Source organism: Erinaceus europaeus, chromosome 3 (genome assembly GCF_950295315.1).
Source record: "Erinaceus europaeus chromosome 3, mEriEur2.1, whole genome shotgun sequence".
NCBI classification, from domain to species: Eukaryota; Metazoa; Chordata; class Mammalia; order Eulipotyphla; family Erinaceidae; genus Erinaceus; species Erinaceus europaeus.
The window spans coordinates 36708326-36852504 of record NC_080164.1 but is presented as its reverse complement, the minus strand read 5'-3'; the positions used below and the strand labels follow the sequence as shown (position 1 = coordinate 36852504).

Below are 144179 nucleotides of genomic sequence, written 5' to 3'. Positions count from 1 at the left end.
CTTGGTGTGAGTAATTTTGGATTCAATAATTCAGGTGTGCATTCACCTTCATGGATTTCTATATTTTGAACATTGCTCTGGTGTGGGAAATTTTCTGTTAAAATTTCTTTGAATGTGTCCTTTATTTTTCTTTCTCCTCCTCCTCCTTCTTTTTCCTCAGAGATCCTAATAACTTGATGTTTGTCTTTCCTATGGAGTCTGCTATTTTACATAGAGGTGCTTCATTTTTCATAACACATTACCCTCTAAGAGTTTTAAATTTCACACAGTGTGGTGGTTGTGTCTTCTAGTGTTGATATTCTCTTCTCCACCTGATTAAGTCTACTTCCAAGCCCTTTTACTTCAACCTGAACTACATTCAAAGTGTCCTTTCTGGCCTATAGTTCTGTTTGGAGTGTTTTTTGATTGTTTGTTTTGCTTTTTTTTCCTGTACTATTTAATTGTTTTATAAAATTATCACTGAGTTTTTGAATCAGAGTTAGCTTTTTGAAGTGATTTCATAATGAGTTTTCTGAACTCTAGCTCTGTCATTTTTTTTAGATTTGCGTCTGTCTGGTTATTTGGTTTTTCTGTCATTGCTGTCTGTGTATTTCTCGGTAAACTCATTTAGTGATTTAGTTTTGTTCTAGCAGGAGCCACTGTGACTAAGGTGTTCAAATTCCCTGTTTATATATCTTGATGGAGGAGGGGAGATTTCATCCTTAGTCACCACTCTGGGTCTAATGCCAAGATAGGTTCTCCCTCTTGCTGTTCATGCTTCTGTGGGGAAATAGATTGGAAACTCAAGGAGTCACAATTGTAAATTGGTAAAGTTTTCGTTTTTTTTTTTTTTTTGTCTAACCATTTTTTTTCTTGCTTAAACACAGACCTGGAGTTGGTGCAGCTCAGATGCCAATCTTCCAATCTGGTGCCAGTCATCCCTGAACAGCAGATTTTAGTCCTGGGAATCACTTCCTCACCCTCTTTCCAATCCACAAGTCACATGTGTCTGTACACACCTATGGCTTAAGTGGTGTTTTTGTTTTTGTTTGTTTCGTGCTCTCTCTCTCTCTCTCTCTCTCTCTCTCTCTCTCACTTTTTGCAGTTTTTTCTTTGATTCAGACCCAGAAATGGTGTGCCTCAGCTGTCACCCTCCCAGCTGGGTGTCAGGCATCCCTGAGTATGGCATTTTAGTCACAGGAATCTCTCCTTTACCTATTTTCTGTCCAGGAGCCACATGTGTCTATACTCACCCATTGGCTTGGTGAGATTCTGAAGTAATCCTGGCAGTACTTTGTTGAGTTTCCAGGTGATTTTCATTGATTTTCCTAGTTGACAGAATGAAACTCAGCTGCTGCTACTGCATAGCCACACCTCGGAACCCAGTTCTTTAGTGATAGATACTTACTTTAAAAGCTTAAGACTAAGTCACTAAGTCGTTGTTATTGGAGCAACAGCACAAATTCTTTTTTTCCCCTATTATATGATTTTTTCAAGTCACAGCTTCAATTTTCTCATATTTTGTTTATTTTCATATCCAAATGTACTATAAATATTAATGATGAGTAGACTGAGTTCGATAGGAGTGTCTGATAGTGACAGAGTAAAGGAAACCTCTTTAAATGTTCTGTGCACCTTATCTATATCTCATGGAACAGTTGGATTCTTCAAGTATTTTCACTTTAGAGAAAACTAGCAAGCTCAGCTTCAGCTCATATATGGTAGTAGCCAGGGTTAGCTGAGGGTAGCATTCTCTATGACAATTGAAGACACTTAGATTTATTATTTAAGTGTGTGTGTGTGTGTGTGTGTGTGTGTGTGTGTGTGTGTGTGTGTTTATATCCAAAAGTTGGGCCCTGGTGTGTCACGAAATTATAGTCATGTGTCAATGACTATACTCATTTTATTAACTACCCCATAAAAGCGAAAAAGAAAAAAAATGTTGGTCTATACTATAAAAAATGATGCTTTACAACCCAGGTGTCCAACAACAGATGAGTGACTGAGCAAGTTGTGGCCTATATACACAGTGGAATACTACTCAGCTATTAAAAATATTGACTTCACCATTTTCAGCCCATCTTGGATGGAGCTTGAAAATTCATGTTAAGTGAAATAAGTCAGAAACAGAGGGATGAATATGGAATGATCTCACTCTCAGGCAGAAGTTGAAAAGCAAGATCAGAAGAGAAAACACAAGTAGAACCTGATCTGCAGTTGGTGTATTGCACCAAAGTAAAAGACTCTGGGGTTGATGGGTGGAGAGTACAGGTCCAAAAAGGATGACAGAGGACCTAGTGGGGGTTGTTTTGTTATGTGGAAAACTGAGAAATGTTATGCATGTACAAACTATTGTATTTACTGCCAAATATAAAACATTAATTCCCCAATGCAACGATTGCCACCTCAACATGCTTCAGCTCAGACTATGTCCAGAGACTTCAGGTGTGGAATGACAACCCTTCAGTTTCATCACTCGGGTGAGACCTTTCATTTCATAGTATTCTCTAATTCCATCCCAGGTGGATCACTTTCTAACAAAGTCCCAAAACCTTGATATAGACCAGGTTCTGTGAGAGAGAGCATATGTTCACACGTATCCATAAACTACTGCAAAATATATACCTGAAAGCAGAAATACACTAGAGTTTGCAGTGAGTACCCCCCCCCAACACTTCCTCTCCACTATTCCAACCTTTGGGTCCATGATTGCTCAACAATTTGTTTGGCTTTGTATGTTAACTCTCTTTTCAGCCCCCAGATTCCAGATGCCATCAGGATGCCGGCCAGGCTTCCCTGGACTGAAGACCCTACCAATGTGTCCTGGAGCTCTGCTTCCCCAGAGACCCACCCTACTAGGGAAAGAGAGAGGCAGACTGGGAGTATGGATCGACCAGTCAATGCCCATGTTCAGCGGGGAAGCAATTACAGAAGCCAGACCTTCCACCTTCTACAACCCACAATGACCCCAGGTCCATGCTCCCAGAGGGATAGAGAATGGGAAAGCTATCAGGGGAGGGGATGGGATATGGAGATTGGGTGGTGGGTCTTGTGTGGAGTTGTACCCCTCCTACCCTATGATTTTGTTAATTTATCGTTTCTTAAATAAAAAAAAATTAAAAAAACATTAATTCCCCAATAAAGAAATAAAAAAAATGATGCTTTAGTCCATTTTTGTTGCTATAATGAAAATACTATAGACTAGGTTGTTCAAACAACAAACATTAATTTCTCTTTATTTAAGAAATGGGGAAGTCCAGGATTAAGACCCTAGCAATGTTGAGAATATATACCCTGTTTTGCAGAAAGCCATCTCTTCAATGGCAGAAAGAGGGTTAGCAATTTATCTGGAGTCCCTTTTAGAAGGACAACCAATCCTGTTTTATGGCCTAATCACCTCCCAAAGGCCCCACCTTCAACTACTGACACAACAAAGATTAGACTTCAACATATGAAATAAAGACAAGATATAGCTTTCACACTTTAAAAACCTGAGGAAAAGTCAGGACATAAAAGTCCACTAATACAGACACTTGTCAAAACCACTAAATGATGAAGAAATGCTTTTCTGCTAGAATTTACTCATATTGCCTGAGAGAAGCATTTCTCACAAAATGATCACTATACTATCCTTTTAACAATCTCAACCTTAAACAATCATGTTTTGAGCTTTTAATCACTAAGGTAAAAAAAAAAGTGTGTTCAGGGATGAGAAAGACTAAGAATATAAAAGTTGAATAATGGATTACTCTACAAAGTAGTGGATTTGAGTTACACAGTCACAAGTAATTGCTTTCTAACTACTCACATTTCACATTAAAATTCTTTTGCCCAAGGATCATTGCATAAACTCATCATAACCCCATCATACCTCTACTGTGAAGATCAAGTTTATTCAGTTCAGAATAAGAGCTCTCAAGCTCGTTCAGTTAGTAGAGCACTTGAAAATTTATAGTACACCATTGAATGTTCATTCACACTTATTCCTATTATACAGAATTCTTCTACAGCAAATATTCCTATTGTACATGCATACAATATTTCAGCTGTGATAACATGTATAAAACCAGATATAACCAAACATTGGCAACTGCTCTTATGTGCTTTGGTGGATATTTATTGGTTCCTCAAAATGTTGTTATATAACCAGTTCTCAGAAAGTGATTAGAATATAAATATTTAAACAGAAAAAAATTGTCCTGGTAGGTAGCACACCTGAAGCTCTGAGTTCAACCGATGACATTGCTTATTCTAGAGTAATGCTTTAGTACTCCCTCTCTCTCTCTCTCTCTCTCTCTCTCTCTCTCTCTTTCTCATAAATAAGTAAATAAGTAAGTAATCTTTAAAAATATAAATCTTAAAAATATAAAAAAAAATAAAAAATAAAGTAATCTTTAAAAAATAAATCTTTAAAAATTAAATAAGGAAAATGGCATTTTTATATTTTATTTATTTATTTTCCGTTTTATTGCCCTTGTTTTATTGTTGTAGTTATTATTGTTGTTGTTATTAATGTCATCTTTGTTAGATAGGACAGAGAGAAATGGAGAGAGGAGGGGAAGACAGAGAGGGAGAGAGAAAGATAGACACCTGCAGACCTCCTTCACCAACTGCGAAGCGATTCCCCTGCAGGTGGGGAGCCAGGGGCCGGTTCCTGATGCATTTAACCCACTGCGCTACCATCTGACTCCCTGAAAAATGGCATTTTTATCCATAATGTCAAAAGTGTGTGTGTGTGTGTGTGTGTGTGTGTGTGTGTGTGTGTGTGTGTATGCAGGTCTGTGTGTGTGCTGAAGGAAAGGGATAGATTTATGAAATATTACTTTTGACACACATTTAGATGTTGCTAGTAGAATAATGAAAACTTGCAGGCAAGCCAATAGCAATAAAAGCTTGTGTGATTGAAGTTATATGAAATTATAATCAATACAATAAAATTTCACCTTTGAATGAAGCATCCATCCTTTGTATAACCTCTCAAGAAATCACTGAGCTCCACTGATAAAATGCACATACTCACTTACACTGTTACACATAAGGTGTGCTTTGAAGAAAGTAGTCTGGACAGATAAGATATCTTTAGAAGACACAGTAAAGTAATGAAAATATAATATGCAGAAATAAAGCATTGGAGTTGGGAAATTTTAAACAAAAAAGTAATGTTTTAGTAATTAGAGGAAGTGGTCAAGGAAACCATATACTTAATATACTATCAAGAGATTTAAAAAGAAGAAGGAAAGGAAGGAGATTCTACTTCCTAAACTCATGAAATGGGGTCATTAAACTAAAACTGAAAGGGCTGCTTGATCAAGAAGCAGAAGGGATGATTCTGTGTAGATAAAGACAACAGCAAGGAGCAAAAACTGAAATCAAAGTATGACATAGCCTGTTACTAATTTATTGAATTACACTCATCTAAAGACCATAGGCACCCCTTAGGAATACAGCGGCACTGCTACAGTATACAGCAATGTTCAACTGGACCTGCTGGAAGCATTCACAAAGCAGTACAACTTTAGGAATCTTCCTTCTCCTCCTCCTTCTCCTTCTCCCCCCCCTTGTTTGTCTTTTCTCTTATTTTTTCTTTTATCTATTTATTGGAGGGTTAATATCTTACAGTAAAGTTGTTGACACATGGGTACACTTTTTTTTTTTATCTCCTTGTGTTATTTGTTGCAGAATACTTCCACCCCCAACTTAGGTCCTTTTGCACCATCATACAACAGGACCCCCCACTCCCCCAAGCCCCTCCACAATACTGTAAACCCAGTCCAAGTTTTACTTTATGTTTTTCTTTCCTTGTTTCTTATTCTACCTGTGAGTGAAATCATCTCATAGTCATCCTTCTCTTTTTAGCTTCTCATGATTACTTCAAGCTCCATCTAAGATAAGGCAAAGAAGATGACTTCATTATTTTTCAGCAGCTGATATATATCACAACCTTGCTTGTCACTCATCTATCATTAGATACCTGGTTTGCTTCCAAATTTTATGTTACAAATTGTGCTGCTGTGAATATATATATATATATATATATATATATATATATATATATGTATATATGACTGGATGACTGTATTTGTTTCCTTTGGATATATTCCAAGAAAAGTAATCGTCAGATCATAGGATAGGTTTATATCTATCATTCTGAATATTCCCCAGACTTCTCTCCACAAGGATTGTACTAATATGATTTCTTACCAGTGTAGAAGGGCTCCTTTATCACCACAACCTCTCCAACATTTGTTGTTACTGTCTGTTCTAGTGTATGACATTCTAACAGGTATAAAATGCTATCTCAGATAGTATAACTTTTGATTCATTAACACAGAGACTGTATTAAATATACTTATATATTAAAAAACTTTTATAGCTTTTTTGTGGGTATTTATTTGTTTTTGCTAAACAAATAAATAAATTTACATTTATAAGTCAATTTACAATGTTAACAAAATTAAATAGATCCTGAGACTAGTTTATCCTGAGGACTAAATGATGTTTGTTTTGTTTTCCTTTGCTTTTCGCTACTATCATTCTTATTTGTCAAGTCTGATATGAATGACTCTGAATATGTAGCCTGTTCTGGTTTGACCTCTTAGGAAAGAGTTTTCAGTTAAGATTTCCCAATGCTGATATGTGCTTCTGTAAAATTCAGAAAGTATAAAATCCACGTTCATTGAGTATCTCCAGTTGGAAAGTAACACTGAAAATGTGATGAAAGATATAGAACCTGCTTGTGGAGTTATAGAGGACCATTCGACAGAGACTGGATGTGAAATCTTATAAGGGTTACTCTGATAGTGGCATATAGCTGAATCGTGACAGGGAGAGACATAGTGAATGTTTATCGGTTTGATTTGTTGATGAGTAGCACTGCCATTTACTAAATGGAAAGGGCTTGAAAGGAAGAGCAGTAAAAGCCAAATTACTCAGAGAATGAAAGATGGAAAAAATGTGAAAAATACAATTTAGGGAAAGGAAACTCAGAGATGAAATCTGTTTGGGAAGAAGTAAATAAATTTGATTTTGACATTTTGAGTTTAAAGCGATAATGGGTCATTTAGCCAGAAAAGTCAAAAAGGCAGAGAGACGCCTGTAACTTATTGAGCAGATATTCTGCGCCAAGAATTTTGCAAGACTTATTTCTAAGCTTCACAATAATCCTGCAAAGTAGATATTTTTTGTGTTCATTTTATAGAAAAGTGAAGATGGAAAGATAGCTTATCTGGTTCAACTTGAAAGGGGCACAGCAGGAATGTGAGCAAAAAATCGGTCTTCTTCAGTCTGGACAAGACCCAAAGAACAAATTGCTTAGAAGTTGTGAGAGACTAAATCCATTCAGGTCAGATCTCTTCCTGCTGCAACTTACTACTTCAGGTGGGTATAGACAGGGGCTATGATGTTTGTTTAATTTGTACACTACCTAGATGGATCTGGATAGCTGGAGAGGTGCAGAAAGCCTGGGTGGTTTCCTTCCTCTGGAGTATTAGTTCTGGGAAACTTAAACCATTTGACCCACTTCCTCCCAGCTCCTCCTTCTCTGTACCTGATCCCAAATCAATACCTAATTAAGTTCACCTACATTTCCCATCTTTGTAGTAGTGGCATGCATATATGTGTCTGTAAATACATAATGCATATATGTATATACACGTGTCAAGCCAATTGGTAGTAATATTTTTATTCTTATGTTTTCTGTTTTTAAAATCATTTCACTTATTATTTTTTTATAGAGACAGAGAAAAGTTGAGATGGAAAGGGAGGCAGAGGTGAAGTAGAGAGACACCTGCAATATTGCTTCACCATTGGCGAAGTTTTCTCCCTGCAAATGAGAGTCAGAATCTTGAACCCAGGCCTTTGTGCACTGTAATATGTGCACTCAAGCAGGTGTGATACCATCCAGCCCCTATTTTTATTCTGTAGAAATCATTAATCCAGGTTGGGGAGACAACATAATGGTTATGCAAAAGACTCTCATTCCTGAGGCTCTCGGATCCTAGGTTCATTCTCCAGCACTATCAAAGCCAAAGCAGAGTTCTCTGATCTTTTTCTCTAAAATGATTTAATAACAAAAAACACTTGCCTAGGACTCTAGAGATTTCAACAACAGAATTCAGATATAGAGATATATTATGTAAAAAGACTGACTTCAAGGGGGTAAAGCTTTATATTTTAGATGAAATATTATTTCACATGTATGTGTACATTTATGTGTCTAGTTTTGTATATGTGTAGTTTTCCATATACAGTTATGCATTTGAGATAGATTATATATATTTTCATGTGTAGACACAAATCTTTAATTAATATGTAATAAGTACACTACCTTTCCAATTCATTATTATTTATGTATATCACTGTTTTTTAAATTTATTGGAAATAAATGTTGTTTAAAAAAATTCCAAGGTTAAATAATGTTGCAATTTTAATTCATAACCAGTCAATACTTGTTTTTGTCCCCAAATCCTTTACTATTTCAGTGCAAGCCAGTTAAATTCTAAATATCAGAGCCTGTGTTTGACCATGGACTTTCTCTGTCAGTACACATTCTGTCTACCTACAGTTATGTAGGAAGTCTCCAATAATGAAAGTCTCCTGCCCAAAGTTCACTGACTATGTAGATACCCAAAGTCCTTTCCCTTTTATATATGAACATATAATAAGAATGTGGTTGGCATTGTCTCTCAAATTGCCCTGGCAACAGTAAGCTGAGTGAACTACAATTAGAATATGGTTGATAACAAATCCTTTAATACCTCCCCTGCTCTCCCTGCCTCATTTCTAGAGTCACTTACCAAATATACTTTGCACTCAAACTTTTGTTTCAGAGCCAGCTTCTAGAGGAAATTGAAAGAACACAGTGAAGTCTGTGATTCCAAAGTTCAAGCATCCAGTTTCTGCTAAATGTTGTCCAATTTGATAACATCCATCCTGACTGTCATTTTTATAAATAACGTGAGGGAGTGAGGATAAAAGTAAAAAAGAGCTGCAGATAGTATAAATATGCAAAATGTAATGGTAAAGCCAGGATGAACTATTTAAAGGCATCTATACTTAGAAACACTGATGACAGAGAATTTCAGGTAAATAGTCAACACACTCACCAAAGGAAGAAACAGCCTTTTTCAATTGACTGTTGAAATGGATACAAGAATTCCATGCAGGTGAGAAACATGTTCACACAGAGAACTCAAACTGGAGGCCAGATCAAGGTAAGAGATGGAGGCCCTATAGGAACAGAAGTACTTAAAGCTTTAGGTAGAGTCATAGAAAATTCTCTAAGTTAATAAGGATGACTTTCTTGCAGTGTCACAAGGCTTACCTAGCATCCCAAGAAGCAAAGCATCTGCATTTTTCTCTCACTAGGATTATCCAGACTTGATCCTCTGTAAAGCAGTTTGCCCTCAAAGAGAGCAAGAGGACTGGCTTCAGTCATGACTGCTGTGTGGTGGTAAACATATCAGCAATCTCCAAGTCAGGTGCTTGCTTGCTTTCTTTCTTTCTTTCTCTCTCTCTTCCTTTCTCTCTCTCTTTTTCTTTCCTTCCTCCCTTCCTTCCTTCCTTTTTTCTTTTTTTTTTAACTAGGAGAATTTTATTGTAAAAAAAAAAAATTGGGCAAAAGATCCAAAACCACTTACAAAAGAATTTAAAAAAGAAGATACCAAATTTATTATAAGTCAATAAACCATTCTTACTCAGGGAACTAAAATCTTGAAGCAAAAAGTGACACTACTATATACTCTAAGAATGAATAAAAAGGATTAACAAATATCAAATATTTACAAGAATGTGAAACAAATGACACTCTCATTATTTGTCCATCAGTGTATAATCACACTGAAACACTTTCAAGCAATTTTAATTAAGGTAAGAAATTCTTTTTTTTTTATTTTTTATTTAAGAAAGGATTAATGAACAAAACCATAAGGTAGGAGGGGTACAACTCCACACAAGACCCACCACCCAATCTCCATAACCCACCCCCTCCCATGATAGCTTTCCCATTCTCTAGCCCTCTGGGAGCATGGACCCAGGGTCATTGAGGGTTGCAGAAGGTAGAAGGTCTGGCTTCTGTAATTGCTTCCCCGCTGAACATGGGCATTGACTGGTCGGTCTGTGCTCCCAGTCTGCCTCTCTCTTTCCCTAGTAAGGTGTGTCTCTGGGGAAGCTGAGCTCCAGGACACATTGGTGGGGTCTTAATCCAGGGAAGCCTGGCCAGCATCCTGGTGGCATCTGGAACCTGGTGATTGAAAAGAGAGTTAACATACGAAGCCAAACAAATTGTTGAGCAATCATGGATCCCAAGCTTGGAATAGTGGAGAGGAAGTGTTAGGGAGGTACTCACTGCAAAGGGTAAGAAATTCTATCCCTAGACATTTGCCTAGGAGAAATAACAAGATATATGTGAATAGTGGCATAGCCATACAATAGAATACCTTAAAACAATATAAAAGAACAGAATATTGAAAGAAAGGTAAAGAGAAGGTGTCTGCCAGGTCTGCAGGTATGCCAGTATCTTATAGGTATAGAAGGAATCCTGATGTTCTTCTTTTTATAATTTATAAATGGAAATATGACAAGACCATAGGATAAGAGGGGTACAATTCCACACAATTTCCTCCACCAGCTGTATCTCATCCCCTCCTTTGAAAGCTTTCCTCTTCTTTATCCCTTGGAGTATGAACCCAGGAGTATTATGGGGTGCAGAAGGTGGGAAGTTTGACTTCTGTAATTGCTTCCTAGATGAACATGGGTGTTGGCAGGTCTTTCCCCAGCCTGTCTCTCTCTTTCCCTAGTGGCTAAGGGATCTGGGGAGGGGGGTATCCAGGACACATTTTGTGGGGTTGTCTGCCCAGAGAAATCAGGTTGACATCATGTTAGCATCTGGAACCTGGTGGCTGAAATGTTAGAGAGGGCTGTCTACACAAGTGCTAGAATTCAGTGGAACAAAATCAGTTCACAATCTTAACACAAAATAAGTTCAAAGAACCATAATCCCCTCCACTTGTAGAGCTTCCAGTTCTGATCTGTAATTGCTTCTCTGCTGGACACAGGCATTGGCAGATGAATCCATACCCCCAGCCTGAATTTTAAGACTTCTTACATCAATAATAGTCAAGGTGGTTGTCTGCAGGCAAGACAGGAGCTTCACTTTAACAATATTGCAATCAAGATGCCACACAGACTGTTTGCAATAGAAATTTTTCAGTATCTAGAGATTCTTTTAAGCTAGGTCTCCCATATAGATTTTAGATTGTAGGCTTTAGCAGGTAAGATGTCATGTCTGGAGAACAATATTCAAGTTCATAGAGTTTAAACCTTGATCTAAGTTTGCCTTTTTTTTAAATTCCCAATTTCAATATAAAATGCAAAAATGAATATAACTATATTACCTAATTATTAAAAGTTAAACCAGAAAATATCTAAACATTTTTTCAGGTTAGAAACTGAACACTATTCATTATTTGATAAATAGATAATCTGTCCATCTGAAAGATAATGACAATTTCCTCCTTCTTTCATAATAGGATGTCTTAACTGGTACAATTTAGAAGAAAAACAGAAATTCATACTAAAAGAAGAGTACAAGTGTATCAGCAAAGTGAGCAGGAGAATGTGATTTTCTAAAGACATCTAGGACACACTATTTGACTGGCAATAAGGTAAATAACATAACTAGCTTTGTAAAAAATAATATAGATTTTTTTAGCTTTAGGAAACAATCATCTCAGTTATATATACAGGTAGTAGACACCAAAATGTCCCTTTTATAGATAAATAACTAAGTAGCATGAAAATAGACTGACTTCATTCATCGTCGTTCAACAAATAGTTCTCCAGTGTTTAAATTTCTTTATAATTGACATGTACCAGTTTCATCCATAATCTTCAACCCAAACGTGAAAGTGTCTAAAGGCCTTTTCTCTCTACAAAAGACACTTTGGATCCATGGTGATCCAAGGTAGAATATCACACTGCTCACTAGCTTGTACATACAGAAAAATCAATTACAGGTCTGGGCAGTAGTGCACTTGGTTGAGAACACACATTGCCATGCACAAGAACCCAGGTTCAAATCCTTGTCCCCAGCTGCAGAGGTGAAGCTTCCAGAGTGGCGAAGCAGGGCTGAAGGCATCTATCTCTCCCCTCTCAATTTCTCTTTTACCTATCAAATTAAAAAATAATATATAAATACATTTTTTAAATCAGCTAAAAAAATCAGCTACCATTAATCCTTGCACCTAACTCTAAAATTTATATCAAAATGTTTCATTCTTATTTGCCTCTACCAATGTGAACTCAGGTAAGTCAATACCTTTTCTAGGTTTAAATTCTGACATATCATTCTTATATCCTAGTGTCTCTGAGTTTCCCTGTAATAATGCCTTAACTGGTGATAAAAAAGCTTTCTCGTAGGTAGTTTATTTAAGCATTGATCTCAAGAAGCCAAAAGGAGAGAATACTTGGAGAAAAGTGGGAGAAAACAGAAAAGCATTGGAGTCATCATGGGATCCAGATGCAAGGTAAGTTTCTGGATGCTCGAAGACCAAATAAAATGTGTCTCAGAATTGTCCCTTAAGGTAACAAGCAGAGAAGGACTCAGTCTTTGTCTGCTGATTCCTGGCTCCGCTAGTTGAGCATAGTTTCTGGAAGCAGTACCTTCCTGCACTTCTACATTTCTGGGCTGCACATGGCCTAGAATTCTAAAGACTTTATGTTTTAAGCCAGAGGCAGCTCAGTGAGAGAAGCTTTCAGCCCTTAAAGTGGGGAGCCATTAGTCTTCCAGACACCTGGCTCAAGTTTCATTTCACCACACCATGAAAAGAAATCACAGGAGATGATTGCCATTGCCGAAACTTCAAGGAGGTGCAAACCATCTTCCAGACTAGAGGATTTAGAAGTGGCTGACATATTGTGGAATGGAGTTGATTTGTGTTTGTTTGTTTGTTTGTTTTGACCTGGTAATACCTAAGAAAACAATGTTCTTGCACGAACTGACACCAAATTATTAAAATAAAACTTTAGCAAGCTGGACTTTGTTAAAATTATTTGAGAGGTACCTTGTAGTCACGAATAGTAACAGGTATCTTATGCAATTATATAAATTAAATTTGATTACAGCTAAATACAATTCGGTCAGATATGTAGCTATCTTTGTAATTTTTCATGTGTCCATACCCAGAAGTGAGCAAAGTTTCAATATCAGACTGCACCGATAGAGAACATCTCATCACTGCAGAAGATTGAATTAATATTGGTATAATCATCTGTGATTGAAGGTAGAGAATGGTCATTAATTCCTGCCTATGACTCTATTAGGGAAACTTTCTAATGCAGTTTCGCATGCAGAGATGTTGCCTGTGTCTCTAGCCCTTAAATCTGAGCTACCAAGTGGCTGGCTTCAACTAGTCACAATTTAGCAAGTGGGATACCAGAGGACAGCTGAGGAGCTCTTGTGAATGGATCCAACTGTGTTTTTAAAATATTTTAATTAATTAATGAGATAACGAGGCAGAGGAAGAGGGGAGGGGAACCATCACTTTTTAACATGCAATACCAGAGATTGAACTCAGGACCTCATGTTTTTAAGTCTAAAGTTACAAGCACTACCTGAACTAGACCACTGGAGAGGGTTCTTTTCTTTTGCTTTCTATCACTTCCTGGTAGGTTTGTGTCTTTATGCTTAAGCATTCCAGCTTCTCCTTAATCTTCATGCTTATACCATTCCTTCTACCAGAAAAGTACTCTGCCCCTGCTCTGTCACCCGTTGTGTCTGTATGTCTGAGGACCTCACTTGATTCTTTTTCTGTAGTCTTTTTTGGATTGCTTATTCCTCATGCTATAGTCCCCAGAATGCTTCACAATCACCAAAGGAAATTGAGCAAATGGTGATGTAGCACTGGCTTTCATCTCTTCTATCTTAACTAGACTGGTTTCTTGGTGGAGATACATTGTTTTATCCAATCTTCTATGCCTTGTATTTGCTGCCCCACTGGGCCTGAATACCTCATAAGCCCCACTGTATTCTGGGAAATTGTCCACAAATTTATTGGACACTTCATTTAATGCCTTGAAAATTTCTAAAGAAAGTAAACAACAAAGTAATAAATATCTCCTGCTCCATCCTCTGAAACTTCTAAATGTTGATCTTCATTTCATTCAATCACTAAAATTCTGTGTATTATTTTTACACACCCACTGTTAACAAGGTTTCTACACTGGAACATTCTAATGATTTCCAATTTCAGAGATAGAACTCTTTTGCTAAAATATTCAGTCACCAATTCAAGAACCTCCCAAAATTCTATGGTCTTGCTTCTGTATCTGAGATGCCAATGGTTACCCCACTGCCATCCTTTGGAGTTCTGATGTCAGAGTGCCAGATAGAATGTTGAAGCATAGCGCTGGCTCTAGGGTAGACATATGAGGTTTTATATGTTCTGTCTTTTAACTCTGGAACTTAGAGTCAATATGAGAAGTACTCAGAGAGTTTTAGAAATTTTTATGTAACCAAGTATCTCTACTTATTTGTTTCATTTATTTATTTTACCATGGAAAGATACTGTCTCTCTCAGTATCCTGGCTATTACATTTCTAGATGCGTCCGGTTATTGCTTTCATGTTTCTAGTTGGCTGTACCTACATTCAGAAAGTAAAGAGCAAATATGCCATGGGTTTAACTATCTGTCCAGTCCAGTATCTGCCACTTAGACAGGACTCAACAAGTAGCAGCTGCTATGCAGGACATCTGAATTCAGAAACCACTACATGCCAGGGACTTCCAAAATAAGGATTCCTCCTGTCAGAGATTTCCCATGGCAAGAAAGTATATCACCTAGTTTTTGACTCTTAGATCAGTTCATCGAGTTTAGAAAAATCTAGTGACTAAAACCAACATGAGTTGATGAACCTTTCTTTCTGCTTATAGGTGTGTCCTGGAATTTTTCCTGGATATTCCCACTGATACCATGCTGACTAGCACTCCCAAGATGAACAGGGTAACCCCAAAATAATGATTATCCAATTAAGATCACATGGGGAAGTCTAAGAGCTTATAAAAAGTGCTAATCCACCGATTCCAGACAATATCCTGGAAAAGAAAGCCCAATCAAATAGCTACTTTCTCAAAACAGAGCATTTGTGATATTTTCATTAATAACATTGAAAATGTTAGTAGCAAATCCACTGTAGAGAAATTTTTTGTAGAAAGTAATACATGAAAAAAGTTTTACATATTTGAGTTTATTGAAATTATTAAACGTCATAAACTTATACTACAGTTGCATCAAAAGAAGTCGTCTAATTGCACAGATTTGACATATGTGGAAGAACAGAGTTGAGAAACTCAGTTCTATCTTGACTTCATCAAAATTGAACCATGTGATTTTTTTTACTTCCCTTTCTTGACCTGTTTCTTTTTTTTTTTTAACTTTTTTTTAAAAACTACATTTTATTGGGGCCAAGTGGTTAATGTGCACACCTGGTTAAGTGCATACATTACAGTGCACAAAGACCCAAATTCAAGCCCCTGTTCCTCACATGTAGGAGGAAAGCTTCACAAGTGGTGAAGCAGGGATGTAGGTGCCTCTCTGTCTCTCTCTCTATTTCTCCTCCTTTAGTCAATTTTAATCTATCGCTAAATGATAGTAAATAAATATAATTTGAAAATATTTAATATAGGTTATTTAATCATTTCTTGGATACAGGCAGAGAAACTGATATGCAGAGAAGAGATCTCATGGGAGAGAGAAAGACAGACTCCTTCTTCTTCTAGCGTTTGCCCTTCTTCCATAGCCAGTCAACAGCGTCAGGTTGAAAGCTGTCAAGAGCTGCTTGTTGCTGGCTTCGAAAGTGACTGGGATCCATGTGGATTCAGTCGGCTAGGAAGGATCGTCAGTTTCCCCAATGAATGGGTACTCACAGGATGCACCACGAGAAGGTTAATCCAATGCATCCCATAGAGAGACTCCTGTAACACTGAATCACTGCTCCTGATGGCGACCTAGGGCTTGAATCCTACTATTTGTGCAAGATAAGAAGTGCACTCAGTCTAGTGCACCGTCACCCAGCCCCTGACCTCAATTTCTTCTACTATGTTTTTTATGCTTATTTATTTATTTTCCCTTTTGTTGCCCTTGTTTTTTTCCCGTTGTTGTAGTTAATATTGTTGTTGTCATTGATGTCGTCATTGTTAGATAGGACAGAGAAATGGAGAGAGGAGGGGAAGACAGAGAGGAGGAGAGAAAGACACCTGCAGACCTGCTTCAACGCCTGTGAAGCGACTTCCCTGCAGATGGAGAACCAAGGGCTCAAACTGGGATCCTTACTCCAGTTTTTTTTTTAAATTATTTACTTATAAAAAGGGCATATTGACTAAACCATAGGATAAGAGGGGTACAACTCCACACAGTTCCCACCACCAGAGCTCTGTATCCCATCCCCTTCCCTGATAGCTTTTCTATTCTTTAACCCTCAGGGAGTATGGACCCAAGGTCATTGTGGGATGCAGAGGTGGAAGGTCTGGCTTCTGTAATTGATTGCCCCATGAACATGGGCGTTGACAGGTCAATCCATACTCCCAGCCTGTCTCTCTCTTTCCCTCATGGGGAAGGGCTCTGGGGAAGCAGAGCTCCAGGACACATTGGTGGGGTTGTCTGTCTGGTTGGCATCATGCTAGCATCTGGAACCTGGTGGTTGACAAGAAAGTTAACATACAAAGCCAAACAAATTGTTGACCTATCATGGACCTAAGGGCTGGAATAGCGCAGATGAAGAGTTGGGGAGGTCCTCCATTTTGTAGATAGCTAGTAGGCATATTTTAGTTATATTCCAAAGGGCCTGTGGCTATACTAGTGTTTTGGTTTTTTGTTTTTCCTTTTTTCTTTTTGCCCCTGAGCCTGAAATCTGATATGCAGGTGGATCCAAGTTATTGTCTGGGGAGAGGATGTCATGGCTAGAAAAAGGACCAGAAAGCTGGATCAGGGAAGAGAATAGCTCCCTAATATGGGTAAGGGGTATAAATATTGTTGACTGTAAACCCCATCAATTTGCTGTGATCTGGGGCTCATAATCAGCTTAGAAGCCTATGTGACCTCTGCATCCCTCTAGATATGAGCTGGCATTCTGTGGTCATGAGTAGGAGGAACATTCCAGGCTGCCCCAATATCAACCCATCTTCCTCAGGTGTATCATAGAGCATGTTGTCCATCTTCCTTTAGGAGGATGGAATGGACATTTTCTACCATTGATGATCCAAGTTGAGGGCAAGGTCCTATGGGGTGCCCACAAAGGGGTCTATAGTGTTGTTCCTGATAGAAATGACAATGGAGAGAGGAATATATTTTAGGTCTAGGCCCATCAAGTCTGGGAATCTCAGGACTCCCCAATTTAGGTCCCAGCTGGTGGAATGGCCTGATAGTGACTAAAGAGTCATCGTTGAAGTATGCCAGTCTCTTGCCCTTATTCAGCTTTTGCAGTCCTTGCTTTGATAAGGTTAGCTTTGGAGTTAACACCAGTTTTTGCACTTCATGCCGTGTACACTTAACCCGCTGCGTTACCACCCAACTCCCTTTTTTTTTATATTTTTTAAATTTTTAATATTTACTTATCTATTTTTACTTTTGTTGCCCTTGTTGGTTTTTATTGTTGTTGTAGTTGTTATTGATGTTATTATTAGATAGAACAGAGAGAAATGGAGAGAGAAGGAGAAGACAGAGAACAGGAGAGAAAGACACCATATATATATATATATATTTTTTAATATTTATTTAAATTTTTTCAACTATAAAATGAAGGGCTTGGAGTGAATAACACTTCACACTTTCTGTTCTAATAATTTTCATTCTATAGATTCCTAGTAATGTGCCAGGTAATGGAAATGAAGTAATGAATTTAAAAAGATAGAAGAAATGAAATAAAGAGAATGGAAGTTTGACCTGGTTTGGGGGGACCAGGGTGGGTAATTCATAGTCATCTTGAGGAACTGAGGCTTTTGAGGGGAAGTACCAGTTTAGGTGACATTGGTCACTGGAATGTGTCTGGAAGAAGGGCAGCCTTGCAGGGATGAAATAAAATTGACCCAAAGACTCTCTGGTTACCTCCCAGATATTCTCTGGGCTGGATCTATTCCAGATGGATCTTTCCAGCATCTACAGGAAATGGTATCTATGGGGAACTTTTGAAATTCAAATTGTGTTTTAAAATGATCTGAGAGAAAGGCCATGAAAGAATCATTGACATCTGTGGGGGTAGGGTGTACATGTTTTAGGATTCTTTCCTATCCATTCCATTTTATGGAAGAAAAACTGAAACCCAGAGAGATAACCAGTTTGCTCAATGATATACAACTACAAAAACTAATTACAGGAGCAAAATATCGTTCAAAGATCCAATTCTCTACTGCAAAATGAGCTAGAATATACTTCCCACTTGTGACTTTCAGCTGAAGTCCTACATATGAGAGAACATATAAGGAAAATATAACATACAGAATTGACTTAGCCCTACTTAATTGACTGTTTTGATATGCATACATTTTCAAATTTATAACAGCATTTCATCTTCCAGTGTTGAATGTTATCATCACATCAGATGAATGTCTTCCATTTAGGACAGGATGCCAAGGCCAGTACTTGCTTAATTCCAGATGCAAAATAAGCAAACAGCTCCACATTTTTTACCCTGGCCATATGGAACAATTTTTCCTTTAAAACCAGAAATAACAGTGTTTCAGGTTATGGGCCTGAGAATATTAAGAGAAGAGAGAAAAGAAAAAATGGAGAACAAAAAAAGGAGTGTGGAGTGAGAAGGAAGACAAATGGGTAGGAAAAGAGATGTTTTAAGAATTTGAAGTAGTCAAAACTTTTCTGAATATAATTAGAAAAATAATGTTATTTCCATCAAAAAGTAACAGATACTTCTTCAGGTACAATGCTTCCTATAGCTTGCTTATGTTTTCTGTTTTCATGGCACACAAATCCAGTGCTGCCATATGGGAAGGCTTTATGTATCTTTTGACTGAAAACAGTGAAACTCTCCTACTTCAGGCAAATGCAGTTGTTGTCAACGCTTGGAACCTTTCTCCTGGAGACTAAAAGATCTTCTTTGCGAACATTCTAGCCCTGCTACCTTGACCTCAAAAGATTTCAGGACAGGTTCACTATGTTGTTGCCACTTTGCTTCAGCCTGGGTCTTTGGTCTTCACTGCATTATACCTTCTCTCACAGCTTACAAAAATATAAATAAAAACAAAAGGGCTGGAGAGATAGAAGAGGGGATATATATATAAAATATATATAATATATAATAATATGTAATATATAAATATATATATTAAAACAAACAAACAAAAACCCTCTACCTGAAGCTATGAGTGAGGTCCCAGGTCCAATCCCAAGCATCACCATAAGACAGAGCTGATCAATGCTCTAGTCTGTGTGTGTGTGTGTGTGTGTGTGTGTGTGTGTGTGTGTGTGTGTGTGTATTTTTCTCTATCTTTCTTCCATTAAGTTAAATAAATAAATATTAAAAATAAAATAAGGGAGTCGGGCTGTAGCGCAGCAGGTTAAGCGCAGGTGGCGCAAAGCACAAGGACCAGCATAAGGGTCCCGGTTTGAACCCCGGCTCCCCACCTGCAGGGGAGTCGCTTCACAGGCGGTGAAGCAGGTCTGCAGGTGTCTATCTTTCTCTCCTCCTCTCTGTCTTCCCCTCCTCTCTCCATTTCTCTCTGTCCTATCCAACAATGACAACAACAATAATAACTACAACAATAAAACAACAAGGGCAACAAAAAGGAATAAATAAATTAAATTAAAAAAAATGGGAAACTGTTTAAAAAAATAAAAAATAAAATAAAATAAAACACGCAGGCAAATGCAGTTGTTGTCAATGCTTGGAACCTTTCTCCTGGAGACTCAAAGGCCTTTTTTTCTTTTGAGACCCATGGAAAGAACCTTATGTAGAGCTTTTCTACTCTTTACTATAATTTCTACATGATTCTTTCCTCACAACTGTAATGAAGGAAGTTTGGATTTTGTATATCAGATCATGGAGTCTGTCTTACAATTCTTTCAAGGAGCCCATGGGAGTGAACTGATGGTTTTGGGATTTCCAAGGTTCCAGTCAGCTCCTTCCCTTAACAGTGTCACATCTACTTGTATGTATGTACAACTCACCACACCAACCACAGAAGTTACTTTGCCCCTCTGACAACCACCATTCCCTCTTCTGACAACCACCATAAATTTAATAAGGCTAAGAGGCAATTTGATTACTATATGTTTTTTTTTCCAAGTTTGTTTGCTAGCCAACTAACATTTGTGAAGCTGCTGTATGCCAGATTCCATTTTAAGAAACTTCGATGAATTGAGGTTCTAAACATATTTTCCTAAATTACTGCTAAAACTTAGTGCTAGGATCTACTTAACGTTAACTAGTGAAGCTTAGTAGACAGGCTTAAGCCCCCCCAAAAAAAAATCAGTATTCAAATTTAGGCATTGTTAATTATGTAGTAACTTGGGCCATCTTTATGTAATAGGCATGAAGCTTATTGAGTTACCTCATTTCAAGCTCCAAGGTAAATACTGCACAGATCCCAGCAATAGAAAGTTGTTTTGGGGTCTGTGAGATAGTGTAGTGGCTTGTGAGCCAGAATTTTATGTCTAACGTTCCAGAAGCCCCATATTCAATCCATAGAACCACCATAAGCTAGAGCTGAGCAGCCTTGTAAAAAATAATTATAAAAAATAAATAAATAGGGAGTCAGGCGGTAGAGCAGCATGATTAAGTGCAGGTGGTGCAAAGCGCAAGGACCGGCATAAGGATCCTAGTTCCAGCCCCGCCTCCCCACCTGCAGGGGAGTCGCTTCACAGGCAGTGAAGCAGGTCTGCAAGTGTCTGTCTTTCTCTCCCCCTCTCTGTCTTCCTCTCTCCATTTCTCTCTGTCCTCTCCAACAACGACGACATCAATAATAACAATAATAACTACAACAACAATAAAAAACAAGGGAAACAAAAAGGAATAAATATTTTTAAAATAATTAATTAATTAATTAAAAATTATAGGGAGTCGTGAGGTAGCGCAGCAGGTTAAGCACATGTGGTGCAAAGGCAAGGACCCTCCTAAGAATACTGGTTCCAGCCCCTGGCTTCCCACCTGTAGGGGAGTCGCTTCATATTCAAGCAGTAAGAAGGTCTGCAGGTGTCTATCTTTCTCTCCCCATCTCTGTCTTCCACTCCTCTCTCCATTTCTCTCTGTCCTATCCAATAACAATGATATCAATAACAACAATAACAATATCAATAACAACAACAATAATAACTACAACAATAGAACAACAAGGGCAACAAAATAGAATAAATATTTAAATTAAATAAAATAAAAATAATACATGTATATTTATGTATACATATCAGTAAAATTAATTACTCAGTAAAATAAAATAATTTAAAGGACAATTTTTAAGTAGGGTTTTTTTTGTTTCTTTCTTTTTTTTTTAGGTTTTATCATTTCTATAGACATGGACTTCAGGAATGGAAAATAAACAAATCAGCCCATCTTCCTGGGACTCAGTTTATAATGTGAAAATAACATCTACCTTACAGGTTTGTATGATTAAATTACCTTACAGAACACATAAATTATCAAACATCTGGGGTCTTAACCCATTATTACGCGTGCTGAAATATCAACAAATCCAATACAACACAATCTTCATCAGGATTGAATATAGACAGGGGAAGAAAGCTCATCAAACCCCATCATGTGTTATGTTGATTTAAGTCAAGCACAGCAAATTGGGTGCTATTTTATTTTTAAAGTCTTTCTATTTTGACTAAAAGCAAATTATTCATTGATGGGACATTTTCAGCAAACAAAGAAGTCTTTAAAAAAAAAAAAGAAAGAAAGAAAGACAATAAGCCCAGTGTGTTTAGGTTCCTGTAGCTGGATGTTTCAATGGATACACACCACCGAGTCAGTGTTATTGGCCTCATCCTCAGCCCTGCAGACTGCCCCTCCCCCAGCTGTTCTCTCACTGAGACTCTAGGCTAGGATGCTGGGTCTGTTCCTAGTTAAGGACAGGAAAAGAATGAAGTAAAGCCCTCACTATTTGCTGTAGATGTCAATTGTATGAAAGATCACAGGCAAGTATGTCTACATTTTTGCAATGTGGCTCTATATTCTCAGTTTTCTATCTCTCTCTGTTCCTGCTTCCAACCTCTTAGCTGTAAACTCCATTTATATAATGAGACCTCTGAGCAAATGCTAGTGTCTGTCTCATAACCTACCTTCCCATCCAGACTCTGTTGATTTGTCTGAGCTCTCTTTTCTTAACTCAGAATGATCATGGTTTAGATGTGCTTCTATAGCATAGAAGAGGGTCTGGTGTGCATCAAGGCAATTTTGTTTTAGTGAAATATAAGCTCCTCTGTGTTAAAAACTTCAAACAGCTTCCAAATCCTAAGAAGCAGAAATTAGCCATAAAGTAATATTTTTCAAAGCCATGTTCATGAGGTGGGTGACCCACACCAAAATATAAAACATTTTTAAGTTATGGATAAGAAAGTAGAAGTATAAGAAAGATTTTCTGTCTTTAAAGAATGATTTTTTTTTCTAATGTTACCAAAGCTGCCCCAGATTGGTTACTTTTTTCAGAGAGAGAGAGAAAAAGAGAGAGAGAGAGAGAAGGAAATAGGGAAATACCGAAACTTCCCCAATGTGGTGGAGACCAAGCTGGAACCTGGATCACTGGAATGGCAAAGCAGGCACCATCACAGGTGAGCAAACCACGTTTTGCCTCTTAAACTAACAAGGACTTTCCCGTTTGTTTGAATCTTCAGGGATTCCAATTCTGAAAGATGAGTAAGTGGTCTGGAAGGTGGACTCCCTAGCATGAGGTCCTGAGTTCAATTCCCGGCAGCACATGTACCAGAGTAATGTCTGGTTCTTTCTCTCTCCTATCATTTCTCATGAATAAATAAATAAAATCTAAAAAAAGAAAAAGAAAGATGAGTGAATTATTAAAGAGAAAGAGAGAGATTAAAATATTCCTAAAGAACACTGATAGACAGGTTTTTTTTTTTTTTCCCAAGACCTCTCTGCTTCTTTTTTTCTAGGATGTCCCATAATACTTTCTCTGCCACAGGGGCTCAGGGGATGGAATTCATTGACAGGATTGGTGAAAAGGAAGAGTACAAAACCAGAATCACTTGAATTTTTAACTAAAATTTTCAAAGCATGAAAATTTTTGCTTATTATACTGAAAGAAGAGATTTGGAGATAGTAGTATTTCTGAGTCTTTTCCAGTCCTGCAAATTTTGAGTTGTCTGGGAAGGACACAGTTGTAGATGATGAAGACATCATGTTGACTTAGATAAGTCAGAAAGAGAAAGACTGATATCACCTTTTCTCACTTATAGTTGGAACCTAAAAATAAAGGACAGACAATAAGGGAAAACAGACAATTATGTGGACTCGCTGGGTTACGTGCAATGAAGCATAGGACTTTGGCGATTAAGAGGAAGGGACAGGATGAAGGGACACTGGGGTCCTGGTATGTCTCCTAGACAACAATCAGGAAAGATAAACGACTGTGTTAAAGAATATACTGTAAGCCACTCAACCCCAACCACCCCTCCCCCCAAAAAAAAGATGGAGATGTTGACATGCTCCTGATATCAATGACTTTCAAGTCACTGACAATCCAGGGGAAAAAAAAGAAAATAACATTTATTTACATATTTATGTATTTATTATTTTTATCTTCTAATTGGAAGGTTAATGGTTTATAGTATAGTTATTGGCACGTGGGTACAATTTCTCATCTCCTCAAGATAAGTGTCTACAAAACACTCTCACCCCAGAATTAGGTTGATCATCTTATACCAGGACTTGAGAGCCTCCCCCCACCATCCCTGAACTCCTTTCTCAGAGATAGATGGAAGACAATAAGTCATGTGTGAAAATTGTAGGCATGGAGAATACAGAGGAATTTAATTTTTCTAGGTTGCTGAGTAGAGGGGCAGTGGAAACATCAGACAATAACAGAAAGAGAAAATTAAACTTGGAAGCATAACCTGGACTTTTAAATAAGCAAGAATTACTTATATTTAAAATCTCATCCTAAGGGGAAGGCAGGTACTCTCTAGGAAGAGAATAAAGACAATAGAAAAGAGAATAAGAATTCTGAGAAATGGGAAAAAAGAGAAGTTTACTTGGGTAGGAAACAGACTATGCACAGACAAAAGACTAAGGAAGAAGTGGGAGAGTATCGCACTGTTGTATGTGATTTTAAATTATGTTCTGGATTTACCACTTCTGAGTTTTGGGGGTGAATTACGTCACCCACAAAACATGTAGAAGTCCAACCCCTTGTACCTCAGAATGTGGAATTATATGGAAATAGTCTATTTGCAAATGACCTCATTCACATAGACTCTATTCCCAGTACGAGTGGCTTCCTAACATAAAGGGAAAATTGGGGCACAAACATAGACATGCACAGAGGAAAAGCAAAATGAAGACCCAGGAAGAAGCCATTTATACCCTAAACAATGCCCAAGGGTATTAGAAACTAGGGAGAAAGGCTTGGAAGAGAACAAAGGAGGAACCACCCTACCTAGATCATAATCTCAAAATTCTAATATTTCAAGACTTTACAGCTGTTAGATAGTAAATTTATGTTCTTTAAGGAATTTGGTATATGGTTCTTTGTTATAGAAGCCCTTGAAAATAAAACAACACTATCTTGGTTCCTAAATTTTAAATTAAATTCCTTTTAACTTGGTATCTACCTCTGATGGACCACTATGAGGGTTAATTAAGATACTATGTGTAAAGTAGTTAGTAGACACTCAATAAAAGTTTCCTAGATCAGGTTTGGGTAATAATTATAAATGCTTCTTGTTAAACATCTATAATTATAGCCTTTATTGTTAATTATATTAATTATCCTAATAGGAACAGCTGGAGAAACAATCACAACAGTCATCTAGAAAAAAACGGTTCTGGGTCACACTTCAATTGGCAAGCTCAGAGATGTTACAGCATAGCATGATTACTGTAATTCTTACTACCAAGAAGCATCTGAATCTTGGCCTGAATAAACACAAGGGGAATGGTGGTGGGACAAAGTCAAACTGTTGAGATGGCTTCCTGGGGAAAAGGGCATTAACAGCACTTCAAGGAATAATACTCATGAAATATGATGTACATTTTGTACAATATCTCCAGTAGGTATGTATATTTAAAAAGTGTATCCCAGTTATCAATATTATGTATGCATGTCTTTATCAGAAAGGAGAAGCAGTAGAAGACACTTATTAGAGGTGAACTTTGCAACTTAAAGATCATTTGATAGGGGAAGGGAGCTGTCAGAATACCAGTTTTCATGTTGGAGGTCACAGAGGCTACAAGTATAATCCTAGGCATGATTTTATGCTTGAGTTTATTTGTGATGTTATCTCCCTCCTCTTCTTATCCTAAATAAAAATTTTTAAAAGATCTGTTTATGTGTGTTTAACTATTAAAGTTCTCTTATCCTACTTACACAATGAAAAAAAGAAAATCAAAATTTATATACAGTAGGAATAGCAACTGTACTGTAGTAACAGTTGCATAGTACTGTACTAACAATATATTAGGTGTTAAAACACAAGCATATGTCCATACTGGTTAGTCCTCACAGGAATACTAGCATGAGAAAAAAAAAAATGATGCAGTTATTTAAGTGACAAACCTGTTTCACATTACAGCTCACAAGCACCATTGTTAGTCTCCGCCCTCTAGCTTTACAGATCTGGAAATAACACCCACCAAGAAAGGAAACACAGAGAGAAAGATTTGAACTTGGTATATTTGTGGTACCTGTGAAATCCAAATGAGAAACTCTAGTACAAGATAAGAGCAAGTCTTTAGTCTGTCTTTAAGAAGCAATACAGAGTCCCTTAGTTATTAGCTCAACTGAAAAGCAGTAAAAAGATGAAATGGATATAAATGAAAGCTAGCTTAACCTTTAAGGCGTGATTAAGTATTGTGAATGAAAAATGAACTAAAGTACACACACACAAATTGAGATGCCAGAGAAGTCATTTGCGCACATTAAAAAAAAAATCCATTTAATTTGATTTTAAATTTTGAAAGATATAGTATATACCTTTCAATCTCAAAGACATCTTTTTATGACTGTTGGAGTATAAAAGTCTTTGTTAAACAAGACTTTAAAATTGCCATCTAAAAGGCTGGAGAGATAGCATAATGGTTATGTAAAAAGACTCTCATGCCTGAGGCTCTGAGTTCCCTGGTACATTCCCCAGCTCCAGCAGTACTCTGATTGAAAACAAACAAACAAAAGCACAGCCTCTGGAGAAAACTAAATAAAATGGTAAGCTTAACTATGGTTTTTAAAGTTGAGGTAAACATACATACATTTCAAAGGCAAGTCATAGAAGAACACAAAAGAAGTTAATAACCAGAAACCTTGATGAAATACTACAAACCAGAAAGATAAACAAGCACACTAGCATATTAATAAATGCAGGGAAACTTAAATATCTAGAAGACATGGGCCAACTCTTCACCTTATAAAATATCAAAAAATGTAAAGTAAAACAATAAAATGCCATTTCAAAATTAATAAACTAATAAAACTTGTAATATTTAATAATATTAGTAATGAAAGAAAATGTGTTACAGTCAGAACTCTTTTATATTACTTTTATATTACTTGTAAGGTAAATTGATTAAAAAAAATTCCTTGAAGAAAAATTTCTAGGAAGATGAAAATATGTACAGCTACATAACATAAAATTGGCATCACAGCATTTATATAAGGCAGAAAAAAGTTGTTCCTTCTAGCATAAGAAGATAAATAGAGAGGGGGTCCAGCGGTAGCACAGCAGGTTAAGAGCATGTGGAGCCAAGTGCAAGGACTGGCATAAGGATCCCGGTTGGAGCCCCCGGCTCCCCACCTGCAGGAGAATCACTTCACAGGAGGTGAAGCAGGTCTTCAGGTGTCTATCTTTCTTTCCCCCTCTCTGTCTTCCCCTCCTCTCTCCATTTCTCTCTGTCCTATCCAACAATAAATGCATCATCAACAACAATAATAACCATAACAAGGGTACAACAACAAGAGCAACAAGACGGGGAAAAATGGCCTCCAGGAGCACTGGATTCATGGTGCAGGCATTGAGTCCCAGCAATAACCCTGGAGGACAAAAAAAAAAAAAAAAAAAAGAAGATAAATAGAGAATCTGCGATAACATTATATGAAATAATGGAAAAGATTCATTCCCCAAAGTCTAGTCATGCTCCCAAACCTATGCTAAGGCCAAAGTGTGGCCTTCCTTGTGAAATCTAGTTTTAGCAAGGATGCTCCAAATCAGTCTCACAAAAGCCTCTTTGCAATTGTATCACATCACCTTTAATATCTTTTTGGGTTCCTATACCTCACTACCCACCTGTGTGAAAATCACTATGGTCTGTCTTCTAAGAGAACTTTTTTCTTTCCTCCAGGGTTATTGCTGGGGCTCAGTGCCTATACTATGAATCCACTGCTCCTGGAGGCCATTTTTTCTCATTTTGTTGCCCTTGTTGTTATTGTTATTGTTGCCATTGATGTTGTTGGACAGGACAGAGAAATCAAGGGAAGAGGGGAAACAAAGGAGGAAAAGTGACCCCCCCCCACCCCCAGCCTGCAGGTAGGTAGCCAGGGTCTGGAACTGGGATCCTTAAGCCAGTCCTTGTGCTTCGCGCCATGTGCGCTTAACTCATTGCACTACCACTGCCCAACACCCCTAGGAGAATCTTATTAAATCAATGGTCAGATGCCATCACTGCCACCACCACCATCATCACCACCTCCAACACACACACATAATGTTTCCTCTTAGTAATATTCCATCTGTTTGATTATAAATCTTGTCCCTTGATTATAAATTCCCATTCACTTATGCTGTTTTTGGAGTTGAAGTCAATTTCTCTTTCTACTGTAAATTTCTACTGCATAGGTGTCAGTGCCTGTTGCAATAGCTTTAAATAATTTACCATCTTCAGCAAGTACCACAAATATTTTTCTTCAATAATAATGAGATATTAGAAACAACCTACATATCCATTAAAATGACAGTAGGTAAATAGAAATGATATATTTATGCAATAGTATGCAATGTAGCAGTAAAATAAATTTGATCAACATATATAGTTTGATATTAGATCTCAAAAATTCTCTACTCTAAGGTTAAGATACAATGCTTATGTGTGGTCCATAAAATATAAAGTTAAAGTATAGTTAAATAGCAATTGTTATATATAGAAATTCTTGCGTGAGTTTCAGTTTTCATGCCAAGTATAAGTGAGGGGAAAATTAGGATAATGGTTAATTTGGGGTGTGAAGTGGGGATGAGATTAGGAAGACGAAGACTCTAAGAACCTCAGAAATCTCTTTTATATAACAATTAAATAAGCCATCCAATATACTTTATTTCTATATTTATATGACGAAAATAGCTCATCTTTTTACAAAGCAGCTGACACAACATTTTCAGTTTTGGCATAGTGACATTTTGCTGGGATGTTGTCGATGTCCCAATCTTGCCTATATGAATTTTTGCCATGATTAAGTTATTGTCACCTGGAGTTCCTTTGGATAATTGACAAATTCACATCAATTCAGCTCTTTCCTATTGTTGTATCTTTATGGCTCACAGTTCCATCTCAACCAAACTCCAGTGCTGCCTTTCTACAGATGCTACAGTCACATAAGGAAGTTTTGACCAAGAGCATTCATATTTTAAAGAGAAGCTAACAGAAATGTGGCAGAATTTCGTTTTGGGTGGGGGGGGGGGAAAAAAGAAGGCTATTGTTATACATTGGCTGTAGGACAAAGGAAAATTAAAGAAATATATAGAAAGTATCACAGATCTATATGTAGAGGGAGGTTCAAAAATGTGGTCAAATCAAACCAGACAAAAATTAGGAAAAAGTTGTTCCTTTTAATAAATGGAATGGACTCATCACCTAAAGGAGAAAGGAAATGAATAAAATTAGATAGTGCAACTGCTTAAGTGCATATATTACACACATTATCATGCACAAGGGCCTGGGTTTGAGCCCCACCCCCACCCCTCTCCTCAGGTGTGGCATGAGTGGTGAAACAGTTCTGCAGGTGACTATTTTCTCCTCTCTATCCTTGCACCCTTCCTTCTCGATTTCTTTGTCCAGTTCAAGTAAAGAAAAATAAGGGGGAGGTGGCTGCTGGAGTGGTGGTTTCCTATTGCCAGCACTGATCCCCAGCAATAGCCCTGGTGGCAAGAGAAAGAAGGAATGAAAGAAAGATAGAGGAAGAAAGGAAGATAGAAAGAAAGAAAGAAAGAAAGAAAGAAAGAAAGAAAGAAAGAAAGAAAGAAAGAGAAAGAGAGAAAGAAGAAGGAAGGAAGAGACAAAAAGAAAGGAAGAGGGAAGGATGGAAAAAAGGAAAGGGCAGTGGAGGGAAGGGGAGAAAGGAAGAAACAGGAAGAGATGAGAAGCTAGCAAAATAAAATAAAGATTGATTACCTCTTATACCCAATATTGAGACTTGTGAGCATGTCTCAGATAGTAATTGTTACCTCAGAACTATCATTTTGCTATTGAGTTTTGCCAGAAAGCCGTTACTATAACAGAATAATATATAATGTATCCAAATTCATTATATACTGAGGAAAAACATGTTTATGTAATGACAAGGAAATAGTGAAGAAAAGGGCTCTAAATCTCCAACTTGTAAATACTCCAACAGGATATTTCATGGAAGAGAATCACAAAAGGGAAAGAAAAAATGTGTGGGTAAATCAACATATAAATATTGCAGTGATTTTTCACTAGAATTGGGCACTATCATCCATGCAGAAAGAGAAAGATGCATGTAGAGATACTCTGGAAGTAAACAGTTATTAATAAATACTGAAATGGAAGAACAATGTCAACATTTCATAATAAAGCATTTGTTTAAAAGAAAAAAATGTTGAAAGAGTAGCAGAAACATATTTTAAGTAATTTCTATCATTCAAAAAATAAGAGGAAGGTAATATTGAGGGTGTTGGGTTTAGGAACTTAATGACTGTCACAAAAGTCTTGAAAATTGGCATAGCCACTTCAGGGAATAGGAAAGTAATAAAATCAACTTAAGAATAGTTGGAAATGCTAAAGGACAGTTTAGAAGTTTAAAAAATCAGTAACAGAGCTCACCTGCTCATCTGTGGGGCTTCAGTGCTTAGAGTTCAGCAGTTAGAAGTCATGGCTGGTTTAACTGAAAATAGAGTTTCCCAACAATCTGTAAAGGGGTATGGAGAATAGTTAATCACAGGTAATACACTTTAAAATTGAGAGCCTTGCTTTGTTGAAAATGTCCAGATGTGTTTGGTGTACAGTGAAAATTTTTCAATTTTTTCTCTTCAGACTCCAGGTCCATGGTTAAGTTCAATGAGCTTGAATGATAGTGATGATTGGCTTGGTAGTCCTCTGTAAAGAACCTGATTATTTTCTGGAATGTTTATGCCTCCTTTCTCTTTCTAGTCTGCTGTCCATTTACCATTGTATGACTTTCTAAATTGTTGGATTGGGTCTGCTATGGGAACATTCTGTATAAGTTGGCTAATTCTGTTCTTTTACACTTGCCCATGAGTCACAGAAGATCATTCTTGTAGATTTAGAAATACAAATGGGGTGGGGGGGATAGCTGATTTTCACAGGCTTGGAACCCTGAATGGCAGCAGATTTCAATTTCTGAATAGCTACAGGCTATTTCTATGAAAAAATGTTCAAATCAAAATGAAATTGGATAGAGGGTCATTTAGACAAAAAAAGGGGGGCATAATAGGATAATCTTGCATATATTTGTAATGAAGAAGGCAACCATCAGAGTTTCTTAAAGGACACCACACCTCTTAAAGGACAGAGGTACATCTTCAACATTAAGTTCAAGTTCAAATCTCATCAATTTCGTCTTTTCTAAATGTCTTCTAGCGTTTGTTGAGCTTCTACTATGCAGGGGACATAGCCCTATTTGCATTATTCTGTCATACTACTTAATTGCCTCTAGTTTTTCTGGAATATTTTATTCTGGGAGAAAGTTCACCTTTTCAAAATGTTCCCAGACAATGAATTGTGTTTGGAAATAAGTCCTGCTGAAATAAAAATTTTTAATGTTATATAATATAACTACTGCACTTGTAAAAAGATAACTGATTATGCTAAATAAGTCACTTTACCTTTATGAGTGATGGATCTGTGATTCAATCATTTTGCTGGGAAATAACATAGCTCCCATTCCTGGACTATTTTCAAAAGCTCATAACATTAATAAACTCATTTGTTATTTTATCAAGACCCCCTATGGAGTCAATTTATACAAAGCACTTGAATAGTTTCACATTTCATGAGAAATGTTAGACTAAATTTTTAATAAATATCTTTTATTATCCTAGTAGATATGTATCCTGCATTTGTGTTGGTGTATTTATGCTTGTAAAATGTGAATCTTATTGGTGAGGCTGAAAGAAAACCATTATTCTCTCAAGATTATAATTATTTTCTCATAAGCCCAACTCCATGAAAACATGGATTTGAACATTACTTGACTGATTAATTGGCAGTTCTTTCAAATCTGTGCTGAATTTATTCTCACTTGTATGGGTCCCATTAATTTCGTATTTGCCTTTCTTAAAAAGAGTATTTTTTTTTGGTCTCTTTCTCTTTTGTCTGATTTTATGCCTTCTATATATTTTGTTATATTGATCTATCCACCAGACATTCGCCCAAGATTTGTGTCTAATTTCTCACTCAATAAAGGATAAGCACCATATTTTAAGATGAATATAATATGGTAGACATGGAAAAAAATCTCCATCACTAACCTTCATAGGAGAAACAGTCTTGGGTGTGATGAAAAGGTTCTCAAACCAGAAATACTAACTAGTAATAGTAAATACAGAATCCTAAAATGAATATGCTGGCCTAGTGGCCATTGTGCTGATAAAATCTAGATAAGTCTTGCAAAGCACAAGGAACGGAGTCAGGATCCTGGTTCGAAACCCTGGCTCCCCACTACAAGGGGGGTCACTTCACAAGCGGTGAAGCAGGTCTGCAGGTGTCTTTCTTTTTTTTTTTTTTAATTTTTTATTTAAGAAAGGATTAGTGAACAAAAGCATAAGGTAGGAGGGGTACAACTCCACACAATTCCCAACACCCAATCCCCATAACCCACCCCCTCCCATGGTAGCTTTCCCATTCTCTATCCCTCTGGGAGCATGGACCCAGGGTCGTTGAGGGTTGCAGAAGGTAGAAGGTCTGGCTTCTGTAATTGCTTCCCCGCTGAACAAGGGCGTTGACTGGTCGGTCCATACCCCCAGTCTGCCTCTCTCTTTCCCTAGTAGGGTGTGACTCTGGGGAAGCTGAGCTCCAGGACACATTGGTGGGGTCTTCAATTCAGGGAAGCCTAGCCAGCATCCTGGTGGCATCTGGAACCCGAGTAATGAAGCTGAAGGGTTGTCATTCCACACGTGAAGTCTCTGGATACATTCTGAGGTAAAGCATGTTGAGGTAGCAATCTTTGCTTTGGTTAGGTTGTAATCGGCAGATGCAATGTTATTTGGTTTGGATTGGGAGATGCATACGGGAAAGTGGGCCCTATCCAAGGGTTCCAGGACTGGGGGAAGTAGGGGCTCTATAGTGAAGATGTGAGGTTCCTGCTGTCTTAGGGTTCAAAAAGACAATCAATAGTTAATATTATCATCACATTATTTGTTAATTGGGTTAACTTTGAAAAGTCCCTTTGTTATGGTTTGCTGGACAGTACCCAGTATCTTGTATATAGCTGTGCTATTGGAAGCTTCTAATCTACTTGGTCTAGGCTTTTGAGAGAGTCCGCATATCAAATACATAGCCTATATATTAAAAAGATTCAGTTTGTCTTTTGAGAAACTTTGAGACATACAATTGATTTCCCCCTCTCATATTAATTAGCTACTGATTTATATGTCTACATTTTGCTAGGAGTGTACATAAACACCATTCCCACCACCAAAGGACTGTGACCCATCCCTCCCGCCCACTCCCACCCCCCACTGGCCCAGGAAGCTACATGCCTACCCCTCACCACTGGGTTTTTACTTTGGTGCCCTACTTACAATTTGATCAGGTCCTGCTTTTAGTTTCCCTTTCAGATCTTCTTAGTCAGCTTCTGTTGATGAGTGGGATCATCCCATACTCATCTTTATCTTTCTGACTTAGTTCACTTAACATAATTCCTTCTAGCTCTGTCCAAGATGGGTCAGAGAAGGTGGGTTCATTGTTCTTGATAGCTGCATAGTATTCCATTGTGTATATATACCACAGCTTTCTCAGCCACTCATCTGGTGTTGGGCACCTGGGTTGCTTCCAGGTTTTAGCTATTATGAATTGTGCTGCTATGAACATAGGAGTACACACCTCTTTTTGGTTGGGTGTTATGGAGTCCTTGGGGTATAACCCCAGGAGAGGAATTATTGGGTCATATGGAAGGTCCATGTCTAGCCTTCTGAGAGTTTTCCAGACTGCTCTCCACAGAGGCTGTACCAATTTACATTCCCACCAGCAATGTAAAAGGGTTCCTCTGTCCCCACATCCTCTCCAGCATTTGTTGCTGCTGTCCTTTTTGATGTATGCCATTCTTACAGGAGTGAGGTGGTATCTTAGTGTTGTCTTGATTTGCATTTCTCTGATAATCAGTGACCTAGAGCAGTTTTTCATATGTTTGTTAGCCTTTTGCTTCTCCTCTGTGGTGAATGTTTTGTTCATTTCCTCTGCCCATTTTTGGATGGGGTCATTTGCTTTTTTGCGGCTAAGTTTGCTGAGCTCTTTATATATTTTGGTGATTAGTTTCTTGTCTGATGTCTGGCATGTGAAGATCTTCTCCCATTCTGTGAGGGGTCTCTCTGTTTGTTTAATAGTTTCTTTGGATGTGCAGAAGCTTTTCAATTTGATGTAGTCCCATTGGTTTGTTTCTGCTTTGGTCTTCCTTGCAATTGGGTTTGATTCATCAAAGATGTCCTTGAGGTGTAGGTGGGAAAGTGTTTTACCAATGTTTTCCTCTAAGTATTTGATTGTTTCTGGTCTGACATCTAGGTCTTTGATCCATTTGGAGTTGATTTTTGTTTCTGGTGAGATAAAGTGGTTCAATTTCATTCTTCTGCATGTTTCAACCCAGTTTTCCCAGCACCATTTATTGAAAAGAGCCTCCTTTTTCCATTTAATCCTTTGGGCCCCCTTATCAAAGATTAGATGCCCATAGGTGTTGGGATTTACTTCTGGGCTTTCAATTCTGCAGGTGTCTTTCTCTCCCCCTCTGTGTCTTCCTCTCCTTTCTCAATTACTTTCTGTCCTATCCAACAATGATGACAGCAATAACAATAATAATAATAACAACAGTAAACAACAGGGCAACAAAAGGGAAAAAATAGCCTCCAGGAATAGTGGATTCATAGCACAGGCACCGAGCCCCAGCAATAACACTGTATGAAAAAAAAAGTCTAGAGAAGTCTTAAATACGATTGTTTTGCATAAACAATATTTTCTCTCCTGTATTTGGTGATTATCTTAGATTGAATGTTGTTTCCCCCTCAAGATTCATCTACTAGTGGACAGATAATACAGCTCACCTGTGAGGATGCCTGCTTCACCATGAATACCACCCAAGTTATTCTGGTCCCCACCATATTTGGGGATGCGTTGGCGTTGTGCTATCATTTTCTCTCTGTCCCTGTCTCTCTGTTTTATCTTTTCTATTTGTATAAGTCAGTCTAGAGCAATGAAACCCTAGCAATGATAAACATTATATAGTGAGCATCTATTCAACAACTTGGAAGGTACTCAGTGTATAGAGTACGTGTTATGAATATGTTAGGTCCTGGGTTCAATACCCAGCACCACATAAGACCCAGCAGAGCTCTGGCTTCTCTCTCTACTAAAATATATAAATTTGTTTTTTTTAAGCCTTATGTTAAAAATAATCTAACTCCCAATGTGGCAGTATTTATACATAGGGACTTTGAGAGCTGTCTAGGTGAGAGTGAAGTTATCACAATTGCAATTAGCAACCCTTATAAAGGAGAACCCAGAGAGCTCCTTTGCCCCTCCACCTTGTGAAAACACACAGAAACATATGGCCATCTGACTCAAGAAGCAGGTTCTCACGAAACACCAAACCTACTATGGTTTAATCTTGGACTCTTCACCCTCTAGAACTGTGAAAAGTAATTTTCAGGTGTCTATAAGGGTGTCAGGTTATTGCATTTGGTTGTAGATGCCCAGTACACTAATACAATGATAAACTCAGCTTTTTCACTTGAACCATTCTAAATATTTAAATGTTTCTCTTGTTCATCCTTCATTCTTTCCTTCCCCAGCCTCTCTACTCCCTATCAGAACCTTATTCACCCTTGTTCCACGGTAGCAATTAAGGTCAACTGAGATCCTTGTTGCATCAACCAAGAAAATGGTGGAAGAATAGTTAAAGTAGTAGAGGTCAATTTTTGTGTTAATAAAATTGACTATTTGTTTATGTATCTTTTCCACTGGAATGCACCTTTTAAAAAGAAGTAGATCTATCATTGCTTTCCATTACATATACAATGCCCAATAGTGTATAAATATGAATTCCTAAAAAGAGCATTATTAAGCTCTTGCTAGGTGTCATGCACTTTGATGTATTTTTTACAATGATCTTGTGAAACCAAGAATAAGGTTTTTACTCATTTGAACCTAGGCTTTTAAAATTTTAATGATTTACTCAAGGTTACATGGAAAATCTGATATGTCATAAAAATTTATGTTCCCTTTGTATCCTAAACAAACCCTTAAGGAAATGTGATACAAACAATATTTTTCAAAAGTTCAATCAAGGTTTTACCTTAGCAAAATCTGTCTTTATATTTACTAGCCTGCTTTTTCATATATAATTCAATTCAACATTATTATTTTGCAAATTTCAGAATCATCAAAAAGACAAGTGAATGAATTAATAATAATATTGATCATGAATGCTTCAAACTGATAAAATGCAAAGTCTAGAAAGTGGAAAAAGGGTTAGGAAAAGGCCAACACCTAAAAGTTTCATCATTTTTTTAAGATAAGAATTGGGGAAAAAAAAATGATTGCCAAGCAGTGATGCACCCAGGTTGAGAACACAAGTTACAATGTACAACGACCCAGGTTCAAAACCCCTGTTCCCACCTGCTGTGGGGTGGGGTGGGATCATGGAGGGACAGTTTTGCAGGCAGTGAAGCAGTGCTGCAGGTATCTTTCTTTCTCCCTTTCTAACTTCCCCTTCCTTCTTGATTGCTCTCAGTCTCTATCCAATAAATAAAATACATAAGTAAATAAACAGTCAAAAAAGAATTGAAAAAATTCAAGTAGTGATAGGACTAAAACCACTGAACATGTCTTAAAGTAGCAGGTGCAACCAATAAAAATGAATTTATATGTGGAAATACTGAGAGGTGTTAGAGAGGACCAAGTAGTCTTGGGGAGTTAAGGCCTAAGTAAACCCTTAACTTTCTCTCTCATACCAGAAAAGAAAAGTAGTAGCATATTCTCTGATAACTATATAATTATCATGGAATAAAAACAGTAGCTATTGAGGGAGGGGACTTAACACAGAGACTTGCACTGGCTATCACCAACATGTGGATGTAGATGTTCAGTTGCTCCAACACCATCTGTTAAAATCTATCTTTTATCCTTTTCCTTTGCTCCTTTGTCAAAGATCAGTTGCCTCTATTTGCATGGGCCTCTTTCTAGATGCTCTATTCTGATTTATTGAGCTAATCTGTTTATTCTTTTGTGAATATCACAAGGTTTTATTTATGGTAGCTTTACAGTGAGCATTGAATTGAAGTAGTGTCAGTCCTCTAACCATGTTCATCTCCTTCAATATTAAGCTGCTTATGATGCATGTTTTTGCCTCTATATAATTGCAGAAACAGTTCAAGGACAACTACATAATAGCTTCCTCAAATTTTGATTTGGACTAGGCCATCCCATCCTGGGGTTCTAGTCAGAGAATCCTGTGGCTCTAGTCAGGGAATCCTTGGATTCTCACATACATCTGATGGGCCTAGTCCTCCAACAGATCTCTCTCTCCACCATCACTTGTCACTTCCATTAGTAACATCAGCATAAGCCATTTTTTAGTCTTCTTTAGGACCTTGCTTGCACAGTAGAGCACCATTGATAGGGACTATCCCAAAGAAGCCTGAGTCAGCCTACTTTGCCACTCACGGAAGGCTGGTCCTGAAATGAGTGAAGCCTAGAATGTTTCTAGCTGTGACCATGGATTGTGAGCTCAGACTGACAGGGACTCAGAAGTCACACTGGCTTCTATGCAAAAAAGGAATAGATATGGGTCTTAGGTCAGATTGATGAGGTTCACAGTTAATGGAATGTATATCCTCATGTTTGGGAGTTACTCTCTGCCCTAATCCAGCTTTCTGACATCTTCCCAGACAATATTTTTAGTCCACCTGCATGTTAACTTTAGTAAAAATTAATGTCATGGGCCCCTTGGAATATACCTAAAATAGACTTCCTAATATCTTTCCACCCAAAGACCCCTACTTTTGTCTGCTCTATTCCTATCATTGGGTTCTTGTTTATTAAACAAATTGTCCTGCTTAATATCTTAACACCTTTCAGCCACCAAATTGCAGGTGTTAGCTACAATGATGACATGCTGAGTTCCCTGGGCAGATGGTCTCACCAAAATGTCTCGGAACCTCACCTCCCCAATTCTACCATATCAAGGAAAGACAGAAAAGACTGGGAGTATGGATGGACCTGCCAATATCAATGTCTAGCACAGAATCAATTATAGAAGCTAGATCTTCCACCTTCTATAGATAAATAAATAATTTTGGTTTATACTCGTAGAGGGATAAAGAATAGAGAAGCTTCCAGTGGAGGGGATGGGACAGCTAACTGTTGGGAGGAACTGTATGGAATTGTACCCCTGGTATTGTAAAATCTTGTTAATCAGAATTAAATCACTAATAATTTTTTTAAATTTTGCTCCCTATCAGAAACAAAGAAAAGATGATTGTTTTGTTGGCAAGCTGGATAGTAATGTGTTGCAACATATCCAGCATCTTACATGTATATGACCTAAAAGAATAAAAGTGTGGAGTGGGGATAAGAATGTTCTTACTGTCTTTCAGAATAGGAAATCATTTTGTCTCTGTACTCTAGAAGAGAATGTACAGTTTCAGAGAAATTAAATGATTTGTCCAACATCACCGTAGTTGGGAAGTCTGAATTCACCTGTATTCAACAAAATAATGGTTTGTCTCACTTATTTGTATACAAACAAGATTGTAAACACATATAAGATGACAGAAGATGGTTTTTGAAAGGTGATTTCTTCTATTTCCAACAGACTTTCCTCCATTTTCCTTCCACCTTCTGGGAAAAAAAGTGATTGTCCTAACATCCTTCTTTCCTTGGACACTACTGAACAATCCCTCTAGGCTATCCTGGGGCTAGTCATGGAAGCTGTCAAGTCCAAGTGAAGCCACTGGCATCAATAACAACGCCCAGCAGTTGCCATGGGGAATGAAGGCATGTCAGGTATGCGTATTCCAACAGCTGCAGTGTTGCTGTGTTCAGGCCAGAGGAGAATTCTTTGCTAGTGACCACACCAGCCCCCAGCTCCCACAGCTGTCCCACTTAGTATGCCATCAGGTTTCAGGGTCACTAAGAGGGGGGTGGATGTTGTCACAGAGCTGTCACTGTTGCAGGGGTTCAGTGTAAGTCAGGCCCATTATGGTAACAGAGGAAATGACACTTTCAGAAATGTCATCTTTTATAAGTTAGAACAACTGTGTGTGTATCTCTCTGCGTATGTCTGACTCAGTCTTCACACACCAACTCAAGTGTTTCCAAGCCACTCTGTGGATGTTTTTTTAAAAAATAACACCACTGAACTTGTTGTTCATACTGAAGTCATGTTTGATAGTTCTATCTGGGGAAGAAATCCATGCCCTAAAAAGACAAAGACTGAAGAAGACACAGATGTGAGAATTTCAGACCTATAGTGTATAGGAGTCAACCCCTGGTAAACTTCATAATTGTCTCCTGTTTTTTATGTTGTAATTTATGTTCAGAGAGAGAGAAAGAGATTTAAACCAAATATTTGAAACAGAAGAAGAGAAGTCATGCCGGATGACTTCACTCATAGGTGAAATTTAAGAAAAAAGGAAAGAGAACACACAAGTTGAAATTTAAACTAGCTATGGTTTAGTTAAGTAGACTTTAAAGGAGGTAGGGAGACAAGAGGAGGTTGGGCAATGGTGTACATGGTTGAATGCACATACTGCTACCTACAGGAATCTAGTTCACGTCCCTGGTCCCCACTTACAAGGACAGGGGGAAGCTTCATAAGCAGTGAAGGTGCTGTAGGTGTCTTTCTCTCATTCTCTCAATTTCTCCCTCTCTTCTCAATTTTTTTCTGTCCTATAAAAAATGAAGGAAAAAGAGAGAGAAAAATAGCCACTAGCAACAGTGGATTCATCCTGTAGGTATCAAGCCTGAGTGATAGCCCTGGTGACAATATAAATAAATAAATAAATAAATAAATAAATAAGAATAAACTATTTGTAAATCAGCATCGCCCCCCCATAACATGATTTGGACAAAAAAGAAAAACAAATAAGCCTCTTGTATTTCTTAAACTTTTAAAAAATATATTTATTGGGAGTCGGGCTGTAGCACAGTGGGTTAAGTGCATGTGGCGCAAAGCACAAGGACCAGCGTAAGGATCCCAGTTCAAGCCCCGGCTCCCCACCTGCAGGGGAGTCGTTTCACAAGCGGTGAAGCAGGTCTGTAGGTGTCTATCTTTCTCTCCCCCTCTGTCTTCCTCCTCCTCTTTCCATTTCTCTCTGTCCTATCCAACAACAACGACAACAATAATAACTACAAGAATAAAACAACAAGGGCAATAAAAGGGAATAAGTAAATAAAATAAATATTTAAAAATTAAAATATATATATTTATTTATTTTATGAATTTTTTTAATCATCTTTATTTATTGGATAGAGACAGCCAGAAATTTAGAGGAAAGAAGAAAATTAGAGAGGGAGAGAGACACCTACAGCACTGCTTTACCATTTGCAAAGCTTTCCCCCTGCAGGTGGGGACCGGATGCTAAAACTTGGGTCCTCGAATCTGGGTCCTTGTGTACAGTAACGTGTGCTCAACCAGGTGCGCCACCACCCGGGCCCTAAAAGACTTTTTTTTAGACACTTGTAACTTCTTCCTATCAAGGCAAGTCACTTTGTATTTGTATACTTTTATCTATGAAGGCATCTGTACACTGGTGTTGTATTCCCCTGAACTGGGCAAGACTATTTCCCCACCACCACTACCCCAGCCCAATCAGTAAAACTGTCTCAGATTTCTTAGTTACTTAATGGAGGAAGCAGTTGTAAAACAGTTGGAAAGGCCCAGTTCCTGACCTCTGACTCCACTCCAGGCCCACTTTTCACTAGATAAGAGTTGATCACACAGTTCTAGAAGAAAGAGCCCTATCATAGAAGTGCTCTCTCTTCAGACTAGACTGTGTGTTATTCACTGCTTCCGTTTGAACTCAAACTTCACTTTTATATTTTAACAGCTGCAGCTCTCTAAGCAAATGTATTCATATAGAAGATTCAAGATGATTACTTTTTCCCTCTACATATAGTACAAGTTCCCTGGAAACATAATGATCTTAAGTAACTGAGATTATCTAACTTTGGTAGTCTTTACTAATTTAAAAATTAGCTAGGTAAGAACAGGAAAATAAAAAGCAAGAAAAAAATGGAAGTGGGGAAGAGAGGGGCAGCAAATAAAGGAACATGGAATTGAAGGAGTTAGAAACTGTTCTTGAAAACTGGACATTTAGTGAGACCCCACAACCTCCAGACACATCACAGACCACAACAAAGTATCCACTGCTATGAATGCAAGCTGATATTCTCCTCACCTTCTGTGTTTCCCATCTTATTTGAATGATCTGAAACCAAGTTTAGATCATTTGTATACAGAGCAATCAGAGGAGGCTTCTTGACAAAGCTTGCATTTGATGCACATTATACAAGGTCACCAGGATATGTTAATTCCAACAGAAGAAAATTATCATTTCAGAAAAGAGGATTGTGTGTAAATCTGTACAAGCAGGAATTATGGGAACATTCAAGAAAGTGGCATGGAATCTCAGATGTATAGGTCGGAGTCAGTAATTAGCAATTTAGAATCAGTAATTGTCAAGTAAGATGGTACAGAGTCAATGGCAACAGAAAAAACATAAACCCCAATTCTGCAGATTGAAACAGAGATGAAGGTATGAAGTGTGGCTTCTTCAATTACTCAGATGCATTTGTCTGGGGAGGACAAATTGGAAAGGTGACTGACTTCCTGTAAGAGGATACTTCAACTAGGGCAGATTGGAAGTTTGTTGGAAGATGGCAAAAATCAAGAATATTTCAAAATGTCTACTCAGGATTCAGTGTGAGACATGCTGGTGATCTGACAGGATCCTATGCTTAGATTCTCATACCTGAAGCGGTAAATGGCCTGTGATGCCATTAAGTGAAAAATATTTGGCTTGAAAGAAGAGCACAGTCATGACTTGGCATTGGTTGTGATATGTCGAACTTCTGACTCTGTTAGAAATATTGCCAGCCTGTTCTAGTTCCTAATTCTTTGAAAATTAACTCTTTTTCTCTCTGGCAGTGTTCATCTTACAGAAGTTTATCACACTTACTAGAGAGCAGTAAAAACCTAAGTGTAGGGCAGTTGGGCATTAGTGCAGCTGGTTCAGTGTACATGGCACAAAGCACAAGGACCAGTATAAGGATCCCAGTTCAAGCCCCTGGCTCCCCATCTGCAGGGGAGTCGCTTCCCATTCAAGCGGTGAAGCAGATCTGCAGGTGTCTATCTTTCTCTCCCCCTCTCTTTGTCTTCCCTTCCTCTCTCCATTTCTCTCTGTCCTATCCAACAATGACAACAACAATAATAACTACAACAATAAAACAACAAGGGCAACAAAGGGGAATAAATAAATAAATTAATTAATTAATATTTTTTGAAACCTAAGTGTAATACAATGTAACTTTTTTCTACTAAATAAAATATATCTTCATAAATTCCAAAATTTTTATTTTAAGCCATGTGTAAGGTATCTTTATGTATTCCATTGCACTGCCTACTTCCTTTTTAATCATAACAAAGTTGTGGCATTTTCATAAAAAATTAAAGGTTTTCATTATGTGTATCTTAAAACTGACCATTTTTACAGTCATATTCCCAGAACTGAAATCTGAGTGACTACTGGTTATCATCTGAAATTATTCCAGAACATTATATAGATTAGTTAGTTCTGTAGCAACTTCATGAAGTCAGTCATTTGCTAAGTATTTATTTAATTAATTACCTCTATTTCAGTAAGTAAAGGAAGGTAAACAAACAAATAAGCAAACAAAAACCTTTGTCTTACTGGGATTAGACTGTGGTCCACTGGTTGAGTACATACTTTACCATGCACAAGGACCTGGGTTCAAGCCTCCCACCCCATTCCCTACCTACTAGAAGATTCATGACTGGTTTAATAGTGCTGAAGCTGTCTGCTCTTTCTCCCACTCCCCTTTCCCTCTTGATTTATCTCTGTCTCTATCCAATTAAATAAATAAATAAATAGGGGGTCGGGCGGTGGCGCAGTGGGTTAAGCGCATGTGGCGCAAAGCGCAGGGACCGGCGTAAGGATCCTGGTTCAAGCCCCCGGCTCCCCACCTGCAGGGGAGTCGCTTCACAGGCGGTGAAGCAGGTCTGCAGGTGTCTATCTTTCTCTTCCCTTCTCTGTCTTCCCCTCCTCTCTCCATTTCTCTCTGTCCTATCTAACAACGAATTGCATCAACAAGGGCAATAATAATAACCACAACGAAGCTACAACAAGGGCAACAAAAGGGGGGAAAAATCGCCTCCAGGAGCGGTGGATTCATGGTGTAGGCACCAAGCCCAGCAATAACCCTGGAGGAGGAGATAAATAAATTAATTAATAATAAATTAATAAATAAATATGTTTAGAAGCTAAGTGTTTTTGTTGCCTTCATGAATTCCTTATCTTTCACTGTATGAATATCTTAATACTATTTGGGGGGAAAGCAATGGTTTCAGCATCACTATTGTTAACAAAATTAATTTCTTTTTATTTTATTTTTTTAGTAATTAGTAAAATTTTGATTTACAAGATGGTAAGATAATAAGAATAAACTTTGATATAGTTTCCACCACAGGAGTTCTGTGTTCCATCTCCTCCATAGGAAACTTCCTGATTGTTTATCCCTCTGGGAGTATGGGCCAGAATTACTTTTGGATGCAGAAGGTGGGCACACTGACTTCTTTAATTGCTTCTCCTCTAGGCACAGGAGTTGGCAGTTTGATCTGAAGCCCCAGACTCTTTCTGTCGTTCCCTAGTGAGATGGGGCTCTGGAGAGGTGAGACTTCAGGACACACTGAGGTTGTCTTCCCAGGGAGTCAGAATGACATCACAGTAGCATCTGCAGTTTGGTAGTTGGAATGTAATTAGATGGAAAGCAGGACAGAATGTTTTAATAAACAGGAATAAAATATGTGAAAATAGGGACCTTAGGGTAGAAGGAAGTTAGGAAGTCTATTTTAGGAATGCTCCTAGGAGCATATGTCTTAATAATAACAAAAGATTATTTCTAAATGCCAGAAAGGGAGCCAGGTGGTGGTGCACCTAATTAAGCACACACACTACAGTGCATACGGACCTGGGTTCAAGCCCCTGGTCCCCACCTGAGGAAGAAAGCTTTATGGGTGTTGAAGCAGAGCTGCAGGTATCTTTCTGGCTCTCTCCGTTTCCATCTCCCTTTCCCCTCTCAATTTCCCTTTGCCTCTATCTAATAATAAATACAATTTAAAATAATAAAAAAATAAATGCCAGGAAAGTTAATTCTGAAGTGCTATAGAGCCCCGATGTGGAAGAGTGAGCAAGAGCAAAATAGGATCTTTAAGTTTAAAGTGAGTTTCTCTGGGACTTGATGTAAATGGATCTTGCTTTTGTGTAATCACTGAATTTCTATTTTTTTTTAAGATTATTTACATTTCATGTATTGATACAATTATCGTCTTACCTAGAATCTTGCTATTTATTTCTTGGTTTTTTTTTCACCTCACATTCTTTTTTCTTTATTTATTTCCTTATTTGTTTTTTTGGGATTCTAGTTTAGAATACAGTCATTGGCACAATCTCTCATCTTGCCATGAGAGGTGTCTGTAAAACACTCTCACCCTCAACTTAAGTTCTTTTACATCATCATGTACCAAGACCTTATAACTCCCTCTGTCCCAATCCCCTCATTGTCCTTCTTCAAGAGTCATTTGCTTAGGTGCAATACACTCAACCAGCACAAGTTTTACTTTGTCGTTCCCCCTTCCTGTTCATGATGCTTAAATGAATCATACCCATGAGTGAGAACATCCTATATTCATCCTTCAGACAGCCTCAGATTCAGGATCTCCCCTAATGTAGGCAAGTTACTTAGTGGTTGAATATTCCGGTGTCTTTACCTGGAAAACTGTAACACCTTCACTACAAGACAAAATAAATGACTGTGTATATAAGGTAATTTGTATAATCCAAAGCACAAATTATTAGCCTAAAAGTTATTATTTCAAATGTAATAAGAAGACCTCATTCTATCTATGTGTGTGCTTGTGTGTGTATGCAAAGAGAGAGAGGAAATTCTAAAATTTTGCATGAGTAAATATTCCTTGAAGACAAAACCATTTAAATCCATTCTTTAGATGGCTTGTCATCCTTAACCTGAAAGGAACTATTTTTATCAGATTAGTATCTTGACTATTAGGTGTCATCGATTTTTCTTTTTTCTTTTTTCCAATCTTTATTTATTGGATAGAGACATCCAGAAATCAAGAGGGAAGGGGTTGATAGAGAGGGAGTGAGACAGACACCTGCAGCACTTCACCACTCACAAAGCTTTCCCTCTGCAGGTAGGGTCCGGAGGCTTGAACCCGGGTCCTTGTGCACTGTAATACATGCGCTCAACCAGGTGTGCCACCACCTGGCCCCCTCTTTTTCTTTTTTTAATATAAATTTTCTTTATTTATTTGTCCCCTTATGTTGCCCTTATTGTTTTTTATTGTTGTTGCCAGATAGGACAGAGAAAAATGGAGAGAGGAGGGGAAGACAGAGAGGGAGAGAGAAAGATAAACACCTGGAGACCTCCTTCACCATCTGTGAAGTGCCCCCTCTGCCAGTGTGGGGAGGGTGGGGGGAGCCGGGCTTGAACCCGGATCCTTAGGTGGGTCCTTGCGCTTTGCTCCATGTGCGCTTAACCTACTGCAGGTATCGCCCGACTCCCTCATCCATTTTTTAATGGATGAGAAATTTAATAGTAAAGAGAAAGGTAGTCATAAGTACTCTCTATTGCTTGATAAAAGTTATGGAAGAAGAAGAATTGCTAAAAACAGGAACAGCTATCCTTGTAGCACTAAATGCTGGAGGTAGAATGGAAATGCCGATCAGAAATGGAAAGGAGCCAGCTCACCTGGGGAGGTTCCTGCTTAGGTATATATATGCGGCCTAGGTTCTAACTCAACCACCTGGGAGGAGTTTTGATAGTGTGAAGTTTTTTTTTTTTTCTTTTCTTTTCACTCTCTGCTCCTCTTCCCATTTCTATCTGAAAAATGCAGTCTAGAATAGTGAAGCATAAGCAACAACAACAAAAACAATAACAATAAGGTAAAATAAAGGGCAGGGGGAACTTTACAATTTCACCTAGGACTATTCCTGTTTAAAATCTGTTGACCATACAATAAAATGATTTTTAATATAGTAGTCTAGGCATAAAAGTCCTATTTCAAAGTTAATTATGTGTGGTAAAAGCCAAGCACAGAATTGTCAGGGCAATTACTCAAAGTTCTGGTGAAAATCAGAAGACAGTCTTATTTGCCTAAGAACTAAGACGTCTGCAGTCTTTTCTCATAGTCTTTTTGTCTTTGTATTACAGAGCAACCTCATATTCCCATTGCCTTTGTGAATCTGAGGTGGGATTACTGAAATGCCCCCAACATGAATTCTGCATATGTGGAATCCTGGTAAACATGCTTTTAATTCCATAAGGGTACTTCCTCCAGTGTATGGGAGTTACATATGTTGGAACTAATTAGAAGAAGAAATAGTGGACTAGAAAAGGAAACAAAATAAAATAGAACAAACACCAAAGCAAGTAGAACCAGACAGATGTCTTGCACAGTTCAGACTTTGATGGGGGAGATGTGAAGAAGAAGGAGGAAGAGGAGGAGGAAAAGGAGGAAAGGAGAGGAGAAAGAAAGGCTGCCTTTTAGATAGGAGTTGAGACCAGCATTACAAATCTACAAATCTGGCTACAGGTATCTGGAGAAAAGTCCTCTGTCTCCATGTTCATGTTGTTTATCTATGGTGACAGACAAGTCCCCCACACCACCAACTAAACCAGGATCTTGTGAAAATAACAAGACTGGGAGTCAGGAGGTAGTGAAGCCAGTTAAGTGCACATGGGGCAAAGCTCAAGGACCAGCATAAGGCTCACGGTTTGAGCCCCTGGCTCCCTACCTACACAGGAGTCTCTTCACATTCAAGCGGTGAAGCAGATCTGCAGGTGTCTTTCTCTCCCCCTCTCTGTCTTCCCCTTCTCTTTACATTTCTCTCTGTCCTATCTAACAACGACTACATCAGTAACAACTGCAGTAATAACTACAACAACAATGAAAAAACAACAAGGGCAACAAAAGGGAAAATAAATAAAAAGAGAGAAAGAAAGAAAGAAAGAAAGAAAGAAAGAAAGAAAGAAAGAAAGAAAGAAAGAAAGAAAGAGAGAAGGTCCGGGTGGTGGTGCACCTGGTTAAGCGCACGCTTCACAGTGCACAAGGACCTGAGTTCAAGCCCCTGTCCCCACCTGCAAGGGGAAACCTTTGCAAGTGATGTAGCAGGGCTGCACGTGTCTGTCTGTCTCTCTGCCTCTCTATCACCCCCTTCCTTCTCAATTTCTGGCTGTCTCTATCCAATAAATAAATAAAGATAACAAAAAAAATTAAAAGAGAGAAAGAAAAAATAACAAGGCCCAAAAGAGACCATTCAAATCAATTAAGGTTCTATGTATTTGTATTGTCTACAAGAAAGCAAAAAAAAAAAAAAAATGTACAGGCATGATTAATGCTGTCAACAGTGGAAATCGTGAAAAGATTCTTCTGACAAAATTCATCAGAAATAAACTACAGAGAATGTAATTTATGGGGATGAGTAGTGGCCCACCTGGTTCAGCGCACATGTTACAATGGGCAAGGACACAGGTTAAAGCCCGCAGTCCCTACCTGCAGAGGGAAAGTTTTGCCAGTGATAACGCAGTGATGCAGGGTCTCTCTGTTTCCCTCCCTTTCTATCACCTCTTTCCTTCTCTATTTCTGGCTGGCTCTATCCAATCAATAAATAAACGTTCTTTTTAAAAAATATTTATTCCCTTTTTTTGCCCTTGTGTTATGTCGTCGTTGTTGGATAGGACAGAGAGAAATGGAGAGAGGAGGGGAAAACAGAGAGGGGGAGAGAAAGATAGACATCTGCAGACCTGCTTCACTGCCTGTGAAGTGACTCTCCTGGAGGTGGGCAGCCGGGGCTCGAACTGGGATCCTTACACTGGCCTTTGTGCTTTGTGCCATGTGTACTTAACCCACTGCACTACCACCTGACTCCCAGTAAAGATTATTTTTTAAAGTGAAATAGCTCACCTACGAGAGAGAGAGAGAGAGAGAGAGAGAGAGAGAGAGAGAATGCAGTTTATTATGAGGACCAAAATGCCTTCTTGAGTCTCCTTATCTTCTTTTCTCAAGTTTTCACTTCTTCTGTGACCAAAAGCCCTGCATATACACATTGTCAGAAACCTAACATCTCATCTGAGAAGTTTTTTTTTTTTTCCTGTACTTTAATCAGTTACTTGTAATTACACAAGTAGAAGGGCTGTGACTAAAAAGGTTCATGGAAAGGGAAACAATACCATCCAACATGTGTATATGAGTATTGACATCATTACTTAGCACTCATTTCTTTGCTTGAAGAAAATTGCACAGTGTAGCAGTCTACAAAAGGCAGTCCTTATTGTCAAGAAGTCTAGAGTGACCAAAGAAAGACAAAAAAAGAACAGTATAATATGCTTATTACTGCTTACACTTTCAACTTCAGCTAATCATATCCTCATGTCCCCTGGATGTACACATTAAAGAAAATGTCAGTAATTACTGGAAAATTTAACATAATGAATCCATGTAAAAACAAGGTTTTAATTATAGCATTTACACAGGTTACAAATTCCAACTTGCTTTTGTATAAGAGACAATCAGATCCATACTTTATTTTAAAAAGCAATTTTTGCAAAGAAAATAGGCTAGCCTTTGATGTTTGAGTCATGTTCATGCACGTGGTTACATGATGGCATTCTGGCATCTTTCAAGATCTCTTTCTTTGTTGGGGAGATAGGGTCACTCTTTTAATTCATAATCATTGTCACCATCATAGAGACAGATGCATTTGACTTCATCCTGGATATTTCTTCCCCTGTGATTCCAACAACCTCTTCTCTGACTAATCCAAGACAAGTTAGAATAAAACTAACAGTCTTTCAGCAACTCCTGATGTGGACAGTGCTTAAAAACCTAAAAGAAACATAGGAAACCAGTAATTGGTGGGTGATGAATTTGTCTCTATGAGGAATCCTAATAGAACTGATCCTCCTTTATGAACCAACAATATGTACTTGACCTTCCCACTGGAGCAAGCCAAAATATACAAATTGGAATACAAAAATAGTTCTAGAAATGGGAGAGGGTGGGCAAAACAGTGGCGGAAGTGGTTAAGCACACATAGTACTAGGCTCAAGGACCTGGGTTCAAGGCCCCTTTACTCACCTGCCGGTATCTGTCTTTCTCTCTCTGTCTTTATTTCTTCCTCCTCCTCCTCTCTCAGTTTCTCTCTGTCCTATTGAATTTGAATACAATAAAAAATCAATAAATAAAAAGGAAAAATATGGCTGCCCGGAGTGGTAGATTCATAGTGATAGTGCTAAGCCCTATCAATAACCATGGAAGCAAAAAAGAAAAATATTCCAGAAATGAAAGTATTTGATATTTTATTTCCATTATCGAGAAGGATAGAAAAATGCTTGTGTTTATAATATTGGATATTACCTAAAGCTTCTTGTGGTTTTATTCCGTTGCCACCCTGAGATTTCCACATTGAGAATACCGGTTTCCCTGAGGAAAGTAAGCACTGAAGGAGCCAAGGCATCAACCATTGGTTTCCATTGACTAGCATGGTTATTGCACCTTATTAAGAGTGCAATTTGGGAGTCGGGCTGTAGCGCAGCGGGTTAAGCGCAGGTGGCGCAAAGCACAAGGACCGGCATAAGGATCCTGGTTCGAACCCCGGCTCCCCACCTGCAGGGGAGTCGCTTCACAGGCGGTGAAGCAGGTCTGCAGGTGTCTATCTTTCTCTCCTCCTCTCCATTTCTTCCTCTCCATGTCTTCCCCTCCTCTCTCCATTTCTCTCTGTCCTATCCAACAACGACAACAATAATAACTACAACAATAAAACAAGAAGGGCAACAAGAGGGAATAAATAAATAAAATAAATATTTTTAAAAAATGAATAAAATATTTTTTAAAAAAAGAGTGCAATTCATCTACCAAATTTACTTGAACTTAAGGGGTAACTTGTATAATTAATTAATTAGTTAATTAATTTGCAGATCTAGAGCCTAGTGTATTTGTGATTTCACCACTCCAGGTGATTTTTTTCCATTTGAAAAGAGAAAGAGAGAGAAAAGTCACTGAAGCACTGGAGGAATCTCTGGCACCATAGAACCTCCCATATAATGTCCTGGTCCATATATATGGTAAGGCATTCACCCTACATAGTGAACTGTCTCTCTGACCCAAATATTTTCTACTTTTAACTGAAGCAATTTCACTAAAAGGTGAAGAAGTTTTACAATCTCCTCAGATAAGTATTGGATTAAGCAGAATTTGATGCTGCAAACTAAAGTGAGCAAGAGTATGGCAGAGATTTATTTCTGTAGTCATTTTGCTCTGCAGTTATATATTAGTGTAAAACAAAGACAAGAAGTTAGCCCAAAGTTCTAAACTATCAAAAAAATTCAGATTATAGACTGCATTGTCAACAATAGACTTCACTACATAAGTGTTTATTCAGTCTGCTGCACTTTTTTAAAATAAAGAAATAAAGAAGAAAGAAAGAAGTTGTGGTCCTGGAGGTGGCACAGTGACTAAAGCACTAGAGTCTCAAGCATGATGTTCTGAGTTCAAACAGCGGCAGCACATGTACCAGAGTGATGTCTGGTTCCTTCTTTCTCTCTCGTTCTCTCTCTCTCTCTCTCTTCCCCTCTACCTCTCTCCTATCTTTCTCATTAATAAATAAATAAAATCTTTATTTAAAAAAAAGAAAGAAAGAAGTATCACAGAGCTACTCTCTCAGCCATGATATGGCCAGTGGTACTCCCATGCTGTACTGAGACATGCCTGGTTAAGCACATGTTCCTTTTGTTGAATTATCTCCCATTCCCCAAGTAGTCCCCCAAGTTGAAATTAAAATTGGATAATAATATTCAGAAAACATGTGCAACTTGATCGCTCATATTTAAAATCATGTGACAAGATGAGGATTTCCAAAGGCAGGGCTATAGAACAGCAGCTGTGTTTCTCTCCTCTTCTCTCCCGGGTCAACTAGGCTACCAAAGGAGATCATCTGGGACCACAACAAGGCACAAGTAGGAGCACTACAAAAACAGTATCAAAACAGGTTAACAAAAAAGATGAACTCAGTAGAGGGGAGAGAGAATAGAATAAATGAGGGTGAAGACAGAATTAGCAAGATCAAGGACGAATTAGAGACAACTAAAAAAGAAGTGAAAGATCTCAAAAAGAGACTAAGAGATACTGAAAACAACAACAGAGACCTATGGGATGACTTCAAAAGAAATAATATACGCATTATTGGCTTACCAGAGGAAGAAAGAGAGGGAGGAAAAGAAAGCATTCTTCAGGACATAAAAGCTGAAAATTTCTCTACTATAGACATCATCAAAGACACAAAGGTTGAAGAAGCTTAAAGGGTCCCAAACAGAATTAACCCAGAATTAAAGACACCAAGACACATCATATTTAAAATGGAAAGGAATAAGGATAAAGAAAGTATCCTGAAGGCTGCAAGAGAAAAACAAAGAGTCACCTACAGAGGAAAACCCATAGGATTAGCAGCAGACTTCTCCACACAAACACTACAAACCAGAAGAGAATGGCAAGATATCTGTCAGGTGCTCAATGAGAAAGGCTTTCAACAAAGACTACTGCATCTTGCTAGACTGTCATACAGACAAGATGGAGGCATAAAAACCTTCTCAGACAAGCAACAGCTGAAAGAATCAACTATCACCAAGCCTACCCAGAAAGAAGTTCTGAAAGGTCTCCTATAAACATCAGATCATCCTAAATATGCCATATATTAGAACACTCTAAAAATCTACAAGAATGGTATTAAAATATCTTCAGTCTTTGATATTAAAGGGGGGTGGGGGTGTGGGGGTGGGGTGGGGATGGGACACAGTCTTTTGGTGGTGGGAATAGATGGAAAATTCCTCAAGATACTGGAGTCTATATATAGCAAACCTACAGCCAACATCATACTCAATGGTGAAAAACTGGAAGCATTTCCACTCAGATCAGGTACTAGACAGAGATGACCACTATCACCATTACTATTCAACACAGTGTTGGAAGTTCTTGCCATAGCAATAGGCAGGAGCAAGGAATTCAAGGGATACAGATTGGAAGAGAAGTCAAACTCTCCATATTTGCAGATGACAGTATAGTATACATAGAAAAACCTAAGGAATCCAGCAAAAAACTTTTGGAAATCATCAGGCAATACAGTAAGGTGTCAGGCTACAAAATTAACGTACAAAAGTCAGTGGCATTCCTCTATGCAAAGACTAAGTTAGAAGAAGAAGAAGAAATCCAGAAATAAACTCCTTTACTATAGCAACAAAAACAATAAAATATCTAGGAATAAATCTAACCAAAGAAGTGAAAGACTTCTATATTGAAAATTATAAGTCACTACTCAAAGAAATTGAAAAAGACACAAAGAAGTGGAAAGATATTCCTTGGTCATGAGTTGGAAGAATTAACATCATCAAAATGAATATACTACCCAGCGCCATATACAAATTTAATGCAATCCCCATCAAGATCCCAACCACATTTTTTTAGGAGAATAGAACAAAGACTACAAATGTTTATCTGGAACCAAAAAGACCTAGAATTGCCAAAACAATCTTGAGAAGAAAGAACAGAACTTGAGGCATCACACTGACTGATCTCAAATTGTATTATAGGGCGATTATAGTCAAAACTAATTGGTACTGGAACATGAATAGACACACTGACCAGTGGAATAGAACTGAGAGCCCAGAAATAAGCCCCCACACCTATGGACATCTAATCCTTGACAAAGGTGTCCAGATTATTAAATGGGTAAAGCAGAGTCCCTTCAACAAATGGTGTTGAAAAATATTTTTTGGGTTGGAACATGCAGAACAATGAAACTGAGCCACTATATTTCACCAAATACAAAAGTAAATTCCAAGAGGATCAAGGACCTGAATGTTAGACCCAAAACTATCAAGTACTTAGTGGAAAATGTTGGCAGAACTCTTTTCCATATAAATTTTAAAAACATTTTCAATGAAACAAATCCGATTACAAAGATAACTAAGACAAGTATAAACCTATGGGACTACATCAAATTAAAAAGCTTTTGCACAGCAAAAGAAATCACTACACAAACCAAGAGAGCCCTCACAGAATGGGAGAAGATCTTTACATGCCATCTATCAGGCAAGATTTTAATGACCAAAATATATAAAGGTCTTGCCAAACTCAACAACAAGAAAACAAATAACCCCATCAATGAACAGAATATTCACCACAGAAGAGATCCAAGAGGTTGAGAAACACATGAAAAATACTCCATGTCTTTGATTGCCAGAGAAATGTAAATAAAGACAACAACGAGATACCACTTCACTCCTGTGAGAATGTCATACATCAGAAAAGATATCAGCAGCAAATTCTGGAGAGGGTGTGGGGTCAAAGGAACCCTCCTACACTGCTGGTGGGAATGTCAATTGGTCTAACCTCTGTGGAGAACAGTCTGGAGAACTCTCAGAAGGCTAGAAATGGACCTACCCTATGAGCCTGTAATTCCTCTCCTGGGGATAGATCCTAAGGAACCCAACACATCCATCCAAAAAGATCTGTGTACACATATGTTCTTGGCAGCACAATTTGTAATAGCCAAAACCTGGAAGCAACCCAGGTGTCCAATAATAGATGAGTGGCTGAGAAAGTTGTGGTATATATATACACTATGGAATACTACTCAGCTATCAAAACCAGTGACTTCACCTTTTTCAGCCAATCTTGGATGGACCTTGAAAAATCATGTTAAGTGAAATAAGTCAGAAACAGAAGGATGAATATGAGGTACTCTCACTCTCAGGAAGAAGTTGAAAAACAAGAACAGAAGAGAAAACACAAGTAGAACCTGAACTGGAATTGGAGTATTGCACCAAAGTAAAAGACTCTGGTGTGGGTGAAGGTGGGGGAGAATACAGGTCCAAAAAGGATGACAGAGGACCTAGTGATGGGTTGTATTGTTATATGGAAAACTGGGAAATGTTATGCATGTACAAACTATTGTATTTACTGTTGAGTGTAAAACATTAATTCCCCAATAAAGAAATAGAATAAAATCATTTGACAAGCAACTGTTCTGCAAAATTTACTTAAATGTAAATAATGCACTCTAAAAGTCCTTTGTCAAACAGTGAAAGGTAACCATCTTCCTATTATTGGAATAAAATTGTGTTACTTATAAAATAAAATTACAGTTTTTTATTTACTTTGATCTGTCTTCTCTCATTATGATGTGCCCTTCATATGACTAGGGAATTTTTATTTGCTTTCTTCCTTATGGTAGTTGGGATGAACATACATAGAGAGTGAAGACTGAGTTAGGAAAACTTGAAAACCTAGAAAAAGATGGTTCCATATGGATGGACCTCAGAAAACAAACTTTGCCGAGCTTTGCAATAATGTAGTCAATATTATTTGATGTTCAGTGGGTGTCAGGAGAGAGGAAAAGGATTGACAAGTCCTTACTTGGCTGAGAGGATAGCTAGGTAGTCAGTAATGTCATTTTCAGAAAGCTGATAGACTAGGAAAGCATGAAATATATGGGGAAGAACCAAAGACTCCTGGAAGTGTGCCATAAACCAATTCACTGAAAGTAAAAATCCAAATGAAGTAATGAAGTCAACTAATTATTGAGAATGATGTAGAAGTTCAAGTTTTGTAATTACCTATGCCTTTATTTTCCTCTGTGTATCACATATAACATGATTCCTTTCCATCACAAATTATTTTATCAAGAAAATGAAACAAGGTAAGCACACGTGGCACAAAGCAAAGTGCAAGGACTGGCATAAAGATCCTGGTTCAAGCCCCAGGCTCCCCACCTGCAGGGGAGTCACTTCACAGGCAGTGAAGCAGGTCTGCAGGTTTCTATCTTTCTCTCCCCCTCTCTATCTTCCCCTCCTCTCTCCATGTCTCTCTGTCCCATCCAACAATGATGACATCACTAATAACTACAACAATAAAACAAGGGCAACAAAAGGAAATAGATAAATAAAAAAGAAAAAGAAAAGAAAATGAAACAAGGGACCAGGTGGTGGTACACCTGGTTAAGTGCTCACATTACAGTGCTCAAGGCATTAGTTTCAAGCCACGGTTCCCACCTGCAGGGGGAAAGCTTTACAAGTGGTGAAGCAGGGCTGCAGGTGTCTGCCTTTCTTTTTCCCTCTCTAAATCCCCCTCCTCTCTCAACTTCTCACCATCTCTATTCAATAATAAATAAATAAAATATTTAAAAAAATGAAACAAGACTGTCACTTGAAACATATAGGTTGGATGAATGGTTCAGGCAAATCAAAACATATAGTTAAAACAAAGACATGTGTTTTTTCTGTTTAAATTTCTTATTATATTCTGGCTCTTCTAATGTTATCCAAATCAGTCCTGTGGAAATTTGGTTTATGACTGGACTTCTATGTCCTATTACTGACTTCTGGCTATATATGTCACACTTATTTTCTCTGCTAGAATATTCATCATAAATAATATCTTAAAAATTGAAAGATTTGATGCTGTAAGTGTTCAACTGTATTTATATAATTTCTTCAAATTTGGGAGCTACTGTCTACCTGCATCCAGCTTTCTAGACCTATTCTCAACTACGACACTATCTTCGCAGAAAATATTTTTTGTCTATTTCCATGTCAGCTATCAAACTCAAACAAAAACTGTGAACATCACAGGTCCTAGGAACATACATAAAATAGACTTCCTTGATTTTTTCCATCCTAAATTCCCTAATTTCATCTAGTCTGTTCCAACCTTTTAGTACCCGTTCATTAATAATCATGTCCTACTTTATATCTTACCACATTTCAGCCACAAAGTTGTAGAAATTACTGTGATTCCATCCTGATTTATCTGGGTAAATGACTTCACAAATATGTCCCAGAATCTCACCTTTCCAGAGCCCTATCCCACTAGGAAGCTGGGGGTATGGATTGACCTGCCAACACCCATGCCCAGCGGAGAAGCAATTATAGAAGTCAGAACTCTCACCCCCTGCACCTCCAAAAGAATTGTGGTCCATACTTCCAGAGGGAAAGAAATGATATAGGGGAGATGACCAGAGAGCTCTGAATACCAGCTTAATCTGTACCCAGAGAGAGAAGAGGAAAAGAGGAAGGACATTCCAAAGTAGTAACAGGAGTGGGAGGGAGTGACTTGGAAAGGAAGAGAGGGCAGGACCAAAGAAAAACAATGGCAAGTATATACAAAAATAGACAGATAGTTGTAGAAATAATAGTCAAACCATATCTGCAACCTTGGGAGAACTACTGTAGCTTTCACTGGAGGGAATGGGCACACAGAACTCTGGTGGTGAGAACAACGCAAAATTATACCACTGTTATCTTATAATTTTATAAATCAATATTAAGTCACTAATAGCTTTCTTTTAATAACATTTATTACATGAGAGTGGAAAAAAATCATAGTTTGATGCTATTTAATTATTTGATTGTTTATTTGTTTATTTTTACCAGAACACTGCTCAGTTTTGCCTTATGGTAGAGCTGGAGATTGACCTGGTACCTTGTATTATCAAGCATGAAACTTTTTTTTTGTAGATGGTGTATTGCACCAAATTAAAAGACTCTGGGGTAGAGGGGAGGGTTCAAGCCCTGGAACGTGATGAAAGAGGAGGACATAGTAGAAAATGAATTGTTATGTGGAAAACTGAGAAATGTTACGCATGTATAAACTATTGTATTTTACTGTTGACTGCAAATGATTAATTCCCCAATAAAGATTTTTTTTAAAAAAAGAAAGGTTTCTTGTATAGTCATTATACTATTTTCCCAGTTCTTGTTTATTAATTATTTTGGCAGCAGTTTTTGTTTGTTTATAGTTATTTGAAAGAAACAGAGTCTCTCTTTGGTTCTTGTGATGTGGTTATCACATTCTTGAGGGGTCATAAAAACTTGTAAATGATCAGAAGAATCCCACTTTTTAATGAATGTGCTCTCACTTGGACTGTTGGATTTAGTTTAGTGTTTTTTTCTCTCTCTTTTTTTTCCCTGTGAGAGAGAGTTGTGTGTCTCCAGGAGGCATTGGGAATGGCAATTTCACCATTCTATGTCCTTTTTTTTTTTTTTTCCCATTTAGAGAGAGTCACCACAGCACCAAAGTTTTCCCCCACACACCACACCCCTACCCTGGCCTCACTGTCATTGTAACACTCCCTGTGTGGTGCTAGGGCTCCAGCCCATGTCAAACTCACAGTGCAACATGTGTCCTAAGCAGAGATGTATTTATTTTTCTGGTCCCCCTTAAAATTTATTCCTTCATATACTTATTTATTTATTTTACATCCTTCTACAAACAGATTTTTTTTTTAAATAAAAACGGTGAATGATGGAAAGAGACATTATACATGGTGCACTTGTGTGGTATTAGGGGATCAAACCCAGATCTTTAAACATAGTAAAGTATGTGCTTTATAGGGCAAGCTATTTCCTGGCCCTATAATTTTTCCTTGTTAAAGTTTTCCTGCCATATTTGTCATGTCTATAAAACTAAAAGACCCTAAATCATACACAAACCAGTCAGGTTTTCTGTTTATTTTATTATTGTCCTAACTAAAATAGAAAGTTAATGGCTCTAGTGGCACTAGTTGAGTTTCTGGATGGTATCATTTCAGGTCCCTGGACTGACATTTGTATATTATAAGATGGATTCCCAAATTCCCTGACAGATGAGCAATGATGTGTGCACTCAGTCTACTTCCTCTTTCATGGCTGAAAAACTAGAGGAAAGCAGGAGTGGGGTAAATCTACTGACTTGGGACTCAGTTTCTTTCTGATCTTGATATTACTTTACCTCTATTTTCATAATAGAGCACTTCAGATTCCTCATGTTGAAACATGGGAGGAATTCTCCCAATAGGCAATAATATATTATAAATTCTGATAGGTGAGAAAACACATGCTTTATTAATTTTAGATCCTATAAGCAAAGGTTAATGTTCACCAAGCATGACTTAACCCATATTTCAATTCTGAAATATGCAAAAAATGGCTGGGGAGATTCCTTGAACATAAACACCAGATTAAAGACCCTCAAGATATTATTTCTGGATCTGTTTTTACTATGTATCATCTTGTTGAAAGTTAAATGGTCCTTTTTCCTTTCTCTATGATACTCCTTTCAATAACTCTTACAAGGTAGGTCTGGTAATGGCAAACTCCTTTGATCTTTTTTATGTCTGGTATTGGGTTGATTGTTACTTCACATGTGAGCGATATTTTTGTAAGGCAAACTATGTGTGACTACGTCTTTTAAAACCTTAAAATATCATACCACTCAATCCTGGCTTCCATGACTCCTGCAGAAAAGTCTGATACAAGTCTGACTATCTTCTTCTTTTTTCCTGACATCTTGCAATTTTTTTGTCCTTAATTCATGATAATTTCACAATGATGTCTTAGTGTAGGTATAATTGGACTTAAAAATTTCAGATTTCAGGACCCATTGATGGGGCACCCAGCAGAGCATTTATGTTATCATAAACAAGGACAAGGGTTTGAGCCCCAGCTCTGCATCTTCAGAAGGAAAGCTTCAGGAGTGATGAAGCAGGTCTGTTAGTGTCTCTCTTTCTCTTTCCCACTCTATTCCCCCTTCCTTTTTCAATTTTTCTCTGTCCTATTCTAATAAAAAAATAAAGAAAAAAATTGAAAAATGGTTGCCAGGAGCAGTGGATTTGTAATGTGGGCATCAAGTCCCATGATAATCCTGGTGGCAATTAAAAAAGGAACAAAGGGAGTCTGGCGGTAGCACAGTGGGTTAAGCACACGTGGCACAGAAAAGGAAGAGAGAGAGAGAGTGGGATAGAAATTTGGGAGTTCTCTTTGCTTCCTGAACATCTAGATCCTGACCAAATCCTAGATTTAGAAAATATTTCACTATTATTTGCCTTCTGTCTTCCCTCCAGAGTCCTTTATAATTCTGATATTTACATTGCTTTTGTAAAAAAAAAAAATTTTTATTTATAAAATGGAAAAATTGACAGAACTATAGGATAAGAGGGGTACAATTCCACACAATCCCCACCACCAGAACTCTGTATCCCATCCCCTCTCCTGATAGCTTTCCTATTCTTTATCCCTCTGGGAGTATGGATCTAGGGTCATTATGGGATACAGAAGGTGGAAAGTCTGGCTTCTGTACTTGCTTCCCCACTGAACACGGGTGTTAACAGGTCAATTCATACTCCCAGCCTGTCTCTCTCTTTCCGTAGTGGGGCCGGGCTCTGAGGAAGCTAAGCTCCAGTACACATTGGTGGGGTCATCTGCCATGATGTCCAGTTGGCATCATGGTAGCATCTGGAACCTGGTGGCTGAAAAAAGAGTTAACATATAAAGCCAAACAAATTGTTGACTAATCATGAATCTAAAGGCTGGAATAGTTCAGATAAAGATTTGGGGATCTCTGTTTTGTAGATAGCTAGTAGGGCTATTTTAGTTATGTTCCAAAGAGCCCATGACTATACTAGTTGTTTTTTTCCCCCCCTGAGCCTGACGTCTGATATACAAGTGGGTCCAAGTTATTATCTAGGGAGATGATATCATGGCCGGAAAAAGGACCAGAAAGCTGAATCAGGGAAGAGAGTAGCTCTCAAATATGGGAAAGGTGTATAAATATTGTTGACTGTAAACTCCATTGATTTGATCTGGGGCCCATATTTAATTTAGGAGCATAAGTGACCTCTGCATCCCTGTAGATCTGAGCTCACATTCTGTGGTCATGAGTAGGAACATTCCAAGCTGCCCCAATTTCAGGACCCACCTTCCTCAGGTGGAAGATAGAGTATGTTGTCCAGTCAGCCTGTCTTCAGAGGATGGAACATTCTCTACTATTGTTGATACATGCTGAGGGAAAGGTCCTATGGGGACCTTTTGGGGTCCCTTTGTGGGGTCCATTGCATTGTTCTGATAGAGATGACCGGTAACAATGGAGAGAGGGATCTGTTAGAGGTCTAGGCCCATCATGTCTGTGTGGGAATTTCAGGACTCCCCGACTAGGACCCCAGCTGATGGGATGGCCTGATAGTGACTAAAGAGTCATCGTTAAAGTATGCCAGTCTCTTGCCCATACTCAGCTTTTGCAGTCCTTACTTTGATAAAGTTAGCTTTGAGTGAGTGAGGGAAGTATAATAGGAAGTAGGTGAGGAGGGCATCTAAGTCTAAGTGGACACTATTTCATTAGGAATTTTATGGTGTCTTTTTAGATCTTTCTACTTGCTTATTGCATATACTGACTCACTGCAGACTATTGGTGTACTTTTGCTTTCAGGTATATATTTTGCCCTAATTTATGGATACATGTGAACATATGCCCTATCTCATGGGACCTGGTCTTTATCTAGGTTTTGGGACTTTGTTAGGAAGTGAACCACCTGGAATGGAATTAGAAATTCCTATGAGAAAGAAAAGGTCTCACCCAAGTAATGACGCTGAAGAGTTGGCATTCCACGCCTGGAGTCTCTGGACACAGTCTGAGGTGAAACATGCTGAGGTGGTACTCATTGTGTTGATTAGATTGGGATCAGCAGATGCTGTGTCAGTTGGTATGAATTGAAAGAAGCATGCAGGTTAGTGAGCCCCGCCCTAGATATTCCAAGACTGGGGGGAAATATAGGCTCTATAGAGGAAGCAGGAGATTTCTGTTGTCTTAGGGTTTAAGAAGGCAGTGGATAGTTATTGCTATAAGCAAATTATTTGGCAATTGAGTTAACTTTGAAAATCTTTCCCATATTTGAGAGCTACTCTCTTCCCTGATTCAGCTTTCTGGTCCTTTTACCGGCCATGATATCATCTCCCTAGACAATAACTTGGACCCACCTGTATATCAGATGTCAGGCTCGGGGTGGGGGGGAAACAACTAGTATAGTCATTGTTAGGATTTGCTGTACCATACACAACATCACCATAATTTATGTTCTTTGACATTATTTATATATAGCTGTGTCTTATAGAGTAATGTCACCGGTTGCTTCTGTGCTCCCTGGTCTAAGCTTTTAGGAGAATCAACATTTAAAAACTCAGCCTATGGTCTGTGCACTAAAAAGTTTGAGACATTTTAGAAATTTTAGAAAAATTGAGACATCAATTTTTCAAATTTATATATTTGCATTTCTAAGGAAGTCTTCAATCTCTCATAGTATTGCTTCATTTTTCTAAGACTTCTCTTTCTTTCTCTTCGTACTTTGAAGTCAAAAGTGTGGTCATTTTGTTGTGGTGTTCTGCTGTTTACATGGATAAGTCAGTTTCCTTGACTTGTTATTTGATACTGGAATGTATTCAACATGTATTTACCTCCTATAGCTCTGTTTTCATTGTGGGTCTAATGTGTGTTTGAGCATGGATGGTTGACGCCCCCCCCCCCCCCGCCCCCGAAGCTCGTCTATCTGACGCCCCTTGGCATGACAGCTTTGTGGTCAAGTGAGATGTGGCAAGAATACGTGGGGGAATCCCAACCTTCCTATCAGCCTCTCTGCATCACCCCACCCCTCCTCCCTCAGGTGGTCTTTGCCTTCCTTAAGTTTCTATTTCCCTGTTCCTGCATCACCATGCATACCTTTTCATTGCCTTGCTCTCTTTTCCCTTATAAGGAGATACTGGCCTCATTGGCCAGCTTGGCCACTTCCCCTACACAACTACTCCTTTATAAATGTGTAACTGCGACAATAAAAGGTCCCATTCTCCGCCAAGGTACCCTACAGAGGTTTGTGTATCATCCACTGCCACAGTATGCTGGAAGACCCCTTAGCGAACTCACTCCTGCCTCTGCTAGCCTGAGGTTCTCCACTCTCTGTCTCCTGGTGGTCAACAGGCCAGACATAGGAGTGGGAGCTGGGCTGGCTTGTTCCCCCCAAGGAACCCGACATTTTATGTTTTAAATTTTCTTATCTAGCAAGCTTTGAGATCATAGCTTTTTTTCCTAATATATTTCTCCATATTAAACCAAAAAGCTTTGTAGTTCTTCAAATTTCGTGACTATTTATTTCGTAAATCCTTTCTATTCTGTGTCTGTGTCATTAAGTGCTTGAACCCCTTGATTTTCCAGTATTGTGGATTTCCTGAATTTACCCATCTGTTTTGACTTCTGTAGTAGTGCTGGGTTCTGCTTCATGTCTGAGAAGTGGGCAGAAAAAAGAGTTTTGAAGAAGTGACATAGTATTATATTGCCTGATGCCCTTTCAACAGAGTCCTAGTTTGGGGAGGGGAGGAAGGTACTAGATTCTTTCTTCTCTTGACAGATTGTTTAATAAAAGTGGGAACTCTGCAGTGGGATGAAGTCCCTTTTCCAACTGCAGGGCAGTCTAATTTTGATCACCAGGGTCCCTAAGACAGGGTCCCTTAGAATTTGGTTGGTTTCCTTGCTGCCACAAGAGTATAGTTTTCAGTTCATTGATGCTTCATAGAAGTCTGTCACTTCTATGGCTCTCAGTTGCAATCTTGATCTCCCTTTTGTAAACCACTCAATGACTAAGTGGTTCCAAAAAGGAGTCCCTTTAATCTGCCAGGTGGATTTGAAGCGATCGCAAATGTGGTCCCCCATCAACAATGCAGAATCCTTCTCTTCCTGTCCTCCTGTTCTCACTGTCCACAAGCAAACATCAACCTTCAGACAGTGATGCTTCTTCCTTTACCAGAAATCTCACTTGTTCTCTGATGAAATTTGTTGAATTATTTTATTATAATATGTGTTTCCTGGGGAAGAGCCCAGAAAACCCTCCAGTAAAAACATTTAAAATCAAGATTTGTAAAATGTTGAGCCAGGTGGTGGTACACATGTTACAATGAGCAAGAAGCCTGATTTGAACCCCTGGTCCCTACCTGCAGCAGGAAACCTTTTCAAGTGGTGAAGCAGTGCTGCAGGTGTCTCTCTGTCTCTCTCCCTTTAGGAAAAATCAGCTATCTAGATAGGTGGGTCTCGCCATGCCCCTCGGTCTCTAGTACAGCACCCCTTCATAGTTTCCTGGGTAAGCAGGGTATTTCCTCTCCACCTCTTTTAAAGTCACCTTTAAATAACTTAATTTTGCATTGACCAGTGAGTCTTTTTTGAATGCCTCAGCACTTAAACACAGGAGTACAATTTTCTGTGGACCTGTGTCAAAGGAGTTTATGCACTTGAAAGATTTTAGACTCACTGACCAAAAGGATCCAGTTTCTCAGTCTATGTTCCAGTACCTGCACTCTCAGGTCCTGCCTAGAGGGCCTCATCTTCAGAGAGGGGGAGGGAGGGGATACATAGCAATGAAGCATTAGTCAATGTGGTGGGAGCTGGACACAAACCCAGGTCTCACATATCACAATGCTATACCAGAGAGCTATTTCATTAATATACATAAATTTTTCTTTCTCCTCTCTCTTTCTCTCTTTCCTTCTTACTTTTCTCTAAATAGTCAAACTACAAATCTCCTCATGTTTCAAAGAAGATATTTGAAATTTAAAATGTGCAACTTCAGCTAACATGTAAATAATAAACTCACTCCCAAACAAGGCCAATATTAGTACCCAAAAGGAGTCCATACTAACAAGTAGGACAAATTCTAAGAGAATAACTGAACCCTTTAGTATTTTTTTTTGGAAGAAAACTAGAGTGATTCCATAGGTTTTATCTAGATTTACTTTGTTTTACCATATTTTTCAACCACAGTATCACTTTTATGGAGGATATATTGATTTATTTACAAGATTGTTAGTGTCACAAGGGTTCATTTCCATATTTCCCCAAGATAGGTGTCTATATATCTTATCCTCCACCAAAATGTTACCCTCCTTTATCAGATAAAATAAATGAGGTAGATGTTAATACCTCATTTTACAGATTTTGTAAAGCTATTCTATAGACTGAATTACCTACCTAGAGCTAGAGATCATAAGTGTAAAGGAGTTAATCCTATTATGCCCAAAGTAATAGAAGAAGTTCACTAAGTTTAAAGTCAAACTTTTCAATATTTCTCTCTTTATTAAATGTGCTTGAGACAGAATATTGGTCAAACCTATTTGAACATCCTAACACACTATTTATTTTTAACTAACAAGATTTTTGAAACTGACACTTTGTGCAACTTATAAAGTAAAATCATATACATGGTGTAACATTTGAGTATCCATCAAGCCCTATTAAAGTATTTTTGATTTTCTCTAATAAAGATTATGAGCACTAAAAGAAGCAATAACTTGACAATGGCCAATAGTCATAATAATAAAGGATTAGACTCTATAGTGGAAATGTGAGGTTCCTGCTGTCTTAGGGTTCAAAAAGACAATGGATAGTTATTGTTATCATCACATTATTTGGTAATTGGGTTAACTTTGAAAAGTCCTTTTGTTAGGGTTTGCTATGTAGTACCCAGTATCTTGTATATAGCTGTGCAACTGGTTGCTTCTGATCTACTTGGTCTAGGCTTTTGAGAGAGTCTGCATATCAAATACACAGCCTATATATTTAAAAGACTCAGTCTGTGTTTTAAAAACTTCGAAACATACAATCAATTTTCCCCCTCTTATATTAATTAACTAGTGATTTATATGACTACACTTTAATAGGAGTGTACATAAACACCATTTCCACCACCAAAAGACTGTGTCCCATCCCACCCTCTACCTGCCCAGGAAGCCGCATGTCTACCCCTCACCATAGGGTTTTTACTAGTGCAAAATATATACCTGAATGCAGAAGTACACTAGAGTCTGCAGTGAGTACCCCCCCAATACTTCCTCTCCACTATTCCGAGCTTTGGGTCCATGACTGCTCAACAATGTGTTTGGCTTTGTATGTTAACTCTCTTTTTAGCCACCAGGTTCCAGATGCCATCAGGATGCCGGCCAGGCTTACCTGGACTGAAGACCCCATCAATGTGTCCTGGAGCTCCGCTTCCCCAGAGACCCACCCTACTAGGGAAAGAGAGAGGCAGGCTGGGAGTATGGACTGACCAGTCAATGCCCATGTTCAGCGGGGAAGCAATTACAGAAGCCAGACCTTCTACCTTCTCCAACCCACAATGACCCTGGGTCCATGCTCCCAGAGGGATAGAGAGTGGGAAAGCTATCAGGGGAGGGGATGGGATATGGAGATTGGGTGGTGGGAATTGTGTGGAGTTGTGCCCTTCCTATCCTATGGTTTTGTTAATGTCTCCTTTCTTAAACAAAACATAAATTGAAAAAAAAAAGAATAAAGTATTAGAATTTAGGGATCTGTGCACAAGTCTGTATACATCATGGTACCTAGTGCAAGGTAAATTACAGTTAGCAGAGAAAATGTTCTGCTAAGAGGCAGATAAGAGTTATTCTCCTGGAGGTTCTGAGCCTGCCAGTCCCCTCTTATATGAACTAGCACTGATACCAAGTACATGTAGTTTCAAGAGAGAAGCAAACAAAATGTGTCCAGTACCCTTTAATAAAGATTTTTTTAAATGTGTTTAATAGAGAAAATTCTACATAGATCAAAAGAATTTCTGGAATAAATACAGAGTATATATTGAAATCAGAATCTGATTATTGTGGAAATGAAAGGTCCCACTAGGTGCCCAGGTTGTCTCTTGGAAAACAGCCGATTATATACCTAGCCAAAGGCATTCTGGTGAAGTACTTCAGTAAGACTTCTGTTAACCTCAATTTCCTTGCAGTCTAAGGACTTTCTATATGTTTCAAAGAGAAACATATAGAAAGTCATAATCCCCTTGTTTATTCAGTATCTTTCCTATTCAAAGAATAAATTTACACAGGTATAGAAACTCAATCTGCAAAGCATATTCATGGATTTTTTTTTAATCTTATCTGAAGATCCACAAAATATTCGAGAGCACTGATCAAGTGCTATTTGTATTGTGCTACAAATGAGAGTGCTAATAATCTACTCAGAAGGGTTACTACTTATCCATGCACCTGACTATGGAATTAGAGCATCCACTTAAACTCACATTCTTCTGTTGAAATGTTATAACTGAGATAAAGTCAGGTAAAAGTTAGGGGTCAGTGATATTTTAAAACATACTGAGGTATGGCACAGATTCAAACCAGTGCCTTAAAATGGTTCTATTCGTTAAATATATCAGTTATTGCTTATATTTAAGAGGATGGATTGAAAGCTCCAAAACAATATTTTCAATCATATCAAGAGTCTATTTTGTATACTGTCATTCATACATTGAAACTCTTGATATATTATAGCTTTATAAAAATAGATGCCCCACCAATGTGTCCTGGAGCTCCGCTTCCCCAGAGACCCACCCTACTAGGGAAAGAGAGACAGACTGGGAGTACGGACCAACCAGTTAACACCCATGTTCAGCGGGGAAGCAATTACAGAAGCCAGACCTTCCACCTTCTACAATCCACAATGACCCAGGGTCCATGCTCTCAGAGGGATAGAGAGTGGGAAAGCTATCAGGGGATGCGGTGGGATATGGAGATTGGGTGGTGGGAATTGTGTGGAGTTGTACCCCTTCTACCCTATGGTTTTGTTAACTTATCCTTTCTTAAATAAAATTTTAAAAAATAGATGCTTTATATTTGGAGCAGATTAGAGTATTAGTTGACTATAGAGTTAAGTGAGTCAACCCACTGCATTACTAGAAGAAGATAATAAGAGTAACTGAGGGAGTCGGGTGGTAGCAGCGGGTTAAGTGCAAGGACTGGAGGAAGGATCCCGGTCCAAGCCCCCAGCTCCCTACCTGCAGGGGAGTCGCTACATGTTGAAACAGGTCTGCAGATGTCTTGTCTTTCTCTCCCCCTCTTTATCTTCCCCTGATCCCTCCATTTCTCTCTGTCCTATCCAGCAATGACAACAACAATAATAACTACAACAACAATAAAAAGGGCAACAAAAGGAAAAATAAATATTGTTAAAAAAAGAGTAACTGAATTTTTTAAATAAATGAAACTTTTTAATAAATAAAATTTTCTAATTTTTTAAATAAATCAGCTCTTCACATGAAAGCTATTGAAAATAGCAATAATTTTTCAATCAGATAGAAAAAGAAATGTATGTTAAAATATATCAAGGAATACACAAAATAGAAAATTGCCAGATATAAATCTAAGCAAAATTCTTATCCAGGAAGAGTAAACTAAACCTATAGACCCTTTCTCCCCTAGAAAATATGCCAAGTCAGTGAATTTGAACTTCAGTTTTTAAAGCTATGCAGAATGACAGGAAAAATAACTAATTCACAATCTCTAACCAATATGTTCTCCTTCATTGGAGTCCTTTCTCTGTAAAACAAGACCCTAAAAAGAGCTGTAATTTCAGGGTAAGAATAGACTAGAGGTAATATCACACCACCCTACACCTTCCTAATTCAGCAAACAGATCTCCCTGGTGCTGAGAAGAATTTGGTGTGGGGGGTGGGTGTGTGAACGCTGGTACTACATAAATTTACTTCCCTAGAAAACTCTAACCATAAATTTATCTTAAAATGATATAATATAGAGTGGCTGATAAAAGCAAAGGCCCCATCCCTTTTACTTCTGAGAGTATTCACACAACAGTATTCCAAAGAAAATGCACAATTACAGCAAAAATTGTCCAAACTGAGAAACAGTCCATCACTGAAGAAAATCAGCAGGAGTCAGGCAGTCGTGCAGCAGGTTAAGTGCATGTGGCACAAAGCGCAAAGACTGGCATATGGATCCTGATTCCAGCCCCCCAACCCCCAACCCCCCCCCACCTCCCCAGCCCTGGCTCCCCACCTGCAGGGGAGTCGATTCACAGGTGGTGAAGCATACCCGCAGGTGTCTATCTTTCTCTCCTTTTCTTTGTCTTCCCCTCTTCTCTCCATTTCTCTCTGTCCTAACAACGATGACATCAATAACAAAAACAATAACTACAACAATAAAAAATAAAAAGACAACAAAAGGGAAAATAAATTAAAAAAATTTTAAAAATCAGCAGAAGTAGGAAAAGAAACACCAAAACAAATCGCAGGTGTAAGAATAACCAGAAAAGGAGGTTTGAAACAATTCTTCATAACATACAAAACTAAAAGGACTTGAGAATACATCAGCAATTTTAAAAAGCTATTAAAGATGACTTAACATGCATAAAAAAGGAAACAATTAAGGTTTCTAAAATTAGAAGATAAATGATATTTAAAATTAGATACTGTTTAGCCATTATTCTGAAGCAGGTGGAGAAGTTGTTAGTGAATCAAATGTTTGGTATGAAGAAATGATCCAGAATGCATCATAAAAGTGAAAGTGAGAAAGGAAGGAAGGGAGGTGCCAGGCTAGCGTGAGGGTGTTTCTTCCTGGGCATACGCTCTCTGGGTTGGAGACAACTCGACCAGAGCCAACCTGGGCTGCTGCTTACTCAGCGATGCTGGAGAGAGACCACGAACTATGGCAGGATGGGAACACAATGTGTCTTTATTGATAAGAGACAACACTTATATATATTTTGAACCTGAAGTGGCAAGTTGGAAAAGGAAATGGCTAGGAAAGGGGGTGGAGAAAAGGAAAGAGTGGGAAAATAGAAAGTTTCCAGAGTAACTGTTGTGAAGGTTTTAACTGATGGGGATGGGATTAATTAATACCCTGCAGGCAGGGTAGGTCTCAGGCAAAACAAAGATTATGTAAATAGACCATAGTATCAGCAATGGAGGATGGAGCAGAGCAGGAGGGGGCTGGCTTAAGGCCCTACAGGGAAGGAGAGAAAGAACTGAGAAAAGAAAAAGAAAAACAGAAGTAAAGGAAGACCAAGACAACATGGACTACATGGTAAAAAAAAATCCTCATATGCATTCCCTGGATTTATAAGAGAGAAGAAATAATGTAAGCAAAGGTAATGTTATACATAATTTTTTATTGTTGTAGTTATTATTGTTGTTGTTATTGATGTTGTTGAATAGGACAGAAAGAAATGGAGGGTAGGGGAAGACATAGAGTGGGAGAGAAAGAAAGACACCTGCAGCCCTGCTTCACTGCCTGTGAAGCTACTCCCCTGCAGGTGGGGAACCAGGGGTTTGAACCAGGATCCTTATGCAGATCTTTGCACTTTGCACCACGTGTGCTTAACCCACTGTGCTACCATCCAACTCCCTATACATAGAATTTTAAGATGAGAGGGAATTTCCCATATCAAAGAAAAAACAGAGAAGCTCTTCATATCCATAGGGAGATAAACTAAAAAAAAAAAAAAAGAATAGAAAATAAAAGAAAAAAAATGCACCAATGATGTATCCTGGTGCATTGTCAGAATCAGGACAAAGAGAAAATCAAAACAAGCAAGCAATAACACACATACACATAAAGACAACAAAACATTTTTACCTTCAGAATGGCATAGTGATAATGACAACTCACTTCTATTTTTTTTCCCTTTATTTGATAAGGCCAGAGAGAAATCAAAAGAGAAAAAATATAGAAGAAGAGGGACACAGAAACACCTGCACTATCTGCTTCACTGTTCATGATATGTCATGCCCCCCCCACACACACACACACTGCAGGTGGGGACTGGGGGCTTGAACCTGGGTCCTTGCACATAGGAACATGTGTGCTTAACAAAGTGTACCATTGCTTGGCCCCAACAACTGACTTCTCAACAGCAAAGGTAAAAAAATGACTGCGGAATGACATCACTGATATGCTAAAATAAAATAGATATCAAACTAGAACTTCTAGGAAACAACTTTCAAGAATAGAATATGAAGAATAAGGATATTTTAAAAGAAATAAAATAATTGTCCAAAAGCTAAACCTCATAAAAGGGTACAATTAAGTCAATAGAAAGAAGACATAAACAAAATAGCAAAAAATAAAAAATGATAGTCTTAGAAGTTAAGAAAAATAAGCCAGATTAAAATAGAAGTCAAAATGTGGTATTAAGGGACAGATGTCAGCCACCATGGTATCCATGATGTGAATAAGTTTTGGGAAAATCTTAAACACTGAAAAATAGCACAGCAACTACTGAAAATAAAAAGTAGAGTAGAAAGTTGAAATGAGAAAATGCACTGTCTTTAAAAAGCCATGTGCAAGTAATAGCTAAGTTTATTTACTTATTTTATTTTTCTACCTAAATTCCTCCTTTAGAAAATCTATTTCGTTGGGCCTAGACCTCAAATAAATCCCTCGCTCCATTGTTACTGGTCATTAATATCAGGAACCACACAATAGACCCCTTTGTGGGCCCCCATAGGACAGTGCCCTCAACTTGGATCAACAATAGTAGAGCATGTTTCATCCTTCGCAGGGAGGATGAACAATATACTCTATGCTACACCTGAGGAAGATGGGTCCTGAAATTGGGGCAGCTTGGAATGTTCCTGCTTTATGACCACAGAATATGAGCTCAGATCTACAGGGATGCAGAGGTCACATAGGTCCCTAAGCTGAATATGGGCCCCAGATCACATCAAATTGATGGGGTTTACAATCAACAATATTTATATACCTTTCCCATATTTGAGAGCTACTCTCTTCCCTGACCCAGCTTTCTGGTCCTTCTGCCAGCCTTGACATCACCTCCCCAGACAATAGTTAGGACCCACCTGCATATCAGATTTCAGGCTCAGGAAAAAAAATAAACAAAATAACAACAACAACAACAACAACAACAAAACACTAGTATAGCCACAGGCCCTTTGGAATATAAGTAAAATATGCCTACTAGCTATCTACAAAATGGAGGGCCACTCAAGTCTTCATCTGCACTATACCAGCCTTTAGGTCCATGATTGGTTAACAATTTATTTGGCTTTGTATGTTAACTCTCTTGTCAACCACCAGGTTCTAGATGCTAGCATGATGCCAATCAGACTTCCCTTGTCAGACAACCCCACCAATGTCTCCGGGAGTTCTGCTTCCCTAGAGCTCTTCCCCACTATGGAAAGAGAAAGACACACTGGGAGTATGGCTTGACCTGTCAATGTCCATGTTCAGCAGGGAAGCACTTACAAAAGCCAGACCTTCCACCTTCTGCATCCCATAATTACCTTGGGTCCATACTCCCAGAGGGATAAAGAATAGGAAAGCTATCAGGGGAGGGGATGGGATACAGAGTTCTGGTGGTGGGAATTGTGTGAAGTTGTATCCCTCTTATCCTATGGTTTAGTCAATGTGTCCTTTTTGTAAATAAAAAATTTTTAAAAATAGAAAATCTATCTCGAAAGAAAGAAAATGTAGTAAAAATCTGTGATATATTGAATGATCAGTATATTAATTGAATATAATAACATTCATTATTTACTGACATTTTTGTCATTAACTTATCTCTATGTAAACATTCAAACTTCACTGTCTAAAGTAATCAGTGTTAGTTTTAGTTTTTACACCATAGGTATGGAGCGCTGACTTAATATAAGAAATTTACCATAATAGAAAGTCAAATGGTAGTGTCCAGATTCTTCAGGGAAAAAACAAAACAAAACATCAAATATTCTCATTCACAACTTCCTTTCCACTAACCAAAGATATACTTAACAAATACTTTAATTCCACATACACTCATATTCAGTCACCTACCCATAAAATAAAGGAATTTTTACTCCAATAAAATTAAATCACTGAATGATCTAAACTTTAAGAAGTCAAACTTTTTTTCCAGCTCTTTTGCTATATAGTGTTGGCAGAATTTATTAACAGATTTGATAACTTTCCCTCCACAGTGATCTTACTTTTTTTACTGAAATAATTTATACAACTGTACATTGTTTTCATACAGTAGAATAAAGGTTGTGTGCATCATGGGAAAAAAAATTCTGTTTCACTCCAACTGCTGTCGTGTCTGAGTTTTCCCAAAAGATAAAGCTAGTGCAGTCACTTAAAGTTTCTATAAGATTTGTACACTATTGAATAGAATGGCATGTCTCTGAACATGACTTAAATAAGCAACTAAATTCCCTGGGAAAATTTCTTTTGCCTCTACATTAATTCAACATCACTTTCCTCTATTAAAGAAAAAAATACTTATTGCTTTTTATGTTCCCTGTACTCTACCAGTACAAGTATTGGTATTTCCTCTCAGAGAATGTGATGATCTATTTTTATTTCTTCTGACCTTAATGGATGAGTACACACAAATAGACATCCTTATGCAAGCCCACAGTATTCATCCGGATCCTATGATGATTTGGTAAAGTTCTGTCTGACTTCAGCTCAGGGACTGATTTTAGCTCATTCTCTAAAAGACAACGTTGTCTTCCCCTATGCCTGAGAAAACAGTAACAGCTTCTTCTTCTTCTAGCGTTTGCCCTTCTTCCATAGCCAGTCAACAGCATCAGGTTGAGCCTGATGTAAAGTTTCGAGACCTCCTTTGAATCTGGAGAGGTGGCAGTCGTTGACTATGTGGGTCATAATCTGTCTGTAGCCGCAGGGTCAGTTTGGGTCGTCTCTGGCTCCCCAGCGATGGAACATAGCGGCACACCGGCCATGGCCTGTTCGATAGCGATTGAGAAGGGCCCAATCATAACGTGCTAGGTCAAAGCCCGGTTGACGCCTGCAGGGGTCTGTGATGAGGTGTTTGTTCTTTACCTCAGCTGACTGCCAACTCTGTTTCCAAGAGTCTGGAACAGAGAAGTTCAGTGTAGGCGTAGGAGACCAGATTGGGTGACGAGACGTCAAGCGTTGGACAGGGTGGGCGAAGATATCCGCGTATATTGGCAGGTCCGGTCGAGCGTAGACGTGGGAAATGAACTTAGATGATGCCGCATCCCGACGAATATCTGGTGGGGCGATGTTGCTAAGAACTGGCAGCCATGGAACCGGGGTGGAACGGATGGTTCCAGAAATTATCCTCATGGAGGAATATAATTTGGAATCGACCAAGTGGACATGGGGGCTACGGAACCATACTGGGGCACAGTATTCTGCAGTGGAATAGCATAATGCCAGAGATGATGATCGTAACAGCTAAAACCAGACAGCTAATCCTTAGGACAGAACTGGAAGCAAGCATTGCCACTCAACTGTGATAGGAAGCCAATGGATGAAGAGGGGGAAAAAAAAAATCTTTAAACATGAATGAAAAGTAGGCAAAACAAGCTTCACTGGCAGTTATTGTGCCAATATTTCATTCACAAAAGCGATAAACATTGAATCACTGTCATTTATTTCTGGAAGGGTTAAGTGCTTGGGGGTAAAATTAAAGAGCCAGATGAATATTCTTGCACTTTTATAAAAATATTGTCAAACACAAACCCATTCCAATAATTTTAAAGGAAGTGATATCCCAATTGCTCCCTATTTGGACACCAGTAGATTTAGCAAGATGATTTGATAGCCATCATGATACCCCTCCTCCTGGGGGGGAGGGGGGATAGCTCTAGTAGGCTGGGTTACATTCAAGGCATACACTAAATAGTTTAAGGTAGTCAGCCTCTCTCTCTCTCTCTCTCTCTCTCTCTCTCAGTGGATAATCTTCTTCAAGGCACTTTCTTTAGCTCACTAAAAATTATTACTCTCTTGGAAGGGGAAATAACCATCTAAGTTCAGAGAGGGCATCCCCTTCAAAGTAGCTAAGAAAAGAACTAGGGAATTAGCATGGTAGTATACCATACTGGCATATTTGAGACCCCAGAGATCTCAGAGGTCCCAGAATTTCCAGAGGTCCCAGGTACAATCCCCTGCACCACCGTATGCCATTGTTTAACATTTTTCTCATCTTTGTCTCTCTCGTGAAAATAAAGAAGTATTTTATAAGAAGGCATTTCATAGAAGGAGCACTGAATTTAGTCACAAGGGGCCTTAATTCTTTTATATCAAGAAAGAGAAAAGTCACAGTATCTAGAAATAAACTGTTGTATCATGAAGAAAAGTGAGTTTCTTCCTTTTCTCCTTGACAATAGAGCTGGTTGTGTTTGCAGCCTTGCCTTCTCTCTGTACCTTTACATGGAATTTTCTCCATTCTAAGTGGTGCATCTCCCATAAGCCAGAGTTGCAGTGAGTGCTCTGATCTCTATCACTCTCCCCTCATATATGAATTTGTATCTAATAAACAAACAAACAAATAAATTTTTATTTAGAAGAGTGTGTCAGCTGCTGAAGTAGGAGTCAAGTGTTTCCTACATTGCAGTCAATGCTTCCCTGGTTCACTCACTCAAATTTACTAAGCCTCTATTAATTATTTGTATATAATAACCAAAAAAAAAAAAGACAGCGGTAGCAACAGAGAACAGAATAATTTTTTCTTATTAATTTATTTATAAAATTATCGACAAGACTGTAGGATAAGAGGGGGTACAATTCCAAATAATTCCCACCACCAGAACACCACATCCTATCCCCTCCCTTGGAAGCTTTCCATTCTTTATCCCTCTGGCAGCATGGACCCAGGGTCATTATGAGGTGCATAAGGTGGTAGGTCTGGCTTCTATAATTGCTTCTCCATTGAACATGGGAGTTAGCAGGTTGATTCATACTCTCAGCTGGACAGAATACTTTCCTTGTAAAATTAGTAGGGAAATTTTGAAAGAATAGCAATCAGGGTTTTGAAGAGTCCTCTCTATACATTAAACCTGATGGTGAGCATATATATTGAAGAAATTTTGTGGAAGGCAATTTAGCAATACACATCTGAAATTGTGCACTGTGATGTCTTTTCCTCACACCCCTCCTTATTTGAAATTGTCCCCAGGAATAATTAGATATACCCCATAAGCATTTGACCACAACTGTACTGGTCACAGAACTGTATATATCCAAAAGTTGGAAGCGATTTAAGTGTGCAACAATAGGGATTGAAAAAAGTAAATGGTAGGGGCAAATTGTGGCTCACTTGGTTGAAAGCACATGTTACAATGCTTAAGGACTATTTGTGAGTGGTGAAGAGTGCTGCAGATCTCTCTCTCTCTCTCTCTCTCTCTCCTCCATCCCTCTCAATTTGTCTCTATCCAAAAAATAAAGAAAATTAAAAAAAATCTTTTAAAAAGTAAAGTAAATTTTAGGGAGAGCAGGTGGTAGCAAACCTGGTTAGGTACACATATTATGGTGTGCAAAGACATGTTCAAACACCAGGTTCCCATTTGAAAGGCAAAAGCTTCATAAGTGGTGAAGCAGGTCTGCAGGTGTCTCTCTCCCTCCCTATCCCCTCTTCCCTTTTTGTCTCTATCCTATCAAATAAAATGAAGGAGTTAAAAAGTATCTAGGGAGTCAGGCAGTAGTGCTGCGGGTTAAGCACAGGTGGCGCAAGGCACAAGGACAGGCTTAAGGATCCCAGTTCGAGCCCCCGGCTCCTCACGTGCTTCACAAACGGCGAAGCAGTTCTGCAGATATCTATCTCTCCCCTTCTCTGTCTTCCCCTCCTCTCTCCATTTCTCTCTGTCCTATCCAACAACAACAACATCAATAACAACAACAATAATGACTAAAACAATTAAACAACAAGGGCAACAAAAGAGAATAAACAAATATTTTTAAAATATCTAAATAAATAAGGAAATTGTAGTGCTGGCAAAATAGTTCACATGGATAGTACGCCTGCTTTGTCATGCATATGGCCCAAGTTTGAACATGACCTCCACCACATTGGAGGAAGCCTTTATGCTTTGGTGCTGTTTCCTTTTGTATGGCTCTTCCCACCTCTGTCCCCCCACCCCCGCCCACTCTTTTTTCCTCTCTACCTAGAGCTGTCAAGTCCCAGCCATGACAAAAAAAAAGGAAATTGTGCAAAGCACTCACCTGATAAACTATTATACAGACATTAACAATTTTGTGAGCTAAGAATATGAGAGATTTCCTGTGATAGTGAGGAAAACTGATACTAAGTATTCCTTTGGTCTGGTGATTGTGTTTATTTAATCTATTTTGTTTATTTTGACAAGAGAGTAAAACAGAAAGACATACCAAAGTACCACTCATCTCTGGCTTGTGGTGATGCTGGGAATTGAACCTGAGTCCTTGGAGACTCAAGCAAAAATGCCTTACATAACCATTATGCTGTCTACCCAGGCCTGACTGTGATTGTGTTTATTTTCTTAAGTATTTATAGCCCCGAGAAAAATGGATCAAAAGATGATGAATCAAAACGTGAGTAGTAATCATTTAGTAACATTAATATGCTTAGTTTTTGTTACTTTTATTTTGCATTTTTTCTATATAGTATAAATGTCTTTGCTTGTTCAGTGAGGAAGATATGAATGAAAATTTTAAAGGGCCATCAAGGAAAGAAAAAAATTAAAGGTCAATTAAGCAATATTTCCCTGACCTTGGACTTTTATCCCCACAACTGTTGTTTCTAAATGCCATGAAGGAATTCAGATCCTCTAGCTATTTCTGGCCTGGGTAGCACTGAGCTATATCTATTCTCTGTGGGGGAGGATGGGTGTGAGCTCCATGGTATTTTGGAACCCAGATATCACTCATGTGTAACCTCACCCCCAGCACTAAGACCACGATGCACTGCAACAGGAATTTCAAATATGAGTTATTTCTTATTACTTGCGGACTGGGTTTCAGAAATGCTCAAGCACTGAAGCACATGTAATCAAAAGACTTTTTCCACTTAAAAAGAAAAAAAAGAAAAAACCTTACACTTAAAAAGAAAAAGCCAGAAACTGAAAAAATACAAGTCGAGAGACTGTTCAATCTGCGGTAAATAGAAGTCTGAAAATGCTCTTGGCATAACTTTGTGGGCAAAATTTAAAATGATGTCCATCACAATGACATCATAGCTCTGGTTTACAAAAGAACCTTGTTAGGTTGTACTCAGAAGAATCATGGTCTTCCAACTGCCCCTGAATAGGGAACTTAGCAGCCCCATAGCAAACCACTCTAGCCTACAACATCCCTTTTGGCCTCATACCAATTCTTTAAATCCAAAATTAGCATCCCTAATTAACTGACAAGAGAGCTACACTTCCGGGTAAATCCAAGGTCACATAAACATGGGATCTGGATTTTTTTTTTTTTGCCCCAAAACTATGTGCATTCTAGAGAAGGAAAAGCATTAGAACATGCGTAGAAAAATCATTATTAGGAGCGGTAATTATAGGTCTCCTTCACTCCATAAAACCATCCTGTGTCTATAAAGTAGTCAACCCGTGGAGAAGAATTTTTCTTTTGCCACTAGGTCTCCTTTCCTGCATGGTTCCACCACTTTCAGTGGGCTATATTTTTATTTCTAGAGAGAGTACAAGAGCCACAGAAGGGAGAAAAAGAGAGAGAGAGAGAGAGAGAGAGAGATGGAGAGGCAGTGAGAGAGAGCTAGCACCACACTGCTCTACTAACTGATGAAGTTTCCCCTATGCAAGGATTCCCAAGTGGTGATCAGAGACTTGGACACAAGTAGGTGTGTGCTCTACTGGGTGAGCCATCCCCCAACCACCATTTAGAAGAGCTTTTATATCAAATTAGACTATAAGGAGATTTTTTTATATATAGATGTGTGACTGATGTCCTTTGCATTTTCTTTCTTTCTTTTTTAGGAAAGGCTTTTTGAAAAAAAAAAAATTTTATTTATTCCCTTCTGTTGCCCTTGTAGTTATTGTTGATATCGTCCTTGCTGGATAGGACAGAAAGAAACGAAGAAGGGGGGAGGGGGAGACAGAGGAGAAAGAAAGACACCTGCAGACCTGCTTCACAGCTTGTGAAGCAACTCCCCTGCAGGTGGAGAGCCAGGCGCTCCGCTTAAGCTGGTCCTTGTGCTTGGCGCCACCTGTGCTTAACCCACTGCACTACCGTCTGCCAGGCCAGACTCCCATTGTCCTTTGCATTTTCAATAGATCCCAAGGCAAGATGTTGTGGACTGGTTGCTCTCTGGAGCAATAACTGACCACCCACATCAGTCACTCCTGGCTCACTTGCTCCTGCAGACTTTCACTGCCTCCTATCCCTCTAAGTCAAAATGTGACTTTTTTGCTTTGCTGCTGAGCTTTCCACCAAGAGAAGAATCGTTTCTCTCCTTCTCCCTCCTGCTGAGGGTTCCAATAGCACTACCTCCTACAATCATGCATATTTAAATTACATCAGCAAATGTAACAAATAAACTGAAAAAAATAATAAAACTACACCTCCCCCAAAGGAGCACGAGACCAGTACGTTCAGTCTCCTATTTGGAAAATGCCTCAAGTCTTTATTTGCAAGATGCACTTTTATTTTAAATGCATCGTCTTCATTCCTCATTTACCTCTTTGATTTTCAGCATAATTGCACTGAGTCTTATAGTCTGTTTTCTGAGAGAAATAACCAACTCTCTATTATGTATGTATCATGCCATTCTCCCAGGGAGCAAAAACCACCCATAACCAGAAAGATTGAAAAGTATTATTTTTTAGATAAAAATAATACATAGGTCTTCATGGGTGATGGTTTGTGACACTATAATTTTTTTTAAGTAGGACTATAGAAAAAGTGTGTGTGTGTGTATATATATACATATATATATATATTTATAGAAATAGTAGTCACCCCATATCTGTGACCTTGGGAGAACTATAATTTCCAATGGAGGGAATGGGGACATAGAGCTCTGGTGGTGGAAATGGTGTAGAATTATAACCCTGTTATCTCATAATTTTATTTTTTTTTATTCATTTTTTAAATCTTTTTATATTTATTTATTTTCCCTTTTGTTGCCCTTGTTGTTTTTCACTGTTGTACTAGTTATTATTGTTATTGTTACTGATGTCCCCTCGTTGTCAGATAAGACTGAGAGAAATACAGAGAGGAGGGGAAGATGGGGGAGGCGGAGGGGGCATGTAGATACCTGCAGACCTGCTTCATCGCCTGTAAAGCGACTCCCCCACAGGTGGGGAGCCAGGGGCTAGAACAGGGATTCCCCAAGCCCATCCTTTGCTTTGCACCATGTGCACCCAACCAGCTGCGCTACCTCCCGACTCTAATAATTTTGTAAATCAATATTAAATCACTAGTAAAAGTATAAAAGTTAAAAAAAAATGAAGGCAGAGAGTGAGAGTCATAGAGGAGCAAGATAGTGTCAGAGAAGAGCTATGGCAGATGTTCTTGCTGACCTAGTGACACTATAATTTGAAGAGTACTTCTGTGTTACACCCCAGTAATGCCCACTACCTCTCCCTACTTCAAGTGTAAATTCACGAGGCTTCATGTCCTTGGAATAGGAATATATATATATATATATATATATATATATATATATATATATCCTTTCACACCTATTGAGTGATTGTATTTAAATGAAGTACCAGAACCAGATGCATGAAAAGTAGTTTCTGCCAGCAGCCGTTTTCCTGTATGAGGGGAATAAGTTTCAGAGTAAACACTCCTATTGTGCAGAAAAGGGGCCAAGGCCAGGATGCTCCCTACCTTGAGAAGGAGGAGGCTGCCTGGAGGTTAAGGGCTGAAACATGCTGCAGTACTTTGATAGCAGATGAGTTGTGCTGACACATTTTGGGGAAGGATGAAGTTGTACCCCTTGCAGGGAAGAGTCAAGATGGCTACATGAATATAGCACCTAGGCTGACTCTCCTCAAAAAGCCATGTCAAATTCTGGCAATTCTAAATGGAAGAAGGATTTCCCAACTACGAAAAGATAAAAATGGGCTGGGAGTATGGATCAACTTGCCAACGACCATGTCCAATGGAAAAGCAGTTACAGAAGCTATACCTTCCACCTTCTGCACCGCATAAAGAATTTTGGTTCATACTCCCAAAGAGGTAAAGAATAGAGAAGCTTCCAATAGACGGGATGGAACATGGAACTTTGATGTTGGGAATTATGTGGAATTATTACCCTGTTATCCTATAATATTGTTAATCATTATTAAATCACTAATAAAAATAAAAATAAATTATATCCCTGACACAACAAGCATGTACAACCTTTACAAAAGAGGGAGAGAAAGAGAGAGGGAGAGAGACAGAAAGAGAAAAAAAAAGAGAGAGTTATACAGTACTGTTTCACCATTCCTGAAGTTTCCCCTTTGCCGTGGAAATCAGGTTCTTTAACCAAGGTTCTTGTGCATGGTAATGTGTATGCTTAATCAGGTGTGCCACTACCCAGCCCCTGCATCTGTCTTTCTCTCTGAAAAAGTCAGTCCAAAGCAGTGAAGTTCCAGTGATAACAAGAGAGAGAGAGAGACAAAGAGAGAAAGAGAGAGAGAGGAAGGAAGGAAGGAGGAAGTTTTATTTATCATTTTAAACTTTTCATTAGTGATTTAATATTGATTTACAAAATTGTAAGATAATTGTAGTATAAATCCATATAGTCACCACCAGAGTTCTGTGTCCCCATCCCCTCCATTGGAAACTGCAGTAGTTCATCTAAGATAACTGATATGGGCTGATTCTATAACTATCCATTTATATCCATGTGTATATACTGTCCCTCATTTTTTTCTCTTTTAAATTTTTATTATTAATAAAAATATCGGCAAGGCCAAGGATAAGAGGGGCACAGCTCCACAGAATTTCCACCACCAGGGTTCTGTATCCAGCCCTCTCCCTTGAAAGCTTTCCTATTCTTTATCCTTCTGGGAGCATGGACCTAGGGTCATTATAGGGTGCAAAAGGTGGAAGGTCTGGCTTCTGTAATTGCTTCTCTGCTGAATATGAGATTGGTCCATATTCCCAGCTTGTCCCCATCTTTTTCTAGTGGGGCAGGACTTGGGAGAAGTGGGGTTCCAGGGTACATAGGTGAGGTCCTCTGTCTGGGGAAGTCAGGTTGATATCATGGTAGCATCTACAACTTGGTCGCTGAAAAAGTATTAAGATATAAAGCAGAACAAACTGTTTAATAGTTTGGAACCTAAAGACAATAATACAACAGCTGAGTTTTGGGATCTCCACTTTGGAAAAAGCTAGTAGGTCTATTATAGGTATATTCCAAAGGGTCCATGACTTTACTAATTTTTGCCTGAGCAGGACAACTAACATGCAGGTGGACCCAAGGTATTGTCTGGGGAGATGATGTCAGAGTTGGAAATAGATGAATCTGGGAAGAGAGTAGCTCCTAAATATGGGAAAGTATCACTTCATGTTTTTTTTTTTTCCCTAGGTCTTTCTACTTGCTTGCTATTGCAAACTATTATGTACTTTTGCTTTAAGGTAAGGTGTATATTTTCCCCTAACTTATGGGTACATTTGCACATGTGTTCTGTCTCATGGGTCCTGATCTATATCTAGGTTCTGTGGCTTTGTTAGGAAGTGTACCACCTGATATGGAATTGAGTCCTATGAGCTAGGGAAGGTCTCACCAGAATGCTGGAGCTGAAGGGTTGACATTACAAGCCTGGTGTCTCTGGACACAATCTGAAGTGAAATGTGTGGAGGTGGTACCGGTTGCATTGATTTGGTTGAGCTCAGCAGATTCAGTATTGGTATGAATCCAGTGAAGTATTCAGGAAGACAAGCCATGCCCCTGACTTTCCAGGACTTGGAGAAATATGGGTTTTATAGAGAATGGGGAGTGTTGTTGCTGTCTTGGAGTTTAAGAAGGCAATATGTAATTATTGTAACCAAGTTATTAGGGAATTTGTTTTACTTTTAAAATTCCATGGTTAGGATTTCTTATATCATACAAGATCTTTCCATGATTTGTGCCATCTAATGCTATTTACATCTAACTGAATCTTATATAGTGACACAAGCAGTTGCTTCTGGTCTAAGCCCATAGGCAATTTAATATTTCAATTAAACAGTCATTATTAGAAATGTATTAAAATTTTGAACCCACTGTTAAAATTTAATCAGGGTACCGATTTGAAATCTTAAGTGCTTAGATTGAAGGAATATATGCACAGAACCGGGATCTGTGCATTAGAAAGTTTGTTTCAATCTATTTTCCCTTCACTTATTAATCAAATAGTGATTTATAAAATTATAAGTTAATAGGAGTGCATATTAACACTGTTCCCACCACCAAAGGTTTGTGTCCCCACCTCCACCCCTCTATAGTGAAACTAAAAGTTTAACCTCTCCCCGATCCAGAGTTTTTTTATCTTAATTTTTTTTTTTAGAAGAGAAGCAGTCATAATCATCTTTCAGTAGAATATCATTATAGCCTGACATCTGATATGTTTATGGACCCACGTTATTGTCTGGGGAGATGACATCAGGGCTGAAAAATAGCTGGAAAGTTGGACCAGGGAAGAGAGTAGCTCCCAATATGGGAAAGGCATATAAATATTGTTGACTGTAAATCCCCATCAATTTGACCTGCCAAAGCCCCTATTTAGAGGGAAGCAATTACAGAAGTCAGACCTTCCACCTTCTTCCACCTTCTGCATCCCTTAATGGCCTGGGTCCATACTCGCAGAGAGATAAAGAATAGGAACGCTGGAAAAAGACCAGAAAGTTGGATCAGGGAAGAGAGTAGCTATGAAATATGGGAAAGGTGTATAAATATGGTTGACTGTAAACCCTATCAATACGATGTGATGTGGGGCCCACATTCAGCTTGCAAGCCTATATTACCCCTGCTTCCCTGTAAATCTGAGCTCACATTCTGTGGTCGTACATTCCAAGCTGCCCCAATTTCAGAACCCGTCTTCCTCAGGTGTAGCATAGAGTATGTTGTCCAGCCTCCCTTCAGAGGATGGAACATTCTCTACCATTGTTGGTCCACTTTGAGGGCAAGGTCCTATGGGGGCCCACAAAGGGGTCTATAGTGTTGTTCCTGATAGAGATGACCGGAAACAATGGAGAGAGGGAATCTCAGGACTCCCCTACTAGGGTCCCAGCTGATGGGGTGGACTGACAGTGACTAAAAGTCATCCTTAAAATATGCAAGTCTCTTGCCTTTATTCAGATTTTGCAGTCCTTGCTTTGATAAGACTAGCTTTGGAGTGAGTGAGAAACCTGTGATAGGAATTAGGTAAGGAGGGTATCTAAGTCTAAGAAGACACTATTCCATTATGAACTTTATGGTGTCTTTTTAGGTCTTTCTACTTGCTTACTGCATACATTGACTCACTGCTGCCTATTGTGCACTTTTGTTTTCAGGTATATATTTTGCCCTAATTTATGGATACATGTGAACATATGCCCTGTCTCATGGGACTCGGTCTATATCTTAGTCTTGGGACTTTGTTAGGAAGTGGGCCAACCTAAATGGAATTGGAGAATCCTATGAGAAAGGAATGGTCTTACCAGAGTAATGAGGCTGAAGGGTTCAGGATTTAACTGAATTTGGAGTAGGGCACCAAAGAAAAAACCTGGGTTAGGAAGTCGGGCCGTAGTACAGCAGATGAAGTCCAAGGACCAGCAAAAGGATCCCAGTTGGAGCCCCTGGATCCCCACATGCAGGGGAATCCTGTCACAAGCGGTGAAGCAGGTCTGCAGGTGTCTATCTTTGTCTCCCCCTTTCTGTCTTCCCCTTCTTTCTCCATTTCTCTCTGTCCTACATAACAATGATGACATCAACAATAACAACAATAATAACTACAACAACAACAATAAAAAGCAACAAGGGCAACAAAAGAGAAAATAAATAAATATATTTTTTAAAAAACTCTATTAAAAAATCCTGCTTTGAGGGTGAGGGTGGATGTTCTTCTTCATGGCGAGGTTGTGGGGAGGGTGAAGGGGGAAGGATGGGATGGAACAAAGTCTTTTGGTGGTGGGAATGGTGTTTATGTACACTCCTATTAATTTGTAGTCATATAAATCACTATCTAATTAATATGATAGGGTAAAATTAATTGAACATCTCAAAATTTTTAATGCACATACCATAGGCTGAGTCTTTGATATGTTGACTCTCTTAAAAGCCTAGACCAAGGAAAACAGAAGCAAGCAGTGTCACAGCTATATACAAATAAAGTCAAAGGACATAAATAATGGTGATGTTGTGTATGATACAGCAGATCCTAACAAAGGGATATTTCAAAGTTAACCCAATGGCCAAATAATATGACTATAGCAATAACTATCTATTACCTTCTTAAACCCTAAGACAGCAGGAACCTCACATTTCCTCTATAGAGCCCATATTTCCCGCAGTCCTGGAATCTCTAGAGTGGAGCTCACTTTCCAGCATGCTTCTCTCAATTCACACCAAATGATATTGCATATGCAGATCCCAATCTAATCAATGCAGGGAGTACCACCTCAGCATGCTTCACTTCAGACTGTGTCCAGAAACTTTAGGCATCAAATCTTCAGCCACATTACTAGGGTAAGACCTTTCCTTTCATAGTATTCTCTAATTCCATTCCAAGTGGTTCACTTCCTAACAGAGTCCCAAAACCTAGATATAGAGCAGGTCCCATGACATAGAGCATATGTTCACATGTATCCATAAATTAGGGCAAAATACACAATAGTCTGCAGAATAAAGTTCCTAATGAAATAGTATCTAAAATTAGACTTAGATACCCTACTCACCTACTTCCTATTACAGTTCTCTCACTCACTCCAAAGCTAACCTTATCAAAGTAAGGACTGAAAAAGCTAAATAAGAGCAAGAGACTGGCATATTTTAAGTATGACTCTTCAGTCACTATCAGTCCACCCCATCAGCTGGGGCCCTAGTCGTGGAGTCCTGAGATCCCCAAATAGACATGATGGGCCTAGACCTTGAATAAAACCCTCTCTCCATCGTTACTGGTCATTTCTATCAGGAACAACAAAATAAACCCCTTTGTGAGTCTCCCCATAGGACCTTGCCCTCAACTTGGATCAACAATGGTAGACAATATTCCATTCTCAGAGGGATAAAGAATAGGAAAGCTATCAGGGGAGGGGAGGGGTTACAGAGTTCTGGTGGTGGGAATTGTGTGGATTTGTATCCCTCCTATCCTATGGTTTTTGTCAGTGTTTCCTTTTTATAAATAAAATTTTTAAAAAAGACAAAGAAAACCTCCATCTATAGCTCATTAAATACACCTGTGGAGGGGGGTAGGAAACAACAAGAAAGCTATCAGAGGAGGGTATGGGATAAGGAGTTCTTGTGGTGTGAATTTTGTGTAGTTGTATCCCTCTTATCTTACGGTTTTTGTCAGTGTTTCTTTTTATATATATATAAAGTAAAAAAAAAAAAAAAAAAAAGAATATCATGGTAGTAGCCTATCTTCCTTGCACCTCCTTCTAGCTCCCTCACAAGAGAAGAGCTGATTTACAGAGAGGATGACTTTGAATTTCATTGCCTCTAAACTCAAATATAAGCAACCACTGTTGCTTATATTTGACCCAAAAGTTGGAATCTGGGTTAAGTGTTATGTCCATATGACTATGGAGAATCAGCAAGAGGATATAGAGCATAAATGCAAGCCTGTGGGAAGACCGGGCATGGTTTAAATTATATGTATACAATTATTCATACATGTGTCTGCATTTTGATAACTGATACCAACAGACAAAGATACAGATATATAGAGTAAAATGATATTAAGTAAGTGTAAATATAGGTTAGACATAGATCCAAGTGTAACTTTGCTTTCTTTCTTATATTTATTTTCTACTTATTGTATAAAGACAATCATAAATTAAGGAGAAAGGGGGGAAATATTTAGAGAGAGAGACAGAGAGATAACTGCAACTCTGCTTCACCACTCACAAAGCCTTTTCCCTGCAGGTAGGGATTAGAGGCTCAAGGACCTGGGTCCTTGTGCATTATAACATATGCACTCAACCACATGAGCCACCACCTGACCCCTTAACTTTGATTTCTGCGAACTGAAGTTTTATGGAGAAGTTAATCATTAGTACTGATCCCCTTCAGGGAAATGTATTGTCTGAAATGACAATAATATGAGTTTGTTTGTATTGTTGTTGTTGTTGTGGTGGGGCTTTATCACTCCAGACCAACACTTTCAGATAGTAAGACAGAGACAGACATAGAGAAACAAAGAGATTGACACTACAGAACAAAAGCTTCCTTCAGTGCAGTGAGGGTTGGGTTTGAACCTGAGTTTTGCCCTGAAAAAGGAAGTATACTATTCAAGTAAGCCATCTTGCCAGCCCCCAATAATCACTTTTTTAATAGATACTTGCATATGAAATTTTATGAGATGACACCAATATCTATGCTGAAATCTTTACAGTGTTTTTCCTTTCCTAAATTTAACCCCTAATTACTCTCTATTATTATTTATTCTGTGATATCACAGTGTATCTTCTCGCCTAATTTTGTATTTAAATTGTCATGTTATATTCACAACTGTTTATTATGCTGTGTAGCTTCTTACATCATCATATATTCACTTCTTTATTATTTAAAAGTCTGGGTTTTCTAACTGATATGACAGTTTGACTCTTAAATTTTCACTACCTTTTCAAAAATATTTTTATTCATTTACTATTGGATAGAGAAAGAGATGTTGAGGGGGGAGATAGAGAGGGAAAGAGACAGAGAGACGCCTGTAGCCCTGCTTCACCATTTGTGAAGCTTTCCTTCTGCAGGTGGGGACCAGGGGCTTGAACCTGGGTCCTTGAGCATGGTCATGTGTGCATTTAACCAAGTACACTACTGCCTGGCCCTTCTTCAATACATTTTTATATTGCAAATTAATTTATTACCATTTTTCTCAGCTAATTTCATACTTTTATTTTCTAAGTTTTGAATACATAAGAAGTATTCATGAGGAGGTCGGATTGTGGCACACCTAGTTAAGCACACATAGTACTAAGCACAAGGACCCTCACAAGTATCCTAGTTCCAGCCTCCAGCTCCCAGGCAGACAGGGTCACTTCATAAGCTGTGAAGCTGGTCTGCAGGTGTCTATCTGTCTTTCTCCTTCTCTGTCTCCCCGACCCCTCTCAATTTCTCTCTGGCTTATCCAATAAAACAAACAAACAAAATGGTATCCAGGAACAGTGTATTTATACTGGAGGCACTGATAACCATAAAGGCAAAAAAAAAAGAAAGAAAAAAAAAGTACGCAAGATATAAAATTCAGGAGGTGGAAATAGTGTACTGTACTACATTATAATTCTGTCTTTATTCCTGGCCTTTGTCAATGAAGTTTTTAGTTTCATCCATGTATATATTAAATTCTAGATGTTTATTTAAAAAACATATATTCATATACATATACACAGTATTCCCCTGTCACCAAGACTTTACCACTCTGGCCTAAAATTTCAGATAGAAGGAGAAAGAGATGTAGGGAAGATATCACACCACCAAATCTCCCTATATTGTTGTGGGGGCCAGACTCAAATCTGGGTTGTGTACCTGAAAACCCAGGCACACTATACAGCTGAGCTATTATGTTTTCCCTTCTTGAATGTATTTGTATGTATAGATGTTTCATGTGAATAGAAGTGCATTTATGCAAAGACAGAAAGGGAAAACAAAAGTGAAATTTGGCCTGCATGTGGTGTACTGAACCAAAGCAAAGGGCTCTGGGGAAGGAAATAGGTACTGAGGCTGTCGGTGTTCTGGTGCAGGATGGTGACAAGGACTTTAGTTAGGAAAGTGAAAAGTGTTCTGCAGACGTCTGTCACAAGGATTAGTAATTATACCCACTTGTCAACAATCATACTATATATAAACTGTGGGGAAGGGGCCCACTGTCTGGGATGTCTAAACCATTATTTCCATAAGAGTCTGAGTGGGTTGACCCCATGTTCCCTTTCTCCTAAGGGTGAGAGACATTAAGCAGGTCCCTCCTAACCTCATGAAATTATGATGGATGGGCTTTTCCAAAAGGGGTACCTTCCTGTACACGTTCCCCCATCCCTTTTGAACAAAGGCCATGAATTATTGTGTATGACCCACCTGAAACCCACTGCAAATATCCTGACTTTGCTCAAACTGCTCCTGTCCCCCCTGCCCTGAGGTGCTTGTAATTTACCCTTAGAGAAAAAAAAAAAAAAAAGCCTACCTAGGCATTATGAGCTCATGACCAGATCTTATATGGTGATCAATGCCTGGTAGGTGATTCCAGTGGTGATCAATGCCTGTAGGTCAAGATGTAACTATGTAGTGTGTGGGTTAATGATTACCTCAACCTTTTTCTGAACCTTGGGTATATATCTACTTGCTTGTATCCCTTAATAAACGAGTGGTCCAAGAGGCTTCTCCCGGAGCTGGTCCTGCACTTCCTGTGCTTTTTTCCTCTCTGCGCACATCACCCTCGTCACCGGAGCCCCTCTAAGAATCTCAGGGGCTGCCCCAGTTTCCCCAGATGACCCACAATAAACCATTAACCCCCCAAAACTTTACTGTAAACAATTAACCTCCCAGTTAAAAAAATAAAGAAAAAGGACATTGGCATTAAAAATGCCAATTATATGAGGTACAACAGTTGTGTCTAGTTATTTCTTGCTTTTTTAAAATATTTTTTATATTTTTGTCAGTCTGTGTTTTAAGAAGTTCTAGACATATGATCAATTTTTCCCCTCTCATATTAATTAGTGGTTTATATGTTTACACTTTAATAGGAATGTACATAAACACCATTCCCACCACCAAAAGACTGTGTCCCATCCCCACCAACCCCCACCCTCCCCCCCACCCCCCTAACCCCTTCACACCCCTGTTGCACCAGGAAGCCCAATGGCCACCCTCCCCTTCACCACAGGGTTTTTACATTGGTGACCTGTGTCTAGTTATTTCTTATATAATAAAATAAATTTTTCAATTTTGCAATTTCTAGTTATTTCTTATATAACAAAATAAATTTTGCAATTCCCACAAAAGTAATTTTATAACACATACATACTTTAAAAAAAGATTATAGCAGTTTTAGGATTACAGAAAAATTGCACTAAAAATTGAGTTCCTATGTTCTTTTTTTCACATACATAGTTTCCTCTATTATCAGCATTGTTATTAGTCATATTTTGTATTAGTGTGGCAACTTTTATGCATTTTACACCAATATGAATATATGATTATTAGAGCTCAAAGTTTATTTTCAAATTCATTTTTGATGTCCTATATTCTATGGTTTTTCACAAATACATAATTGTAAAGAATCAGATTATAGCATACACAATAACTTCACTGAACTAGAAACCTTGAGCTCGCTCTTTTCATTTCTCCTTTCCCAACTACTGATAATCACAGATCCCCTATAAGTTTCTACTTTCACCTTCCTGAGAATATCACTTATTTAAATTTATGCAGTAGGTAGCCTACTCAGTTAGGTTTCTATCACTTAACAATAGGACAAAAGTTTCTTGTGTCTTTTTGGGACTTCGTAACTCTTTTATTTTTATAACTCAATAGTAACCTATGGCACAGATGTGTCACAATCTATCCATTCACTTATCAGAGAACTTTGTAGTTGCTACCAATGTTTGACAGTTATGAATAACTGTCTATAAACATTCTGAGGGGACATGAGGTTTCAGTTCATGTGAATCAATGCCTGAGATTGATGCAAACTGGTGCATGGGGGATTCTAGGTTCAGGTAACTACTTTGTATGGCAATGCAGTAGTAGAGACATGACATTTTGTCCTTGTCAAAAGCCACAAAAAGTCCCGATATGAAGACTGAATCCCAATGCAAATTATGAACTTGGTTAATCGTACTATACTGATTTTGCTACATAAGTTGTGACAAACATAATAATATAAAATGTTAATATCAAGGGAAATTGAACAGAAAAATACAGAAGTTCTCTATACCATCTGGTCGATTTTTCTACAAACTTGAAACTGCTCTAAAAATAGTCAATTGATTTAGAGATTCAAAAATGCCTCTTTTTATTTATTTTTTTGCAGCTGGAGGCCAATCATAGATTATGTACTCCTCACTGCTACTAATTCTCAAGCTTTACATCTAGGAAGAGACACAGGATCAAAAGCAACTTTGAAAAATGTTTCTTTGAAGTATCTCCTTCTTGGACTACATCTTACTTTCTAAAATGCCAGTGCCTTCAATGTCTCTCCTACTTCAGCTATTATAATTTCATCTACATGTTAATAATAAAAATATCTAACATTTTAAAAATGTTTTGTTTAATTATTTATGTGTATTGATAGGATAGAGACAGTAAGAAAAAGAGAAGAAAAAAATAGAGTAGATAGAGAGGCAAAAGGGGCCAGGTGGTGGCATGCCTGGTTGAGTGCACATGTTACAGTGCATAAGGACCCAAGTTCTAGCCCCCAGGCCCCATCTGCAGGGGGAAAGCTTCATAAGTGGTGAAGCAGTGCTGCAAATGTCTCTCTCCCGCTATCACCCCCTTCCCTCTCAATTTCTGACAGTCTCTATCCATCAAATAAAGATTAAAAAAGAGAGAGAGAGGCAGAGAGATACCTGCAGTACTGCTTCACCACTTGCAAAGCTTTCCCCCTGCAGATGGGGACTGAGGGGCTCAGACCTGGGTTCTTGCACATTGTAACACGTGTGCTCAACCAGGTGCACCACTGTCTGGCCCCCTAATTTTTTTTTGAAGGGGAATGTACCTTGAGGTAAAGACTTTGTCCAATGATTGACATGTTATCTCTAACCCTTAACCAGAGCCGTCCAGGTTATGAATATTGTCTCAATTTTGTAGTCTGGGAAATTAAGCCAAAGAGATGAAAGAACTTCTTCCAGTTGGATGATTTGCAAAAGACATTCACAGAAATCAAAACCAACTGAGTACAAAGCATACTCTTTTCAAGACATTTAACAAAATCCTAAGGCCTACATGCCTTTTTTTACCTGCTATACCACATTACTCTCTTCTAATCCCAGCTAAGATGCTATAAAGCAAATAGATACTATGGAAAAGTATATAACCTGCTAGTTATTCCTAGAGTCATAGAATTTAGACAGCAAACTTCCTACTTTATGGGGATTATGGATTATGGGGGAAAATAACAGAAATACTAGCAGATTTTTATGTTCCAGTAGTGCAAGGCAAGAAAGGAGCTCAAATTTCCATTGGTAAGCCCATAAAGAAACAAGGACTTTCTTAGATAGGTGTCCCATGAAGACATCCTTACAGGTTTTTTTCAAATTTGTCCTCAGCTACTGAATCAGGGTTGAACTTTCATTGTTTCCACATTTATAAAAAATATTGCATATTTCTGAGCAGCAAAATCTCTCCTGAAATAAAAATAAAAAGGATTTGGAGACCACTGTTTAGTGACTGTATATTTATATTGAAGTATTAACACAATCTATTAGGTCACATTATAGTCAATTGTGCAGAAGAAGAAAACCTATTCAACAACATTATTTAATAGCATTTTGATGTGTGATTTGCTAGACACAATGATGAATGCAAGGACTGAGTAATAAAGCGGAGTGGGAAGCAAGCAACTCTCCTGTGATGTTTACTTCCCAGGCTTAAATGAGCTCAGCACTCACGAGTGATTTGCCTTGACATTGGAATCCAATTGGAGTTGGGAATTACTGTAACTGTTTTCGGCTTGGGTGATTTAATCAGCAAATCTTCAATAGTGTAATATGCATGTACTGAACTGATTCCAGACTGAACAGTCTGATTTACACACACTCCTTGCAGACAACCATTTGTGGCATGCACTCCAGCATCTGTTTGCCTGCATCTTTATAACACAAATACCCATGGTAATATGTCAGAACAATCACAGTCTCTGCTTTATATCTGAAAAGCCAAACAAAAAGGCATATGCTTAAGATCATTCAAAGGAGAGGGCTTTGCTTATTTGTTTTGTTTTATCTTTTTTTTTTTTAGGGAATCTGAAAATCATTCATTTATTTAACAAATAATTGTGTGTATTTGTGGTGTATCAAGCATTGTGTTGGATCCAGAAAAGTAAGGATAGGAGACAAGGAAAATGAAAAAGAGCAAGTAGCAGCATGGGACAGAGTTACCACCGATATTGGTTTTTTTTTTTTTTTTTTTAATGTTGAGAAGGAGAAAGGACTTACAATTTTACCCATAAGATGTAGTAGTTATATATCTCAGTCTATAACTCAGATGTTGCAAGAAACTCAAGGAATATATATTATATTAATCAATTAATAGAAAGTGGTGCCTTTACATGCTAGGTCTCCCAATCACCAAAGGCATGTGGATTGTCTCAAAATTGTGTGATTGCATAAGGCTTTAGAAATAATTCAGTGAGGGGGATGGGTGGTGGCAAACCTGGTTGAGTGCACATGTTAGAATGCACAAGGACCAGAGTTCGAGCCCCCAGGCCCTACCTGCAGAGAGAAAGCTTCAAGAGTGGTGAAGTAGGGCTGCAGGTGTTTCTCTGTCTCTCAATTTCTGGCTGTCTCTATCCAAAAAATAAAAATACAAAATGTAAAATAAATAAATTTATAAATAATAGTGACAATTCAGTAAGCATTATTTTTCTATAATTGCCATACTGTCCTGATACACCTACTGTCAGCCTGTTTGCCCTATTGCAAATGAAATGCCCTGGACTCACACAACATAGTAGAAGAGAAAAAAATGACAGAAGAGGATATTGTCGGTCTCAGGGCTTTGAATTCTCCAACAACGTGAATGCCTTTAGTGAGCATAGGATGGTCCACAACAAATATTTAAGAAAATAGGTTCGGGCTGAGTATTAGCTCACCTGAATGAGTGCACCTTACAATGTGTAAGGACTTAACTTCAAACCTCTGGTCTCCATTTGCGGGAGGGGGGGGTCTTTAAGAACAGTGAAGCAGTGTTGTGGGGTGTCTCTCTCTTTCCCTCTCTACCTCCCCTTTCCATCTTGATTTCTGTCTATATCCAATATCAATAAACAAACATTTTTTAAGAAAAGAAGTTATTAATGAGAGCTTTCTCTTTTCTACTAGTCACCACCATGCTCTTAAATTATAAAGAAACTTCAAGACTCTGACAAGGAATGAGGAAGAGTAATAATGGAATTACAGATGGTATAGGTTTACAATCCCTGATTCCTAGCAAGTATCACCAACTAGGTGGAAAAGTCAATACAGAATAAAAATCTCTAAAGTTAATCTCAGAAACTGTACTTTGAATAGTACTCATGCCTGTTATCATTAAAATATACCCTAAAGTCAAAATTGTGATGAATTACAGAAAAATCTTTAAATTCTTTAAGATATTTCTTGAGATATCTAAGTTTTGGATTAAGATATGCAACTACTATACTTTATTGGTAAAAATTATATGTCCTTCTCATTAAAAATAATACCACTAAAAGATCTTATAAAGGCTAAAAGAACAAAACTGAAGGCATCATGCATACTGACTTCAAAACATACTACAGAGCTACTATCATTAAAACTGTCTTATACTGAAAACACAATAGATATACAGACAGTGGAACAGAATTGAGAGACTAGATATTAGAACAAACACCTCATCACAGACCCCTGCAAGCGTCAACCCGGCTTTGACCTAGCACTTTATGATTGGGCCCTCCTCAATCGCTATCGAACAGGCCATGGCCGGTGCGCCGCTATGTTCCATCGCTGGGGAGCCAGAGACTACCCAAACTGCCCCTGTGGCTACAGACAGACTATGACCCACATAGTTAACAACTGCCACCTCTCCAGATTCAAAGGAGGTCTCGAAACTTTACATCAGGCTCAACCTGACGACGTTGTTGACTGGCTACGGAAGAAGGGCAAACGCTAGAAGAATTATTAGCACTATGCCCACAGACACGAATTTTTGACAGTGGAGTAAAAAATATCAAATGAAGAAGGAGAGTTTATTCAACAACTGTTGTTGAGAAAACTGGGTTGAAACATGCAAAAGAATGAAACTGGACCACTACATTTCACCATGTACAAAATTAAACTCTAAATGGATCAAAGATTTGGAATGTTAGCCCAAAACGCTCAAATACCTAGAGGAAAACCCTGGCAGAGCTCACTTCAATAAAAGTTTTAAAAGCATCTTTGACAATTCAAATCTAATTACAAAGAAAACAAACAAACAAAAACCCATTGGGACTATATTAAACTGAAAATTTTCTTCATGGAAAAAGAAGTCATTGAAACAGAGATATTCCCCAAGGAGCAGGAGAAAATCATTAAGTACCATATATCAGAAAGAAGGCTAATAACCAAAATACACAAAGAACTCACTAAGCTCAACAATAAAAGAACAAACAACACCATCAAAAATGGGGAAAAGACATGGACAGAATCTTCTCCAAAGCCAACTTATAGATGAAAATACACTACAAGCCAATGATGATCAGGGAAATACAAATAAAACAACCATGAAATACCACTTTATTCCTGTGAGAATGTCACACAATGGAAAAGACAGAAAAACTAACTGTTGGAGAGGCTTGTAGGGGAAAAGGAATTCTCCAACATAGCTGGTGGGAATATAAATTGCTCCAACCCTTAAAGAAAATAGTCTGAAGACTGATCAGAATATTAGAAATGGACCTACCCATGTTCCAGCAATTCATCTCCTGGGGACTTACTCAGGGAAAACAAAAACACCTATCCAAAGAGACCTATGCACTACTATGTTCATAGTAGTCCAGTTTGTAATTCCAAACTTGGAAGCAACCCAGATGCCCAAGGACAATTGAGTAGCTAAGAAATGTGGAATATATACACAACAGAATACTATAAATATACATATTAAAATGATGAGGTCATCTCTTTTGCAATAGCTTGATCAGAACTTGAAGTTATCATGTTCAGTGAGATAAGCCAGAAAGAGAAGGACCAATATCAAGTGATCTCACTACAGGTACAAGTAAAGAAGAAAAAAAAAAAAGAAGGAAGGGAAAACATAAGATGAAACTTGGACTAGGTGTGGTGTAGTGCACCAATGCAAAGAACTCTGGGAAAGGAGAGAAATGGATGGGATGAAGAGGAGCTAGAGTCCTGGTGTATGGTGGGAGAGGGGAGCGTAGGTTGAGAGAGCAAGTAGGTCTTCTAACCACCAAGAGACCTATCATGGGGAGACGAGGGATTGTATCCCTGTGTCAACAACTGTACTATAAACCATTACCTCCTCAATAAAGAAAAAAAAATAATCTCATCAAGTCTTGTAAATCTCTTGTAAAAAAAAAAAAAGATAACATGTATTCTATGAAGACCTTTAAATAAGCCACTAGAAGCAAGAGAGGAAAGTAAGAAAGAGGAAATAAATTTGAATAGAATGGTTAAATATTTATAGGAAAATTCATCCTGAAAAGCACTTGACTTTGCACACACAAAAAAGTTAAGGTGGGAGTTTCTTGGGATTTAGTCTTCACTGACTCACTTATAAATTGAACAAGCTGTCATTGCCCTTGGTTCTGTGCTTGCTCATCTGTCAGAGGGATTAAAATGGCATTGCACTAGACCCAACTATATGTTGGAATTTGTAGGAGGGTCGTGAAAGCAATATCAAGTATTCAAAGCATTTTATACAGAGTGTGACTTCTTATTACAGGGGGAGTTCAAGAAAATCTACTTAATTTATCATTTTATTATGGTTTACCCCCCAATAGTATTTAGTAAGCAGCAGGATAAAAATAAAAATCATCCCTAAAATTTCATTTTGAAAATATAATGATCTTCTAGCCTCCTTGTTTTCCGTTCACTGTATCTATTAAATAGAGACAGAAAATGAGAGGGATGGAGGAGATAGAGCAGAAGAAAGAGTTACCTACAACAGTGCTTCACTACTCATGAACCCCGCCCACCATCACCCCTGAAACTGGGGCTGGAGCTTGAACTTTAGTCTTTTTGTATGGTAACCTATGCTCAGCCAACTTTGCAGTTGCCCCATCACTCTTCCCGTGTTTTTTAAAGTCACCTACTCAGTCTGCTAGATTTTAATGATTTCTCTGTCTCTCCCAACTTACTTCCTGTTTTGTACTTCCTTGCCCTTTCATTTACTGTGCAATAACAGAGACAATGAATCTAGGCTGTGTCTTCTACCAGTTTTTGATCCTCAGCAAAACTGAGTGTAAAAATCAGCAGAATAAGAGTTGAGTGGTAGCACTCACCATATAGCTCACATATTACAGTGTGCAAAGTCCTGTTTTTTTTTTTTTAAGATTTATTCCCTTTTGTTGCCCTTGTTGCTCCATTGTTGTAGTTATTATTGTTGTTGTTGTTACTGATGTCGTCGTTGTTGGATAGAACAGAGAGAAATAGAGAGAGGAGGGGAAGACAGAGGGGGAGAGAAAGATAGACACTTGCAAACCCACTCACAGCCTGTGAAGGTGGGGAGCTAGGGGCTGGAACCAGGATCCTTATGCTGGTCCTTGCACTTTACGCCACCTGCACTTAACCCCCTGCACTATCACCTGACTCCCAAAGTCCTGGATTTTAAGCCTAATTTCCCACCTGCGGGGGTCAAAATTTACTAGCTGGGAAACAGTGCTGCAGTTTCCCCCTCTTTCTCTCTCCTTCTCTATTCATCTTTATGTTTTTCTTAAAAGAAGTCAGTGAAGAGGCCAGGTGATGGCATACCTGGTTAAGCACACAAGTTACAAAGTGCAAGGACCTAAGATGGAGCTCGTAGTCCCCACCTGCAGGGGGAAAGCTTCAGGAGTGGTGAAGCACTGCTGCAAGTGTCTCTGTCTCCCTCTATATCACCCCCTACCCTCTCAATTTCTGGATGTCTCTATCCAATAAATAAATAAAGATAACAATTTTTAAGTCAGTGAAATAAATGTATAGACATATAAGAACAGAAGTGTATAGAATACACCATGTACACAACTGCATAGATGGAGGCATTACATAATACATTGTGTAGATATAATACACACTCATAGCTCATGTGAGAACTTGGAGGTCAGCAATATTTCATGGAGAAATTACAGGGAACCATCAAAAATCACCAGCATCTTTTTTATTTCCATGTGGAACAAGAAGGCAGAGGAGATAGGGAGAAAGTATTTTAGATATATCATTAGGCATCAGAGGGTGCTCGTTTTCATCCTCCACCTCTCAACTGATACGGAACCCAACTCAGCTTGCCTGATCCATTGGTCACAGAGGATTCTGGCTGGCTGAGTTTCTAAGAGGTCTGTAGAGGAGAGCCACACTTTTAGTGATGATAGCTTCCCTACCTATTGGTGAATAATATCTCCCTTTGATCTTCCAGTGTATCATGATCACCTGAAGTTTACTGCTACACAGTCTGGCTGGCATCCTGTTTGCCAAATTTGAATTAATTTATTTAGTTGGTTAGAGCCAGGACCTCCCCCATGTGCAATTGCACTGCTCTGCTCTAAGCCACGTTTTCATTGAGAGCGACAGCGAGGGTTCAAGCATAGGCTGCGCTTATTACCAGGCACATGTTCTATGGAGTGAGCAGTTCTCTCAGGCTCACAAAATGTCATTCTGAATGACAACAACGCAACAGCAAAGTTTCTGATGTGGGTGAAAGAAATGAAGACAAAAATCAGTTCCCGGAGCAAGACTGCAGCACATCTTGTTAAATACATACATCATAGTGCACAAGGATTGTGTTCAGGCCCCTGTAGGGGGAAAGTCTTGCAAATGGTGAAGCAGGGCTGCATGTGTCTCTGTGTATCTTTTCCCTCTCTATTTCCCACTCCCTTTTCAATTTCTCTGTCTCTATCCAATAATGAATTAAAAAAAAAAAGGATCAGTTCCATTCAACTCTTATTTACTTATGCATTTCAAGGATCAGCTCAAATAAGCACAGTGAGATCAGGACAGAGATGGCCACTTTCTCACTTTGAAGGAAGTCAAAGTGATATTGGATTTAGCAGCTATGAAACCCCCATTTACCCAGTAAAAGATGAAATCAACCAGTTTCAGTAGAAACACCAAATAAACTTAAAACAACTATGGCCTCTTACTGGAAGGTGTATTTTTCCACGTGTAGAGTTTTATCAGATAATTGCAACATCTTTAAAAATATCTCTCTAAAAAAGGAAGAAAAAGAAAGTCATGGCAGACATGTAAAAGCACAGAGCCATCATAAAGACAGTCACAAATCGGAATGATTTACTCCACTGTGTTGTCATAAATGTCCAGATAAATTCTGATGGTGATTATGAAAGATTGCTTCAAATCTTTTAGCCGTGTGTGATAATTAGTATTAAAGGGTTTTTCTGGGTTGGCAGGTTTTCTGTTGTAGATTTAATTTACAGATGGTTTGCTGAAACAAAAAACAGACATAAATCGAAAATCTATAAATGCATTCATATATAATGAATTGAGGCTGTTCCTAATTAGTAAGGGGAAAAAATTGCAGAACGTGAAGTGTTTCTTAGGCCTTGAACAACAACAAAAAAAAAGCATCTGGATTCATTTTATTTCCTTTAAATAAGCATGCACCAGGCTTTTAGAGTTCCCTGCAAAGGGTGATATCGGAGGTACAGACTACAGCTTCAGCAGCTTTCTGGCATGACAGACACATGCTCATATACTTGACAACTACCAGAAAGTCCTGCAATTCTACAATGCCATAAAAGAGAAACTTAGATATTTGTGCTGTTAGAAGCTGATGTTTTGTTAGAACTCTAGCAAGAAAATCTTTACCTTTTTCCCCCTTTTTGTGTCCCCATTTACAAAGAGGCAATTGATTAAATTTGCTTTACCGAATTACGCATGCGCAGCCTCCCGCTGGGCGCTGAGGAGCAGCTCTGGAATACCACCTGCAGGGGCGGCTGCTCTTTTCTCCAGGGCCTGAATATCATTAAAAGCCCTCAGCCTCCTGATCAACTGCTGGTTTGCCACAGGGCTACTGAGGGTTTGGGTAAAGTGGGAAAAGCCTAAGGGCTGGTGCAAATGAGTAGAGTAAATATGCCAATGACTTAGAAGAGTACTGATAAACAAAATGCAAAACCCACAATAGGAACCAATTTGGGAAAAGAAGGAAGGAAGGAAGAAAGGAAGGAAGGAAGGCTGGAAAGAGGTTAGAAAGGTGAGAAAGGGGTTCTGGCGGTAGCACAGCCCATTAAGCGCACCATTAAGTGCCCATGTTGCAAAGCCCTAGGACACCCATAGGATTCTGGTTTGAGCCCCAGGTTCCCCATCTGCAGGGGGGTCACTTTACAAGCAGTGAAGGTCTGCAGGTATCTATCTTTTTCTCCCCATCGTCCCCTCCTCTCTCCATTTCTCTCTGTCCTAACCAACAACAACGACATCAATAACAACAATAATAATAACAAGGGCAATAAAAAGGGAAAAAATAGTCTCCATCCAGGAGCAGTGGATTTGTGGTGCAGGCATCGTGCCCCTGAAATAACCCTGGAAGCAAAAAAAAAAAAAAGTGAGAGAGAAGAATTGATTGATTTTTCTCTAGTCATCAAGATTCTATAAACTGATAGTCAACTTTCATATGTGAACGTACTGATTTTATCCAAAAAGAGTTGGGAAAAATACTTGTAAGTATTCTATTTGTGTTTATCTATATATGGCATTCAATTCCCCACAGGAATCCTGAAAACATACTCCTGTGTTTCTGGTTGTATATCTATGAAGATAGGCTACTTTTGGTGTCAAGTCCACACAAATCTCCTCAAGCTTGACTATAGGGCATAATAGAACATTGCAAAATCTCAATGGATTCATATAAATGACAGCAATTCCTACATTTCTCTTAACATAGTACTTCATAGTTTGCTGTACCATAATTTCATTAATGAAGATCTTTGTCTAAACAAATGTCCATTTACCAGGGGAAAAAAGTAAAGGCTACATTTTAATTGCAGTGTAACAGGAAAAGGTCTACACTAAAAGTAGATATCAGGCCTTGATAAGGAAAATGAATTGTGTGTGTGTGTGTGTGTGTGTGTGTGTATGTGTGTGTGTGTGATTATTATGCTATCATCCTAGTGCCCACAAGTCAATTTTAAGAATGAAACCATCAAGCCATATTTGAACCTATTATTCGATAAATTTCAAATAAGGGCAAGTGCAAATGAGTAAATATGGCAGTGAATATACCCCTTTGAACCTATTATTTGACATTCATACAGAGGGAAACTGTACCTATACACTAAAATTCTGGTGTGCCCTTAAAAGTGGAATTCTGTACCCTATGATACTTAACTTTATGTAGTCATTAAGGACAATGATCGTTTTACTTTTTTCACTATGCTACAATTACTGTAACAGCAACAACCATGAATTACTTAGTAAAATGATATAAAAGTGTACGGGTAAAAAATTTGTTCAGGGCCATCATCATCAAAAGAGACTGGTACTGGAACAAAAATAGGCACACAGACCAGTGGAACAGAATTGAAAGCCCAGAACTGAACCCCCACATCTATGGACATCTAATCTTTGGTAAGGGGCCCCAAAGTATTAAATGGAGGAAGGAGGCTCTCTTCAATAAATGGTGCTGGGAAAACTGGGTTGAAACATGCAGAAGAATGAGACTGAACCACCTTATCTCACCAGAAACAAAATCAACTTCAGATGGATCAAGGACATGGATATTAGACCAGAAACTATCAAATACTTAGAGAAAAACATTGGTGGAACACTTTCCCACCTACACCTCAAGGACATCTTTGATGAATCAAACCCAATTGCAAGGAAAACTAAAGCAGAAACAAATCAGTGAGACTACATCAAATTGAAAAGCTTCTGCACAGCCAAAGAAACTATCACACAAACAAAGAGACCCCTCACAGAATGGGAGAAGAACTCCACATGCCATACATCAGACAAGAGACTAATCACCAAAATATACAAAGAGCTCAGCAAACTTAGCAACAAAAATCAAATGACCCCATCCAAAAATGGGCAGAGGATATGAAGAGAACATTCACTCCAGAGGAGATCCAAAAGGCTAACAAACATATGAAAAATTGCTCCAGATTGTTGATTGTCAGTGAAATGCAAATAAAGACAACACTGAGATACCACCTCACCCCTGTGAGAATGGCATACATCAAAAAGGACAGCAGCACCAAATGCTGGAGAGGATGTGGGGACAAAGGAACCCTTCTGCACTGCTGGTGGGAATGTAAATTGGTCCAACCTCTGTGGAGAGCAGTCTGGATAAATCTCACAAGGCTAGATATGGACCTTCCATATGACCCAGTAATTCCTCTCCTGGGGATATAACTCAAGGACTCCATAACACCCAACCAAAAAGATATGTGTACACCTATGTTCATAGCAGCACAATTCATAATAGCTAAAACCTGGAAGCAACCCAGGTGCCCAACAACAGATGAGTGGCTGAGAAAGCTGTGGTATATGTACACATAATGGAATACTATGCAGCTATTAAGAACAATGATCCCACCTTCTGTGATCCATCTTGGATGGAGCTAGAAGGAATTCTGTTAAGTGAGCTAAGTCACAAAGATAAAGATATGTATGAGATGATCCCATTTATAAACCGAAGTTGAGAAAGAAGAACAGAAAGAGAAACTCAAAACAGGATTTGACTGAATTTGGAGTAGGGCATCAAAGTAAAAACTCTGGGTTGAGGATGAGGGTGGATGTCCAGCTTCACTTGGTGGGGGAGGGGGGAGGGTATGGGGTCTAGGATGGGACACAGTCTTTTGGTGGTGGGAATGGTGTTTATGTACACTATTAATTTGTAGTCATATAAATCATTAATTAATATGAGAGGGGAAAATTGTATGTTTCGAATTATTTAAAGCACAGACTGAGTATTTTTAATACATAGGCTGAGTCTTTTGATATGTTGACTGTCTGAAAAGCCTAGACCAGGGAGAACAGAAGCAACCCATGGCACAGCTATATACAAATAATGTCAAAGGATATAAGTTATGGTGATGTTTGGGTATGATACAGAAAATCCTAACAAAGGGATTTTTCAAAGTTAACCCAATTACCAAATAATGTGATTATAGCAATAACTATCTATTGTCTCCTTGAACCCTAAGACAGCAGGAATCTCACATTTCCTCTATAGAGCCTATATTTCCCCCAGTCCTGGAATCTCTAGGGTGGTGCTCACTTTCCTGCATGCTTCTCTCAATTCATACCAAATAATATTGCATCTGCTGATCCCAACCTAATCAACACAACAAGTGCCATCTCAGCATGCTTCACTTCAGACTGTGTCCAGAGACTTCACGTGTGGAATGTCAACCCTTCAGCTTCATTACTTGGGTGAGACCTTTCCTTTCATAGTATTTTCTATTTCCATTCCAGATGGTTCACTCCCTATCAGAGTCCCAAAGCCTAAATACAGAGCAGGTCCCATGAGATAGAGTATATGTTCACATGTATCCATAAACTAGGGCAAAATATATACCTGAAAGCAGAAGTACACAATAGTCTGAAGTGAGTAAGTATAAAATTCCTAATGAAATAGTATTTAATTAGACCTAGATACCCTTCTCACCTACTTCCTATTAAAGTCCTCTCTCACTCACTCCAAAGCTAGCCTTAGCAAAGCAAGGACTGCAAAAGCTTAGTAAGGGCAAGAGACTGGCATACTTTAATGATGACTCCTTAGTCACTATCAGTCCACCCCATCAGCTGGGGCCCTAGTCAGGGAGTCCTGAGATTCCCAAACACACTTGATGGGCCTAGACCTTGAATAAACCCCTCTCTCCATTGTTACCAGTCATTTCTATCAGGAACAACAAAATAGACCCCTTTGTGGGCCCCCATAGGACCTTGCCCTCAACTTGGATCAACAATGGTAGAGAATGTTGCATCCTCCGAAGGGAAGATGGAAAACATACTCTATGCTACACCTGAGGAAGATGGGTCCATATTGGGGCAGCCTGGAATGTTCCTATTCATGACCATAGAATGTGAGCTCAGATCTACAGGGATGCAGAGGTCACATAGGCTCCCAAGCTGAATATGGGCCCCAGACCAAATCAAATCGATGGGATTTACAGTCAACAATATTTATACCCCTTTCCCATATTAGGGAGCTACTCCCTTCCCTCATCCAGCTTTCTGGTCCTTTTTCCAGCCATGGCATCATCTCTCCAGACAATAACTTGGATCCACCTGCATATCAGATTTCATGCTCAGGGAAAAAAAAAAACTAATATAGCCACAGGCCCTTTGGAATATAACTAAAATATGCCTACTAACTATTTTCAAAATGGAGGACCCCCCAACTCTTCATCTGCACTATTCCAGCCTTTATGTCCATGACTGGTCAACAATTTGTTTGGCTTTGTATGTTAACTCTCTTTCCAGCCACCAGTTTCCAGATGCTAGCATGATGCCGACCAGACTTCTCTGGATAGTCAACCCCACCAGTGTGTCCTGGAGCTCTGCTTCCCAGGAGCCCGGACCTACTAGGGAAAGAGAGAGGCAGGTTAGGAGTATGGATCAACCAGTCAAGGCTCATGTTCAGTGGAGAAGCAATTACAGAAGCCAGACCTTCAACCTTCTGCATCCCACAATGATCTTGGGTCCATACTCCCAGAGGGATAAAGAGTAGGAAAGCTATCGAGGGAGAGGGTGGAATGTGGAGAGCTGGTGGTGGGAATTGTACCCCTCTTATCCTATGGTTTTGTCAATGTCTCCTTTTTATAAAAAAGTTAATAAAAAATAAAAAATAAATTTAAAAAAGTTTGTGCAGGTTTAGCTGATATTCAGTTTCAATTGCTTTTCATTTCATCCATTACTGTGGTTGAAAAACTGTGTTCTTTAAATGTAAGGTGAAGGTGGGTGGAGAGAGAGCATAATTGAACCTACCAAGCTTAATTTATATAGGCAAGGCAGGATTTGGTTGAGATATCTATTAATCAGTATGAGGGGGAAAATAGATGGTCTCGAATTTTCTTAATGCATAGACTTCAGTTCTGAGTATACATTCTTTTAATTTAAGCCATTTAGGCTTCAAATTAGGGATCCAATTGAATTTTAACATTGGGCTTAAATTGTTAATGCATTTCTTTTTAAAAATTTAAAAATATTTTTATATTTATTTATTTCCCTTTTTGTTGCCTTTATAGTTTTATTTTACTTTACTTATTATTGTTGTTTTTGATGTCACCATTGTTGGATAGGACAGAGAGAAATGGAGAGAGGAGGGGAAGACAGAGAGGGCGAGAGAAAGATAGACACCTGCAAACCTGCTTCACCGCCTGTGAAGGGACTCCCTACAGGTGGATCTTTAAGCTTTTTTTTTTTTTTTTGAATATTAAGCCAGGGATACCAGAAGCAACTGGTCTTGTCAGTATATAAGATACAGCTATTTGTAAATAGCATTCAATGACATAAATCATGGTAAGGTCTTATATGGTACACTAAATCCTAGCCATGGGATTTTCAAAGTAAACCAAGTTCCCAAATAATTTGGTTGTAACAATAATTATCTATTGCCTTCTTAAACTTTAAGATAGTGAGGAGCCTTCCTCGTTCTCAGTAAAACCCATATTTTTCCCAGTCTTGCAACCTCTGGGGCTTGGCTCAGGTTATTTCTGTATCTTGAACATTCTTGTTTCATACTTATTCTCTTTTTTTATTTTTAAAGAGGTTTTTTAACTTTTATTATCTTTATTTATTTGATAGAGACAGCCAGAAATCGAGGGGGAAGGGGAAAATACAGAGGGAGAGAGACAGAGAGACACCTGCAACACTGCTTTACCACTCACAAAGCTTTCCCTCTGCAGATGGGGCCAGGGGCTTGAACCTGGGTCCTTGTGCACTGTAATGTGTGTGCTTAACCAGGTCCACCACCCGGCCCCTGTATTTATTCTCAATGTAATAGTATACAATTTAGAATGTTCTAAATATCAATTGACCTGATAAGTAAATTGATGTGTCCATTTTCTGAAGGCATTGCATTTTGGTTTCTTGCTGAAATTGTTCTTCCTTTGTAAAAGTAAGGAAAACTGATAAACGTTTACTTGACAACAGGAAAAAAATATTAATCAAGCCTAAGCAGATGTTTTTTCCATTACCTCAGAAATACTACAGACAGTTATTCTGTGTCAAACCAAATTATAGAGTTTGATGTTCAAAGGTAGAGAAGCTCTACATTATGAAAAATAGACCATTTAATAGAAACAGTAATGCAAACCAAATATGTGAAAAGAGTTCTAATTTTTACCAAAAAGGAAATGAGTGAGTAGGCAAGCCTGGTTTGGAAATTGATACATGTTTATCTTGATTCTAAGTCCTTTCTTTAGTCAACTATACTCAATCTCTGCAATCCTAACCCTTTCTAGAGGGTTCAGCTAAACGTTCTTGAAGATGTGAGAGGCACTGAGGACTGTCCCTGGCTCCATGGATCATACAGACTGTGTTCTACCTATAAGGACAGTCCTTGATTCCACAGTCTTAATCCCTCAAATAGTGTTTAACATATGCATAAAGTCTATTCTGTATGCTTTTACTTCACACTGAAGGGCATTACAAGACAAAGAGCTTCTATATTGGATTTAGTTTATAAAACTTCCATGGAAACTTTTCTACACACACACACACAAAAATCCTCTCATGGTAGAACACGATTCTTTCTGTCATAGAAATAAGAACTCTGTATCCTGAAAAGGCATCTGGCTTGTTTTGTATGTCACAAACACCAGGAATTCTATAATGAATTATAATTCAATTTTTTTTTACTTTCATTATTTGCTTACTCAAAACCAAATGTTAGGCCTTCAGTTAATACTGGGCCCCATGGAATGAATTTCAGGAACCAACTTTAACTACTGTTTTATTGACTTCTTCTAATTTTTTTTGTCTAGAATGTTTCATCTTTTAGTTTAATTCTACTATAACCTGAATAGTGTGTGTGTGTGTGTGTGTGTGTGTGTGTGTGTGTGTGTGTGTGTGTGAGAGAGAGAGAGAGAGAGAGAGAGGAAGAAAGAGAGAGATAAAAGAAGAAAGTGAAGGGGGCAATGATTATTTTATTCTTACACCATCATTTAGTGTGCATGTGTGTGCGTGTATTGCTCACTGAAATTAAGGCATCAGTAAGGAGGTAGTGAAAGCATTGGGGGTATGGTCAGATCTTCTTTAGCAGGTCTGGAGACAGATGTGACACTTTCTCTGAGGATGATGGAAGTTCTGAAGATTTCTGAGAAAACAAGATTCCAACATTTTGGGAAAGGGTGCTAGGATCTCTTCCCAGACTATGCTGTGCACATGGATGAATGTCGAAAAGCTTGTGAAAATGGAACTCACCATGTTGGAGTTCTAGCTGAGACACAAGGGGCTGCACTTGGAAGAAGTGGCCAGATGGTGTCAACGCTGCCGGTTCCTGAGATTTCAACAGCAAGACATAGTTTGAGTGAGAATGAGATCAAGAGAGGTTGTAAATTTTGAGTACAAGTAGTATCATATATCTCACAACTTTCTTTTTTTTAAATATTTTATTTTATTTATTTATTCCCTTTTGTTGCCCTTGTTGTTCTATTGTTGTAGTTATTATTGTTGTTGTCGTTGTTGGATAGGACAGAGAGAAATGGAGAGAGGAGGGGAAGACAGAGAGGAGGAGAGAAAGATAGACACCTGCAGACCTGCTTCACTGCCTGTGAAGTGACTCCCCTGCAGGTGGGGAGCCGGGGTTCGAACAGGGATCCTTATGCCGGTCGTTGTGCTTTGCGCCACCTGCGCTTAACCCGCTGCGCTACAGCCCCACTCCCCATCTCACAACTTTCTTAGTAACCACTCATCCATAGTTGGACATCTGGGTTGCTCCATGTTTAGGCTATTACAAACTGTGCTGCTATGAACACCAGTATCTATATAGATCTTTTTGAATAGTTTTTTTTTTTTAATGTTCTCTGGATATATCTCTAGGAGAGAAATTGCTGGGTTGTAAGGTAAATCCATTTCTAGTGTTCTAAGAAAACTCTGGATTATTTTTCCCAGGGATTGAAGCTGTCTTCATTCCCACCAACAATATTCTCCTTTCCCATATCTTGGATGGAACTTGATGGGATCAATAGGCCAGAGGGATAAGGATGAATGACAGATTACCTCATTTATAGGTGCTACTGAAGAAGTAAGAAAAGATGGAAACACATGGCAATGCTTGAATTGTGTGGGTGTATTAATGCAAAAAACTCTGGAATAGAGGTAGATGAGTGGGGCGTGTCAAATATTCTGTGCAAAATAGTGAAGCAGGACTTGGGTTGATGGTATGAGATGTAGGAGCCAGTGTGTCAATAACTGTCATGCAAATCACTGTTTCCCCAATTAAACTATTTTAAAAATGTGTGAATTTTTTAGACTCAACTTTCTAGCATGCATAGCTAGAAGTACCAGATGGAAACATGCATGATAATTTTTTTTCCCCATCAAGGTTATCACTGGGGCTCAGTACCTGCAAGATGAATTCACCACTCTACTCCCTGAAGCATTTTTCCTTTTTTTGTTTTTAAAGTTAATTAATTAATTTGAAAAGACAGGCAGAAATTGAGAGGAGAAGGGGAGCGAGAGATACCTGTAGTACTGCTTCACCATGTGTGACATTTCCCCCCCTTCAGGTGGCTACCAGGAGCTTGAACCCAGGTCCTCGCGCATGACAAATGCATGCCCTCACCTGCATGTACTACTGATGGGCCCCAGTAGCTGGTTCTTGATTCTTGATTATGATATTCCTATGATTCTTCTATTTAGTTTTTTTCTCTCTTATTAATTCAATAAAATGTGCTTGGTAGGAAGGGGATATGATTTGAAAAATAAAATGATATAATAAATGTTGAGCTTGAGAGAGTAAAGCTGGGAGAAATGAAGAATCAGGACACTGTGCATTCACACCTTGAAAACGAGCAGATGATAGCTTGAGTGAGCATCTGTGCCCAGTGCCCACACCCTCCTGGCTGCGTCAGGAGCGCCGTGTCAGGGCCTGTGAGAGCCTGGCAGCCAGCCAGCTCTACCATCCAGTGTCTCCCCTGCTGGCTCCTCCTGCATCCAGAGGAGACAACACTCACAAAGCACCTGGCTTCTTTCCATCTGCAAGCACAGTTCCTGCAGTGGAGCACCTGTCTGCACCATGGATGCTTCCAGAGAGGCCCAGCTGCAGGGTTCCAGGGCAGGAGGTGGCACTGCCATGGTCCAAGCTGCAGGAAAGTGTGTCCCCTGTGGATTCTGGGAGGAGGCAGCTGGCAGAAGGGAAAGCAGACAAGGCAGCAGTAGTTTAATAAAGGGGGTCTCTAGGGAGCAGGTGCGGGCAGGTGGCTGGGGATCCCTTCAGAGGCAAAGGGTTTCTGTCTGAAAGAACAGTTGAGGGGAAAACACAGTGAGGTGGGTGGCGGGAGGACGTCAAATAAGCAAGAGCACTGCCTGGACCTGCTAAGTAAAGGAAGAACTTGCAAAGAATGATCCCTGCAATGTGTGTCTTTGGAGAAGGCATTCTAACCTTCTCAAATAAACACACCCAACAGCGAAGCTGAAACAGAATCTGTTTTTCTTTACAAGGGAGAAAAGAAATGGTTGTACTTTACTTTAAAAAAAAATCTGTTAAAAGCCACGTTTGCATCTCTCTCTCTCTTTAATTTCAGTGAGAGTCAAAACTTAACGCTTTAATTTTTTCCTTGTGTGCAGTCGATCTACTGTGATACTTTTAAGCCATTCTGCCAATCTAGTGACATAGTTCAATTGGTAGAGTCTGAGACTTGTATGCCAGAACTCTTGGTTTGGTCCCCAGCACTACGGGTACTTCAGTCATGCTCTAAAATCTCTCTCTTTATCTCAAGTTAAACTCTTTTCACCCTATCACATACCACAAGAGTAAAATGCACCTTTAAAAATATAAATCTGAAGGGTGGTGGCAAGTGCTGGCGCACCTGGTTGAGTACACATGTATTCATTATAGCATGTGTGCCCACATGCTCCAGGGGAGTAGCTTCAGGAGCACTAAAGCCACACTGTGGATGTCTCTTTTATTCTCTCCTCTACCTCCCCCTTCCCTCTTAATTTCTCTCTGTCTCAGCTAGGGGTATGAATTGACTCCCCAGACACTCATGTCCAGCAGAGAAGCAGTTACAGAAGCCAGAATACCCGCATTCAGCACCCCAAAGTAATTTTGATTTATACTTCCAGTGGAGGAGAAATGATAGGGGGAAAATGGCCAAAGGGCTTGGACCTCCAACTCCATCGGGAGCAGAGGAGAGAGAGGAGAAAAAAAAAGAAAAAGAAAAAGGGAGGAACACTTGGATGTATTGTTAGGTGTATGTGTGACTTGGAAAGGAAGAGAAGGTGGGAACCTAAAAAAGGAGGTAGAGGTAAGACAGATAGTCCTATCTGCAACCTTGGGAGAACTGCTGTGGCTTACAGTAAAGGGACTGGGGATCCAGAACTCTGGTGGTGGGAATGGTGCAGAATTCTACCCCCTGTTACTTTGTAATTTTGTAAATCAATATTAAATCACTAATAAAAATAAATTTTAAAAAATCAGTTTCTCTCTGTCTCTAATAAGTAAATGAATAAAAGAAAATACTTTTAAAAGAATAGTCATTACTTTAAATATATATATATATATATATATATAGAGAGAGAGAGAGAGAGAGAGAGAGAGAGGGAGAGAGAGAGGGGGGGGGGAGGGCTAGGACTGGATGGTGACACAGCTGGTTAAGCCACACATTAATATGCACAAAGACCTGAGTTCTAGTCCCCAGCCACCAGCTAAGGAGAGAAAACTTAATGAGCAGTGCTCCAGGTATCTCTTTTCCTCTCTGTTTTTTCTTCTCCTTGCCTCTCAATTTGGCTCTGTCTTATCAAATTAAAAAAAAAAGAATGTGGGGTAGAAAGAAAAAGATCTTGGGACCAGTTGGTGGTTCCCCTGGGTGAGTGCACATATTACAATGTGTAAGCCCCTGGTCCTCACCTGCAGGAGAAAAGCTTTGTGAGTGGTGAAGCATTGCTGCTGGTGTCTCACTGTCTCTCTTCCTCTCTACCTTCCCTTTTTCCCTCTCGATTTCTTTCTGTCTCTATCCACCAAATACATAAAGATATATAATTTTAACTTTTTTATTATCTTTTATTTTATTTACTGGATAGAGACAGCCAGTAATTGAGAGGGAAGGGGGTGATATAGAGGGAAAGACAGAGAGACACCTGCAGCCCTGCTTCACCACTTGCAAATCTTTCCCCCTGCAGTTGGGGGCTGGGGGCTCGAATCTGTGACCTTGTGCACTATAACATGTGCATTTAGCCAGGTGCGCCACCACCCGGACCCAAAGATAATTTTTAAAAATTAAAAAAAAGAAAAAATGGTCTCCAGGCACAGTGGATTCATCAAGCAGGCACAGAGCCCCAATGATAACCTTGGTGGCAATAAAAACAAATAATTCATATATTAATAAATGTATATGTAATATATACACAATATATTGCTATTCACTCGAAAATGGAGCATCCTGAGTAACATAGGACTTTTTAGCGTGAGGTCTACACTTGTGTAGTAACTCACACTTGAGGAATGATGCAGAACTACATGGATATAGGTTTCATGTGTAATTACATACATTTGATCATGTTCTGACAAAAAAAGACACTATTTTGGATACAACAAATGACATTGAATGCTATAACAGCTAGGAGAAACTCCCAGCTCCTCAGATAAAGAAAGGATGATGGGGGCAGGCAGCAGCACAGTGGGTTAAGCACATGTGGTGCAAAGCACAAGGGCCCACCTAAGGATCTGGGTTGGAGCCCCAGCTCCCCACCTGCAGAGGGGTCACCTCACAAGCGGTGAAGCAGATCTGCAGGTGTCCCTCTTTCTCTCTCCCCGTCTCTGTCTTCCCCTCTCCACTTCTCTCTGTCCTAATCAACAACAATGACATCAATAACAATAATAGTAACAACAACAATGATAAACAACAAGGGCAACAAAAGGGAAAAAATGGCCTCCAGGAGCAGTGGGTTTATAGTGCAGGCACTAAGCCCCCACAATAAGCCTGGAAGCATAGAACTCTGGTGGTGGGAATGGCATGGAATTATATCCCTATTATTCTATATTTTTTAAATCATTAATAAAATAAAAAGAATAAAGGCAGATTTTCTTGAAATTGAGGTACTGTGTACTTTAACATCATACTATTTCTCTTCATAGTCTGTAGTTTAAAGTGCCATGAAGCCAGAATAGCAAAATCATTCATCAATGTGGTATTCTATAATGGGCTGTTTTACTTATTGATGATCCTCTATTTTTTGTTAAATCCCAATTTAGCTGAAGTTGCAGAACTGTGTAAGTAGCATGAATATAAAGAGCAAAATTGGCATGACTTAAGTAGCACACATTACATTGACTTCAGCATCACTAACCATGCCAACATTGCTCCCCTGCTGATCTTACTGCTCCCACCTTAACAATGACTCCACAACTTTTCTATTGCTACTGAAATTCCATGCTTTCAAAATTCCATATTTTATTAATTTTCATAATTTCTCTTATTTACCGAGACAATTTCCATCTAAGATGATATTAATAAGAAGACTTTAAATTTCATTATTTGGGGATTAGGTAGTAATGCACCTGGTTGAGCAGACATGATACAATGTGAAAGGATCCAAGTTCAAGACCTCAGTCCCCACTTGCAAGAAGAAAGTTTCTCAAGTGGTAAAGCAGTGCTACAGTTGTCTTTCTCTGTCTCTCTCTCTCAATTTCTCTGTCTCTATCAAATAAATAAATTAATAAATAAATTAATTAATTAAATGAACTTTTGTTCTCTGCTTTCCATTACTTTATTCTAGAAAATATTCAGACAAATGCCTCCTACATTATAAACACAGAATGATCACGTGTTTGGAAGACAAAAACCACTCTTTTCCTAGATTCTGCCTCAATTTCTAAGATGGCTTGACACATTTATGTACAAATACTTTCATAATCACAAAGGCTCTCGGTAGCTTCTCAGCCTCCTACTAACCTTAGAAGTAAGTAGTAGATATAAACTATTTCCTCAGTTATAAAACAGAGATTCACACAGGGTATATGCATAAATTTTGTAACCGGAGACTCTAAGGTATAAAAATTGAACTTCTCATCAAAATTATTCTGTACTACTCTGAAAATATGCCTATTATGTTGTCTATATCACAGCCAAAAAGTAATACCCATACTTGTCGGGCTGCACTGCGGAGAAGAGAGAGAGGAGATCTAGGTGCATTGCAACACAATGTCAAAATCGTGAACCAACAGATCTACCGATTGATCAGCATACTAAAGCAAAGAGAAGAAGCACACTACAGTTTTCTTAAATAACCAGTGTGTACCCCCACATACTGTTTTTGAATTTAAGGTAAATCACTTCTCTGTGTGTGTGAGGTGGGGAACTGTCTTCATGGTTCTCCTATTTCACCTCCAAAAAAAAAAGTTGTTTAGGCCTGATTTATATCCACTAGTAGGAGTTTTTATATCTTCCATGCACTTTTGTCTCAGAAAAGTAATATAGAACAAACAGTTCTCCAACCATTTCTGGACAGTGCATAATAGGATCCTATAGTGTTGCTGTAATTCGTATTAACATAATAAACAAGCCACAGCTGAGGTAGCTGAGTAAGTAAATGGATGGCCAGGAAATACTATAAATAACATTCCTTTTATGGCTCAGATCTTATTCTTTACAGTAAGAACCAAAAATATACACACCAGGATTTCACTCTTGCTATCATTTATTCACTGAGAGTAGTTTTCTATCTCCTTGCTCTCTGTTCACCAGAAGGTAAATGAAGACATATCACCTGGTGGTAGAAATTGCAGCACTCAATTCTGGGGAAGATTCTAAATATGTAAGCACAAACTACACCAGCGATCCAAGAAATGGAGTAGTAGAACTGAAGAAAGACATGCGCACCTATCTTTGGGGGAATACAAAGCTAAGTTGAAACTGTGAAATTATAAGTACTGCTTCTCCTAGGTGAAGACTCCCACCCTTCACCAGCTGCATGATCTGTGTGTCCCTGATCTCTGTTGTAGGAAGAAGTGAATGAATGGGCATCAGGACTTCCTAATTCACCCTCAGGGTTATTTAAAGACTCATCCAGAATATGCCTCCCTATCATTAGACAGAGTAGCAGTTGCTTTTAGGTATTCTCACACCACCAGCTATTGAAGTTGAAAAAAAAAAAAAAAAAAAACCTCTGAATTCAATAAGAACAATTAGCAATACAGAAATTCGTGTAGAACTTTACCACTTTCAAAGCTCCCAGCCCCCCAATATTGGTTTTTGAAAGATGATGAAATCTGCTCAAGAATCTCTCTTTCAAGGAAAGAAAATCAACTCGCTAGGAATGCAAGTATTTCCATTGTTGGAAAACACGTGCACAATGAAGTAAATGCGCATGCGCATCGCCAATAGCTTGTGCTACAACACTGGTATAACGAGGTATTTATAGCTGAAAACAACAGCTGAGAAGGAATGCCAGGGCCTCTTTTAAAGAGGGCAACCTCCATAATAGAGAAAAAGGTCAAGCTATATTGGGTATGGACTCACAAAGCAGCCTAGAAACTAACCATTGATAAGTCAGAGGGTGTCCTACAGTCTCAGAGAAGCGCTGCTAATCTGTGGTACATGAAGAAAAACATTAAACTTTTCTTTCCAATTCTACATCTTTTCTGTCCCAGCGGCCAAAATAAAAGGGGGTAGGGGAAGAGTAGGAGGATTAGAAGCAGGATTGTTAAACATAGACCTGTCACTTTAGATCTCAAACCCAACAGTCTCAGTCAATAGGAGAAGATTCTGATACTTTAAATGAACTGAAAGAACACTGTGGAGACGAAAGGAGAGTCACTAAAATGTTGCACTGTGGAGACCAAAGGAGAGTCACTAAAATGTTGACAATGGGCATTTTAGGTAACTTTGATGATGATGATGATGATGATGATGATTTAACAGTCTACATTTTTACAATGAATATGCATCAACTTTTAAGTGAAGGAAGAATGATAAGTGCCTGAATATGGGGATCACACTTAAATAGCTATATTTAAAGCATAATGATGGCAAAAGTATGACTTAAGAGAATGAAACCAAAGGAGCAAGGCAGTGCTGCATCTGGTTGAGTACACACATTATCATGTACAAGGACCCAGGTTTGAGCCCCTGTTCCCCACCTGCTGGGGGAAGCTTCACAAGTGGTGAAGCAGGGCTGCAGGTGTCTTTCTATCTCCTTCTCTGTCTCTTCCTCTCCCTCTCAATTTCTCTCTGTCCTATCCAATACAATAGAAAGGAATAAAACATTTAACAAAGTTAAAAAGAAAAAAGAAAGTGGTGCCAGCATCTTAACCCAGTGGAAAAAAAAAGAAAGAAAGAAATCACATGTCTCCTTTAAAACTTCCACAAGAGTGATATGTTCATGGGGCCAAAGAAATGATTCACCCTGCCTACCTCTTGCCATGTGTATTTGTCCAGGTTTGAGACCCAGAACCACATGAAAGGGGCTATGACACTTGAAAATGTCTAATGTTCTGTTATCTCTCTCTCTCTCTCTGTGTGTGTGTGTGTGTTTGCCTTTCTACCTGAATTTAAAAAGTAAATAAATATATAAATAGGATTTGCATGTGCAAAATGTGCAAGGTTCCAGCTCTGCAAAAACAAACAAGCAAGCAAAACCTGTCAGTAAAATAAAAAACAGAAAGTATTAAGAGGTAGAAATAATGTTGAAGTGAAGCTCTGACTAGTCTCTCTCTCTCTCTCTCTCTCTCTCTCTTTTGTCTCCAGGCTTATTGCTGGTGCTCGGTGCCTGCACTATGAATCCACTGCTCCTGATGGCCATTTTTTCCCTTTTGTTGCCCTTGTTGTTGTTTATTGTTGTTATTGTTGTTGTTGCTGTTAGGTAGAAGAGAGAGAAATCGAGAGAGAAGGGGAAGTCAGAGATGGGGAGAGAAAGATAAACACCTGCAGATCTGCTTCACCGCCTGTGAAGCGATCCCCTGGAGGTGAGGAGTCAGGGGCTCCAACAGGGATCCCTATGCTGGTCCTTGTGATTTGTGTCATGTGCACTTAACCAGCTGCACTACCGCTGGGCCCACTCTTTCTCTCTTTCTCTCTATCCCTCCTTCTCTCTCTCTTCCTGTCTATCACTATCACCGTCATACAAATAAATACATAAATATTTTAAGGAAAAAATGACCATGGAAGGTGCCAGATCTTGGCGCATCTGGCAGAACACCCATGTTACAATGCTCAAGAAGCCCACTTTGAGTCCTCATCCCTACCTGCAGGGAGAAAGCTTTTCAAGTGGTGAAGCAGTGCTGGAGATGTCTCTCTCTCTCCCTCTCCCCTTACCCTCTCAATTTCCTATTGTCTCTATCCAATAAATAATTACAATTAAAAAAAGAAATGATCATGGAATACCCTCTAGTTTGATAGATACATGTTCAAGTGATGTTATCAAATACAAAGTGGTTATTTACCATATTGTAAAAAAATTGATGAGTTTTTTTCTTGTTGTTGTTGGCCTCCAGGGTTATTGCTGGGGCTCGGGGCCTGCACTACAAATCCACTGCTCCTGGAGGCCATTTTTTTTCCCTTTTGTTGCCTTTGCTGTCATTGTTGTTGGGAACAACAGAGAGAATGTTGGGTAGAACAGTTGATAGAGAATGATGAGAGGTAGCTTTCCTTGCCCAGAAGTCGCATCCTTCTTGTTCCTGGATCTCCTGGTCAGTAGAAGTGTGGGCCCCTTGTCATCAACTCTTCCTTGCTTGTGTCAACAAAAGTATTTTATTCTGTTTTTGCATGGCAACCCTTTGCTACTCTAATGGGAACCACAGAAATGTCAAGTTAGTGGATGTCCTCTCCAAGAAAAAAAAATGCAAAGTTGTGTTTATTCCTCTCTCTCAGTTTATTTTATCTCATTTGATGTCTTTTCCCTGATATTGTCACTATTATTAGAATTCAATAATAACGTGACTTCACACAGCACAAATAGTATAAAAACAAATAATATAAATTCATCATTGCCAAAATGTATAAAAAATACTAGCTAGTATCAACATTTAAAAAATGAGCAAAAGAATAGAGAGATACAGAGAAAATAGAAAAGGGAGAGATTGACTCAGCTGTACATACTGAGTTCTAATGTCAACCGAAAAAAAAAATTCTGTTGGTTACAAAGCCCTGGGGTGGGGTGAGGGCAGGGGGTGATGCATCATAAGTTACAGGTCAGTTGCTTAGTCAGAAAAAGTTATTGCTGGGACTTTACCTCATCCCACCCAAAGATGCTGCATCTGACATAACCAATGATCTCATCTTCCTGGTTTGTGCCCATCTGTAGGCAATTTCTTCCTACACTTGAACCACCCGAATCCCTGAAATCTAGAGATGTTCATTTGCAAAATACTCGAGTTATCTCTTGAGTTATCCCTTGGAGGATATTACCAAAAATAATGACACAGCTATAGCTTTCAGTATAAATGTTTCATTTCATATCAAGAAACAGGTCACAGGCCATGTCAGGAAATCAATGTTGTTGAATTTTAAAATGTTGCCTTTAAAACTAGCCATCTATTCCTTTTCATTTTATTCTCCTTCCTCTCTCCCTAACCACACACACACCCACACACACACACATCCAAAGCCATCCTTACCTTCTTGAGGATGTAATACCAAAATGTTGATATGAAATAGAACAATGTCTGAATGTCTTCCTTTCTACACACACACAAACACACACACACACACACACACACACACACACACACACACACACACACACACCTTATCTATCCTAGAAAAACACTCTTCTTCCCTCACTGCAACCTAGGAAGTACACTCTGCCTTTCATTACCTCATATCTCTCTCTTTTGCTCATCTGATAAAATGTTTGCAGGATGTTCAGGAGCCAGCTCCCCACTCCTCCCTTATGCTGTGTCCTTTTCCTGGAGCAGTGGATGTGGTAGCCAGGAAGCTCCAGAAACCCAGAGACCAGAGGGTTGTGTGATGCAGATAGTGTTGTTAACTACTAATCCCTCTCCCTCTCCCCCCCCCACCCCCCCCCCTCTGTCTGTCTCTTTTTTTCTCAAAGGCAATACATCTGGGTTCAGCCTAAATAACCTTTCTGGACTAATGTCTTCATCAATCCAAAGTGAGAAAACATCTTCACTAAATGCCAGTGGGTGGGAAATGAAATTAGATTATGGACCTCTGGGGTGGGGCTCAATTTTCTGCATGCTTCTCTTAAGTCATACCAAATGATACTGCATCCACTGATCCCAACCTAATCAATGCAACAAGGACCATCTCAGCATGCCTCACTTTAGAAGTGAAGTGTCCAGAGACGCCAGGCATGGAATGCCCACCCTTCACCCTCATCACCCTGGTGAGACCCATCCTTTCATGGTATTCTCTAATTCAATTCCAGGAGGTTCACTTCCTAAGAAAGTTCCAAAACCTAGATATAGACCAGGTCCCATAAGATAAAGCGTATGTGAGAGTCCAGCTATAGCACAGTGGGTTAAGCGCAGATGGTGGAAGGTGCAAGCACCTGCATAAGGATCAGGGTTCGAGCCCCCAGCTCCCCACCTGCAGGGGAGTCGCTTCATAGGCAGTGAAACAGATCTGCAGGTGTCTTTCTCTCCCCCTCTGTCTTCCCCTCCTCTCTCCATTTCTCTCTGTCCTATCCAACAACCAAGACATCAACAACAATAAAAACAAGGGCAACAAAAAGGAAAAAAAAAGATAGAGCATATGTTCACATGTATCCATAAACTAGGGCAAAATATATACCTGAAAGCAGAAGTACACAATAGTCTGAAGTGAGTCAGTATAAAGCTCATAATGAAATAGTGTCTACTTAGACTTAGATACCCTCCTCACTTACTTCCTGTTAGAGTTCTCTCACTCACTCCAAATCTAACCTTATCAAAGCAAGGACTGCAAAAGCTTAGTAAGGGCAAGAGACTGGCATACTTTAATGATGACTCCTTAGTCACTATCAGTCCACCCCATTAGCTGGGGCCCTAGTCAGGGAGTCCTGAGACTCCCAAACACACTTGATGGGCCTAGACCTTGAATAAACCCCTCTCTCCATTGTTACCAGGAACAACAAAACAGACCCCTTTGTGGGCCCCCATAGGACCTTGCCCTCAACTTGGATCAACAATGGTAGAGAATGTTCCATCTTCTGAAGGGAGGATGGACAACATACTCTATGCTACACCTGAGGAAGATGGATCCTGATATTGGGGCAGCTTGGAATGCTCCTACTGATGACCACAGAATGTGAGCTCAGATCTACAGGGATGCAGAGGTCACATAGGCTCCCAAGCTGAATATGGGCCCCAGACCAAATCAAATCGATGGGATTTACAGTCAACAATATTTATACCCCTTTCCCATATTAGGGAGCTACTCTCTTCCCTCATCCAGCTTTCTGGTCCTTTTCCCAGCCATGACATCATCTCTCCAGACAATAACTTGAATCCACTGGCATATCAGATTTCAGGCTCAGGGGCAAAAAGAAGAAGGAGAAGAAAAAAAAATGAAACTAGATCATCACTTAATACTACACATAGCATTGAATTAAAAATACACTATACTATGAATATTTGACTTGGAATAATAAAATACATAGACAAAATCATGGGTGAAACACTCTAGAATCTTAACATAAAAAATGTATTTGCCAATTATAGCACATTGACAAGAGAAACAAGACTAAGAATAAACAAATAAGATTACATCAAATTAACAAGCTTTTGCACATCAAAAGACACCACAAAGATAAAAGTCAGGTTAGCACATGGAAGAAGCTGTTTACACATCACTCATCAGGCAAGGGGTGATATCTAAAAGATATCAAGAAAGTATGCAATCCCACAATAAAAATCCAGCCAAACAATAAAGATGTGGCCAAAGATCTCAATAGATATGTCTCTAAAGAAGACATAGATGACCTAGAGACACCTGAGTAACTGTGCAGCATCACCCGTAGTTAGGGAAATGCAAATTAAGCCACAATGAGATCAGACTACATTCAAGAAAAAAGAGAGAGAGAGAGAACTCTGGTGCACTCTTGATGGGAATGCAAACTAGTTCAGCCCCCTAGGAAAATTTACAGGAAGAGTCCTTAATAATAAAATGGATGTCATGGTAACATCTGCAACTTGGTAGCTGAGAAAGTATTAAGATATAAAGCAGAACAAATTGTTTAATAATCAGGAACCTAAAGGTAAGACTATAGTAGATGGGGTTTGGAGGTCTCCATTTTGGAAAAGGCTAGTAGGTCTATTTTAGGTATATTTTAAGGGGCCCATGAGTACTAATTTTTGCCGGAACCCAACAGCTAACATGTATGTGGGCCAAAGTTATTGTCTGGGAAGATGGTGTCGGAGTTGTAAATAGGACTAGAAAGCAGGATCAGGGCAGAGAGTAGCTCCCAAAATATGAGAAAAGTATATAAATATTGTTAACTATAAACCCCATCAATTTGATCTGGGGCCCACACTCAGCACTGGAGCCTGTATAACCTCTGCATCCTTGCAGGTCTGAGCCCGCATTCTGTAGTCATAGCTAGGAACATTTTAGGCTGCACTCATTGAAGGCTGCACTCATTGTAGGCTGCACTCATTGCACCCATTGTATTCCTCGAAAGGTAGATGCCCATGTCCATCAGAGAAGCAATTACAGAAAACCTCCCAGTTTCTGTACCCCATAAAGATCTTTGGTCCATACGCCTAGAGGGTTAAAGAGTAGGGAAACTGTCAAAGGAGGGGATGAGATCTGGAACTCTGGTGGTAGGAACTGTATGGAATTTTACCCCTCTTATCCCACTATCTTGTCAATCATTATTAAATCACTAATAAAAAGAAAAAATAAAATCAGAATATTTTACAATCTTGAAGCAACACTCCCAAGCACATATCCAAATATAAAATAACTAAAAAAGAATATCCTTCGTATAACCTCTATTTCATAGAAGCATTATTCACAATAGTCAAATATGTAATCAACCAAAACATGACACTACAGCTTTTTGATCAAAATAACTGGAACTTAAGGTGATTGTGCTAAGTGAAATAAGCAAGAGAATAAAATATTCGCTAGTTTCACTCATGCACACAGTGTATATAACTTAACCAATATTGAAAAAGAAAGAAAATAAAAAAGCCAAAATTAGACTGTGAAATTTATGGTGATTATTAGAAGAAACTAGGCAGGGGAGTCGGGCTGTAGCGCAGCGGGTTAAGCGCAGGTGGCGCAAAGCACAAGGACCGACATAAGGATCCCGGTTCGAACCCCGGCTCCCCACCTGCAGGGGAGTCGCTTCACAGGCGGTGAAGCAGGTCTGCAGGTGTCTATCTTTCTCTCCCCCTCTCTGTCTTCCCCTCCTCTCTCCATTTCTCTCTGTCCTATCCAACAACAACAACAACAATAATAAGTACAACAATAAAACAACAAGGGCAGCAAAAGGGAATAAATAAATAAAATAAATATTTAAAAAAAAAAAAAAAAAAAAAAGAAACTAGGCAGGTAAGTAAGTAGGGATAAGTAGAGGTGTCTCTTTGATATAATGACACTGATTTCAGTAGGGGGCATGGTGTACCATTTACACACACATAGGTATAAAACTTTAATTTCAGAGGCCAGGCAGTGGCACACCTAGTTAAGCACACACATTACAGTGCATATGGACCCTGGTTCAAGCACTTGTTCCCCACCGGCAGGGGAGAAAGCTTCATGTGTGGTGAAGCAGGGTTGCAGGTGTCTCTATGATTCTTTCCCTTTCTCTATCTCTCCCTCCTCTCTCAATTTGTCTCTATCAAATAATAAGTAACATTTAAAACTATAATTTAATGTTTTCACAATATTGTAAACTAATGTTAAGTCAATAAAACAAAAGTGTGAGGAATATATATATACATATATATATGTGTGTATATACATATCATACATAACAACTCAAATTAGTATTTTGTAGTAAGATGCATAGAAAGGCCCAGAAGTTAGATAACCAGTAGGCCATATACTTTATCATATGCAAGGACCCAGGTTCAAGACCTTAGTATCATGTAGAAGCACCATGCACAGCACAAAGAAAAGGTTCAGGAGTAGTGAAGTAGTTTTGTGTTCTCTCCTGTCCTCACTTCCCAGTCATTCTCTAGCTCTACCTGAAATTCAAAGGAAAAATGTCCATGGTAGTGTGGAGTGTGTGTGTGTGTGTGTAGTAGTAGTAGTAGTAGTAGTAGTAGTAGTAAATGTGACTTAAATATCTACAAGGAAAACCACAAATGGAAAAGAACTTAAAAAAGTAAACATTAATCTCCTGAGTTCTACTCCTGCAGACTGAATTGTGTAGCTTTCCCTAGTAATATATTGGAATACTAAGCCCCAACAAAATATTTGGAAATGGGACCTTCCAGGGGGGTAATAAAGTTAGATGACATTGGGGGAAGGGGGAGGTTTATGATGTATAAGTGGTTTCCATAGAAGAGGAAAGGAAAGAGAGCGTTGTTTTCTGCTGTGTGAGGTCACAGAAAGATGGCAGTCATCTGCAAACCAGAGGGAGAACTTCTGAAATTAAGTTGTTCAACATCTTTATCTTCTACTTCCCGGTCTGCAGAATCACAAGACAGAAAATGCCTGTTATTTATGAGCCTCCTAAAAGTAAAAAGACTCATTTAAAAAAGTCATCTCTTAAATGGATTATAGTAGTAAGACATGAATTTTGGAATCATCGAGCTTGTTGAATTGTTTCATTATCACTAAGTAAAAGTGAAGAGCTGCATGATGAGAGAAAAAGGGAAAGGCACTGGAAGCAGAACTTTCAGTCCAAGACATAATACGTCAGTGTTAACTCTCAGTAACAAACTAGTGGTTTTCAAACTTTAAGAATGCCTCAGTGGGGCCAGACGGTAGCGCAGTGAGTTAAGCGCACATGGGGCAAAGAGAAAGACCAGCGAAAGCATCTGGTTTGAGCTCCCAGCTCCCCACCTGTGGCGCGGGGGGGGGGGGGGGGGGGGGGGGGAGGGGGTAGGTAGCTTCACAAGTGGTGAAGCAGGTCTTCAGGTGTCTATCTTTCTCTCCCTCTGTCTTCCTGTCCTCTCTCGCTTTCTCTGCCCTATCTGGCAACAACAATAGCAATAACAACTAAAACTGACAACAACAAGGGCAACAAAATGGAAAAATGGCCTCCAGGAGCAGTGAATTCGCAGTACAGGCACCCAGCCCCAGAAATAAATCTGTAGGCAAATAAAAAAAGAATTTCTCACTAACAGATCATGAGCATTTCTCACTAATAATTCCTTAGATTTTAGCTAAACTTGCTCAAAGAAATGGTATTGAAAGTAGCCTTAATTGCACCTAATAAAAAGGTTTGTGACATTTTCGTTTCTTCTTAATATGTGCATTGCTCATGCAATGTCCAGGATGTACAAATATATCTTATAAGTCTCAGAGTATCGGCCCTATGCTACACTGCCCTACTTCCCCTACATTAAGGGAACACATTTTGGCTGGTTAATTCAAAGAATAAACTAGTAAGCATGTTCTCAAGATAATTTTGGCTACTGACATGCTTTATGACCAGACAAGAAGGAAGTGACATCACTGGTATTGTGTAATGGGAAAGGGGCATCTACAGCTTGGCAGGCGCTTAAAATATGGCACCTGGGATCTGAATGCAATGAACGTGGCCTTTATGAAAGACCATCTAGAAATAAAGTCCTATGTGAATACAATCAACTGAAAAAGCCCTGCAGTACTGTGGCAAGAATGAGGTAAGACAACAAGTTAGATGAGTGAAACCATACAAACCTTCTGAAATTTAAAGGAGAATATTCTCCGTATGAAGACTTCAGTATTTGTCCATAAGTGTGTGATGTAATGATTCCAAAACAATTCACACATTTCTGTATCAGTCAGCAAGTATGTTGTGATGGGTTTTTACTAAATTTGGAAATATACAAAGTACAACACTATAGAGGGTGTGTGTGTGTGTGTGTGTGTGTGTGTGTGTGCGTGTGTGTGTGTGTGTGTGTGTGTATGTGTAGGGTAAGTTCAAATCCTAATCATTCACCATGTATCTAGGGACCATTGCAGAAAAAACCCATGAAGGGTGGAGGGTAGATAGCATAATGGTTATGCAAATAAACTCTCATGCCTGAGGCTCCAGAGTCCCAGGTTCAATCCCCCACACCACCATAAGCCAGAACTGAATAATGCTCTGGTAAATCATCATCATCATCATCATCATCATATTTAAAAAACTGTGAGTTTACTCGGATTCAAACTTAAAATTCGGGTCTGAGATAGAAGATAGGATGTGTGTGTGTGTGTGTGTGTGTGTGTGTGTGTGTGTGTGTGTGTGTGTGTGTTAAAATGCAAAAAGGGGAAGGAGCACATTTAGGAAAACAGGTAAATAAAAGAAAGGGAAAAGTTCTGCAAGTATTTTTCAGCAGCAGGAGAACTCATGTAGTCAGAACACTTCTAAAAATGGCATGCTCAATTCAGTAAGTTGAAAATTTACCCAAAGGTATTTATAGCATATTATTTGCTTAGCAATATGTTTTTTTTTCTGTAGAGGAAAAAAGGAACAGTTCATATTTGTTCTGATTGTAATATGATAATTTTGAGGGGTTCTGCAGAAAATTTTGCTCCTTTATGTAATAAGTGTCCTTATATATCAAGGTTTTTTAAAAAGATGTATTTGTGATAAGATAATATATAAGTCATTTGTAGGGACCAGGTAGTGGCTTACCCTAGTGGAGAACACATGTTGCCACTCTCAGGACCCAGATTCAAGCCCCTAATCCCAACCTATTGGGGGTTGGGGGCAGCTTCATGAGTGTGGAACAGTACTGCAGATATCTTTCTTATCCTCTTTCATTCAATTTCCTTTCTATTTTCTGCCTCTATCGAAAAGAAAGACTGGAAAAAAAGTGGATGAGGGGGATGATTACATGAAGCAGTGGAGTTTCAAGCAGGCACCAAACTACAACTACAACCCTGGTAAAAAAAAAAAAATGAAAAAAAAATCATTTGTGGCTCTAATCAAATTGAATATCAAGACTGAGCATTAGCTACACATCCAGTGATGCTTATTGTTAGGAGACTTGCCTATATTGTTTTAAAATAACCCTATAGATAAATATAAAAGCCAAGTATATACAGGTTTTTATAGCATAGCTGATTAAGTGAATTCAGAGATATAGTCAGTGACTTATAAAAATAACATATAGATGGCCATTTTACCAAGTTAAACTTTCAAAAGTGGGTATCATTAAAAAAATATAGTTTCTGTTTATTAGCCTGAAATCATTGTTAATTGTTGCTTACTGCTGATTTGAAAATTTCTGTTTGTGATAAATAAGTAATGTTCCTATTACTTCTCTTTCTTTCTTCCTTCTTTCCTTCCTTCCTTCCTTTCTTCTTTTATTTCTTTCTTTCTAAGATTGGTGCAACGAGGCAAAGACAATGAAACAGACCATAGCACCAAAGCTTTCTTTAATGCTATAGAGGCCAGGTTCAAACCTGGGTCACATGCATGGCAAAGCAGGACACTATCCAAATGAGTTATTTCACTAGTGCTAGTGTTCCTATTTAAACAAGCAGGTCTTAACACTTATTATTGCTGTTGTTGTTTTATCATTCTTAGGGGCTCACTGCTCCAGGCTGACTTTTTTTTTTATCAAATAATATAAAAAGAGATGAGGAAAAAGGGAAGGAGAGGGAGGGAGGGAAGGAGGAAGAGGGAGAGGGAAGGAGGAAGAGGGAGAGGGAAGGAGAGAGAGAAAGAAAGAGAGAAAAAAAAGAAAAGAGAAAAGGAGAGAATAAAGAGAAGAGAATAGAGTCTGCAAAAAGACTCTCATGCCTGAGGCTCCAAAGCCCCCACACCACCATAAGCCAGAGTTGACTGGCACTCTGGTAAAGAAAAGAGAAAAGAGAGAACCAGCAAGAGATACTACAACAAAATCCCCCCAACCCACCATGGTGCTTGTGGCAGTTGGGGATTCAGACCCTAGTCACATGCATGGCAAAGCAAGCACCTTCCAAAGTGAGCTAGCTATCTTGTCAACACAATTTCCTTTTTTTTTTTTTCTCTTTTCCCACTCAAGGTTTTGCTAAATCCACTCATGCTGAGTAAGTAGGATGCAGTCACATTGCAAGATGTGAACTGAGACTAAATATTTCTGAAAATTCTTACCTGCCAGAGGGAAGAAATCTCCTTTAGCACATCCATTTGCAGGCCAAGAGAGCCAGCTCTGGCATCACCAATCTCTGCAATACGTTTACTGAAAGACTCATCAAATCACATCACTTAGCTCTCATTCTCATTATCTTGCCTCACACAGTACCCAAATACCCCTTACTCTGGCTTTATCTGACCAAGAAATGACTCCTCTTCTTGTTAACAGAAATCATGTTCCTTATTTCAAAGGGTAAATTTTCACTTATGTTTCCTCGGAGACTAAAGTACTGTAAGGATAAAACTCATTATTTCCCAGTACTACTACACCCATGTCTCACTCTAAAGTTAAACATGCTTTTTGTTACAGAATGAAGAAGACAACTACATATTGAATTTATCCAGAATAGTCCAAAGCATTTTCTTTCAGAGTCTAAACTATTAGTGTGCCCACGTACTTTGCATAATACAACTGAGCTCAGAGATTTCAAGTCTTCTAGCCAGGACTCAAATTTCTTGTTTGTGTGTGTGTGTGTGGGGGGCATATTTTCTCCTGTGGAAGTTCCCAATAGCTGGACTGCGAGGAGTGAGAAAAACAAGACCCAGCAATTGCTTTGCTGGAGTGAAAGCAAATTTGCACATACTGCCTTGGATTTTACACATCTCCAGACATAGGTCACGGAGTATAAATGACTGCAAATTATTTCTGTTCCATGCCTTAAAAAAATAAATTCCAGCATAAGTAGTATAATATTCATACAACAAATAGGTCTGTAACACCATCGTACCATTTTATAGCATTAATTTTGGAGGGCGGGGGGTTGCAAGGCTTAGGTAATGCAGCATTATTTGGAGGAAGAGCGCCTGAGAGGAAGCACGTTTGGGTGATTTCACGATCCCAGCAGTTGACTTCTCTTGTGAAACACTCTGGGCAGCATCTTAGAAGTATTCAAAGTTGCTAGCTCCTCAACACTAACGGGTGTGAAGACAGGGATGAAGGCTGACAATGAAAAGGAAGCGGCGGTTTTCTTTTAATTGCCCCCAGAATATCCACGGATAGGTGACAGGGACTATACAAGGAAACACAAAGGAAAAAGCACTTTTCGAAGCAGTCTGGGGCAGCTTTCCGTCAGCCAGCCAGCCAGCCAGCCAGCTCACTATGTACTTGTTTTAGGGGCAGCCAGTGCCAGCTTTTTTTTTTTTTTTTTTTACACTGATAGAAGGAATATCTCAACTGGATACTTAGGACGCACCTTGTTTCCCCTCTGGTCTACGGAGTTTAGCTAAGACAGTGAACCAACCAGACAGAAGGCCCGCCAGCTTCTCTCTGGATTTCAGGAAAAGGTTGCTGAAGATCTTGTGGGCTGCGGGGAAAGGGGGAGGGGAGCGAGAGGAAGAGGAGGGCTGGGGAGGAGTGAGGAGCTGGGGGAGGGGAGGTAGAAAGTGGGGGGAGGCGGGCGCGCTCACAGGCGGACCGGTGATGCAGGGGCGGGGAGTGTGCTACTTGCTGCTAGCTGGCCCCAGAAGCCGGTTTAGAATCCGCATCGGGAGTGGCCAGATTGAACGCGAGAATCCGATCCCAGCCAAACCCCACAGACCGTTACTCTGACCTCCTACTGGGGCGGGGCGCCCGGGAATCGGGTGCAGCCAAGCTCTCTCTGCAGTGTCTCCCAAGCCGACAGATCAGGGGAAACAGACGGAGAAAAAGGACAAAACAGCCAATGCAGACGCGGGGGGTTGGGAGTGGGAGGGGGAGGATCCAGTCTCTCAGGCTTTAAATGAATTTCTTTGCTTTAGAAAGAAGGAGAAAAGAAAAAAAAAGAGAGGGGGGTGAGCCCACGTGCCCCTGGAAGGTTGTAGTGTTAAAGCGCCACCTTCAGTCGGCTGGTGGCGCCACCGGCTCCCATGGCGGGCTTGGACTCTGGCGCCAGGGAGCGACTGACTCCCTCGGGGTCGGCGCGCCGGGGAGCAGCTGCGCCCACCTCGGAGGTGGGGGTGGGGAAGGGAGCTGGGCTGCACCTACTGTCTTGGACAGTGAGCCTACTCGTGAGTGCACATGTGGAGTTAGAGTGCATCATTCTGCTCACAACTGGTCTCCCAAGGACTGGGCACAAAGGGGTTCTGCGCCTCTCCTGGGACCTGGTCCTTGGTTCAAGAGGAAGCCGGGACCAGCCCCATTCGCCCCGGAAGCGCCCACTCGCCGCTGTGCCTTGTGCGACTCTAAAGCATCCCGGGGAGAAGTGCATCTGTGCACACACGCGGATATTTTTTTTAAATAACATTTCTAGACAAGCTTCCTCCTCTCACCACCCCCCCACTCCCCCCCCCTCTTTGCAAAGCACCCCCCCAGGCGGGGTGAAATGGGAGGAGCTGTCTAGTTAATAAAGGCAGATGGGCGGAGTCGGAGTCCAACCATTGGCTGGCTCAGGGAGTGATGTCACCCATATGACACCCTGATAACTAGTTGGGAGAGAGCCCTCAACTTTTTGCAGAAGGAGCGCGCGCATCTGGGAGTGATCCGGGTCCAGCGCTTTCGGCGGGAGCCACGAGAGGGAGAGAGAAGGGTCCCGGGCTGCTTCGACCACCACCGTCGCCGTCGCAGCCTCTCTGCCAGCGGTCGCAGCTTCCCGCGAGCGGGCGGCCGTTGCCGCCGAAGCCGCCGCAGTCGCTGTGTGCAGTCTGGAAGGGGGGCGGGGGGGCGGGGGGGAGTTGTGGACGCGGGGTGCCAAGGACTTCGCAACTTGCCCGGGAAGGTGGAGGGGCGAGAGGGGGAGGGGGACCTCCGCACGAGACCTAGCGGCCCGGGTTGGAGCGCCCAGCCCCGCAGCGGATCATGGTGCAGCAAGCGGAGAGCTTGGAAGCGGAAAGCAACCTGCCCCGGGAGGCTCTGGACACGGAGGAGGGCGAATTCATGGCTTGCAGCCCGGTGGCCCTGGACGAGAGCGACCCGGACTGGTGCAAGACGGCGTCGGGCCACATCAAGCGGCCCATGAACGCTTTCATGGTGTGGTCCAAGATAGAGCGCAGGAAGATCATGGAGCAGTCTCCGGACATGCACAACGCAGAGATCTCCAAGAGGTTGGGCAAGCGGTGGAAAATGCTGAAGGACAGTGAGAAGATCCCCTTCATCCGGGAGGCGGAGCGGCTGCGGCTCAAGCACATGGCCGACTACCCCGACTACAAGTACCGGCCGCGGAAAAAGCCCAAAATGGACCCCTCGGCCAAGCCCAGCGCCAGCCAGAGCCCCGAGAAGAGCGCGGCGGGCGGAGGCGGCGGGGGCGCGGGCGGCGCGGGCTCCAAGACCTCCAAAGGCTCCAGCAAGAAGTGCGGGAAGCTCAAGGCTCCCGCGGCTCCCGCGGCCGCCGGCGCCAAGGCCAACGCGGGCAAGGCCACCCAGCCCGGGGACTACGGCGGCGCGGCCGACGACTACGTGCTTGGCAGCCTGCGCGTGAGCGGCGCGGGCGGTGGGGGCGCGGGCAAGACGGTCAAGTGCGTGTTCCTGGACGAGGACGACGAAGACGAGGACGACGACGACGAGCTGCAGCTGCGAATCAAACAGGAAGCGGACGAGGACGACGAGGAGCCGCCGCACCAGCAGCTCCTGCAGCCCCCCGGGCAGCAGCCGCAGCTGCTGAGACGCTACAACGTGGCCAAAGTGCCCGCCAGCCCCACGCTCAGCAGCTCCGCCGAGTCCCCCGAGGGCGCGAGCCTGTACGACGAGGTGAGGGCGGGCGCCACCTCGGGCCCCGGCAGCGGCAGCCGTCTCTACTACAGCTTCAAGAACATCACCAAGCAGCACCCGCCGCCGCTGGCGCAGCCCGCGCTCTCGCCCGCGTCCTCTCGCTCAGTCTCCACCTCCTCTTCCTCCTCGACCTCGTCCGGCGGCGGCAGCGGCAGCGGCGGCGAGGACGCCGACGACCTGATGTTCGACCTGAGCTTGAATTTCTCCCAAAGCGCGCACAGCACCAGCGAGCAGCAGCTGGGGGGCGGCGCGGGAGCCGGGAACCTGTCCCTGTCTCTGGTGGATAAGGATTTGGATTCGTTCAGCGAAGGCAGCCTGGGTTCTCACTTCGAATTCCCCGACTACTGCACTCCCGAGCTGAGCGAGATGATCGCGGGGGACTGGCTGGAGGCGAACTTCTCCGACCTGGTGTTCACGTATTGAGAGAGAGAGGGGCGCCTCTCTTCTCGCTCTTTTCTCAGCGGGTGCAGAGCTGGGTTCCTAGGGAGAAGGAAGTCGTGGCGGTCATGATGATGGTGGTGGTGGTGGTGGGGTTAGTAGGGTGGAGGGGAGAGAAGATGGTGATGTTGATATGATGTCGTGACACAAAAGAAAAAATTGGAAAAAAGATGAAAATTTTGGTGGAGTTAAAAGTGAAATGAGTAGTTTTAACCATTTTTCCTGTCTTTTTTTTTTTTGACCCCCCCCCCATCCTTTATCGTGTCTCGAGGTAGTTGCATACCTAGTCTGGAGTTGTGATTTTCCCCCCACCCACCTCGAAATGTGTTTTTGTAAATTTTCCCCCCTGAAATTCGTGATTGCAACAAAGGCGGAGGGGACTGGGCGGGGGAGGGGAGGGAGGACCCGCTCCGGAAGGCGCTGTTTGAAGCTTGTCGGTCTTTGAAGTCTGGAAGACGTCTGCAGAGAGGACCCTTTTGGCAGCACAACTGTTACACTAGGGAGTTGGTTGGAGATTTTTCTTTTAAGAGATCTTAAAGAACTGGTGTTTTGTTTCTTTTTTTTTTTCCAACAAACACAAAAAAGGGACCATTGCAACTTTTAATTTTATTTCATTTTTTGGAGGGAGAAAACTGATGTCTTCTATGCATCCGATTCTTAACAAAACTGCAGGGAGCTTGAAAAAATGCAGACTGTACAAACGCTTACAAAAAAAAAACTGTGAACTGACTTAAGATCAGAGTTTACTTTTCAGATCAAATTGTTTATTGTTTTACAAATGTGATTTCTACTTGCCAACTTTTTTTTTGTAACTTGTTCCCTTATACCTCCTTGATTGAATACCAGACAGCCTAGACCTCAGTACAAAAGGTATTGAAACATTTTTGATACATAACAGACCTCAGTCTTTTTTAAAAATTAATATATTTTCAGGCGTATTTTTGTACAGTGAAAAGGGAACATTCTTGCTGTGTTTTTTCAGTAAGACTTTCAGGCACTTCTTCCCTTTTGATTTCTTTTTTTTTCCTCTGTTTTTTAGCATGCAAGTATGTTGGTACGTTATGTCCTGGTTTAAAAAGGATTAAAATTTTAAAATAATCCTTGCATCTAAAGGCCTTGTGGTTAAAAAAAAAAAAGCAAACTTTTTTTGTACAGCTATAGTAGAGATTTGTTCAATATTTGTAGGTAAAGATTTATTGAAAATGGTGATATAGACCTCAGAGCTGTTATCTTAGTTTAAAGATTGTATATGTACTGTACTATAGTAGGATTTTATGTATCTCATACGCTGTGATATGTGGATGGGGCCCCAGATGGAAGGTTTGAAACTGGATTCTCGATTTTTAGCAAAAAAAAGAAAAAAGGCACATAGTTTAAAAAGTTTCTCATTTTGTGCAATATAATCTAAATAAAGTACAGACCATCTGCGTATTTTGTAGCAAATGGTGGCAAAGCAGACTCAATGCACTGTCGACATCATTGCTTTTTTTTTTCCGTGCTGGAAGTCTGTATCTTGACAATTTTAATAAATCAGCTGGAACTGATAGAAATTCTCATCGCCAGTAGTCTCAATGGAAGTCAAACTGGAGGTCCTGTTGTCGCAGCGCATTCAGTGACGAAGCTGTTGTGTGCGCGAGTGGGAGGTGGCAAAATAGAATTGTTCTGGGGGGGCTTAGGCTGCAAAGTGCTCAATTTGGCAGGCCGGTTTCTTTTTCCTCTTCATTCGGTGGCTACTTACTAAAAAAACTATTTTCTGCTTGCCTTCCCTCCCTCCTACCCCACCGCCCCACCCCAATTCCATTTCCTTTCTCACCTCCTCCTCCTCCCACTCCCGCCCTCCTCTCCCCCACCCATCCTGGCCGGCTGGCGGGCGTGAGGAGAGGCTAAGGGACAAGGGACAGCAGAAGGACTGGTGGCCGACTGGCGCGGCCGGTATCCTGTGCTCGCCTGGAAGTGTGCGTTCTCATCGCCTGTGGTGACAAACGCCTTTGGGCAGTGAGCGCTAAGACTAAGGCTGTCCCTTAGAGAGCTGGGACAGCCGTTTGCATTTTGAATTTTTTTTTTTTTTGACGCAACTTGGCGTGTGCGCAGAGGTAGCTGGTTTGGAGCACAGGCACAGTTCTTGACCTCGTGCTGCCCTGGGTGCAGGGAGAGGTGGTCAGTGTTTTGTCTCTGCCCCTACCCTGGGGCCAAGGAGTCACACCGCCAGAAAGATTGACTGTTGGATCCAGGCCCTGCCTGCGCGTGCAGACCCCGAGGCTGGAGCATCTGAGGGAGATGCATGGCAAGGCCACTGCAATGGGAGCCTCAGTAGCCTAGATGTCCTTAAGGGCCGAGCCACGGGGTGGCTGAGGGCATTGGGGAGGCGGCCCAACACCCAAGGAACAAAGCCCTGCCGCCCGGGCAAGGTTTTTGCGACTGGCTCTTTTTGGCCACCGCGCGTGCCCTGTGCACCCTATCCTGGAAGCTGCAACACGGGATACCCACGTTGACTCCCCGTGGGAAGGGGAACCACCGGGCTGTGGGTGGGAAGGAGATTGTAAACCCGGGAAGGAGTGGCCCGTCGCACGCGGTGGGTGCCCTTCTTTGCTTGCTTGTTGGCTCCCGGCTAACCACCTCCAGAAAGGTGGTTGGGCTCCTTGGTTGTTTTCCAGCTGCCTCCTAGATGCTCACGCGGCAAGGCGCGGGCGCGACCCTATCGGGCGCGCGCTTCCTGCTCGCTGCGGACCATTTGCCCCGCCACTCAACTCTCCTCCTCCACCTCCCCCCACTTCCCAACCCCCCGAATCCCTGAGTCCTCGCGCTCAGGCAGGGGACCGCGGCCTGGCGCCCCCACCCACCCCCGGCTGCGAGCCCACACCCTCCCCCCTCCCACCACCACCACCACCCCCGGCGCCTCTTCCGGGGGGCTGCGCCTGGGGACGCTGGGAGGCCGATAGGCGCCCAGAACTCCAGCCACGGAACCTAACCTCTCCGAGGTGCGGCGCTTGCAATGGGGGAGGTGTTTAGTGGCTAATTGAATCTCGGTGCAAAATCACTTAAGATTTTTTTTTTATTATTCTACTAATTAATGAAATGATTTACCAAGGATTGGCCCCCATTTGCACTGAAATTTAATGAGACTTATAGAGGTGCTTGTACACAACCAGGACCCAACACCCTCCTGCACACCAACAGGACCCATTAGAAAGGGACCCAACCTTCTTCTGGACTCCCCTCCCACTTTGATTTGCTCTTAGAGCTCTGGCTTCCCCCAGCTTTCCTGTGACTCCTGGCGAGTGCCCACCACTGTCCCCTCCCTTGGGATGTGGAGTCAGGGAACTTTTTTTTTTTTTTTTTTGGCTTTTCTTCGTTGAACCATCAGATTTCAGTAATACTCTTAGGTGAAGGAAGGGCCAGTGGTATTAGCAAGGTCCTCGATGTAGAACTGGATTTCTGGGATTGTTTACTTTTTTTAAAAATTTTTCTTACCCCAAATGCTAGAGTAATGTACTCATTGGTGAGACATTTATTTTAGCCACGAATGATTGATCCAGCGGTTTACAATTAGCAGTTCTCTGTGCTGGTAATTTTTACGTGGCTGCCCTCTGCTGCAGTTCTAAATCTTGTTGAAAATCAAACCCATTTACAAGACTGAGTCTATTGTATTTTGAAAATCTGAACTTTGCATGTATTCTATGTTTTAATCATAGATAAATTTGGACATTTTCTGTGGTGAGCTAGAAACTTTACGTTAAGTAAATTAGTAACTTGTAATAAATTGGCCTCAGAATGGATACAAATAGTCATGGTTAAGGAAAAAGCAAACAAGCTTGGTAGCCTAAGTTTTTGGTAGTAAAATATGAGAAATAGGTGGTCCGCGATCTAAATTAAAAACCTGTTAGAACTCAGGACAGGCGCTGAAATGCGCTTTTAACAATATTTAAGGCTGTTTTGATGAATGCATTGTGAAAATAATTCTTAATGAATTCTTTACTGAATGTCTAAAACATAATATAATACACAAGGTATTCTTGCCACTGGATAGTCTTCAATAAAAGTTTAATTGCATTTTTTTGGTCTCTTAAGTAAGTCTTATTTTAACTAAGCATTGACAGAATATCTTAAAATGGTAACGTGGGGGGTGGGGGTGGGCGCTGAGTGCATTGCAGCCTAGCCAGTGGGTATCCTGCTGTTTATATCTAGTTCATAGACTTTGATGACATTTTAGTAAGATTTCCATCTTTTAAGAACTTGAACCAGCATTCTCTTAATTCTTTAAATTGTGGAAATAATCTTCCAGCTCTTACACTCTGAGATGCATCCCTTTTATTAAGAGAAAAAAAATAATGCTAATAAAAGGCAGTGTATTTAAACTGTGCTTTGCAAATATTATGTATGTTATGAATGACTACAGTCACAGGGCAAATTATTTGTAGAATGGTTATTCCTTTAAGTAGGGGGGAAAAATCATAGCCCTTTGGGGCAGAGATGTTTCTTTTTAATGTTAATCAAGGGGAAGTGATTTAAATATGCATGCATATAGCAGTCAGGATGATGTAGTTGCTTTTTCCAGAAAGAAAAAAGCCTCAAAAAGGCAAGACTTGTTTTTTCTCTTCTCTGAGAGTTGAAACAATAATTCTTTGATATTGGTGAAGTTCGAGAAATTTACATTTGTTTTTCACTTCAGAACTGAACTGATTTTTGCCCAAGGATTCTGAGAAGGAAAGCAAATAAGTTGCTCTATTTTAAAGTAGTCATTCAATATAAATATATCAATCTTAACTTTTTTATTCTCTGATATGATTAATAATATGTATATTCTTACTTTTTCTTCTAATGGGCATATGTATCCTTGTGGACATTTTGGAGAGAGGTTTTCTTGGACTCTCCCATTTATAGAATCTTTATACTCTTTTACTGCGTGGTCCTCTGCTTTTAACAGATTTCTGAGGCAAATATATTTGTGCTTTTTTCTTATGTAGGATGACCAGCGAAAATAGTTTACTGAGTTGTCGATTTTATCAGTAGATAAGAAACTTTCTTTAGTACAGTTTCAGGGAAGATTTTTTCAGGATATTTCTCAGTTACTCTAAGGGCCAAATTTTATAAAATTTCCATTAGGAATGTCAGTTTCAAATACCCTTTGTATAGCCTAGGCCTGTGAAGATACCAAGACTGAGCCTTATGTATCTGAACAGGAATTTACGAGTTCCCAAAGTAACCGTCTCCATGTAACGACACTTGCACATGCTTTTCTGAGATTTGGCTTATTTTAATAATTGTTATTCCTCATTCTTCACTCATTAAATTCACTCTGCTATATTTCCTTTTACTTAATGATCTGGCAAATTCTGCCCTTTGATCACAACTCAAGTTTTCTTTCATCTTCTTTTGTGAAGTCCACATTTTCAGTCACAACAGAGATTAAGCAAAATGTTAGGCTTTGCTCTCTTCCATTTTTCTTGCTACTGGATTTTTTTTCTAGAATCCTAACATATCTCCTTATTTTTCCCATTATAGTTATTTTTTAACACTACCTATCTGAATTAGCTGCCTAATTAGTTTTATCTATTCCATGTGGATGCAGTGAGTTTATAAGAGAATTTCACAAACAAGTAGTTTTTTAGTGAACTTAAAACAGAATTTTAAAGGAGACCTATTTTTATACTCAATAAAAGCACAAAAGTGCAGAAAGTATAAAATGGCTTACAAAGGGAAACATAAGTTCATAATGTTCCATGTATAAAAGTAATAATTTTATTGGGTAGAGATACTCTAAAAGATCCAATACCTCTGCCACTGCACAGATAGGACTGTTTTAAATGACCTGGGAAATTCTGTTGCCTGCAATTATAAACAGATAACTTCTGTAGAGAAAACAAACCACACAAGCAATATGATCAAGTTGAAACGTGGTTTTACATGAGCAATTGATGAAACAACCTGGACGTGCAAACGTAGAGGCTCCCTTCTCATTGTTTGATCAAACTTCTTTTATGTAGTCATGCTGACTTGGTTTTTCCTCTGCTGTGAAATTTCACAAAAATAAAGCAATATGACAAAAAAGTTTGAAAATGTGTAAAAACGATTTACTCCAGGGTCCTTGAAGTGACTTTGATGCTTCTGTGATTTAGTTAAACATTGCATTCCCTCTCCAAAATTTTGAACAACTGGAAATAATAATAATATACATACAAAGAATTTTGATCAAATAGATATTGACAAAGGGCCCTCTAACACATTTTTCTTCATCTAGCTTGCGTTCAAGAACACTATGCCTCATCCCTTGAATCACTTAGGGAGAAATGTTCTATGCCATTACCATTAATATCCCATTTTGTCTACTTTTACTCTTGTACATATGTTGTGGGTTTAAGAGTCTTTTGCATTTGTTCTGTGACACCGATTTTTGAATGGACTGTTTTAAAATGGAGGCCTGCTTTTCCAATTTAGGACTCCTAGTGGTTATGGCATCCCATAATGCTTCATGATGGCCACCAGAACAGTGCCACCTGATGTTTTAGGCAGTTTTCAAGCATGACACTGTTAGAGAGTATGTATTTTCCAAGGCCACATGAAACATAACTTTCATAGCCACTCCAGGTTTGGGAGCATAAAAGCTGAAAAACCCTTTTGTTTAGAAGTCTGAGTGGTTTGTGGGGAGGGGGGGGAACAGTTTTTAGAGTTTGCATGCCAGCGCGCGACCTAAGGCTGTGAAACAGAAGGGTAAAGCTAGCAGAGGGGGGGTGCGCTGGAGGGTGAAGTGTTTGATAGCACTAGGGGGAAAGAAAATGCATGGCAAAGTTTCGTCTTCTGTAGACTATCTAGCATGCCGAGTTTAGTGTGTTGAAACAGTGTATGACATTGCTGTATCAAAGTTGTAAAATTAAGCATTATTTATTGAAAACTATGTATTTTTATGTAAAAACCTGATCACATAGAGAATATCAGTGGCTTGTGCTTGTGCTTTGGTCGAACCAGCTTCTTGACCCGTCCCCCTTGGTATGCAGTGTTGATGCTCAGGGTTGAAAATAGTATACCCCAATGTCTCTTTTGCAAGAGCTTTTCACAGAGGAATACATTTGTTCAAAAGACTCTAATAAAATTGTGTGATCGATCTGCATTTGTGGTTTTTATGTGACTTTTTCTTTTCTAGTTTTGCATTTGATAACGACTGTTTAACTCCTGAAGTATTGTCCTTAAAACTGATAACAAGGACAGGTTTGAAAAGTACTGGGGGTTGGGGGGGGCGTGGGGAGGGAGGTCATCTCTTATAGAAGTTGGACCCCCAGTATTCTGGGGGGAGTCTTAGAGATGCTTACATTTGAATTAAGCATGATACTATAGTCTCTAAATTTTTAACTGGCCAATATAGCAAAGGAAAAAAAAAACTACAAAAAATGGTAAAGTGTAGAAAGGTAGATTAACATGTTCTTTCAGAAATATTTGAGCTAGAAAATGAAGGAAACATATCAGGGCAGTAGCTGCTGTGGAATTCAATGCCAGCAAACTCTTGTTTCTTTGTGTCTTTTTTTTTTCTATTAAACAATTTACAGTGTAAATGTATTTTGACATAGAAATCATTCTGTATTGAGATTCTTGATATAAGATGCTTTTATGGGAGCCTGTAAGTGATCCTTGGAATTATTATCAGATTTTTTAAAAGATGTGTTTACATGGTGAGTGTTTGTTGTATATTAAATTTGGTTTTGTAGAAATGTGTGTGGTATTGTAAGAAATTTTCAGGTGCACCACATAGCCACTCTAAAAAAAAAAAAAACTACTATGCCTGTTTTTTGTTTGTTTGTTTGTTTTTTGCTACAAACATAGGAACAAATAGCAAAACTGTGACAACTAACTCTGCTTGCCTAATCATTCTAGGACATAACTTTTTTTTTTTTTTTTTAAAGATTTTACTTATTTATGAGAAAGATAGGAGGGGAGAGAAAGAACCAGACATCACTCTGGCATATGTGCTGCCAGGGATTGAATTTGAGACCTTACACTTGAGAGTCCAGTGCTTTATCACTGCGCCACCTCCCGGACCACAGGACATAACTTTTTAAATTCGTAACTCAATATTATAGAATTTATTTCATCCTGGTGGGGTTTTGTTTTTATTTGTATTTTGATTGAAACTTAGTTTCACCTAGTTAAAAAAAAGTTCCTTGCATTGAACACTAACAGATCCTTACTATTTCATATTGCTCGTTAAGAGTCTTTTCTACTTTTTACTATCCTAGTCTTATATCAACACTTAAATTTATTAAAGAGACATCTTTGACTAAAATGCCACTTGTAGGTTTTTTTTTTTTTTTTAAGAAAACATGGAAACAAGAAAGACCTGGACAAAATTTCTTGGTCCAAAGACTGGTGATGTTTTTAATAAGAACATTAGTTATATCTAGAAGTAAATGTTTAATACAAGGGTTGTGGTTGGATGGATCTGAAATAACCAACTGAAATAACTAACTCTGGATTTTTTTACTTTGGTCAAAGCACATGTGATTTCATTGAGAATAGAATTCACTTTAACATTTTGAGGTTAGTGGGAGTGAAAGAGGCCACAAAACAGATCTCTAGCACTGAATATTGTGTCATTTGATAGAACTAAATTGCAGAATTGCAAATCTTGTCATCTATGACAAAATAGAAAACTAAATATAATCGTAATGCACACACATGAGCAGATGTGGGAAAAAAAATAGTGAAGAGAAATTTGACCCTCTAGATTTGTCTTTCTATGAAGTAATCACGGATGGATGGATGTTGTTGTGCGCAGCTGCATCGGCACAATTTCCCAGAAGATGTACATTTAGCTTTAGTTGACATACCGTAGGTATGGGTTCATTTGCTGCCTTCAGTTTCTTTCTATGCCCTCTTAGGCAAAATGAACAAGGGCTAATTCTGTAGTTTTCTCTAGTTGGTTGAGTTGCTGCCAACTACCAGGCAGCTCATGAATGACAATCTGAACCTGGAATCCCTCTGATCTCTTCCAAGAGTTAAGTAGGACAAATAAACAGGCTCCTCCCTCTCAGATTTGGGATTGAGAAATACAACAGATTGACCTAATATTTGTAGGATTTTATTTAGGAGGTCATGAGGCAACTTTCGGGTTGGGGCACATTGACAAACTGAAATGAGAAGGATAAAAATAAGAGGAAAGTCTGTAAGACAAAAGGAAAACAGAAATCCAGAGGGAGAATCATGTGGTCCCTGAAAGGACTCCTCCCTTGTGTTTGGGGAGGCCAAGTCCCTGGTGACTTCTTGGCCCCTATTGAGTCAGATTTACTATAACAAGTCAGTGACTGCTGGCAGCATACCCAATCATCATTTGACTAATTTTCCTTACTAATGAAGACTTATTTTGGTTTATTTGGTTTAACCAACTAAAAAACAACCCTTCTTTATCTAGCATTCTTTGCAAAGAGGTGTCCTATCATGTTGTTCTACCCAAGGAGAAGTTAGTGAGAGTTGTTCAGTAAGATGTCCATGAAAATACATTTACAAGGAAACACATGTACTGAACTCTTACTTCTCTGCACTTGTTCTTTCATTCCACAGGGGATATCAGTGCAGTAGTTGGAGCTGCAAGCAGTGATAATGAGACACAGGGTAGAGGAATTTTAGAATCTTTGACCAGCCTCCATTGCCAACTACTGTCTGTAGTTGGTTAATTCTCAATTATTCAGATGTTCTCTTAAGTGAGGTAAATCTCAAATGCTAGTAAATCACTGTTTGCTTGTAGTGATTTAAATGGATCTGCCATTCTCTCAACCCATTATGTAAAATTTAAAAGCATTGTGAGTTCCCATTGTTAGGATGAGGTGTTGATGGAGCTCCAGTGCCAAAATTAGTGCATGGTACTTACACAGGATGATGTGTTAAATAGAAGAACATGGATAGGAGACTTTGGTAAGGAGTTTCTCAAATGTTATTGATTCTTATTTTTCTTGCATATGTATCTATCTTTGATTTTTCTGACTCATATACAAATATATAGAAGTGAATAAGGAACCTAGAAAAGACTAATAAATAAGGAGACTTTAAAAAAACAATTACTTGTTTTTTTAAGCACCTGGCTGAGCACACGTATTACAATGCCCAAGACCTGGGTTTGAGCTCCCAGTCCCCACCTGCAGGAGGAAAGCTTTGTGAGTTGTGAAGTAGTGCTGCAGGTATCCCTCTGTCTCTCTCCCTCTCTATCACCCTCTTGATTTCTGGCTGTATATCCGATAAATAGAGATAATAAAATGTTTTTAAAAAGCAAGTAAATTTTTAAAATCTTGAATAATTTCATGTGAGACTACATAGACCTCTTCAAATGATTTTAAGTATATGTCATATTGTGTTATTATTACACAAGTTGGTGTTTATTATAGTGACTTTGGCATCAAACTGTGTATCACTTTCCTTATGTTCTATTCAAAAAGGTAGAGAACTGTTAACCCTTTTTTTAAAAAATATTTTTACTCAATACAATTTTAAATTTAGCCAAAGAAGTTCTTCAACTATCAATCACTTCCGTGAAACACTTTCAGCTGTCAAAATCTGATAAGTGAAAAAGAAAGTATTTTTACAATTTAGTGAGAGAGACAGTGGGAGGAACTTTCTGACCATACTTTGTACTAGGGGGTAGAACTGGGAGCCTCAGGTTTGTAAGCTCTGTCTTCTAAACCACCTGCCCAAGCACATTAAGAAATTATCCCTGCCCCACGAGGGAAAGAGAGAGACAGGCTAGGAGTGTGGATTAACCTGCCAATGCCCATGTTCAGTGGAGAAGCAATTACAGAAGCCAGACCTTCCATCTTCTGCACCTCATACAGTTACCCTGGGTCCATACTCCCAGAGGGATAAAGAATAGGGAAGCTATTAAGGGAGGAGGTTGGATATGGAGCTCTGTGGGGTGGACATGTGTGGAAATGTACCCCTCTTATTCTATAGTTTTGTCAATATTTCCATTTTATAAAGAAAAAAATTAAATTGTTGATATAGTCCAGTAGCTAGAAAGACATAGATAATGCAAATGAATAACTATTGTTTGAGGGAGAACATAAGTCAAAGATGCAAAATAAAGCATTGCAGTTGGATTATCTGGAACATTTTCTACAGTAGCCATCATGGCTTGAATGGCAGTATGTCCAGCCAAATAAACTAATAAATAAATAACCCTACCTTCCCTTTATGCCTCTCAGATCCTAAATTTCAGAAAGTTGAATACAAGCAGATGAGATCAGATACAGAAATGGTTGAGAAAGAAATTTGGATCATGTTAAAAGGAAGCTCCAGGACTTGGGTGGTAAAAGAGAAAGATCTTTACAGTAAGTATAAACAGAAGCAAATCTGAGTGACATGGAGTGAAACCTGACCAGCTGGCCAATAAATGGCCAATAACCTTAGTACTAAGCAGATGTCTCACAAGTGATTGAGATCAGTTAGCCAAGTAGACAGACTTGAGTAGATGGGCATGGGAGCAGGAGAAAGAATGCAAAAAGACAGAATGAATTTTGTTATGTTTAGATTAAGGAGGAAAAATGAAGGTGTTAGAATAAGAAACAGTGAAGTCAATAGGTCAGTTATTGGAAAAGGCACCTGTAGAGAAATACCCTAAAGTATTCCTGAAGCGATCCCAGAAAATACCTGTGGATCTGCCCTGTGCTCAAAGACACCTCCATGGATGTGAGGGTGATCTGGCTGCAACATCTGTCACCCCATTGATTGCCAGGGTTGATTCGGCTGATCTGGCTGGGTGGGCAGGTGTCCCTTCCTCCCTCACTGCTCCATGTTCATCCCTTCCCGAAGCTGCTTGCTGGGTCAAAAAGGATGGCCTTTCCCGAATAGAGAAGGTCCAGTCTTCTGGTTGAGAGTATACAAGTAGCTGCACTCCCCTGCTAGAACCTCTAACAAGTCCTCAAAGATGCCTACTTCCTGGCTGCTTTGTCCCTGTCTGTATGATTTATTCCATATGAACATAGCTCCAAGTACAGAGTCAAGAGTTGAAAAAGCCAAATGTAATCATAAGAACCTAAAAACACCCCCCCCCTCCAAATAGAAAGCAAGAGTTCAAATCTGGGTCCTTGTGCATGGTAACATGATCAACCAGGTATATCACTGCCTGGGCCATAGTTATTTCTTTTGTCCTATTTCAGTTATGTTTGTGCTAACCTAGTAGCCATTACACACAGTAATATTTTTCATAAAGGAGAAAAGAGCCCAAACTGTGTAATCTGAATAAGCCACCTCCTGTCTTGGTTCTATTTTAATGCATATTCCAGGAGAGATCTCCTTACCACATTGCTGCTGTTTCTTATGAGTATTTATATTAGAATTTAAAGATAAATGGAGAGGAATGGACAGGATTACACATTCACAAAATTAGGCAGTAATATAAGGCCAGAAAGAGTTCACCTGGAAGGATACCTGCTTTGCCACACACGTGACCCAGGTTTGAGCCCAGCCTCCACCACACTAGGGGAAGTTTGGGTACTGTGGTTTATGTCCCATCCTCTTTCTCTTACTCTCTCAGAAAGTCATTCTGGAGTTGTGTTACCCTGGAGAAGACAAAAGAAAAAAATAATAGTAGATCAAAGTTTTTGTCCTCTCTGATTGAACAGGGAACTTTCTGTCTGGTCAAACCACAAGTCTCCAGACTCTGACACAGAAGTCTGCTGGGAATTTGCTATAATGTGTGCTGAATGAATGACTCAAAAGCTAGAAATGGAAAACTCAGGGTTCTGGCAGAAAGTTCAGGTGAAGACATTGAATGACAAAGCCCTTTGTGGATAGGCATAGTTTCAGAACAGAATCTGGATGAACTTCTGTGATTAGAAAATATATTGGCATTTGTTACTTTTTCTCCTGCATTCTTCTTCTTAGAAGATGATGAAATAATATTTTTCTTTTTTTTTTAAGATTTTATTTATGAGAAAGATAGGAGGAGAGAGAAAGAACCAGACATCATTCTGGCACATGTGATGCCAGGGATCTAACTCGGGAATCCAAAGCTTTATCACTGCGCCACTTCCTGGACCACAAAATAATACTTTTTTTTCTGATTTGACAGAAGATGCCTTTTGGAGCAGGGGTATCTTCCATGGTTTTCTGCTATGACACACTCGAAGAATTTCATTCGCATGCACAAGACAGGAGATCTCTAGGAAATGGGGACATAACATAATGGTTATGAAAAAGACTTTTCATGCCTAAGGCTCAGGGGTCTAAGGTTCAATCCCTAAAACCACCTTAGATCAGAGCTTTGCATTGGCCTAGTCTATCTCTATTTATCTTTATCTCTATCTTTCTCCCTGTATCTCTTTTATTGAAATAAATAAAATAAAGCATTTTTTAAAAAAGCAGAGGGGCTGGGGGTAGGTGGTGGCACACCTGGTTGAGCACATGTATTACCATGTGCAAGGACCTGGGTTTGAGCCCCCGGTCCCCATCTGCAGGGAGAAAGCTTTGCTAGTGGTGAAGCAAGGCTGCAGTTGTCTCTTTGTCTCTCTTCCTCTCTATCACCCCCTTCCCTCTTGATTTCTGGCTGTCTCTATCCAATAAATAAAGATTTTTTTAAAAGATGCTTTAATAAAAACAGAGGGGACTTAATTTTCATGGTGAGACAAAAATCTTATAATGTACTAATTCCTTATTATTCCAACTAGCTAGACCATTTGGGGAATGACTATTCACTTTTGGATTGCTATGTAAATAAGATAAAATAAAGACTGAAGACAATTTCTAAGAGGAACTGAATCTTGACTCAGTAGAGCATATATATCACTATGGATGAAGACAGGATTCAAGCCCCTTGTTCCTCACCGTCACAAGTCATGGGGCTGTGTTGCAGGTGTCTCTCCTCTCTTTCTCTCTCCCTCGCCCTCTCTCTCTCATACTCCCTAAAAAGGCTACAGTAGTCATCCCCATTGATAACCTTACTATTGAAAAAAAAAAAGGAGTAGTAGTAGGAAGAGGAAAATAAGAAGAAAAGAGAGGAAAGAAAAAAAGAGAAGCAATTTTGAAAATAAACAAGCAAGTTAACAAAAAGAAATGAATAAGTGGAGGAATTTCTACTTGTGGTGAGTAGACAGTTAAGCTCTGTGGTATTAAATGACTTGCTTTGCCTCTCTGATTCTCGATTCCACCATGCATAAAGTAACATCTGAGTTATTTAAGATTTCTTTCAGATATAACAATAACAATTAATATAAATGGCTATAATTTATCCACAGTCAGCTCCCAAGTTTGAAGGTTGGAAGGCACCAAGTGGCTTTAGAGCTAGCAGATAATGCAGAGGAAATGATGAAGTACCTTATGACTTGTGGAGACTGGACCAACAAGATTGAAGCTGTCAGTGCATCAAACCTTTGAACTCTCTGGAGGATCAAACTGCTTGGTCAGTTGCTCAAGTTGTATTTTTTTTTCTTTGGGGGGGGGGGCGGTCAGTGAGGAAGAGGCCTGTCCATGCTTTGAAGATCCCTGTTCTCTCTTGACAGAACTGCTGTGATATGTTTTATGATGGAGGAGAGTAGAAACAATGATTATTGAAAACACACAGTACAAAGAACAGGAAATACGGTCGTCCCTCATTACTTTGCATTGTGCTTGGACTTTCACAGCTTCACTCTAATGAGTTTTTTTTTTTCAAATGTCTTCATTAAGACATTGAAAATGAATGATACAGTGTGAACTCAGTTGTCTGAGTCAATTATACACCCCTGTATTACAATTAATATTATTGTTTGTGTGGACTGTAGACCTATGTATTCAAGCACACCTGCAAATCCTTCCACACCAGGTACAGCCGCTCTGCCACCCCTTGTGTGTGTTTAAAATCAGGTGTGGTGAAACCAAGCCAATCAGAATGTGTTTCTCTCATACGTGCTTCTACGTCCTATGCATTGGAGGCATCTTTGCTCTTGTGTTTACAATGGCTTCTAAACATGCTGCTTCTTCTAAGCCTTCTAATGATGAAACTAAGCTCCGGAGGAAGATGCTTACCATCCAGGAGAAGGTGAAACTTTTAGGTAAGATCAAAGATGGCAAGAAAAACATGGAAGTTGCCTTTCTTTATGACTTGAATTAGTCTACCTTTCACTCCATCCATAAAGATGAAAAGAACATCCTTGCAATAGCTACTGTCTCTTTCAACAAGGAAGCAAAGCTATTAGAGGGCTCTAATAATGTTGAAACCATAGTTAGAAGGTCATAAACAGGTTTTCTACGTTCTAACTGTGAAAATACTTGATTTATAAAAAAAAATCCCACTTTGCGGAAATGCACTTATCATGGTAGAGTCTGGAACTGATTAACTGCAATAAACGAGGGGGAGGGAGGACTGTGTACATTGGATGCAGCTTTAATTTTGATCTGGAGAAGATACTAGTGTCAAGCTTTCCTCTCTCTCTGTTCTTCCCCAACAATTGAACTCACATGTAACTTTTACAGACGCAGTCTAAGAATTGCTATACACAAAATCATACTAACTTCATGCCTTAAGTTCGTCTTT

General features: G+C 39.4%; 1 protein-coding gene and 1 long non-coding RNA gene across 3 annotated transcripts; one reads left to right on the top strand and one right to left on the bottom strand.

Moving 5' to 3' along the window:
- Nucleotides 1–28447: 28447 nt before the first annotated feature.
- Nucleotides 28448–126782, bottom strand: LOC132537654 (uncharacterized). 2 transcript variants are annotated; one of them, XR_009549115.1, is made up of 3 exons: nucleotides 125769–126782; nucleotides 30202–30286; nucleotides 28448–28992 (listed from the first exon to the last, which is right to left on the bottom strand). It is a non-coding gene; the product is annotated as an uncharacterized LOC132537654 (long non-coding RNA). The 2 variants fall into 2 exon arrangements; XR_009549114.1 differs by lacking the exon at nucleotides 28448–28992 and adding an exon at nucleotides 29481–29627.
- Nucleotides 126783–127004: 222 nt separating this feature from the next.
- On the top strand, nucleotides 127005–136395 carry SOX11 (SRY-box transcription factor 11). The gene has a single exon (XM_060187030.1). The coding sequence runs from the start codon at nucleotides 127349–127351 to the stop codon at nucleotides 128678–128680; it is 1332 nt and encodes a 443-aa protein (XP_060043013.1). The 5' UTR covers nucleotides 127005–127348; the 3' UTR covers nucleotides 128681–136395.
- Nucleotides 136396–144179: the final 7784 nt, after the last annotated feature.

Excerpts from the sequence above, each read along its gene's own strand:
- SOX11 (XM_060187030.1), top strand. The coding sequence starts at position 127,349 with ATGGTGCAGCAAGCGGAGAGCTTGGAAGCGGAAAGCAACCTGCCCCGG.